Source organism: Pseudorca crassidens, chromosome 5, assembly GCF_039906515.1.
Source record: "Pseudorca crassidens isolate mPseCra1 chromosome 5, mPseCra1.hap1, whole genome shotgun sequence".
Taxonomy (NCBI): Eukaryota; Metazoa; Chordata; class Mammalia; order Artiodactyla; family Delphinidae; genus Pseudorca; species Pseudorca crassidens.
Genome location: NC_090300.1, coordinates 74,858,251 through 75,002,429, shown reverse-complemented (window position 1 = coordinate 75,002,429; position 144,179 = coordinate 74,858,251). Strand labels below are relative to the sequence as shown.

Genomic DNA, 144,179 nt, shown 5'->3' with positions numbered 1-144,179 from the left:
GAACACTGTGAGTGATATGTAAGTGTTTGGTAAATAAAATAAAGGGAAGCATGACTCCTGTGGGGAGCCCAAGACAGTGCCCAAGGAGGAAATCTGCACAAAAGAGGACATAGAATGGATGCCTTGTGTCCCTTCATGAGGGAAAGTGACTGGCAGTCTTACCCTGGAGTCAGCTTCTATCAGAGCAAATGCCTATGGGGGCCAGCTGCCTCTTTTCTCTGACTCTGGCCAGTATCTCAAAGATAAGCTGTGAGAAAGGAAACACACTGAACTGAGAGATAGAAGACACAGCCTTCCCCTTCCATCAGCTCTTCGGGGGCACCAGCCACCACTTATTAAGCAGTTTATGTCAATTAAGCTTCTCCCTGTGGAGCTGGAGAACCACAGGACAGTGTAGATAATGAAGATCTATTGCATAAGCAGAAAAAGTTCAATGGATAAATACCTCCTCCCATGCTTCCTGGCCGCCTCTACCCCAGCGGTCCTGTCTCCTTTTCATTAGCAGAGGATTCAACATGGATTTTATTTTCTCACTCCTTGTGGGAAAAGACATTGATTCCGGCTTAAGGAGCTTCTCTGTATCTGTTCCCTGAGGCTGAGAATTGGCTTCCTCCAGGCACAAGCTGGATGCTCCCCATGCCTGGCGAGCCCTGGGCACGCTTCTGACTCACTTCCCTTTTTGGGCCTCTGAGATCAAGGATAGTGCCTGCTCTCAGGCCTCTTCAACCAAGGAGGACTGCCCTCAAAAATAAAAGCCTGACTTGGAAAGGGAACCGGACGCCACCATTCCCTTGGTTTCTTCCAAAGGAATGAAACACAGGGCAAAAATGGAAAACACGAGGTTTAAGGGCCTTCCGATCTGGACATTCTGTGAAGTGGAAAGTCACCAATGGGCCAGACAGCATCTGGAGGCAGGGTGGGCTCAGGGCCAGGTGAGGTCACGAGGGGAGAAAGGGGAGGAACACGCCGCCTGGTACACAGGTCAGTGGAATCCAGGACATGCCTCACCGCAATGGTTTATTTTACTCCATCCATGGACCTCTCACTCTTTGATTGAGCCGGGTGTGTATCATGTTTGAACAGAAACAGGTGAAGAATTCCCCACTAATGTCTAGCACACGTTTCTCCAAGCCTTCTTTAACGAGTGGTTTGGAGTCTGTATTCCATTTCTCCCGCTCTTTGGCCTCCTGCCTTACCTGTCTGCCCTGGACCCTGCTTACCAGCTCATCCAAGCTAACCTGAGGTTCACATATGCCATCTGAACCTCATATGCCCTCCAGCCCAAATATGGAACTTTTAAAATCTGCCCCTAATACACACACTCTATCATGTTTATTCTCTTCTTGTACCCCTCACCCCATCTCACTCCATCCCACCTCGGATCCCACAGGAACCAGAACCCCGTGGCCATACAAGATATCGCTATTGCATTGTAGTCAACCCGAGTTTACTTTCACAGGAAAAGTAAATACCTACTAGTCTCTATGGTTTAGAATAACAGTGTTACCTGAATAATTGCCTGAAGTAAAGCTTTAGGAAAAGTGCCTTTCTCTTAAACCTGGTAAACCATGTAGCTCTGAGGTAGAGACTAGATTAGAAATACTACAGCTGGAAAACAATTCACACACCAAACCCCATGAACTGTGTTAAAAACTGGAAGTTCAGAAATGAACAACATATGGATTATTTGGTTGAGAGAAGCATATATCACCCAGTGTATCAGAATCAGAGGACTGTGAAGGCTAGCAGTGTGGAATTAAATTAAAACACTGGAATTGCCACTCTGAGGAATTTGTCTTTAATTCAGTGTTTCTCAACCTAAGCACTTTTCATATTTTTGACAAATAATTCTTTGTTGTCAGAGGCTATCCCATGCATTGCAGGGTGTTTAGCAGAATTCCTGGCCTCCACCCACTAGATGCCAGAAGTACCTTACCCCAACTGTGACAACCAAAATTATTTTCCGTGTGGGGGCTGGTACCTGTACCTCAGAGAGAAGGTGAGATTAGCGACTGGGAGGAGGGAAATAAAATATTAGTACTTCTATATATTTTTATTTGATTATAACCTATAGAATTTAAATTTTGTTAACATTAATGATGTCCTCATCCAAGATATGTCACTGAGATACACATAACTTGGACAGGTAGACAGAAAAACCCTCATTTGTTCTCTCCCTCTAGGCTTATTACAAGAGGTTGCAGTTCACATGTGCACAATTAGATGAATTTAGTAATTATTTTAAATAGCAGATGGTAACAATAAAGACCCCACGGGTTATCTCATGGCAAGGCACTTAAAAATGAGGCACATTTTTTTCTCTTACAAAAAGACAAATTATTCCAAATTTGCTGCCCTTTTCGGTGATAGGTAGTATGCCAGTAGTATGTTGCCTAGTAGATATTTTCCATACACACAAAACACGTTTTTTCAAAGAAAAGGTGATATTTTACAATGAGTGAAAATGTGGCTACTTTTAGAAAGATGCCCATGCTATGGCACTTAGGGCAAATAGCTAGAGAGCTTCAAAATTCCTCCTGAAATAGAACACATAGATATTCTGTATAAAATATAACAGGCACACTTTTAGATTCAGAACTAAGCTGACCTGAAAGTAAGGAAAATCACCAGATTTTCACTGTGCGATGCAGAATACACAAATACTGAGGGCTGATCAGGGGACTTGAACATCTACAGGTTTTAACATCTGCAGCCGGAGCTGAAACAAATCCCCTGCAGATACTGAGGGTCGACTGTACTCTAAAAAAGGCCCAAGCATTTGTGGAAGAAGACCAAATAGAATTCTGAACACAAGAAAATATAATTTTTATAATTAAAAACTAAATGGATGAGAAATAAAGTAAGAGGACACTAAACATGAAATTAGGCACACTGAAGAAAGAATTAGTGAACTGGAAGATAGATCTAATGGAATATGCAGAATACATATTTTTTTGGAATCAACAGAAAAACAGTGCTAAAAGAAAATAATTGTCAAGCAAGAACTGTAAACCCAACTAAAATATTATGTAAGAAAAAGAACAAAACAAAGACATTTTCAGACAAAAAAAAACTGAGAACTTTTATTATAAACAGAATAGTTATTAAAGGAATTTCTAAAAAAGGAGTACTTCAGAGGAAGAAGAGAGCCTTGTCAGGAAGTTCTGAGCTTCAAGAAGAAATGATTTTCCATTTAGAACAAGGATTCCTTTATTAGTTCCTAATTATTAAAGGTTTATACACAAATTTGTGCTACTTTGACCATTTAAATGCAGTTTAAGGATTTGAAAATAAATGTTAGAAGTTAAAGACTTTTTTGTTGCCACTTATTCATAGTAAAATTTTAGATCTTTTTAAAAAAGGAGGAAAAGAAAGAAGAAAGACAATAACAAAGCAAGTGAATATCATTTATAAGAAAATGTTTGTTTGGAAATACAAACATAGAGATTGGGAAGGAAGAAAAAAACTGTCTTTGTTAGCAGACAATATAATTGTATATGTAGAAATCCAAAAAACTAGACCAAAAAACAAAGCAAAACAAAACAAAACTCTAAAGCAAAAACAACTCCTGAAACCAATAAGCAGTAACAGCAAAATTACAGGATATAAGTTAATATATGAAAGTCAATAGCTTTCCTATATACACTAGCAGTGAACATTTGGAATTCGAAATTTAAAACATAATAACATTCATATTAGCACCCTCACAAAATGAAATATAAATATGGTATGAATCTAACAAAATATGTACAAGATATATATGAAGAAAACTACAAAACTCTGATGAAAGAAATCAAAGAAAAACTAAATAAATGGAGAGATATTTCATGTCCCTGGATAGGAAGACTCAATATTGTCAAGATGTCAGTTCTTCCCAACTTGATTCAGTGCAATCCCAATCAAAGTCCCAGGAAGTTATTTTGTGGATATAAACAAATTGATTCTGAAGTGTATATGGAGAGGCAGAAGACCCAGAAAAGCCTGCATAATATTGAAGGAGAAGAACAAAATCAGGATTGACACTACCCTAAGACTTATTACAAAGTTACAGTAATTAAGACAGTATGGAATTGATGAAAGAATAGACAAATAGATCAATGGAACAAAATAGAGACTCAGAAATAGACCCCCATAAATAGAGTCAACTTATCTTTGACAAAGAAGCAAAGGCAACACAATGGAGAAAAGATAAACCCCAACAAATAGTACTGGAACCACTGGACAGCCACACACACACACACAAAAAAAACCAGAATCTAGACACAGACTTTACATTCTTCACAAAAATTAACTCAAAATGGATCAGAGACTTAAATGTAAAAGACAAAACTATAAAACTCCTAGAAGATAACATAGCAGAATTCTAGATGATCTTGAGTTCGGCAAAGACTTTCTAGACAAAACAAAGACACAGTCCATGAAACAAACAATTGATATGCTGAACTTCACTAAAATTAAAAATTTCTGCTTTGCAAAGAGTCTGTCAAGACTCCCAGCCACAGACTGGAAGAAAATAATTGCAAAAGACATATCTGATAAAGGACTGTTATCCAAAATATAAAAAGAATTCTGAAAACTCAACAATAAGAAAAGAAACAACCCAATTTAAAAAATGGGCAAAAGGCACCAGAGGGAAGACAGCAGAAGCAAGAAGAACTACAATCCTGCAGCCTGTGGAACAAAAACCACATTCACAGAAAGAGACAAGATAAAAAGGCAGAGGGCTATGTACCAGATGAAAGAACAAGATAAAACCCCAGAAAAACAACTAAATGAAGTGGAGATAGGCAACCTTCCAGAAAAAGAATTCAAAATAGTGATAGTGAAGATGATCCAGGACCTCGGAAACAGAATGGAGGCAAAGATCGAGAAGATGGAAGAAATGTTTAACAAAGATCTACAAGAATTAAAGAACAAACAAACAGAGATGAACAATACAATAACTGAAATGAAAAATACAATAGAAGGAATCAATAGCAGAATAACTGAGGCAGAAGAACAGATAAGTGACCTGGAAGACAGAATGGTGGTTCACTGCTGCAGAACAGAATAAAGAAAAAAGAATGAAAAGAAATGAAGACAGCCTAAGAGACCTCTGGTACAACATTAAACACACCAACATTCACATGATAGGGGTCCCAGAGATAGAAGAGAGAGAGAAAGGACCAGAGAAAATATTTGAAGAGATTATAGTTGAAAACTTCCCTAACATGGGAAAGGAAAGAGCCACCCAAGTCCAGGAAGCTTAGAGAGTACCAGGCAGGATAAACCCAAGGAGAAACATGCGGAGACACATAGTAATCAAATTGGCAAAAAAAAAGAAAAAGAAAAAGAAAAATTATTGAAAGCAACAAGGGAAAAATGACAAATAACATACAAGGGAATTCCCATAAGGTTAACAGTTGATTTCTCAGCAGAAACTCTACAAGCCAGAAGGAAGTGGCATGATATACTTAAGGTGATGAAAGGGAAGAACCTATAACCAAGATTACTCTACCCAGCAAGGATCTGATTCAGATTCAATGGAGAAATCAAAAGCTTTACAGACAAGCAAAAGCTAAGAGAATTCAGCACTACAAAACCAGCTCTACAACAAATGCTAAAGGATCTTCTCTAAGTGGGAAACACAAGAGAAGAAAAGGACCTACAAAAACAAACCCAAAACAATTAAGAAAATGGTCATAGGAACATACATATCGATAATTACCTTAAAAGTGAATGGATTAAATGCTCCAACCAAAAGACACAGGCTTGATGAATGGATACAAAAACAAGACCCATATATATGTTGTCTACAAGAGACCCACTTCAGACCTAGCGACACATACAGACTGAAAGTGAGGGCATGGAAAAAGATATTCCATGCAAATGGAAATAAAAAGAAAGCTGGTGTAGCAATTCTCATATCAGATAAAATAGACTTTAAATAAAGAATGTTACAAGAGGGCTTCCCTGGTGGTGCAGTGGTTGAGAGTCTGCCTGCTAATGCGGGGGACACGGGTTCGAGCCCTGGTCTGGGAAGATCCCACATGCCGCGGAGCGACTAGGCCCATGAGCCACAACTACTGAGCCTGTGTGTCTGGAGCCTGTGCTCCGCAACAAAAGAGGCCACAACAGTGAGAGACCCATGCACCACGATGAAGAGTGGCCCCTGCTTGCCACAAATAGAGAAAGCCCTTGTACAGAAACGAAGACCCAACACAGCCAAAAATAAAAATAAATAAATTAAAAGAAGGCTCAACATTAAAAAAGAATGTTACAAGAGACAAAGAAGGACACTACATATGATCAAGGAATCAATCCAAGAAGAAGATATAACAATTATAAATATATATGCACCCAACATAGGAACACCTCAATACATAAGGCAAATGCTAACAGCTATAAAAGAGGAAATCAACAGTAACACAATAGTGGGGGACTTTACCACCTCACTTACACCAACAGACACATCATCCAAACAGGAAATTAATAAGGAAAAACAAGCTTTAAATGACACAATAGACCAGATAGATTTAATGGATATTTATAGGACATTCCATCCAAAAACAGCAGATTACACTTTCTTCTCAAGTGTGCACAGAACATTCTCCAGGATAGATCACTTCTTGGGTCACAAATAATGTCTCAGTAAATTTAAGAAAATTGAAATCATACCAAGCATCTTATCTGACCGCAACGCTATGAGATTAGAAATCAATTACAGGGAAAAAAAACATTAAAAACACAAACACATGGAGGCTAAACAAAACATTACTAAATAACCTAGAGATCACTTAAGAAGTCAAAGAGGAAATCAAGAAATACCTAGAGACAAATGACAATGAAAACACGACAATCCAAATCAAATAGGATGCAGGAAAAGCAGTTCTAAGAGGGAAGTTTAATAGCTATACAAGCCTACCTCAAGAAACAAGAAAAATCTCAAATAAACAATCTAACCTTACACCTAAAGGTACTAGAGAAAGAAGAACAAACAAAACCCAAAGTCAGCAGAAGGAAAGAAATCATAAAGACCAGAGGAGAAATAAATTAAATAGAAACAAAAAAAACCAATAGCAAAGATCAATAAAACTAAATGCTGGTTCTTTGAGAAGATAAACAAAATTGATAAATCATTAGCCAGGCTCATCAAGAAAAAGAGGGAGAGAACTCAAATCAATAAAATTAGAAATGAAAAAGGAGAAGTTACAACAGACACCACAGAAATACAAAGCATCCTAGAGACTACTACAAGTCAACTCTATGCCAATAAAATGGACAACCTGGAAGAAATGGACAAATTCTTAGAAAGGTATAACCTTCCAAGACTGAACCAGGAAGAAATAGAAAATATGAACAGACCAATCACAAGTAATGAAATTGAAACTGTGATTAAAAATCTTCCAGCAAACAAAAGTCCAGGACCAGAGGGCTTCACAGGTAAATTTTATCAAATATTTAGAGAAGAGATAACACCCGTCCTTCTCAGACTCTTCCAAAAAATTGCAGAGGAAGGAAAACTCCCAAACTCATTCTATGAGGCCACCATCACCCTGATAGCAAAACCAGAGAAAGATAATACAATAAAAGAAAATTAAAGACCAATATCACTGAAAATAGATGCAAAAATCCTCAACAAAATACTAGCAAACAGAATCCAACAACACATTAAAAGGATCATACACCGTGATCAAGTAGGATTTATCCCAGGGATGCAAGGATTCTTCAATATCCACAAATCGATCAATGTGACACACCATATTAACAAACTGAAGAATAAAAACAATATGATCATCTCAATAGATGCAAAAAAAGCTTTTGACAAAATTCAACACCCATTTATGATAAAAACTCTCCAGAAAGTGGGCAGAGGGAATCTACCTCAACATAATAAAGGCCATATATGACAAACCCACAGCAAACATCATTCTCAATGGTGAAAAACTGAAACCATTTCTTCTAAGATCAGGAACAAGACAAGGATGTCCACTCTCACCACTATTATTCAACATAGAAGTGCTAGCCACAGTAATCAGAGTAGAAAAAGAAATAAAAGGAATACAAATTGGAAAAGAAGAAGTAAAACTGTCACTGTTTGCAGATGACATGATACTATACATAGAAAATCCTAAAGATGCCACGAGAAAACTACTGGAGCTAATCAATGAATTTGGTAAAGTTGCAGGATACAAGATTAATGCACAGAAATCTTTTGCATTCCTATACACTAATGATGAACAATCTGAAAGAGAAATTAAGGAAACACCCCCATTTACCATTACAACAAAAAGAATAAAATACCTAGAAATAAACTTACCTAGGGAAACAAAAGACCTGTATGCAGAAAACTATAAGACACTGATGAAAGAAATTAAAGATGACACAAACAGATGGAGAGATATACCATGTTCTTGTATTGGAAAAATCAATATTGTGAAAATGACTATACTACCCAAAGCAATCTACAGATTCAATGCAATCCCTATCAAATTACCAATGGCATTTTTTACAGAACTAGAAAAAAAAATCTTAAAATTTGTAAAGAGACACAAAAGACCCCGAATAGCCAAAGCAGCCTTGAGGGAAAAAAATGGAGCTGGAGGAATCAGACTCCCTGACTTCAGGCTATAGTACAAAGCTACAGTAATCAAGACAATATTGTACTAGCACAAAAACAGAAATATAAATCAATGGAACAGGATAGAAAGCCCAGAGATAAACCCATGCACCTATGGTCAACTAATCTATGACGAAGGTAGCAAGGATACACAAGGGAGAAAAGACAGTCTCTTCAATAAGCGGTGTTGGGAAAACTGGACAGCTACACATAAAAGAATGAAATTACAACACTCCCTAACATCATACACAAAAATAAAATCACAGTTGATTAGAGACCTTAATGTAAGACTGGGCACTATAAAACTCTTAGAGAAAAACATAGGAAGAACACTCTGACATAAATCACAGCAAGATATTTCTTGATCCACCTCCTAGACTAATGGAAATAAAAACAAAAATAAACAAATGGGACCTAATGAAACTTAAAAGCTTTTGCACAGCAAAGGAAACCATAAACAAGACGAAAAGACAACCCTCAGAATGGGAGAAAGTATTTGCTAATGAATGAATGGACAAAGGAATAATCTCCAAAATATATAAAGAGCTCATGCAGCTCAATATTAAAAAAACAAACAACCCAATCCAAAAAGACCTAAGTAGACATTTAGGCCTATTTAGGTCTTCTGCCATTTCTTGGGCAGAAGACCTAAATAGACATTTCTCCAAAGAAGACATACAGATGGCCAGGAAGCACATGAAAAGCTGCTCAACATCACTAATTATTAGAGAAATGCAAATCGAAGCTGCAATGAGGAATCACCTCACACCAGTTAGAATGGGCATCATCAGAAAATCTACAAACAACAAATGCTGGAGAGAGTGTGGAGAAAAGGGAACCCTCTTGTTGGTGGGAATGTAAATTGATACAGCCACTATGGAGAACAGTATGGAAGTTCCTTAAAGAACTAAAAATAGAATTACCATATGTCCCAGCAATCCAACTAGTGGGCATATATCCAGAGAAAACCATAATTCAAAAAGACACATGCACCCTAATGTTCATTGCAGCACTATTTACAATAGCCAGGTCATGGAAGCAACCTAAATGCCCGTCGATAGACGAATGGATAAAGAAGATGTGGTACATATATACAATGGAATATTACTCACCCATAAAAAGGAACGAAATTGGGTCATTTGTAGAGACGTGGATGGATCTAGAGACCGTCATACAGAGTGAAGTAAGTCAGAAAGAGAAAAGCAAATATTGTATATTAATACATATATGTGGAACCTAGAAAATGGTACAGATGAACTGGTTTGCAGAGCAGAAATTGAGACACAGAAGTAGAGAAAAAATGTATGGACACCAAGCGGGGAAAGCGGCAAGGGTGAGGGTGGTGGTGTGATGAATTGGGAGACTGGGATTTACATGTATACACTGATGTGTATAAAATGGTTGACTAATATGAAAAAAAATTTTAATATAAATAAATTAAAAGTAAAAAAAACGGAAAATGGGCAAAGGTCTTAAAAGACACCTTACCACATAAGATATACAGACAGCAAATAAGCATATGGTAAGATACACAACACCATATGTCATTAGGGAATTACAAATTGAAACAACAGTGAGATACCATCTTACATCTACTCAGATGGTGAAAACTGAAAATACTGACAACAGCAAACGTTGGTGAGGATGTGGAGCAACAGGAACTCTTATTTATTACTGGTGGGAATGCAAAATGGTGCAGGTACTTTGGAAGATAGTTTGGCAGTTTCTTACAAAGCTAAACATTATTTTACTATACAATCCAGCAATCACACTCCTCGGTATTTAGCCAAATAAGTTAAATTTTATTTACAAACAAATTTATAGTTACCAAAGCAGAAATGTGTGGGGAGGGATAAATTAAAAGCTTGGGATTAACATACACACACTACTCTATATAAAATAAGTAACCAACAAGGACCTACTGGATAGCACAGGAAACTCTACTCAATATTCTATAATAACCTATGGGAAAATAATCTCAAAAAGAATGAATATATGTATATGTGTAACTGAATCACTTTGCTGTACACCTGAAACTAGTACAACATTATAAATCAACTATACTCCAATAAATTTTTTTTTTTTTTTTTTTTTTTGCGGTACGCCAGCCTCTCACTGTTGTGGCCTCTCCCGTTGTGTAGCACAGGCTCCGGACGTGCAGGCTCAGCGGCCATGGCTCACGGGCCCAGCCGCTCCACAGCATGTGGGATCCTCCCGGACCGGGGCACGAACCCGCGTCCCCTGCATCGGCAGGCGGACTCTCAATCACTGCGCCACCAGGGAAGCCCCATAGTATTTCTATTTAACAGCAATGAACAATCTGAAAATTCAATCACTGTTGCCCTAATTCAATCACTCAACAGTCACATGTGACTAGTGGCCATTCTATGGGATGGCACAGACATAGAACATTCCCATCACTGTAGAAAGTTCTACTGGACAGCACCAACCTAGCACAAAATGAGGGCTCTGTCTCCTTACCTCAAAAACTGGGATAGTTTCCATCTCACAGGTTGTTGTGACTATTAAATAAAATGATGTCTGGAACAGAATAGGTGTTCAGTAAGTGGTGGTATCTTTATGACTCATAAACAAGGAGTCGGCCGTGTTGGTTGTTGGGATGCCCTGGCAATCCTCAATGCTACCACTAACTCTCCGTGTTACCTTGGATAGCTCACTTCCCTGACCTTGTGACCCAGCGCCCTTGTCTGGAAAACACAAGAATTAGGTCAGATGCTGGTGATCACTTCTGATATTTGAATAGCCTATTAATCAAAGGATCTTTCAATGATAAATGATTAAAGAAATTTTTTCACTCTATCTCCTCCACAATAGGGCTAAATCATGCAAAATGTAGAGAAAAGGAAATAGGGGATATAAAATTTTTTCTCGTTTCTGTGAAAAGTCCTAGAATTCTTGGTGAAATTTAACAATTAAAAAGCATTCATTCTTTCAACATAATGAGGAAGAAAGAAAGAAAAGGCAGAAGTTGGGGAATGGGAAAAAAAGCATATAAATTTACAGGTTGACTCAACTTGTTCCAGCTGCGGGACACTTGACCTCGATATATCTTCTGAACAAAGTAGGAGGGAAGGGCTTCCTGCCATCCTTTGTCATCAAGCAGGCCAAGCCTGGCTAATGGGAACTGTCACCTGGGCCTTTCCAGGTCAGAAACGAAGAACAGCAATTAACTCCTCTCGGGGGCGGGGGGCCCTGAGCCGGCCCTACTAGGCCAGGTAGCTAAATCATTAAAAACACAGTTCTTTTCAGTGATAAATTTTGCAGACGCGTGAAACCCGCTGCTGGCCATTAATCTGGGCTAATCAGGTTGAAAGCTGGGCTGTTTTATTTAGTAATTAATGGGTTATGTGAAAAACATGATCCGTGGCCTGGGGCGTGTCTATAGAGCACTGTCCAGGCAGAGAGAATGGAGGACGGCGGGGATTCCCTGGAGAGCCACTCAGCCTTATGCAATTATAGTCACGGGCAAATGCTGAAAAATGACCCTGGGTTCGTATCGACACCCAGGAAAGAAACATTGCTGCCAACAGCACAGGCGGAGTCTTGAAGGCCGATAATTGCTCTCTCCCCGCTGCCCCTCACTGCCACCTGCTAAGCCAGGCCCAAGGTTTCAGAGATGCACGGTGGTTCTGCAGGCACACACTGCTCCCCGTGGCTGTGGACAACCTGTGTTTGAAAGTGGGCCGGATGGAGGATGGGGCCCTCTGCAGAAATGCGGGTCCCAAAAGGAAAAGAGGAAGCTGAGGGTGGGAGAGATGAATGGCTCTGGCTTGACACCTTGGTGTCGGGTGCTCAGCGACGGCCAAGAAGGAACGACCACTTGGCGACTGGATGGAGGGATCTGGAGCTCAGGACCTGCCCAAGAGGTCTGGGCTGGAGCTGTGAGCCTAGAGGGGCGCGTGATCATCCACAGAGGCTGTGTTGAGAGCAAAGGCTGAGAGCAAAGAGCAGAAGGCCCGGCTCAGGGCCCCGGGTGTGGCCCAGCTGGAGGTCAGCACCCAACTACGACCCAATCCCCTTCACATAGTTCTGCTGTCGCTATGCTGCTTGATTCCCTCCTCCACTCTTGCTACACACTGAGTCACCAGAAACCAATTTCTGCCTGTTCCGCCTTCTAAACTCCCTCCCGTCTTGTTCTTCCCCATGGCCTGCCCTCTGCGGCAGGGCTAGCATCTCTGCTGTAGAGTCTGATGCAGTAGCTACTTTCAGGTCTGTCCATTTCCGTTCTTACCTCCTCGGAGTCTCCATCATGGAGTCGGGGTGATCTTTCTGAATTACAAGTTGGCCCAAAACTTTTGGGATGTTCCTGAATGATTTAAAGATAAAATCAAAATGCTTTACCAGGTGACCAAAGTCTGGCACGATATCAGGGCCTTGCTTCCTGTCCAGTCGCCTCCTCTCCCCTCACCCTCTGTGACCCAGCCACCCTACACTTCACTCACTTCTACAAACGTGTCTTTCAGAAACCTCTCCCCGTCCCTGCACCATGTAACTCCTATTGGATCTTTGGGGTGTCAACTGGAACACTCCTCTTCTAGGATAACTCACCTGGCCCCCCAAGCTGGATTCAGAGCCCTCCTGTGGGTGCCACAGCCTTGTGCTTTCAGGACATCCACCACTTTGCGGCCATTGTCTGCTTCCCTCTGTCTCCTTCCAAGCCCTGGGAAGGCAAGGCCCACACTCATAGTGCTGTTTGCTATTGCACTTCCAGCTCCTAAAATGGTTCCTGACATAGTAGGTGCTCAATAAAATTTGTTGCATGAATGAGTATAAAAATTCTTTGAATCAGAAGGCCCCTTGAAGGGCACTGAGACTCAACCCTCACTGTACAAATAAGGAAAATGACCCCAGAGAAGGCCAATACAGTACATGTGGCAAATTAGTGGCAGATCAAAAAGGGACCACGGATCTCTTGACCCAGCCTAGGGGTCTCTCCAACAAACTATATTACCTTTCAATTCACATCTGCCACTGCTTTTTCTTTGGAAGATTTACTACTTAAATTCCTTGTGGAAGGCCCTCGACCTTTTGACCAGTTTAAGCAATTTCTCCAGATGAACAGCCTATAAGTGGGAATTGCCGATATTTCCATATAACGTCAATGACTAGAAGGAATTTAAGGAACATTCCTGAAAGTTCATGTTAACCTTTCAGTTGACAGGTAAGAGGGAGTGTTTTGGAGCCAGAAATTTAAACCTGAGTTTAAATTCTGGCTCTGCCATGCATGAGCTATATAATTTGGGGCAGTTTACTGGACCTCTCTGTGCCTCGCTTTTTTCATGTATAAAATGGAGATAATAACAACACTGACCTAATAAATTATTGCTAACAAATAAATTATTGCTAAGTGAGATGCTGGAACTTCCCTGGCGGTCCAGTGGTTAAGACTAGGTGCTTCCACTGCAGGGGACATGGGTTCGATCCCTGGTCCAGGAACTAAGATCCTGCATGCCACGTGGCACAGCCAAAAAAAAAAAAAAAAGTGAGATAATAATAGTAATAAAGATGATGTTTATTAAGGGCTAGATACTATATTAAGTGTTTTATATGTCTTATCTCAATCTCTAGTGTATCAATCTCTCATATATCTTTTTTTTTTTAACATCTTTATTGGGGTATAATTGCTTTACAATGGTGTGTTAGTTTCTGCTTTATAACAAAGTGAATCAGTCTCTCATATTATCTTTTATCTTATCTCAACACCTATGTGGAACAACATACTATTCTTATCCCCATTTCATAGATGAAAAAAAGCACAGCACAGAAAGGTTCAATAAGTTGCCCAAGGTCACACAGTCGGTAAGTGGAAAAGCCAGGACCAGCTCACTTCTAACCACTGCCCTCAATTTCCTGTGCAGCCCAGTGCCTGACACACGTGCTCCATCCATGTTTCCTACTATGAGTAGAGGCAACACCAGAAGCAACAGTTGAGATTGCATTTTGTCAAAGGCTTGGGTTATAGTAGGTGCTCAGTAAATGGTAGCTTGGGTTATAGTAGGTGCTCAGTAAATGGTAGCTTGAAGAGTCTGTGTCTGGGAATGTGTTTTCTACTGTTCCTACTCTTTCTTTAAAAGGCCCCTAGGAGCCTTTGTGAGGACATCCAATCAGCAGGCATGGGTCCCCACGGAGCTAGGTGTTCTGGCCACAGAAGAGCCAGTCCTCAGAGGGCCAGGAGTTCTGGGACCGGCTGACTTCCACTCAGCTGCCAAGTCAAGATGTGCCAGGACCTGGTTTCACCTCCTTGCAGGCCTGAAGCTAAGCCTTGTGCACACAAACCAGAGGAGTGCCAGGTTAAAATGCCCAAGGGCCGGCAGATGTAGGACCCACAGGACTGCAAAGGCCCTGGGGGGGAACTTCTGTTGCCCCAGGACTGGGCCCTGGATGCCAACTGGAGGACACACCCTGATGGCCCCTGCCCCTCCCTAGGCTGATCATGCAACAGGGTAGATATTCCTACTGTCTCCTTTCTCGAGGGGCAGCCTCTCATTCCTCAAAGACATGCATCTCTTGTTGGCCTTACCGCCTAGCTGAACAAGGGAAGGTACTAGCTAGTTAGGTCCAACTTCACAAGAACCCCAGTGGTGCCATTCCTTGGCAAACTGGGAATTCACTGAACCCCAGAGATAGAAGGGTGCTTGCGTGGAGATCTCCTATAAAGGTAGGTGTTATGGAAATAAGATTGAGACCCTGGCCTCTGGAGGCATCCTGCCCAGGTTTGAGTCTGTGCTCTGCCCTCTATCAGCTCTGTGACCTTGGGCATGTTTCTTAATTTCCCCGGGCCTCCATATTCTCATCTGTACTAATGGGAATAATAATGTTACCTACTTCATAGAGCTCTGTGAATGTTCCATGAGAGAACTCACGGAAAGCACGGTTGACCCTTGAACAGCTGCAGGTTTAAGCTGCAGGGGTCCACTTATAGGTGGATACTTTTCAATAGTAAATACTACAGTACTACACAGTCCATGGTTGGTTGAATCCGCAGATGTAGAGGAACTGTGTATGCAGAGGGCAGACTATACACTATACACAGATTAACACCCATGATTGTTCAAGGGTCAACTGTATTTAGAATGGTGTTTAGGACACAGCAATCGTTCAGTAAGTGTCAAATGCTTATTCTTATCCCTGCACCTACTGCAGGGATCCTCACTATGACTAATGTGCGGCTCGTATCCACTTAACCACTTCTAACGATGGGAAGCTCATTACTTTCCAAGCACTTCTGCTGTTACTGGACAGCTCTGATTATTGGATGGTCCTTCCTTCTCTATGAAGCAATTAAAATGTGCATGTAGGAAGCCTACTATACTAGAATGAAAGATACCCAAGATATATGCAATGAAAAAGATCAAGCTGCAGAGCAATATGTGTTTAAATAAATAGGATTTGCCCCGCTCAGCCCTGAGACAGCTCAGCGACTGATGACAGATATTGGCCCCTCCCTCTGTGTGATTGCCCCGCCCCTCCATGGTTTTAGGCAGCAGGGCAGGCTGGTAGGTAATGGAAGAGAGTTTAGGTGCAGAGGCTCTGCTGATTAAATCTCCTAGCTACCTGCTAATCCAGTCTCAGAGAGGGTCAGTCCCAGAGCTTGACCAAAGGAAACTCACTGGCCACAAGAGGTGGTTTAGGTCATTTATTAAATGAAGCTTGGGATCCAGAATTGATGGGAATTCTTGGATCTGTCATTTAAAAAATTCCCCAAACTCCCAAGACTTGGCCAAACATCTCTCATGCAAAACTTAATGCGTGCACATCAGGGCAATCGTAAGTCATCTTCCCTTTCAGGACGCTCTAAGGGTCCCACTGAGGGCCTCCTCCTATCCTGGGGCGATGGCCCCGCCCTGCCCTGCCCACTGCACCTGTTCCCTACCCAATCACGAGGGGGAATCAGATTTCCTCTCTGCACCCACAACACCTGGAGGCTTGGCATAGTATTATGTAACCACTTCATTAGCAAAGAGAGGATGCTCACCTTGTCTGCTAGCTTCCCTCTGCCAGAGAAGTTTCTGTGGGTCAATGGATGTTTGCAGACCTGGGCCATGTGAGTATGCAAACCTCCATCATATTCATTATTTTATTCAGTTTTACAATAAACCCATAGAGGAGGTCTATTTGATCCCCATTTTACTTATGAGAACAGTGAGGCAAAGACAGGGAAGACTCACCTAAGTGCAGACGTAGGCTGACACCCAGCTCTCCCAGCTCCTCATTGCATGTTCTTTCTGGTCCCACTGGCCCCTTTGCAGCTTCATCCTTTCCTCCTGTCTTTGTTCCTAAACCAGTTCCTCTGCCCTCTTCAATCTACCATCTTTCACTACCATGGGGAAGAGAAGTCCTCTTTTAGGAGAAGAAAAGTAAAAGGAAAGTGTGACAGAACAGAAAACTATTGGAAGCCCAGGGAGCTGCAGCAGCAAAAACGAACATGGGGCTTGTTCATCCTGTGAAAGCCCCAGATTACCCAGGCTGATTCTCAGGGTCTGATTGAGAGTAAAGCCAAGGTCCTCCTGATGGCTGTGAACGGTCGGTCACTCTGCTCAAGGCTTAACAGAGGCCAGCTAATGAGGCTCCATGATGCAACTGAAGAAGAGGACACAGATGGTCAGGTCTGCCCTGGGCCCACAGTGCCCACCCCGAGGCCACGCAAGAGCTTTAGAGCCCTTAAGCTGTACTTTGAAGAAGGGCAGGGTAGCTGCCAGATGAAGGAGGCAAAGTCATGGACCGCTATCGCCATGGCAGCCTCACTCAGCAACATCATTTATAATAGAGAGAGAGAGAGAAAAAGGGAACACCAGCCCCCAGGCAGTCCCCATGCTTACACCTGGCCCCCCGGGCTCAGGCCCTCAGCATCTAGGAAAGCGAGGCGAGGCTGGTGTGGGCATCCCCTCCCTGCTAGCTGGGACTCTACTCTGCAGTCTCCACCCTGGCATTGCTCTGGAGCGTGCCCACTGCCCAAGGTGGACCAGAGGCCATGTGGGGATGTGGCCTCAACCAGCACCAAGGGACCCTGGGTAAGGAGGAACCCCTGAGGGTGCTATCTTACACTGCGGCTGATGCGGACCCCAAATGGGACTTGTGTCTCCTCTGGAGCATTTCTCAAGTGGCTGAAAGCCCTGGGCCAGCCTGAGAACGGGCAAGGTAGCTGCCCAGCAGGCTAAACTTCCCCACTTAAAGTATCAGCACGTTGGACAACCTACGAGTCTGAGGTGGGAGCTGGAAGCTCCCCCAGGTAAACTCCTCCTGGGCTGAGAAGGTGCAGGAGAGGATCCAATCCATCTTCCTTCTAAGTAGGGTTTCTCTTGGGGCCTTCATTTCTGCATCTGCAGAATGAGGGACAGAAGGAACTTTCCAGTCTCTCCAGTTCTGCTCTCCTATGATTCTGGAAATCCCACACCTTCACTTCTGCAAGGCTATGTCCATTCCCAGACGCAGTAGCTCCTGGTGGACACACACGAGATTTTATCACAGAGAGAGGCCACTGCTTACCAAGGGTTCTCAGCATCAAAAATAAGAAAATATTGTTTAACTGTGACCGCCCCAAATTCAGCTACATTCAGTTACATGGTTATTTAATATAATAATATAGGTAAGAGTTCTTACCTCTTTCCTTTAATTCAGCCAGAGCTTTGCCTGGAGCACCCCCATAGATTCCTCCAAAGTCTGAAAGCTCCCATTTTAGGTTCTGGTGCCAGGTTTCACGGTTTCCCAGAGTCCAGCATCTGAGGAATATCTTTTTTGTTTTTTGCTTTTTTGTAAAGGACCTTCATAAACTTCCCCCCACCTTTTATTTAAATTGAAGTATAATTTACAATGTTGTGTTAGTTTCAAGTGTATGACAAAGTGATTCAGATATATGATTTTTCAGATTCTTTTCCATTATAGGCAATTAAAAGATACTGAGTATAATTCCCTGTGCTGTACATTAGGTCCTTGTTTTTTATCTATTTTATATACAATAGTGTGTATCTGTTAATTCCAAACTCCTAATTTATGAAGGTAAATTAGGATCTTCATAAACTTTAAAAAATACATGAGAAGAAGCATAGGTAAACATACACATCTGTTCAGCAAAATGCATCCAGTACCCTCAGCACAGGCCCTGCGCTGGGTGACAGGCTACAGTCTCATGGGGGATGCAGACAAGACACGCAAACAGAAAGCGACGTCAGGACGCGCCCCGTACCTTGATCTTTGGGCATTTGAGATCACATTTGAACACAGGAGACATAGGCTGAAAGTAGGAAACTCATATGCCCTGTTCACAGGGGTGGGGGCAGGTCACAGAGACCCTGCTGGCAGGCAGGAGAGTCTCCCCTCCCACTGACCCGCCTGTCCCCTCGCTCACTGCTCTGATCACGTGCAGCTCCCTGGGGACCCCATTGTCTGCACGGATGAGCTGGGGTTCATTTGGGAAACCCGTCCCTGGGAATGGAAAGGGAGATTTCAACCATGGCATTGGACTTTTGTGCTAATACAACTGTGTTTTGTTTGGGAGTTTTTTTTTTTTTCAAATAACCCCTAAGAAGGTCCCCAGGCCACGACAGACAGACGCATCGTTTCTTTTTATTCCATCAGTCAGGGGAAAAAAGTGAGAAAGAGGAAAGAAAGGGAAGAAAGGAGAAAGAAGCCCCCAAGAGCGCCTCCCGTGTCCTTCCCATCAGCCACGTATCTCCTTCCAGGGCTTTGTCCCCTGACTGCCTGTAAGGACGGTCACTCTGGCACTCAGAGCGACTTCCCTCTCCACACTGCAGGTCTCTCTCCAGCAGCTCCTTCCAGCCGCACCCAGCCAGATGGGCTCCTCTGGAGGAGTGGGTGGCACTCTCGGCAACAGGGGCGTCCAAGCCAGACACAAGCAGCCCGGGCTCCTGCTGGAAAAAACCGCCAGTCGCCAGTCCCTGGAGAAGGCCGAAAGCAGGCCACTGGCGTCGCTGGCCTTTTATATGGCTGCAAAGAGGGTTCATTCCGAGTGTAGGCCGGTTTATAGCAGGAGCAAGGAAATGGTTTGTTTGGGGATTTTTCCTATTAGGGATCCATCAGGGATCATGTGCATTCAAAATCATCTCGTATTTTCTGTTTTAAAAAATCCTAAACTTTCCATTTATCCGATAATAAAATTAAAGGCATGAAACTTAATACAAGATGTCTACTTTGAATCTGAAGCTATGGTATCAAATGGGACTTAGGCCTAGTTTGGAAAGAAAGAAAATTCAGTTAGAAAGAGTGCAGAGAGTTAGAAGGAAGAGAGCAACAGGCTTCTCTGGAACGGGTCCCCCACTTCCCCCCTCCACTTCCATCCATCCTATCCTCGTCCTTTCCTTTGCTCCTCTGCCCCTTCCTTGAATCTGTGGTTCCCTCCCTCAGCTCTCGTGAGTCCCACTGCCTCCACAGAGCATTCTGGGGTTCTGTCCCTGCCCCTCTGATGGCTGCCTCAGCATCACTGCAGCCCTGGTCCACATCTGCCGATGCCATGTTATCCCTTCTCTTCTCACAGAGCAGACTTGCCTGCGTGGCTTACCCACCAAAGACCAGGACCGCTTGCTCCTTGAAGGCAGGGGTGGGATTTGAGATGCCCCTAAAATCCCCCTGCCACCACTGGCCTGCCGCATAATAGGCATCCAACATGTCTGAGCAGAACTGCAGGTGACAGAAGGTGACGCTGAGACTCCAGCAGGCTTAGCCCGGCTGCTTGGCACCCCTGCCTTCACCAGGACACCATCCGTGCTGACTGGAAGGTTCTTCTGCCAATTTGTTCAGTCAACATGTATTCATGACGCCAATCTCCCAATGAAAAAGAGCTCATTTGGGCTTAAATTTAACATGGGGGCGTGGGGAGTGGGGAACATGGGATGTGAGTTCACAGACCTTGAATTTGCATTTTAACTGGGCCATGTCACATTAGCTCTTGATATTATTTGCTCATCTGTAAAATGGGCATAATCATGGTAATACCATCCACCCTGCCTTCTTCTCCGAATGTTTGTAAGAGAATATCTGTGAAGAGCGCTTTGTAAAGAGCATTTATCATATAAACGACTGCAAAGCAAGCTTTCCTGTGCTGGGAAATGCTATTCCTTAAGCCATTGCTCTCACTACTTAGAAATGGGTTTGAGAATTAACAGAATTAAAGACTGTTTTTTTTAAGAAAAAGAATCTATGTATAAATTATGGTCGCCCTGCTGCCAGAAGTGGGGTGGGAGGACATTAGGGAAGGGACCTGGGTAGGTCTGAATGTGAAATGGTGACCGGTTTTCCTGGAGCCAAGAGGACGTGCGAGGTACGTTTGGACATGAAGGCTGGGGATGTAGAGGCCCACATGCATGTTAGTGGCTCCCTAACCCTTGAGGATCTTTGAGCCATGAAGCAGGGTGCTGTGAGCTCCAAGTGTGGTCAGCGCGGCAGGGCACATTGGACGGGGAAGGGAGATACTGGAGAGAGGCAGACTCAGACCCACACTGCAGGAAGGGGACTCTGCAGGTCACTGCCTGGGTGGGGGGAGGGGGAGGGGGCAGCCCGCAGGACACCAAGGCTGGGTCGTCTGTCATCCAGGGCACCCCCATCCGTGCAAGGCATTGTAGCTGTCTGTGGTTTGTCCGTCTCTCACACTGGCCCATACATTCCTTGAAACAGGTGTCATAGCAATATTAAGTGCCCAGCATCTGGCCCATGGAAGGTGCTAATACGTATGTGTGTGGAATGAACGAGAGTGACTCACTTTTATGCTCTTAGTGAAGCTAGGACTCGTGCTTTGTGAGGGAGCTACATTTTCAGTAACATGGCCCCCTGGACCTTCCACCTCCCCAGGGTGGATAAGGCTCTGGGAAACTTCCAGGTGCCTCTCTTCAGACTTTGCCTTGGCCCTTCCCATCTGATGTAGGTCCCCTGGGACCATGACACCAGCCTGGACCGAAAGCCTGCCAATCACTGAGAGCCATCATGGCCAGATTTGTAGAGTATCTGCTCTGTGCTAGGCCTTGGGGGAATGACATACATCATCTCATTTAATTCCACTTCATCTTTATCACAATCCTTTAAAAGGGTTATAATCCCACTTATTAAATGTAGGAGCTGGGGCTCAAAAAGTTCAGTGACTTGCCCAAAACCATACAACGAGATCCAATGGACCCAAAGTACTATGCTGTGAACTCCTTAAGGTGGGATCGCATTCTGTTCGCTATTGTATCCTCCACAACCTGCCCACACTGCAATTTTGAGTATTTGTTGAATGAACGACTGGGACAAGATTCTTCTGATTCCAAAGCTCAAATGCACTCTGAACCTCCATTGCCTCCAGAAATAACAGGAAACAGATGGGCTTGGTGTGAAGTTAAAATGTTTGGTAAACATAGGGGTATGGAAGCCACCTGCCTTCCAGAATTCCCCAAATCCCAGACTGCAGACAATGCTTGCAGATCTCCTTTTGAAGAGGTTTGGGCTTCAGAGCTCAGCTCACTTCCCATTGGGGCTTATTTGTGGGTCCGATCTGATTCTCAAAACTGGCACTGTCAGCTGCCACCAGGCAAACAGGCAAATCTTCCAGGAGAAGCTAAACAAACTCCCTTTATTTCCACCGCATCTGAAACCTGCTAGCTAGTCCTGGCCACTACCCCATCCTGACCACACCTCCCAGCTCCCCCAGGGCCCTTTGTCAGGGAACTCGGAGGAACTGAAAGGTTAACCAAAAGGGGGCCGTCTTTGTTGCCCGAACAAACTATTGGTGGGGTTGTCTTCTCAGCCTTCCTGGCTGAAGTTTCAGCTGCTGCGGCCACACAGAGCAAGCCTTGTTCTTTCGTGAAAGTTCTAGTCCCAGTTTTGTTCCAGGGTTGTGGAGACTTCGGCAGGGTCTTTGTGGCCAAAGAATCTTCCTGGACAATAAGGCCACCTCCTTCAAAGAGCCTGCTCCACCCTGGAGGGAGAGCCGAGGCTTACAAACTGCCTGGCGGCCCAGCACTTGTAGATGTGGAAAGTTCCATGCGGCCTGGGAGAAAAGGAGAGCTTGGGCCTCCACAGTGCCAGTCCCCTCGTAGGCCAAGTCACAACCCAGAGAGAAGGGTACCTCCAGGCCTCATCAGGTGGGGTCAACATCAGCCACATCCACTTGGGGACAAGACAGGAGACCTAGACTCAGCTGAATTGTCTCTCTCAGAAGCTGGCTTTTCCTGCCTGGTATAGCTGGTGTCCCCTCTTGATCTAGAGTGCCAAGACTCTTCATAACCAAACACAGAAAATTCAGTCGGGGAAGGTAAGCGTGGAAAAAGGGTGAAATTTTATTGAGCATTTACCAAATGCCAGGTGCTGTGGCAAGCACTTTTTTGTTTTTAAATAGACATACCATAGCCGTTCATTGAAAGGCATAATATAGAAACGATGTCAAATGATCACAAACTGATAGACAGGTTCAATGCACTGTCTATCAAGATACAATAACAATGAATATTTATTAAGCATCTACTATGTCCCAGGTATTCTGTTAAGCCATTTATCTATATTGTTTCATTCCATGTTCATAATCATCTTTTAAGGAATGTAGGAATATTATCATTCTCATTTTGCAGATGAGAATTTGAGGTTCAGAGAGGTTAAGCAACCTGCCAAAGTTCCCACAGCCTTTAAGTGGTGAGCTAGGATTTAAATGCAGGATTTGAATCCATGTCTGTGCAATGGAGAAGCCTATATTCTTTGTTTCCTTATTGAGGTATAATCGACATACAATATTCTGCACATATTTGAACTGTACAAGCGGTAAGTCTCTGCGTATGTGAAACCATCACCAAAATCAAGCTAGTGAACATACTCATGGGCCCAAAAGTTCCCTTGCGCCTTTTATAATACCTTCATCCTGTCCCCAGCCACCCACAGATCTTCTATCACATTAGTCTGCAATTCCTAGAATGTATGATTCCTAGCATCATACAATATGTCCTCTTTTAACTTTTTTTTAATCTGGCTTTTTCACTTAGCATCATCATTCTGAGATTCACCCATGTTGTATGCATGTCCATTCTTTTAAATTGCAGAGTTGTAGTCTGTTGTGTGGATATACCAGAGTGTGCTTATCCATTTCTCTGTTGGTAGACATTTGAGTGATATCCAGTTTCTGGCTGTTAGAAATAAAGCCGCTAAGAACATCTGTGTACAAATCTTTGTTTAGACACAGGCTTTCATTTCTCTTGGGTAGACACCTAGCAATGGGATGGCTAAATCATATGGTGGGCTATATATTTAACTTTTTAAGAAACTGCCAACTGTTTTCCAAAGTGGTTTTATCTTTTTACATTTCCACCAATAGTGTAAGAAGGTTCCAATTGCTCTAGATACTTGTCAACACTTGGCATGGTCAGTTTTCAACTTTAGCCATTCTAATAGGTGTATATTTGTACCTCATCTTTTCACGTGCTTATTTGCCATTCTACGTCTTCTTTGGTGAAATATATATTTAAATATGTTGCCCTTTTTTTTTTTTTTTTTTTTTTTTTTTGGCGATACGCGGGCCTCTCACTGTTGTGGCCTCTCCCATTGCGGAGCACAGGCTCCGGACACGCAGGCTCAGTGGCCATGGCTCACGGGCCCAGCTGCTCCACGGCATATGGGATCCTCCCGGACCGGGGCATGAACCCGTGTCCCCTGCATCGGCAGGCGGACTCTCAACCACTGCGCCACCAGGGAAACTCCTGTTGCCCATATTTTTAATTGGGTTATTTGAGTCTTATGATTGACCTTTGAGAGTTCTTCATATTTTCTGAGTACAAGTCTTTTTTCAGATCCATAAATATTTTCTCCAGTCTGTGGCTTGTTTTTCATTCCCTTAACAGTGTCTTTTATAGAACAGAAGTTTTTAATTTTGATGATGTCCTATTTATCAATTTCTTTTTTTAATGGATGGTGCTTTAGTTGTGTTTGCCTAACTTGAGCTTGCAACGCTTCTCTCCTATGTTTTCTTCTAGAAGTTTTATAGTTACAGTTTCTACATTTAGGTCTATAATCCATTTCATGATAATTTGTGTTTATCACGAGTTGAAGATTTTTTTGCATATCCAATTGTTTCAGCACCATTTGTTGAAAAAAATCCTTTCTTTATTGAATAATATTTGAAATTTTGTCAAAAATCAGGTGTTCATATGTGCATGGGTTTATTTTTGTACTCTCTATTCTGTTCCACTGATCTATTTGTCTGTCTTTATGCCACTATCACAGTGTCCTAATTAATCTACCTTTACAGTAAGTTTTGAAATCAAGTATTGTTAATCTTGTTCTGGTTTATTTTATTTTGCAAAGCTGTTTTGGTTTTCTAGGTCCTTTGAATTACTGCCATGTGGATTTTAGAATCAGTTTGTCAATTTCTACTATAAAAAATGTGCTGGGATATTGATGAAACTACCCTTAATTACACACTGATCACAGTTTTTAAACTTTTTATTTATTTATTTATTTTTGGCCGCTTTGGATCTTTGTTGCTGTGCACGAGCTTTCTCGCCTTTCTCTCTAGGCAAGTGGGGGCTACTCTTCGTTGTGGTGCATGGGCTTCTCATTGCAGTGGCTTCTCTTGTGGAGCACGGGCTCTAGGCATGTGGGCTTCAGTAGTTGTGGTGTGCAGGCTCAGTAGTTGTGGCTTGCGGGCTCTAGAGTGCAGGCTCGGTAGTCGTGGTGCATGGGGTCAGTTGCTCTGCGGCATGTGGGATGTTCCCGGACCAGGGATTGAACCCATCTCCCCTGCATTGGCTGGCGGATTATTAACCACTGCACCACCAGGGACGTCCCACTAGTCACATTTAAATTTTACCAAAAATCATTGAGTTGTGGCATTATTCTTAGTATTTTATAGATGAAGAAACCAAGACTCATATAGGTTATAGAATCTCATTAGTGACACAGTAAAAATTTGAACCCAAGTCTGCTGTAATTCTTGCTACCACTCTACCACAGTGCTTGAAGGAGCTAGCTGGGTCATATGGTGTCCCAGCTCTCAGCTGGCACTCCCCATTGGAACAGTTTTGGATTGTATTTAACACGTGAAGCCATCATTTGCTGTTTACTTGATTGCAAAATAGGCCTTCAAAAACATATTCTTCATGCTCTCTCTGGTCCTCTCTTCATCCTCATTTCTTCCGTGAATGGGGAAAAATGCACACTCTCATCTATGGGTATAATATGTTCCCTCTAAGTCTCACTAACTGTTACTATAATGTGAACTTACCAGACTTGTTTATAAATGTTCAAATATTCATCTCCTTGAAAAGCATGCCACTCTCCTGTTGAAAAACAATTGATGACTCCCCAGTCTTACTGAAATTAAGTTGACTCCTAGAGCATATTGAGAGTAGAAAGAGACCTCAGAGATCATGTATACCAAACAGCGGTGAAGCAATATTCAACTCTGTTATTTCATATGTGAGAGCTGATTACCAAGGAGAGGAAGGGACATCTTGTAACACCACCTCTAACAGATTTTCTGGGTTTGATTTTGTTTGGTTTTGAGCTCTATCTCAGGATTTTTATTTCAGTCTGGTCTAATGTTTTTGCCTCTAAAAATGTAAAAGACTCACTGTGACATTCAAGGCTCTCCTCAATTGCATTCCAGCTCATCCCCTGTCCTTTTACCATACTCCACTCAAATTGTGCCCACACCAGCAGAGCCCTTCCTGATCTCTGTGCTTTGTTTCTGCTGTCTTCAGCTAGTGATGAACTCTTTTTTTCTATCTGCATCTATTTTTTTCTATCTGCAACTATTTCTTCTGAAATACCTTCACTCCCCGTCATTTGAGGCTGATCTCAAATGCCACCTCTTCCATGAAACCTTCTCTGATTCCCCCAGCTGCATGCATAGGTTCTCCACCACCACCCCAAGTTTTCATTCACCTGGGTCTGAGATGAAAAATACCCTGTGTGGGATTTACAGCAGATAGGTAACTACAGAAGAGAAGATCAGTGAATTTGATGACATAGCAACAGAAACACAAAACGAAAGCCAAAGAGATAAAAAGAGAACAGGAAAAAAAATGAACAGACCATCAGTAAGCTGTGGGACAGCTGCAAGTGACCTAATGCATGTGTAATGGGGATCACAGAAGAGGAGCACAATATTGAAGAAATAATCGCTGAAGTTTTTCTAAACTTAATTAAAACAAACAAACAAACGGTATACTCACAGATACAAGAAGGTGGACAACCCCTCAAACACAAGAAACAGGAAGGAAAGTACAAGGCATATCCCAATCAAACTGTTTAAAACCAGTGGTAAAAAGAAAATTTAAAAAGCAATTAGAGAAAAAAGACACAGCATGTACAAAGGAACAAAAAGTAGAATCATAACAGATTTCACACTGAAAACACCACCGCTCAGAAGACAGTGGAGAAGCATCTTTAAAGTTCTGAAAAGGAAAACCAACTTAGGAATTCATTGCCCAGCAGAAAAACAACTTTGAATATGAAGGTGAAATAAAGACTTCTTCAGACATATAAAAGCTGGAAGACTTACTGCACTTAGTATGTGAATCTCTAGGTCCATTCATGTTGCTGCAAATGGCATTATTTCATTCTTTTTTTGGCTGTGCCAGGAGGCTTGCGAGATCTTAGTTCCCCAACCAGGGATCAAATCTGGGCCCTCAGCAGTGAAAGCACTGAGTCCCAACCACTGGACGACCAGGGAATTCCCATATTTTATCCATTTTTTATGGCTGAGTAATATTCCATTATATATATATATATGTCTCACATCTTCTTTATCCATTCATCTGTCAAAGGACACTCAGGTTGCTTCCATGTCTTGGCTATTATAAACAGCACTACTATGAACATCGGGTGCATGTATCTTTTCAAATTAGAGTTTTTGTCTTCTTTGGATATATGCCCAGGAGTGGGATTCCTGGATCACATGGTGACTCTATTTTTAGTTTTTTAAATGAACCTCCATATCATACGATATCAATTATATGCGGAATCTAAAAAAAATGTTACAAATGAACTTATTTACAAAATGCAAACAGCCCTGAGCCCCGGGGGGTGAGCTTGTGCAGCGGGAGGCCGGAACCTGTGGGATATCTGCGTGGGCTTGAGCCGTGGCTGAAAGTGGCCAGCCCCCTCAGGCCCGGGCCCTCCTGCAACAGTGCCTGCACGCCCAGCTGCAAGTATGCCCTGCCGAGGGGGACACTGCGGCTCAGTGGGTGGAGGTCCAGAGAGGATTAGTGATCTACGTGTGATTTTTCAAGGGAGCTGATAAAGAGCTTCTTCCCAAAATGGTTAATATACTGTTAAATGTGAAATTAAGTGAAACAGAAAATGGCAAGCACGTCTTTATATTGGATCTATCAGGCAACATTCTTACCATCCCTCAAGCCACCCTTGCGGGGAGAGTAAAAGGAAGAAGCGTGCAGTATCACTCTAACTCTGGAAAAGAAGAGGGGTTAGAACTTTATTCCCAATTTGTGACTCTGTAGAAAAGAATTAGCTGCTAACAGCAAGTGTGCTGAAGCTGGGGGTTGTAGTGGAACATGGCACTTATGGCAACAGGCAGGTGTTAAAGCTTGACAGCAATGGTCCATACACACACCTAATTGAGTTTTGAAAAATTAAAAGTTTCTATAGTTGTAATTAGATTCTCTTCCCCTTCTTCTTGAGTACACTAATCTGCAGCATTTTTAGACAAGAAAATCCTGGGTCCCATCCATAACTCTGCAGCCTGCTAATTGGATGACCTTGCCACGTCACCTAAACACTGGATCTCAGTCACCTTCCATCCTGCTTTCCCCTAAACTCACACTCAAAAATTTGAAAAATGCCTTCTATTCACTTTATGGTCATTGATAAGAACATGGAAATGTTCCTAGAGAGCTGTATTTAAGCATTTTACAATTAAGCATTCTATGTAACCAAGAAAAATATATTTCTTATACCCTCAAATGTATGTAGTATGTAATAAAAATCACTATTTGGGTTAAAACTAGGTAAAACCCAGCACAAACCGATAATAACTTTGTCAATTTTGTTTTAGCATTTCAGATTTCCATATTTTGAATGAAAGAATATGCAATTTACTATTCCTTCTAATCATATCTATGAAAATGTAATACAGAAATGTTATTGTGCATTTTAATATTACTTTCCAAGGACATCCAAGTGCTTTAAATTATTTTAAGAATCTTTAGTTGATATAGGAACAAGGTATGGGGGACTAAAAGTTGGTTTTTTTTTTTTTTTGTTTTTTTTTTTGCTGTACGCGGGCCTCTCACTGCTGTGGCCTCTCCCACTGCGGAGCACAGGCTCCGGACGCGCAGGCTCAGCGGCCATGGCTCACGGGTCCAGCCGCTGTGCGGCATGTGGGATCTTCCCGGACCAGGGCACGAACCCGCGTCCCCTGAATCGGCAGGCGGACTCTTAACCACCGCGCCACCAGGGAAGCCCTAAAAGTTGTTTTTATTTAATATACTAATGGCTTAATATTCTGTTTCTCAGTTTTTTACCAAAATAATGTGTGTTGCATTTTGTCTTTGGTTTTTAAAAGTTACTGTTTCATTGAATTAGTGTTCATAAATCTTTTAGGAAGTTCCTTTCTTGTCGGTTTAGATTGCTATAAAAGGAATAAAAAAGGATGCTTTCTACAGGAAAAACAAACAAACAAACAAACAAAACAAAATGGAAACAGACTCACAGACATAGAAAACAAATTTATGGTTACCAAAGGGGCGGGGCGTGGGGAGGGATAAATTAGGAGTTTGGGATTAACAGATACACATGACTATATATAAAATAGATTGAAAAACAAGGACCTACTGGATAGCACAGGGAACTATATATTCAATATCTTGTAACAACCTATAATGGAAAAGAATCTAAAAAGGAATATATATATATATATATATATATATGAATCACTTTGCTGTACACCTGAAACTAACACAACACTGTAAATCAACTATACTTCAGTAAACTAAATAAATAAAAAGCTGAAAGAGTTCAGCAGCAGCAGGCTTATACTATAAGAAATAGCAACAGAAATTCATTAAAAATGATACCAGATGGAAATCTGGATCTATGGAAAGGACTGGAGAGTCCCAGGAATGGTAACTACATGAGTAAGTGTATATGAGCTTTCTTATTACAAGTCCCTTTCAAAGATCATTTTTAAAAACATAATTGCCTGTTTAAAGCAAAAATAATAGCAATGTATTGGGGACTTTATAACATAGGTCGAAGTAAAATGTATGACATCAATACACTGTATAAAGTTTCTTAGCCATTATCACAATTAAGAGCTTATTACGCCAAAGGTGAAATATGACAGTTCACTTTTTGAAGTACATCCTTCCGTGCAGCTGAAATGCCACCTCCTCCAAAAAGGCCACCTAGGTTGATGGGCTTTCTTTGGTCTGTCTTCCCACAGCACTCCATGCCCCTTTTAGGAGTGCTCGTTCTCTAAAGTTATTGTCTGTGATCCAGCATTATTACTCTCCTCCTCATGTTCAATCCCTACCAAACTGTTTGTAGAAAAGCTTGAGCCTCCTAGATCTCTCTGAGTTCGAAAGAACAAATTTAATCAGAGAAGTGAGGAAACGCAAAAGCAAAGGAAAACAGTCAAGCAAGACAAATAATAATAATTTAGCCATAAAACAAAGTCAAGGACCTTTAGTTCCTCCTCAAGGGCTATAGGTAATATCCTGAGCCATATCCTTGAGTTGTTTTGCAGATACTAAAACCCCCAGAAGGGCTTTCCTGGTGGCGCAGTTGTTGAGAGTCCACCTGCTGAGTCAGGGGACGCGGGTTCGTGCCCTGGTCCAGGAGGATCCCACGTGCGGCGGAGCGGCTGGGCCCATGAGCCATGGCCGCTGAGCCTGCGCATCTGGAGCCTGTGCTCCGCAATGGGAGAGGCCACAGCAGTGAGAGTCCTGCGTATCGCAAAAACAAAAACAAAAGCAAAACAAAACAAAACAAAAAAACCCCAGCAGAGCAAGAGGGAGGGGATACGGGGATATATGTATACGTATAGCTGATTCACTTTGTTATACAGCAGAAACTAACACAACATTGTAAAGCAATTATACTCCAAAAAAGATGTTAATAAAAACAAAATAAAATAAAACCCCCAGCAGGTGGAAGAAGTTAACTATGCTGACCACAGGCATGTGGACCTCAGAACCAGGTTGACGATGTTAACTCCAGAAATACCATGCTGTTACCTCACCACCAACCAATGAGAAGAATGTCCACGAGCTGATCATGCACCTGCAACCCTCACCCTTAATGTTGCCTTTAAAAACCCTCTCTGAAAGCTATCGGGGAGTTCAGGTCTTCTGAGCATGAGCTGCCCGTTCTTGCTTGGGACCCTGCAATAAATGCTGTACTTTCCTTCACCACCACCCGGTGTAAGTAGACTGGCTTTGCTGCACATCGGGCGGGCAGACTCAAGTTTGGTTCTTCACCTGTGAGCGAAGAAGTTGAACTCCCAGCTCTGGCACGCTTTCTGTAAGCCATTTCCTCTCCCTGCCACCCTATCCCACCACTACCACTCCACACGCACACACAGAAAAAGGCTTTAGGAATGCAAAAAGGAGTGGGATATCTATCACTCAGCAGAGTGTAGTAAGAGGGAATTTTCCAGCCTCCATCGCCTGGGACAGTTTTCAGATAGGAGAACGGACCAGATTCAGGACAGGAACGAATCAGGTGTATTCCAGTGGTGTGGAAAGAATCCTGAACTGACCTGTCTTCTGATGTTTCTGGATGGCGGCATGGAAGGTACAGTGAGGCATGATGGGCAGGGCAGCGCCTCCTTCTTAGAACATACTCCCAAGCCTGTGCATGGACATGGGTTTATAGTCCTCCTATGCACAGCCCATCTGGCCCCATAATGGAGCCCGGGACCACACACTGGCACTGGAAGGGCCCCACGAGACTCAGACCAACTCTGTCCTTTGGCAAGGCCAACCTGATACCAGAGCACTGAGGGGCTTGCCCAAGCAAGGGTGGAGGTGAGATCAGCGTGAGCGCTGCACTGTAACCAAGCCTTGCTGGACAAACACACAGTACCTTGGCTTCAAATGCCAAGGGAAAGTTTCAAATGCAAAAGGTTTAAAACAGGGGAAAGTAATTTACGTTAGAAGTCCGAATAGGAGAGTGGTCACTGTTGCAGGAGGTGATCCTGGGAGGGAGCACAGGTGGGCTGTGGGATGCCGGAAACGTTCAGGTTCTTGACCTGAGGGATACAAGGGTGTGGCAGTTTCCATCAAGCTGGACAGGTGACACATGTACGTTATATTTCAATAAGAAAGTATTTTTAACAAATGAATGAAAAGAGAGAGGAAAGGAAGCATGTGGCCCGGACACTGTGCTGGGCAGCCCCCAGTAGGTGAAGAGGGCAGTGTGTCCGGCACCCCAGCTGTGCCCCTGGGAGGGGCTGAGGGCCGGTCGCCTGCGCGTGTTGTCAGAGCTAACAGCCGGGCCTCCGAGTGCACTGTCTCCTCTGTGTACACAGGGTGTTAGGCCAGGCTCCACCGAGCTGCACTTCATGGTGACAAAGACAACAATGCCACCATCTCGTAACTGTCAACAGCATCGCTGTGCTCAGGGCTTTGTTCCAATATTTGCGGAGCCAGAAGGGCCGGGTCGCCTTTACGATATTGACTTAGATTCATCACTTACCAGAGAAAGCAGAGCGCCCAGGCCTGCTGGCTCGCTGCTGAGGCCTTTGGGACGTGCGTGACCTTGGGCAGAATGTGCGGGGTCTTAGAAAACCGACCCGCTTGGCTGTTGTCACTCTTATCTTCCCTGTGGACCTGGGGGTCAGGAGTCACAAATTTCCAGACTGCCGATCAAGATTCTCTCAAGTCCTCTATAATCCACCCTGCCAGATTTGCAGAGGGAGCTGGGGAAGCTGAAGCAGAAAGTTTACATCTTGAACTGAAGATTTCGGGAAATGGCATTAGAAAGCTTTTCATGAGGAAGTTTTCTTATTTTATAGGAAAAGGAACTTTTTTTTTTTTTCTTAACTGGATTAAACTCTATAAATGCCAAATATCTTAGCCTCTAGCTCGGGGTTTTATTGCTCCCAATCATTTCTGAGTGAGACGCTTCACCACTGACAAATACGAGAGACCACTTTCCAGAAACTCGTGTTGCCAGGGGAAGCTCCCCGCTCCCCTTTGTGAGTCCGGGCCTCAGCGTCCCGCCCTGACCTGTGACCTCCGGGCTCCCGGCCTCGCTGTCAGCGGGAGAAAGCGAGGGGCCAGCCTGCGTCAGCTGGACAAACGAGGGCCTGGCAACACGGCCTTGGGCTCTGCTCTCCACGAGGAGCTGACCCCTCGCAGCAGGTGCCCTGTCCCCAGGGCAGCCTTGCTGTCCGGTCAGGTGGCAAGAAGCTCAGGCATCTCTGCTGTCTGAGAGGGTTTCTCTTCTTCCCGTTTTATGAGAAGAGCTCTGCCGAGACTCCGTGCCCTGCCCTCTGTCTGTCTCCAGGGCCCACACATTCAGCGAGCCCCCCGGTAGCCATTCATTTAGCCAGTTTCCTGGGCCACAGCGTCCCCTGGGGACCCCACTTTGGTGGGCAGCAGCGGAACAAGACGCCCTGCTGTTTCCCTTCCCTTTTAATTACACGGGGACAAGCTTCCTTGGGCTGACTTTGGGAGGCAAGCCCCGGGCCAGCCTGGCTGCCCTCCACGAAACAATGCACACATGTTCCAGAGAATTCCCTTCTCGCCTAATCCGGGCTAGGAAGAAAAGGGCTTTTCTTCTTGTTGTCAAAGGGGGTCTTCGATGCTAAGATTCCATTTTGTGTCTCAAGTCATGTCACGGGACTTCTGCCTCGGCCTTACTGCCTGCTCTTTAGAAATGAAAGACACAGTCCGTGCTTCACCTCAGGACAAGTCCCCCTCCCCTTCCCTGAAAATACAGGGGCTGGGGGCCAAGAGAAGCGGGAAAATCTTCCAGCTCCCACTGTTCCTTTCTTACCCAGGCAACCTCAGCTTTTTGGACTATTTGCCCAAAGGATGAGTGGGGAGGGCTGGGCCTCACCTGCTGATCTCAAGGGTCATGAATATTCTTATAATCCCCTGGAAAGAAGGGCCCTTTCATTAGAGAAGCAGATTCCTCTGCCTCTCCGCTCCACAGCCTCTGGGGCCCAGCTGGCTTCTCCAGATTTTCCTAAGGCCTGGCTATGCTGCTTTCCATCGCGAATCCACGCCCCTATTTTATAGATGAAATAAAGGAAATAACAGCAAAGAAGTTACAGACACGCAACCTGTGCTTAGAAGGGAGCTGGGTTCAGTACCCAGAGGAGAACAAACTTCCTGCATCACTGGTAGTTGCAGGCACTTGTATGTTTACACTTTACCTTGTTTGGCAAAAGGATTGGAGGTAGCTTTTGGAAATACCCATGAAAATTCAGAGGAAGAAATCAAAGATAAGTGCAGGGGGAGTGGCAGAATGAAATCAAGGCAGAGTAAAATAGGTTTAGACGTGTAAATGTAAGTTTCCATTTGTGAGCCAGGCTCAGGCTAAGCTGAGAATGTAGCTTCCGGCTTCCTAGAAGCCAAAGAAAAGGGAGAAAAGTGGTGGATAGAAGGTCAGAGCATACCAGTCTCTCAAGGGAAGCACAGTTCTCCTTGAATCTGAGGCCTGAGACTCCCCGCCCAAGGCCCCCAGGAATGGTGAAATGGTGAGTCCTCAAATAAACAAAAACACTAGGTACTTCATTAAAAATATCATCTCTGATGTAACAGTTTCCTTAAGTTGTGCTTTAAAATGGTTGAACTTAAAACTCACACAGCAATGATAATTGACATTCACTAGACTCCCATCTAACCCTTGTATTTAAAATATATCCTGAATTCAGGCTAAGAAACTAAGAAATAATTCTCATGGGGATTGCATTGCGGCAGATATTTTAAACAAAGGCTCTGATCCTATCGCTAAGCCTCATAGTACAAAGCAATGATTTTCAAAGTTTTAATCTCTTAGAAAGTATCGTACACCCCAAAGTTTTTGTTGACATGGGTTTATGTCGATTGATATTTACTATTGGATATAATAGTTGATACTGATATATTCAAAACTGAAACTGAGAAATATTTAAAATACTCATTAATAATTTTTTTTAAAATAAAATGATTCCATGTTAATATAAAATACATTTCTTATGAAAAACAAAAGAGTGTGGTAACACGAGTAGCTATTTTTTTTTAATTTATTTATTTTTGGCTGTGTTGGTTCTTCATTGCTGCATGTGGGCTTCTCATTGCGGTGGCTTCTCTTGTTGCGGAGCACGGGCTCTAGGCACGCGGGCTTCAGTAGTTTTGGCACGCGGGCTCAGCAGCTGTGGCACACGGGCTTAGTTGCTCCGTGGCATGTGAGATCCTCCCGGACCAGGGATCAAACCCGTGTCTGCTGCACTGGCAGGTGGACTCTCAACCACTGTGCCACCAGGGAAGTCCACGAGTAGCTTTAAAAAAAAATTTTTTTCTGCAATTCTCTTTAGTGTCTGGCTTGATAGAAGATAGATGGATTCTTCTATCTGCTTCTGCATCCAATCTGTTGCAATATGTTGTTTTGGTTAAGGAGGTGAAGAAAACCTGGTCTCACGCAGTAATGGGATGAGAAAAAACAAGAAGAATGGAATAGCCTTTCCAGGTAATTGTGCAGCTTCTTTGATGCTACACAAACACTTGACACGTCAGTAAACTTATCCTCTATGACGTAAAATCCCTTGGTCTACCTCCTGCTTGGAGAGAACCTTTCCTCATGCCTGATCTGGACCCATTATGCACTAGCCGTTCAGAAAATATTGGTTTCCTTGGTTATGCAGATCTTCCAATCGACACATTTCTTTTTACAATATGAAAAAAATCACATTCATGAATACCATCTTCCATCTCATCAGAAAAATATTGAGAAGTTGTCAAGCTCATTTTGTTTTTCCAAATTCTCATTTTTGCTTAAATGTGTCAGTTTTACCATTGGCAACCAGTACAACAGAGGTGTTTTCCTTAAAGTGGCAGGTTCACTCTTAGTTTTGAGAAAATGTCTGCTTTATGAGTCAGTTTGAATTACCATAGTTGATTAGTCATTCTTTTAAGCAAAGTGGTGTTCCTTGAAAGAAATGACAGTTTAGGTCATATATCAAATAATTGCATGAGTACTTTTTATCAAGATGACTGTGATATTTTGGGTTACAAAGGGTTTTATGTGACACTCCTACTTTGTCAGACTATTAAAAAAGCATGTACTTAAGGGCTGAGGTTTAATAAAACTAAAAATCGATAAAATACATTAATATCATAGCAATACGAATTAATAAAATAAATGAATAATTTTTACTGTTTCATCAAGCCATTCTTTAAGTAAAACTAGTTTGTTTGTTTATCTTAAACTGTGAGCGCATGGTGGTAAAGACGACACAACGCTCATCAGCACAGGTTGTGCCACTGTCGTGATTCATGCTGCGCAGTATTACCCATGGCTGTTTTTGCAGAGCCAGTGAATGTCAACATAGTGAAAATAAAATATCAGTGTTATTAGAAAATCATTTTGACCTTGTTGAGTACCGACAGGGTCTTGAGTACCCCCGGGGTCCCACCCTTACCAACTAACTGCTGGTGTAGAGGAAGACTTGGCATCTAAGATGGCAGGTACTCTAGGAGAGACTCCAGATGCCAAAAAAGGAAAAGGCAAGGATTTCTTTCTGAAAATGTTCTATATTTTGAGTACAGCTCTGAGAGCTAAAGGAATCAGAAATGCATCCTGTGTTTATAATGTGATAAATATTTCAGAAGTTTAGTGCTATAATCAAGTTATTTCATTAAGGTTAGATAAATGCTTAATATAAGCCAATAACTGAATTCTGCTCATTTCATCACAGTATCTTATCTACCATACTGATATATTTTAAACATTAAATGAGATAATAGCTCTGAAAGCTGTATGCCAATTCAGGGCAGTTTTATTTAGAAAAGGCAGTTTTATATAAAAATAGAATCACTTATGGTTACCAAGGGGGGGGCAGGAGGGATAAATTGGGAGATTGGGATTGACATATACACAGTACTATATATAAAATAGATAACTAATAAGGACCTACTGTATAGCACAGGGAACTCAATACTCTGTAATGATCTATATGGGAAAAGAATCTAAAAAAGAGTGGATATATGTGTATGTATAACTGATTCACTTTGCTGTACAGCAGAAACTAACACAACATTGTAAATCAACTATACTCCAATAAAAATTAATTATAAAAAAATAGAATCAAAATTTTTACAAATGTCAGCATTAGAAGGACCTTTAGTGAACAGCCAATCAAACCCTTTTATTTTATCAACAAGGAAATTAAGACTAAAGTTGCAAAGGACCTTCCAAATCACAGCAAATCCTGGGCCAATTTTTTGCCAGTTGAAGTGAAAAGTTAATTATTTATCCCAGATAGCAAATGAAAAAAGAGATGACACTCACACGCTCACAAACACATAAACCTGAATAAACATATAGCAGTGAGCATTACCTTATATGTAACTCAACGTCTATATACTGTATGTTTTACAGACGTGAACAGTTCACTCATTTGAACAGTTTTTCAATATTTGTTATGTGCCAGATGCTGTGCTAGATGTTAGGGATAAGATCTATGATACCCAGTGTCTGCCCTTAAAGACCTTTCACTCTTGTGAAGAAATGTATGTAAAGCGGCAGTCCCAGGACACGATGCTGTGTTAGGACAGGCAGATGCGTGGGGCGCTAATGGAAAAGCAGCCAGTCCAGGTGGGAGTCGGGAAGGAAGGGAGGGGTCACAAAAGTTACCCAGAGGAGGTGGTGCTGGATCAGGGTCCCCATGGATGGACGAAGGTTATCAGAGCAAGTGTGTGTGCAGGAAGGTCTGTGGCTCTTGATGTGGATGTGGGCTGAGGGGATGGTTGGAATTGCTATCGGAGAAATGGGCTATGTGCTAAAGAGTTTGAACTTTATTTGCAAGTTATCTGGAGACAGTTTTAATCAAAAACGGTCACATGCATTTTAGAGTCTTCTTTCTGGCAAGAGTGTAAGGAATGCTTAAGATAGAAATGAAAATGAAGGCATGTGGCAGGAAGAGAGGTGAGCCATGGGGCCATCTGAGGTGTGCAGAGACAGGAGGATGAGCACCGAAGATACTAAGATCAAAACTGTAGACATTGGTGACTGGGTTTGGTGCTTGTATCAGGGACAGGGAGACTCCTAGGTGTCTTTCTTGGTAGCTATTACAGTGCCTGTCACCAAAATAGTGAGATCTGGAGAAGGGAGAGGTTTAAAATGGAGAAAGGGGCGGCTGCACTTCGGACAGGTTGGGTGTAAGACACCTAGGGCACATGCAAGTAGGGAGCTGGAGCTGGGGTTTGGAGTGTGGGGACAGGAACAGGATGGAGCTGGAGAGTTGAGAGTCACAAGCAAATGTGGCTGGGGGTCAACCAGCCAGGAGGAAGAGGAGACAGAAAAGGAGAGTGCTGAGGGAGCGCTCCAGGAAAGGCCCGCACTCAGGAAGCTCTGTGGACAGTCCTGACGATCAGCAACCATTGTGTGATAAGAATGAAGACCAGGAGAAAGTGGGGTCACAAAATTACAGAAGTCAAAGAAGTACGAGTTGAGAGAGAGAGAGAACGCATGTCACAAAGTATTAAATGGCCTTCATGGACCAAGCAAAGTAAGTAGAGCAGCGTTTGGGGACATTAGCAGCACGGAAGTCACAGGGGGCCTCCGAGAGGGGCGGTTGGCCGAGGGGCAGAGGTGGGAGCAGCAAGGACGTGGGGAGGGAGGCCCAGCTGACAAAGGAAATGCCAGCTTGGAGCTTGGAGTGAGCTGTAGATCGAGTACAGGGTGATCTCTCTTCCAAGGCACTTGGCTGAGAATGAAAGAGTGCATGCTTTACAGATATACGGGGTTTACTGAAGATACCAATTTACTTCTAGATCCTGGGATTCAAGGACATTTTAAAAGTTCATTGGCTTTATTTCCAGATGACTCTCTCCAGAAGTACCCAGAAGACAGTAAAGTGGCGGTATAAAATGAAGACAAAGGAAAACCCATTCAAACTGAAAAATGTCAAAGTAGCTCACGTGAGCAACCATACGGAATAAGATGCCAACGATCCAACTTTCCTCGTACTCACGTGGTAAAGCATGGCCTGGCGGCAGGGCTAGCAGGACACAGCGAGCCAGTCCCTTTGCTGCCCACCATGAACATAAGGATTCACACAACTCTCCCTGTGCCCTCTCAGGCAGCCTATCCATAGCTATTTAAAAAAAAATTTTTTTTTCATTTATTTATTTATTTTTTGGCTGCATTGGGTCTTCGTTGCTGCGTGCAGGCTTTCTCTAGTTGTCACAAGCGGGGGCTACTCTTCATTGCCGTGCATGGGCTTCTCACTGTGGTGGCTTCTCTTGTTGGGAACACGGGCTCTAGGCGCACGGGCTCAGCAGTTGTAGCACGCGGACTCAGCAGTTGTGGCAAGTGGGCTCAGTTGCTCCGTGGCATGTGGGATCTTCCTGGACCAGGGCTCAAACCTGTGTCCCCTGCATCGGCAGGCGGATTCTTAACGCGGCGCCACCAGGAAAGTTCCTCCATAGTCTTTTTAAAAACCTACTTTGTGTCAGGTCTTTGTCCTTCCCTGTTCCAGCGCATATTAAGCCCCTGCCCTTCCCTCTGGCAGGGAGGGGCTGCTGGGTGTGAGGTGTTTCCTTGGAAGTCAGGAGCAACCCAAGACTGGGCTGCCTGGTTCCCAGGGATTTGCGTGTGGTGAGGTGTGGCACTGAGCCCGAGAAACAGAAAAATATTCTATCTGCAAACATTCCCGAGGGGGCTGGAACTCTCTTATCTACAGCTCCCAGATGCCAGCCTTCTGAAGTCACAACCTCTCAAACTTCTCTGACGTCCTTTGCCGACAGCAAATTCTTCCTCAGGCTTCCTACTAATAAGCAATGCAGGCTATTTCCAGTAGAGAAACAGTTTACAGCACCGTGCAGTGGTTAAGTGCACCGACGAGGGGACAGAGTGCCAGGGTGGAAATCCCAGCTTTGCCACTTGCAAGCTAAGTAGACTGACAGCTTGAACAACTCAGAGATGTCATTTTTTTTTTTCCATCTGTAAAAGGGGAAAATACCAGTACCTACCTCTCAGGGTTGTGGAAACCAACACACAGGTTAAGTGCTTACAACAGTGCCTGACACATAATAAGCACTCAATAAATGTTGGTATCATTATTTAGAAGGATTTAGGAGAGAAACACCTTGTACCCGGTTTGGAGGCAAATATGATGCCTTTCACTTAAAAGAGAACGTAATCTGGAAAGTGTCCTGCTTGACTTACTTGGACCAGGAGACACTTTTCCTCGGTGTTGGGAGAACATCTTTAGATGCCAAGTTTAATCAGTGGTAGGAACTTTGGGACCATCCTGGAAGAGGAAGGGGCTCTGATAAGGTCACTCATCACATGAACGCAGAGCATGATTAGAAGCATGGCCCTTTGGCTTCATGGCCTGTGCTCTGCCTTTGCTCTCCTGTAGATAAAACACATAGGTTTCAAACCCTGTATGTGTGTGCTTGTCAGGGCCTTGCCCTTCTCAGCAGTGGTCTTCCTCCTGGTAGAGTTTCTCCAACTAGATTTCTTTTTCTGGAAACAGCGATGAATTCTTGGTTACAAATCCAGGATAAACACACACACACACTACACAATAGACTCTCCTTTTTGAAAAAAGCACCCTTTAGTTAGTGAGCTTATTTTATTCAAGCTGCACCACAAATACAAAATAATTACCAAAATTCTGGGCTACCTCCTCCTCAATAAACCTTAAAAACAAATGTGCTCTGGGGGCTTCCCTGGTGGCGCAGTGGTTGAGAGTCCGCCTGCCGATGCAGGGGACACGGGTTCGTGCCCCGGTCCGGGAGGATCCCACATGCCGCGGAGCGGCTGGGCCCGTGAGCCATGGCCGCTGAGCCTGCGCGTCTGGAGCCTGTGCTCCGCGGCGGGAGAGGCCACGGCAGTGAGAGGCCCGCGTACCACAAAAAAAAAAAATACATTAAAAAAAAAATAAATGTGCTCTGAATACTCAGAATTCACTTAAACTATGAAAAACTAGCATGACAAGTGCCATTTTCCCCGGCTGAGGTTCACCAGGGTGACCTTCAGAACTTGAAAAACTTTGATGTTTAGAGCAAAAGACTTATGTAAGTACGTGCATCTCATTCAATTGGGGTTTTCCCTTAGCAAGGACTTGCCCGATGTGCCGGAAGTAGGGCATCCAGTTCTCCCTTTATGAACATACCCCCAGTTTTGCCAAGCAGCTCACAACATGCAAAGGAACCGCCAAGGCAGGAGAGTTGAGGAGGTGAGGGAAAAGGCTGTTAGCACACGGCCAGCCCATCCAATACCTGCCCTTTGTTCCAGGCTCTGCACTCAAACCTTCCTGGAATCCCAGAAAGACTTGGCCAACAAGCCAGCCTCGGAACTTCAGGCAGCCTCTCTGAGCCAGAGTTTACGTACGGTAAAATTTTCCCTTCAGTCCAGCCTCATCATTAGTGAAGCTAGAGCTCTAGGTATATAAATGAAGCTAAAAATCTATGCATCTCTAATAATGAGCAGAAATCATATTATTTGCAGAAGCCCTAGTAATACTGTCACTCAAATCCATGGAGGCCAGAGGTGAGAAGAAAGTTACCGTTTAAATCAGGTTTCAAACGGTGACCCATGGGTGGGCAGTGTGTTACAGATGTTTCTGTCGGACTCACACACTGTTTAAAAGATTCTTAAAATCAGCTGCTAATATTTAAAAGGCAGGAGGTTTCATGATTATCCGGATCCCCAACTTCTTTTACAAATGACTGAGGCATGGGCTTCCCTGGTGGCGCAGTGGTTGAGAATCCACCTGCCGATGCAGGGGGCACGGGTTCGTGCCCCGGTCTGGGAAGATCCCACATGCCGCGGAGTGGCTGGGCCCGTGAGCCATGGCCGCTGAGCCTGCGCGTCCGGAGCCTGTGCTCCTCAACGGGAGAGGCCACAACAGTGAGAGGCCCGCGTACCACAAAAAAAACCAAAACAAAACAGAAAAAACACAAATGACTGAGGCATTACATTTGTGGCCCCTGATTTAAATCTTCATGGAACAGAAGCAATACTTCCCTTGGGAGTCAGGAGGCAAGGGTTCTAGCTCGACCACTAATTGAACAAATTGCTTCTTCTCTCTGGGTCTCCTTTCTTTCTTTCTTTCTTTTTTTTATAACAAAACAAGAGCTATCATTGTTCTAAAACTATAATTCACTTTCTAGATAAGCAAAGCAAGTCCAAGGGTAAAAAAATGATACAACTCCTCTAGAAATCACACCATACTCTGTACAGTTAGCTAGGTGGTAGAAGGTTTTAAAAATGTTTCTATATATATATATATATATATATATATACACATACACACATACATACATATAACTGGTAACACAAAAGATTATCCAAACTATAGGCATCGGTATAAAAGCCATGGTAACTCAGAAAGAGGAAGCTATTTTTAAAGGAAGAAGTGCTCTGTCTCATACGGGAAGATGGAAGCTGCCCACCACCAGATGCTGAACATGCAGACGTGCCGTGTATCCATCTGCCATGGAAATTTCCTTATTTCCACATTCTCATCTTGTAGTTTTGAGGGTGAGCATGCCACGCCTCGGCCGTGGAGGCTTTCTGCTCCAGTGGCTTCAGACAAAGTTACCATTAACTCCCCAACCTGCAAAAAAATTATTTGACACAAAGGATTCCAAAATGTCCTCCTCTCCCCCTACAAGCCCACAAACAAATGGTACAGGAATGAGGTCAGAAAGGAATCCCCCGCCTACCAGGCCCCTGAATTCATTTACCTACCTCAGAGCCCATTCAGGGGAAGGGGTGGGACCGGGAACAAGAGACCCTCGGAGGCCAAGTGGAGTTTGGGGGTCGAGCGCTACATTACAAGATCTGACAGGCCTTTGCCAGCCTTCAGCTTCTTTGTGTCTCTCACATAATAGAGAAACACAAACTGAGCAGCACACGATCTGTGGTTACACCCTTGGACAGAGCGCACTCTTTGCAAATGCTAATAGTATTGTAGCATCCTGTCACCCGGGAACACAAAAAAAGGATGTTGATTTTCACATGAACCAGAACAGGCCCATTGTACACAAGTTGGTGACCAACTTGTAGTATCTGCACATCAAAAGCCCAGCCAATCATAGGGTACACAGCTGGCGAACCACACCAACCCGGGCGCCTGTCCCAGAGAACGAGATCCTAATGCCCCGTCCACCGCTACGGTGACAAAACATAGTGCTTTTGACGTGAATGGGCCCACAGTCTCAGGATCCTGATTTAGCAATTAGTATAATTAGTAAGAATGTAAGTGTCTCAGATATTTAAAAAGAGAAATCTGAATGTATGAAAATGGGCGTGGCTTCGTGCTCTTGCTGAGAGCCTTCGGTACGGCAGAAGCAGCAGAGGGCAGGGATAGGCACTCATACTAGGGGGGATCTGATACTGGACTAGAGGAACTCACGAGAATGTGAAGTATTTATTCACATTAAAAGAAGTATTTATTCACATTAAAAGAAGTATTTATTACCTATTCCTATCTTAATGGTCCTGGGAAACTAGAAACTCTCAGGGCAAGAAAATTAAATAAAGAATATAAATGATATTCCTGAAAATAAACTTAGAGATTGTAAAGGCTTCTGTTAATAGCTTTCCTTTCAAGTGCTAAATTTATTAGAAATCAAAAGGCAGTCAAAATTGGGGAAAATAAAATATTCAATCAAGGTTTTGAAAACTGGGGTAAAAATAATTCTGCATCTTAACAGTTGGGCTAACTCAAAAAGGATCAGAGAATCTGTAGAGGTAAAATGGGAAAATTAACATGATTAACATGTTAAGGGAAAATTGCAGAGTATTCATTTTCACTCCTAAGGTCTGGGGTAGACCTGAGATTAGAAACTCCTTAATCTCAGTATCACCTTGTCCCCCAGGGCCCGGTAGGAAACCATCTCTGCAGGGGTTTCTATTCTTGTGGTGCAACAGAAGTCTCATATAATTAGGGAAAACCATCCTAGGGCATTTCTGTAAAGTTAGCTCAACTTGCACTTTCTAGGTATATCAGTGCCCTAATATACTCATAATTTTATAAATAAATTCATTTTCCTAAAAGTATATTTGAGAAAGAGCACGTTTTAGAAAGTGCGTAGGCTTGTAACCAGATTTGTTTTCCAATTTAGACTCTGCTAGTCACTGGAATGACCTTGGTTATTTAACTTTTCTGAGCTTATTTTCTCATCTATAAAAATGGAAATAATACTGCCCATGATAATGGATGCATAACATAAGACGTACTGGCTCCTTTGCTCTAGATTTCAGTTCTTTTCTTCAAAATTTAAAAGGAAAGTCAAAAACCTTTCACAGGATTAATCCTTGGCAAGATAGGATACTGACCATTAAAAAGGTTTCAAGGGGGTCTCTAGATAGATTCCCCAAAGGCTCATGGCCAGCGACAGTACACTGTGTCCTGAGTCCCACTAAGACCTTTATACAGGCTCTTACTCAGGGTGTGCTGCCACCCCTGCAATGGCTGTGCACCTTTTCTCCCAAAACACATCAAACACCGCCCCCTCGCATTAGCGCTGCTCATGGCGGTGGGGAGGCGGGTTCACCATCATTACTGGGAGTGTGCTGTGCTGTGCTGTGTTAAGGTATAGGTGACTCCTGGTTTTCACTACATATACGTTGATGGTAGACAAAAATGATATACATTCGGCACCCAGAGGGATTGGCTGTGAGCCAGGTGTGGTGGCACGTGCCGGTAGTCCCAGCTACTTGGGAAGCTGAGGGCAGGAGGATCGCTTGATCCCATGAGTTCCGCGCTGTAGTGTGCTGTGCCAATCGGGTGTCTGCACTAAGTTCGGCATCTGTATGGTGACCTCCCGGGAGTGGGGGACCACCAGGTTGCCTAAGGGGGGGTGAAGCGGCTCAGGTCGGAAACGGAGCAGGTCAAAACTCCTGTGATCGGAGGAATTGGTTGTGTACCACTTGGAGCATCATTGGCTGCAAGTGCGAGGACTTTTGACTTAAGCCCTCTAGACAAATACAGGTTTTAATGGAGAAATAGTAAGTATGGCATTTCGTTAATGACTCATGACGACTTCTGTGTTAAGATGTATGGAAAAGAGAGATAAAAACAAAAATGGAACACAAACTAAGGGAGCAGAGAAATGGATAGGTTCATCCCTTAAGAGGTATATTAATTTCAGTATTTCCTGGTAGCTGAAGCAAAGAAACAGGTGAAGTCTTGAGTTCTCTTTGACAGAAGGGAAGCACCATATGCGTTTGTCTGTAGTGGGAAACTTTGCTGGCACTGAATTATCTAGTACTCCTTACTTTAAAGAACTTAAGTGATAACAGAGACATGTCATTAGATTTTACTACTGCAAAAGCTACTGTGTATTTTGTCAAATAGGTGCATCATACAGTATTTGTCTGTGAAAGCCAAGGGCATAATACTAGATAAATTAAGAAGTCGGTAAAGGTAAGTAGTCCATGTAGTACTGCTTTCTGATGATTTGGCCTAATTCTCAGATAAACTTTATCAAAGCAAGAAGATGGAGTTAACCTATTCCCTACATACTTTCTCACAAATCTTAGAGGTCTCACAAGCTTCTGGCAAGTGTTAGATCACGTACACCATGAACATATTTTTTGACAAGTGGATAAAATTCTAATTTCCATGTTGTTGCTATGATTTAGTTACTTCAAGAGTAAGTAGCAGAATGGACATTCTGCTTTGAACTCTAAGCAGTGAAACTTGTATTCTTAACACAACCATAAGATATGCCTCTGTGGAGGCTGCTGATAGTTTCACTGGATCTTCAGTGAGGTCTATGGCCTATATATATATATATATATTTAAAGACTTTTTGCATTTTCTCAAATACTTGGATAGGAACCAGGCTACACCTGGGTTAATCAGTTAAAAACAAAACAAATAATAAGAATCCTTTACCACAAAGAATAAGGAACTGATTAAAAACATTTAAAAGCTATAGTTACCCCCTATCAGTGACCTGACCCCAAATGAACCTTAACACTGATCCTATAGAATGCGAACAAAACACACAAGAAGGTTTTCAGAGGGCGATCATATACACTCTCTCATTGTCAAGCTGGCAACAACTCTCATTTCAAGATACATATTTAACCCAATGCCTTATGATGTATGTTTTTCTTACCCTTATTTTATAAAACTGTCTTCTTCGGGCTAAAGATCACTCACATTTAAACAGTCCTGGCACTGTTCTGCTTTGCAACCTTTGACAACTTTTGGAGTACCTGTCTTAACTCTTTTAAGTTTTCTACATCTATCAGCTTAGTCTAATATGTGCAGAAATTATGACTTAGTTATCACAAATTGGGTATTTTATTGTTTAAATTTTATTGAAACAATAATTATTATTTTAAAACACATTTTGTAATATAATTAAATAATGCATCTGTATTATTTACAAGCACATGGTAGCTACTTCACTTGGACAAAGATATTAATTCTTCAGCTGAAAGTATTAGAAGAAAACACATAAATTACCCTATTAAATCTTCAGGAAGTAAATTCTTCAAACTTTCTTGACCCATGAAGATTTTGAACTTGAAGTGCACAAAGGATGAAAACAATTTAAAATGCAACCAGTTTGGGGGCCTCAAACTAGGATTGGTCTGTTAACACTGACAAGTGAAATAACTGCTCATATGACTGAAATATGTTCTTCTGTATAAACCTTCTAAAGGAAGTCAAAGATTGTCTTGACACCTATTCACCAGAGATATACCACACTCCAGCTATTGTCTACCACTTATGGAAGCAATCATGAGTTTACAATCTTTTCCTGGTTTTGATTTTAGCCAACCACATGAATCCTGGAGAAGACACACCCATGCTCTGCCTTATTTTACACATCTAATGATCACCAAATCTTTAATAAGCATCATTTATGAGCAAAGTTCTGGGAAGAATTATAAAATAAAAAATGGGAGCTCATAATCAGGTGGTAGATGGAATTAAGTGATCTTTAAGGTTCCTTCCAGTTCTAAGACTTAACGATGACTTGTTAGTAATCCTCATATATGACTGAACATGTTAGCATCATTAATGAAAATGGTGGCCATGGACTTCCCTGGGGGTGCAGTGGTTAAGAATCTGCAGAAGACGGGTTCGATCCCTGGTCTGGGAAGATCCCACATGCTGCGGAGCAACGAAGCCTGTGCGCCACAACTACTGAGCCTGCGCTCTAGAGCCCACGAGCCACAACTACTGAAGCCCTTGCGCCTAGAGCCTGTGCTCCACAACAACAGAAGCCACCACAATGGGAAGACCGCGCACCGCGATGAAAAGCAGCCCCTGCTCGCCACAACTAGAGAAAGCCCACGCGCAGCAACGAAGACACAATGCAGCCAAAAATAAATAAATGTAAAAAAAGAAAGAAAGAAAATGGTGGCCATGGCAGCAAAATGCAATTAAAAACATTTAAAAAATATATTTTACCAAAGAAAATACCAAAATGTATTGCAAAGTATCAAGACATGAAAAAGAGCATTGTTAGACCGTAAATTACAACTGTGCAATGGGAGGCATGTGAAATTCAAGCATTCAAAAAAGAGCTACATTTAAGAGGCTTGTAAGACCATGCATTTGGTTATACTGTGACGTCAAGTTATTTCCCTAGGTGCACAGGTTTCTCTCTCTCTCCCTCGTTAAAACAGAGACAACTTAAAAACTGTTCTCCAGAAAGAGAATTATAACATGATTTCAGTATCTTTAATTACTCATCTACACAAATGACCTTAGATCAAGCACAGGCAAAATATAAATTGCAGTAATATCTACACATAGTGTGAAGGTTTTTAAAAATAATACGAGTTCATTCATAGTGCGCAAGTAAAAACAAGGTTAAGTTTTAAATATTCAAACACAAAGCCATGATTATTCAAAAGGTAAGCATATTTATGAGCACAATTCTATACTGCTGAAGTTCCTGAAACTACAGCATATACCAGCTTAGAGAACTGAGATTTAAAAAACAATTACTTTGATCCCCTTTATTGGTAAACTAAAACACCATTATAATTTTTTAGCAGATAAATACCTCCAAAATAAATAAAAAATAAAATTATTAACTAGTTAAGGGATTTACCTTTTAAACCTACACTCTGAATCTTATCCATGTGTAAAATTCCCAAATTATAAGGTCAGGAAACACCACTCTCTGCAATGTTCCCTACTTATTTTTACACTATTCATTTGCATCTGGAGGCTAAATAATTTGTGGGAAGGAGTCTGCTGGAGTAAAGCCTGGAAAGAGGGGATAATACAAAGAAAAGAGAATATAATTAAGCTGCTAAGAAAGGCTGATTGCTCCGCCTATAACTAAAGCTCAGCTGAACTATAATTCAACCGTGAAGCTGCAAGAACTGCTTGTTTCCTGTCATGATTTGCCTACACAGTTTGATTTTTTAAATTGATACCCGGATGAGTAAATTTTAGATATAATCTATTTACAGTTGTTCAGTCTTCCATGCAGAGCTTTGTTCATTCTATTCTTTGCAAATTCTGACATGAAAAACAAATGATTCCTGGTCTGGTTAGAATTTAACTTCTGTATATTGAATTTGTTTTTATTTGTTAAATTTGTATACTTCTGTATAGTGATTTGTTGGTATCTGAATCATTTGTAAGTTCTGAACTACAGACACAATACACAGGGTTTACTGTTGAGAATCTGAATTTTATTTTTTTCTTTTAATAACATCTGCATTTAATAAATACCTGGCTTTCGGGTGGGGAGGGAAGCATGCTTAGTGTGAGACTAGCCATAAGGGAAAAAATGTATAATCCATGAAAGAAGTTGTATTACTGAGGAGGACGGGGAATATCTGGACTCTAATGTGGGATTTTAAATAATATTTTTATTATCTATTTATATATTTAAATTACAAATACTGATCTCAAAGAAATGGAGACATCCATCCTCCCTCCCCCACACCTTTCTTAAATTTATACAAAGAGATGCAATAGTAGTACTGACTTAACATCAGCCTTTTTGCTTGGGGGCAATCTGTAGAAATACAGCTGAGGGCATTCTTCCCTATCCATAGCTCACAGAAATAAACATGGTCCTATTTCTTTTTTTCTTTAGAAATAGATTTGTAGTTATAAAGTGGTTCTGTTTTACAACTGCAAAAATATTAATTAATCATTGCATGATGTTTGCTTCCATGAGGGTGTTTACCCACTGGCCAACACTGGTTAGAGGTAGTTAACCGGTAAGGTCATTTCCTAACCTTTGCACAGAACACGGGGGAGCTCTACTCCCTTTCCATTCACCCACTATCCCTAGGTCTGAAGGATACAGAAATGTCCTTGACTACTCAGCTCCCAAATAAAGTATACTGCTACTAGCTGCTTAAAACTGGATCTACTTTTCTTACCAACCAGTTTAAAACAAATATTTCCTGAATTCTCAATTTTGGAAATATTTTGTGGTATACTTTAACCTTCCATATTAAGTGTCAGATCTTGATAAAGATCACAATAAAGAATGTAGATGTTAAATTTAAAAAAAAAATGTGGGGTGGCAAGGGAACTGTTACCAAAACATAATTTCAAGAAAACTGTAAAATTAAGTAAATTGTAAAATAAAAACTGTCACACAATGGGCATTTTTATTAGAATAAAGGCTTAATGAAATGGCAGTAAAGAGCAGAGTTAAATGAGATAGACATTTAAAGTAAAAAATGGCCTATTTCTTTGCTTTAAAGTCCTTTAGCCAATAAAAAAAATTATATAGAAAATGAAAAGGATGTGAGGATATTATTGTAATTGAACTGCAATGAATTAAACTTTATATTTTTCTTTAAACATTCCGTGAAGAGGTGGATGGTCAACACTATTCTAATTGTTGAAATAATTTCTATTTAAAATACAGTCTTATGAAAGAAGGCTTTTTTCCTGAGGCCTAGCTGAAATGTTTGACAATAGTTGAAATTAGTCTAAATGAAATTAGTCAATTGATTATTCTTAATCTTTCTTATCCTATGTCACAAACCAACAGCTCTGTCAAATGGTAAAAAAAACACTGTTAACAAGAAAGCCTAGCTCAAGTATACAACATCCAAAATGAGTGAATTTCAAATGGGTAGAGAGAGTACAAAAACATCAACTGAATCAAATAGGTAAGCTGCTACTCACTTAGCTTCTACGGCAACTTCTAAGCTGTCAATGAAGGGTTGAAATCTTTCACTGAATGTACACGGAATTGTAATACAAATTAACCTATTTGAGGGGTTTTTCTGTTAACTCGCTTTCTTTCATGAGATGAATATAAACTGAATTATCATGGTCAAATAGTTTCTGGATATAGAACATTACAGATACAGACAACAACTCAGCAGGTTACCATCAATTTATACACAATTGATAGCCTTTAGAAAATTGCCATCAGTTTTATTTCAAAACACCTAGCATTCTTTTCCTGGAAAAGAAACTGACATGGAGTAACATCAGCTAATGAGTTAGTTGAACTAGTGCCACGACAAATCAGACAACAAGCAGGAGAGCGAGCTTCTTATCTTCAAGGACTGAGCCTACTGGCCACACCAAGTTAAATTATCCCAATTTGTCACTTTAATACAAAAAAATACAATGTTAATGCCATTTCCACTGCTTTCCCATTGAAAAGGCAGCTGATGGTTAAAGTGCCTCTAACACGCATAAATTATTTTTATTCCATGACTTTATTTTATGTTTAGAAAGGTGGAATAGCAGAAGAAAAAAAAGGCAGGACAAAAGGCTCTGGAGTTTTCTTTCTTCAGATGTGTGCAGAGGTGATTATATTATGAGTAGGAGGTCTGTAAAAATAAACAGAATTTTCATTGATAAATTTAGGTCTAGGGAGACAAATGTAAAATTTCTAAGTAAATTTTACTACTGCATGATCATAAAAATGTTGAAGCTTAACTGCCTAAGTTTGCTAGTTTTATTAAATTTAAAATATCCACCACCAGAATATAAAATATTTATCAAACATGACGTATGAATCAAATATTGGACTTCATCTTCAGCAAGTATCAGAACTGGTTACTGAAAATGATCAGGCTGAGTAACTCCATGCATCTTAAAACTGTCATTGCGGAAGTATTCTTTAAGATGCTTGGTAACTTTTATTAAATGGTCAGAATGAAGCAAGGCTCCAATTTTACCAGATTTATTCTTTTAAATGGATTTGCAGGATACAAAATAGATCATCTGTCCAATTCACAGATATATGTAACAGTTCGTGGCATAGAGAGTAGAGACAAGTAGGGAACAAAGAAAGTTGGGACAATTTTCCTGTACACAGCTGGCCTCATAGGACTGCCCTGGCCTGCAACTGAGGCAGACACTCTGGCAGGAAAAGGCATGTTCCCAGCAGCAAGACTAACTCCAGATGTCACACTGATCAGCTTAGGGAAGTGACAATGACTGTTCCGTAAAACACTGGTTGGCTGTGGGCTACCTTATTTCATTGAAAAGACAGAAACATACCTTATATTTTTAATGGGGTTTCTGTGAATTTTTCCCCCAAAAAATCATATGTGTAAACAAAGACATCAAGTAAACTGGTGTTTATGAAGAGAATCTCCAAATCCAGAAGACTCTCAAAATGTTCCTAACGTTAACTACTGATAGTAATTAAGATGATGAGGAAGACATCGTAACACTTTATGGTTTTAAAAGAAAATTTTCATACATTGAAGTTGTATAAAACATTTACAAACACAGACACTTAAAAACACTGAATTATGTTTGGTCTGAGTTAAAGATGATTGATATTTAGTTTCTAGATATATTTTTGTGTACACCCATACACCAGTCTTAACTTACGCAAGAGACAAACAAAGTAACAAAGCATTACTCTAAAGCTTTTAACTCCTTCCTCTCTCATTCATTGCTGGTATACTGTTCTGAATGATGTTGGTCTGAGCTGTGCTTCCCTTTCTAGCTTGCTTTCTCAAATATATCGCCCCTACACTACAAGAAAGTAGGTAGTCTGATTTAAGGGCCTTTTCTGAACAGAATGCATCTAGGGAGAGAATAAATCTTTCACATTTCTACTTTCACTTCTGACTGTGTTGCAAGTGAACATATACACAATTATCCATTGAATATGAACAATGAGAAATAAAACAATGAGAGCTGAAGCTCAATTCTTCACATACAGAAACTCTATGAGCCACCTGCACACTATGAAATATCTTAGCTTTACTGACCTTTCTTCTGTTCAAAGAGTTCTAGAGGATATTTTTAGTCTAGCCACAAGGCAATCAAGTTATTCAAAGGAACATCATACATACAAAATTTAGAATCTAGTTTCAGAAATTCCTCCTTTTTAAATTATTTAATTACATTAAGATTATTATTAAGGAACAAGTTGGATATAGTTAAATAGAATGATTATTAAAATAAGTCTAAAATATAAATTTTGTGTTTAGTCATTACCAACGCAATAAGAGGTTTTTTACTCACTTACTACAATTTATTTCTCCTGATGAAGAGCTTCAATAAAAGCATCAAGTTTTTCTTGAATTTCTCTAACTTTCTCTGTGGAGATAAAAAGAGATAATAAATTAGTTAAAAACAAATTTATTTTTCAAAGCATCACAAATCACAGAAGATAAATGGTTTGGGATACTTTAACGACTTGGGAAAAGGGGGGAAAATTACCTTAGCACCACACTCCATCTTATAGCCAAATAAAGTTCGAACAGATTATGTAATAGCAAGAGCTTCTAAATTTTTGGAAGGGGAGGAGCGTGGGTGGGGGTTTGTGACAGATACCTTTGAGGATTTAATACAAGCTGTGGATCCTTACACAGAAAAATGCAAGTATAGATAAATATACCATTATGGATAGAATTTTAAGGAGTTGTCAGATTCTCTGGAGTCTAACCAAGGACTCACAGTTAGCATTATCTGGAACAGAGGAAAATATACAATAATGAAACCATTTTTTAAAATTAGAAGAGAATACAGGTGAGTATATAACTGGCCTTCAACTGGGAAATGACTTTCTAAGTATGAAGTAATGGGAAGAGTTACAAAGATCAACCAATATGACATTAAAATGTACCCTTTATATGTCAAAATGTTCTAAAATTGAACGGCAAAAGAAATTGTACGAAATATTTTCAACAAACATGAAAAAGGAAATAACACTTTAAAAAATAAAAACGTACTTTGCTTGCTGTGAATGAGGAAAGGAAAGTTTAAAAACACCAGAACCACTGATGACAGATTTACATTATTTTATTTGATTTTAGGTTTTCATGTTTATAGATGTTCAAATAAAATCTACAATTTCTCTCTGAAATATAAAAATTTCCTTCAAAATGTAAACTATTCACAGGACACACGCCTATCTCTTAATATTAAAAACAGAAGTCATGACTTATTCTACTTCACTAACCTAATCACGCAGCTCCCGTTTTAAAATACAGGTTATAGTAAGCACGGTAACAAATATTTTTGTCCTGTTAACACAATTTAACATGTTGGTGAGAATTATCAATTAAAGTGAAATGACTGGTTCAAAGCTGGTGATCTAGAGGCAAACCTGCAAAGCATTCTACTTTATATCTTAGAGAAAAAAACATGTAAGAGGTATTAATAGTCAACATTTATATTTCCCCCCGCCCAGAACTTCATGCATACTTTATTTGTTGGCAGTCACTGAATGGCTGCATAGTGCAAAGCCTGAATAAGACAATATTCTCACTCTCATGATGTTTATATTCTTTTTCAGATTTTTTTAAAAATTGAAGTATAGTTGATTTACAACATTTCTATCTTTTAAAAGATACAAATTGTATCATTTAAAAATAAATAATCTGCAATTGAAGATATAAGTATCCCTTTTTAACAGTGAGACAGCATTTGTGATGAGTAGCCAATAAAAAGAACTATCCTTTTTGTAAATTCTTATTAGCATTGCAGGAACTCAACACAGCCTACCAGGGTTGCATATAAAGAATGTAATGTCTTCATCTTCTTTTTCCAGTAATTCAGCACTTCTAATTCTTGATATTAGACCGAGACTAACACACACCAAAAAAAGCCAGGGGAGGGGGATCCCCTATTGTTTTAATCAAATTATTTACTGAGAAAATATGATTTTAGTTATCACAAAGGCAGGAGTAACTCCTTATATATAAAAAATTAAACTCTTGGAAGTTTAGTTTGTACTTTTTGGTAGTCTGTTTTGTTTTTTTTTTGTTTTTAAACTAGCAGTCAAACCAGTAAACATACTTCCTTTCTCAAAATAAGGCCACATTTCTTATTTTAAAAATTATTTCATGTAGTTGCTTAGAAAGAGTTCACCTATTTTCTTCATTGAACATTTAGAGAATTCCAGATACCATAGGTCATCAGTTGAAGAATTTTTAAAGGGGGTTGGGAAACAGGTGGAAAAAAGTTTTCTAAACTGTCTCAAAATTTTGGAAATGGATGGGGTCTTTAAAAAATCATCTAGCTTAAATAGCACAAAACATGGAAATCTAAACCAAGTGTTCAGAGCCTTAGCAGCTCTCTAACATTAGACTGAGAACTATTTCTACTTGGGAAAACTGTACTGTATCAAGAAAGGAAATCATTCTATCTGCTCCATGATCAGAGTACAATCAGGCAGCTGAACGGCCAGCTCTACCCATCCTTTTGCCCTGTCAATGACCTCTATGTTCAGCTGGACAGACTATCTGTGAGTGAGTGATACAGTAGCAACCCTCACAAGACACTGTTCAGAGCAAGATCTATTTGTATTGAAAGAAGCCAAGAGCCACTCTGATGCATGTGCCTAATTGTGGAATCTGAATCAAATTCAAATTCTTCTAAAATTAGAGATAAGTGATGTTTTATGTAAATGAAAGTTAAAAAAAACTAATTAATTTAAATATGAAAACCACAGAATAAAAAATTACCAAATTTCCCTTTAAAAAGCTTTTATACAAAATATTTTACAATCGGAATATCAGGACACTGTACTGAAACCTCAAGAATGACACAAAAAACATTAGTAAGTTACTAGGAAGTAATGCGGGGAGAGGAGAGAAGAGGATGGAAGTAAATGTTAAAAGAAAAAAGAATAGTTGTGATAAATGTATCCTTTTAATACTAAATTGAAAAACACATTTCTTCATTCATTCCTTCACTTATACAATGTACTTAATGGAGTGACATGGGGACACACATTATACCCTGCCTTTGAGAAAAATTCCTTGCTTACTTTCTACCTCTCTCTAAGTCTGTAAGTGTCTACTATGTTTTGCGTGATGTCAGATCCCACATTTCATTTGGTCCTCATACAACCCAGCAGGTTTCACTGCCAAAGATGAGGACATTAAGCCTGGAGAGTTAGCCTTGTCCACACTCCTCCAGTTAAGAAACACGTACTAGATCTGCTACCATATGCAGACTCTAAATGGTAACAAAACAAATGCTATTATTTCAAATGTATTTGGTGAAAGTTTTACCTTTTATGTAAGATAAGACATTTTGATAAAAATTAGGGAGTGAGATAGTTACTGAGCACCTCCTAAGTAGTTCTGTGCCTAGAAATGTCTAAAAAATGTATACTATGCTACCATACTCGGATGAATATTATTACCTCTTGAGGAGACTAGATCTATACACACTTGGAGAGACCCTTGGAGAACAATATAAGAGCAGGAAACTGGCCCAAAAACGTCTAGCATCTTCAGTGTCTACAACAATGTCTGACTCGCTATATATGCTCAATAAATATTTGATAAATGAAGTTCCCAAAAGTATGGCATGGAAAATGAGGGCTGTAGGTTATCAAGAAGGGGAAAAAAGCACTTAACATGCTTCCTGGATGTTATGCCAGGATCACAAGAGCTAGAGCAAGTCTGAGAACAGGAGGCAGGGTATATACACTGACAATGAAGCTCAAGGAAAGCTGGTGGGTCACCTGAACCACATAAAGCACCAAGGAACAGAGAATACTCGGGTCTTAGAACACAGTAGCATTTTGTGGGGGCGGGGGGGGGAATAGGGAGTGGGGTGAGGGACAACTTAATTATTGCACCTTAAGAAGGCTAAAATATGCTGACTACACAAGCACACACAAGCATGATTTCATGCTTTGCAAGGAAGCTATATTACAAATAATATAGCAGCATTATTTTCCATATTTGAATTCATTCATTTTAAATTCTGATGTAAGGTTCCAGCACTGTCTTGTATACCAACTATGCCTCCTGGCTGCACAGAAAACTGAGTTATGTGTAAAAATCAAATTGGAATGTTAGCAACTAACACTTAACACTTTCTGATCCTTCCAAATTAATGTTTCACTATTACAGTGTTTTCAAATCCCCAAATATTATGGTATTTAATTTTTTCACCATTAGAACTTACTTTCCCACAGAAAAATGTGTATATATTAGCATGGCTAATTATACAGCAAACTCCTTTTTCTATTAAATATTTGCAATAAATATTTATATAGTTAAAGAATTCTTATAAATTTGTGATTTACTTGATAAACTAAACCAACTCAGGAAGGGATTAACAAACTGCTATTTTTGTTACACTGAAATAGCCAATTCCACATGTAGTGAATACTGAGTCTACTTTCCATTTGTCCAATGTTTACTTAAAAGATGAACAATTTCAAACATCAATGCATTGTGCTTCTTGATTGAGTCATGAATATTCCCATAATCCCCAACTCATAAACCGTCAGTCTCAGTGAATGAAGTTCCTTCTCTTTTTTCTTTTCTTCGGATGACTTGACACTCATTCATGTTTTGGGTCTCTTTATCTCCACATGAAATGATACTGCTACTCTCATTTTTTTTTTTGAGACTTCTGATACTTGCTCTAAAAGTCTCAAATATAGACTAATCTGTAATTAGGATTTGAATACACTGTGAATACCAAAAGGCCAAACCCGGGAGAAGGTTCACTTCAGTGGTTAATAACAGTTTAGAACAGGAACAAAGAATCACACACAAAACACTACCACATGAACTGAAATAAACCTTTTACAGCTTTTGATCTTTTTAGAGAAAGCATAAAGAAACGAGCTGCAAACTTACTAATGCAGTGTATTTTAAACAAACCACACATCCAAAGATCCAAATGTACCTTAACAGAACTGCTTCATAACATACTGCATACACATTTTGTACCAAGCTTGAGGACACCTTGTAGGTGAGATTTTGCTATAAAAAGCTGTTCACTAAAAGAAGGAACACTTCTTATTATGTTATATATGTTGCTCCTAAACAGGCTTGCTTTTCATTAGACAATTACACTGTAAGTGCTCTTTAGAAATTCAGTATCTAAAGGAATCATCTAGGGAAACAAGCAAAGAAAACCAACCACAAAAAAAGTGAATAACAGACCAGATTCAAGAGTCTCAAAACTACAGTCGAAATCTTAGACTTGGCACAAGAAAAGATGTACACCTCTTACAGTTGAAAGGAAGAGCCAGAGATACAGAGTCAAAGATGTATAGCTAAATCTAACACTTATCTTCTGAATCTTGGCCCTGCAGTGTTTTTTCCCTACAAATAGGTATGATTATTTTTAAACAGACTCATTAATGAAGACAAACAGTATACTTTTGCTTGTTAGAGAAGAAGGAGGCATCGTTTCCTATGTCCTGGAAAGCTGTTTGAGACTTGGACAGGAATTGTAAAGCTGGGTGGGGTCCCAGACTTCCAGGAGTCTGTGAGGTGGAAATAGAGTTCTCTGGGTTATTTCCATTGTTTCCAAAGTTCAAATGGATATCTTTGTTTGGGCCAGAATTACATCTACTCTTGTAACAATTAGTTATTTAGGCTGATTAAAGATATAATTGCAATTTTATGTTTCAAACTAAAACTATGTGCATTGTAGACAGATCTTCTAAAACATGGACTTCACAAGAGTATACAATAATGAAAGGAGTGTTTGATGAAAAAACAATGTTAGGAATCCCTGGTCTAATGCCCCTAACAATCAATGGAGTAGTTATTTCATGACTTTTTATCAAGATGAGAACATAATGTATTAACAGGTATACGATAACGTGATCAGGGGAACTAAGTTTCTAGTCCTGGTTTTGCCTTTAATCTTACAACCGTAGACAAATCACGGTGCTAGTTTCTTTATCTCTAAAATGAGGGAATGAGTCTAAAGAAAGCCCACATTACTCCAAAATTTAGGACTGAAATGTACTATTCTAACTGATCATGTTTTAATTGTACCTTTTAAAACTTGTAAATGGTCTTTTCTTTGTTCTTTAGTATCTTTTTATTTGATGTTAAGCTCCTAGTAAAAAATGCAACCACAAGTGATAATATTATTCTCATAGGGTTACAGAATTCATTGTAGAAAGATCAGTTTTATACTGTTTTTCTTCCCCCAGGAATCAACGTGTGACTGTTTGTATGAATTACCTACTTACAAAAAAGCCTGTCATTTAAAATCACTCAGCAAGTGCTCCAGCACTTGCTATGTAATAGATGCCCATGAATATTCATTCACTGCTCATTCATTTATTTATTGGTGAGTGATCTGACTTAACCAATACTTAATCCAAACATTAAAGATGATTATTTTAAAAATTTGCTATTTCAGACCCCAAAACAATATGATTTAGAAAGAAAGCTGCCATAATAAAGTCTGTGAAGTAAATTATAATTTATGTCTGCTGAATGTATAAACAACTCAAAGTGACTGGTGAATAAATTCAGCCTAAATTTTAAAAACAACTTTAACTGAGCATTTCTACCAGGCTCCTTTCTGGCTAATCAAAACCTCTTAAAAAATACTTTCTTGAATTTTGAAGCCTATTCTCCAAAAGACTTTATTATGGATGAACAAAGAGTAGCTTTATAGCCAGGCCTTTATATTGGTTGGGCCCTTAAACTTTCATAAATAGATGGCAACCCTAATCTCATCTCAGCTGTTAATTCTTATGGACCTGCCCTTAACCAACAGTCACACCATTCCAGGCGCTTGTCAGTGTCAATCAGTGTAAAATCTTGAACTTTCTCTGCTACCTGATACTTATTAAAAGGCTCAGTTGCAAGAAGAAATCACATTTATGGAAAATTGTATGGGGGATATATAATTCATCTATTTCTCTAGATGCTATATATTTCATCTTTAGATAAGCCAAACCAAATAGCTATTTATTTAGATGGCATCATTCTGATTTTGTCCAGAATTGCTTGTTACTGGCCTATACTGAGGAATGTTACAATAAAGAGCCCCATGAAATTCATGATAATGTGCAGTCATTTGATTCAGTATATCATATAACTCAGTGTTCCTCTTATGAGGACTAGTGACTTTTCTCTCAGGTGTATGTACCAGGTATATCTATGCTTCAACTAAGCAACTGCTGTGCTGTTGTCTGAGAGCTATCATAAATCATGTAATCAACTCTGTTTTCCATTTTGCATCAGCTACTGAAACCAACTCCCCCTAAAACGAAGTTCCCCTGCAGGGCTTATGATTAACCTCTCTACCCGAAACTTTATCCCTTTTCTTGTCCCGTCCCTGTCCCCCTGAAGATTGAGAAATAGCAAAGAAAAGAGGGGACTGAAACCGAGCAGGACCTCACGGAGCATTCCCCAGGTACAAGGCCCTCCATGTCCCCTGTTTCGTGTTTGACCTTCCCTGAGTTCCAAAGAGCAGACTCAAGCAGTTAACGATTAGAACAGAGTCACAGGACTCCTAGTTCCTCTTGAAGGGATGTAGATGACAATCTGACGCATATCTTGTTGTTCTGTGGAAACTAAGACGCCACACCCAGTGGAGGAAGGTGACTACATGCTGTCGGCAAGCAAGTAGACCCCAGACTTCTTGGAACTGGAAAGTTGATGACTGAGATTCCCTAAACATCATCCTGTTACCTCACCACCAGCCAATCAGAAGAATGTCCACGAGCTGATCAGGCACCCTGTGAACTTCACACTTAATGGTTGCCTTTAAAAACTGTTCCTGAAAGCCAGCACGGAGTTCAGGTCTTTTGAGCACGAGCTGCCTGCTCTTGCTTGGGGTCCTACAATAAATGCTGTACTTTCCTTCACCACAGCCCACTGTCAGTTGATTGGCTTTGTTGTGCATAGGGCGAGTGGACCAGAGTTCAGTTCGGTAACACTACTAGGAAGCTCAGGGCCAGATATGCAGCTTGCTTATAGCAAAGTACGCAGAACCCTTGAGCACCAATCTTATCCCAAATTTCACATTATTTCACTTGCCTGGATTTTCTCTTCCCTTCCGCCCAATTTTTCCACTCAAGTATTTTTACTTTTTGCACAGGGTAGATCTTTACAAGCTGCCTCAAAATGTTTGGGGAATAAGGCAGGGAATTAAACTAACAAGCTAGTTTGTAGAAGATATACCACTAGGTAGCTGATTCATATAATATACTATAATATTCTAAAAATAATCTTGTTATACTGGTAATACTTTTTAAATCAGTAATTTAAGAACATTTTGGGAGGACAACATTTGTCACATTTAACCTTCTATGAATAATCCCTACATGAGAGAAAAAAATAAATTATTTTTATTTCTGCTCAATTCTCGGAAAACTCAATGATATAAAAATCTATACTTAAAGTCATTATTTTCAGCAAAAGAAAAAAATCATACAGCTTTATGGGATTCATGATCGTCTTTTTAAATGTGAATGTTAGATAGATTCTACCGTAAGATTATAATTGTCTCCTGTGAATTATTTTATTCTGTATCCAGTACATAAAATATTCCATATTCATTACACCTATCAACTCATATTATGATGAAAAAATATTTAAGTTATTTTATGTGGTAACTCATTAATGATACATTTTTTTCTCAAAAAAGTTTAAGTAAATATGCTATTTCAAAATGAATACATTTCTTTTTCTCCCCATAAAAAAACCTAAATATCACTACAATTTAAAAACTATGATATAGGTAAGTAATCGGGAAAGCTAAAAAAGTGTCAGCATAATGACCAGTAAAATATTCAGTCCCAAACAATTAAGGTTTTAAAATAATTCATCATTTTTTTTCTTTTCTATTTTCCTCTTCTTAAAAGCATATTTTACTCTGAATTTTGTTAGGAGGGAAATTGAAACATTTTAAGAGAAGGAAAACCACCCAGGCAGCCCTTAAAGAGACAGGACATCATTTATCACCTGAAAAGACAGATTTATAAGAAGAGGGCCCTTTCTGTTCCTTTAAGACTGCAAAACAGATGGGAAGTGAATGGACAGTCAATGGGACAAGAAAACACATGGGAGGTGCCGCTGTATGTATGTTCCCAGCATAAGAAAGAGGTCAAGATTGTAACTGCATGACTGGGTCCTGGAAAGGGTCTTTCTTCAAGCTGTTACAAAGACAAACGCTGTTCCTCATCCTGCTGTCAAACTGTTATAAATATTGGTTTGTCAAAAGACCTTCAGTGCTGAAATTTTAAAAAGGAGGTGTAACAGATGAATGAATCATGAGAATGATTCTTAAACAGTCAGCTCATTAATGTAATTTTGAAAGTAAAAGAAAATAATACAAGAAGGGAGAATGTAATTCTGATTTATGAGCCAAACTGAAAGTTTATAGAAAAAAGTATGGAATTAAAAATTGCAGACTTTAATAAAGTTATGAATTAAGTGAGATGAAAAACAAAAATGGAATACAATTATATCTCTCTCTCTTTTTTTTTTTTTTTCCGGTACGCAGGCCTCTCACTGTTGTGGCCTCTCCCGTTGCGGAGCACAGGCTCCGGACGCGCAGGCTCAGCGGCCATGGCTCCGCAGCATGTGGGATCTTCCCAGACTGGGGCACGAACCCGTGTCCCCTGCATCGGCAGGCGGACTCTCAACCACTGCGCCACCAGGGAAGCCCCAATTATATCTCTTAAGTAAGATGCTACATAAGGACAAAGTATTATTAATCTTATCACAAGGAGAACTAATAGGCATTTGTGTTTTTTTAGGTTGATTTCATGTTTTCAGTTATTTCTCACTATAACCGTATAAATTGATATCATTACTGATATTGGTTCCATAAGGCAGAATAAGGCTCAAAGACATAAATGCAGCTTCAGAATTAATTTCATGCACTCAGTAATTTAGAAAATCACCTTTAAATTATAAATTTAAATTAAATTATAAATTATAAATTTAAATTATAAATTTAAATTAAATTATAAATTATAAATTTAAATTATAAATTTCTTTTCTACAGAAAAGAAATAAAATTGAAATAGCAATAAGAATGCATAGATGGATAAGCCTGGGTTATCTTTTTTGAAGAATGAAACCATTACACATTTCTTTAGGAGACAAACTCATTGTTCTCAAGTTAATGATTAGTTGAACTAGGAGAGTAGGCTCTAAAAATAACACATTGAAAATAATATAAAAAAGGAAGCCAAACTATATGAACTTGGTTATCTACAGTCACCACCAGCACAAACCCAGACTAAAAATGAACAGAATCCCAAAACAAATCTAAGAAGATACTATCTCTGACACATGTTGTTAGCCCCAGCTTTGCCATAAATATTTATGTAACTGGCTAAATCATTTCCCTTAGTGAACATCAACTTCCCCATCTGAACAATGGGGATAATAACTTACAAGCCTTATACGCCTTTAGAAGAAAAACACAACACATGGTGTAAAGTGCAAAGCTCTATACAAATTTAAAGCACATATATAGAGTTCCAAACAGGATTTAATTTGGATTCCAAAGTACCAAATGATGCAGTTACATGAGAATACTTTCTATTCCTAATGCTTGCCTGGCTCATTGCTTTCCTGATTGTCAGCAATCTCAGTAGAAGTGAGAATAAAAGATTACAAAGTTAAGAAGAGAGTGGACGGTTTAAAGTAGAGGCAGCAGCCAAACATTCAAAAGTTTTCCTGTAGACTTCCCAGGTGGCACAGTGGTTAAGAATCCACCTGCAAACGCAGGTGACATGGGTTCGATCCCTGGTCCAGGAAGATCCCACATGCCGCAGAGCAACCACACCCATGTGCCACAACTACTGAGCCTGCACTCTAGAGCCTGCGAGCCATAACTACTGAGCCCGTGTGCCACAACTACTGAAGCCTGCACGCCTAGAGCCCCTGCTGCGCAACAAGAGAAGCCACCACAATGAGAAGCCCACGCACTGCAACGAAGAGTAGCATCCACTCGCTGCAACTAGAGAAAAGCCTGTGCGCAGCAACGAAGACCCAACGCAGCCAAAAATAAATAAATACATTTATTAAGGGAAAATAAGTTTTCCTGTGTAAAAGAGAATCATGATCAAAAGCAGCTGGAGTGCACAGAAGAATCAATCTAGTAATTTTAAGATAGGAATGATTTCAGCATCTTTGAAGAAAGAGAGACATAATGAAGGTACAAGTACATATAGGAAGTGCCAGGGTCCTGAATACAGGTGGAGATTAACTTTAAAAGCAGAGTGATTTTTAGTACATGTTTTGTTACTATATAGCCTCTGGAATCCCTGACCTATTTAAAGCAATGGGTACCATAGGTTTTATTTTTACTAATGCTGCTTATTCCTCTCAGGGAATCTTTTTGAAATAAGTTTGTATGAAGAAAAGGAAGAGAAATTGAGCCTACTCTGATAGATGAGAAACCAGAAATAGGAGCAATGACAACAAATTGAAGATTTGGGGTATAAGAGGAAGCCAGCCCAAGATTTCTTCATGAAAAATGTGTTCCAGAAGTGTAACAGAAATTATGTCCCTAAGATCCCATTAAAAATTTAGTTAGAATACAATGTTACAGTGGTTATATCTCGGCAGTGGTAATAGTTTAAAAAATTCTGCCATCTATATCTTCTAACTTTATACAATGCATATGCACTAGTTTTGTGATAAAAAAGATTAAAACAAAAACACCTAAAATTCTGGTAGTTGTACTGGGTGAAGACAGGTACACATGACACAGAATATGAAGTGGTACGAATAAAAGGAGAGACTAAAAAAAGACCTGAATTCCTTGGCCCAGAAAAAAGATCTAACTCAAAAGATTAAAACTAAGGAACAGACTGAAAAAGTTCTTCTAAGAGAAATTAAAATGGACTAATTCCATACACAGTAAGTAACGACGAAGCAGAGAAAATCTATTATCTTTAATGGGCTGCACAAGTGTGAAAACTTCACCAGTTCAAGAATGATTTCAATTCATTCACAGGTGACAGATCCAGGAGGGGCAGTTACTAGAAATAGGAAGAATTCAAAGTGAATCCCCAACCACAAAGGATGATACCATGATAACCAATTACTAAGTGGCCCCATGAAATGTCTCTTGGTGTCACAATTACCAAGAGGTTATTTGGGAAGATATCAGTCACTTTTAAAATTGATCATATCATGAATCAGCTTAATCATTTCTATGAATGTGATAATTAAGAATATGAAATTTCTAAGGTAATTTTGAATTATGCTCATTTGGAAAAAGAAACAGTTTAGAACTGTATAAAATGGTAAAGAAATTAAAATTTCTTTTGTCCTCAACCCCTCCTGCAACTATCCTGAGAACCCTCTTTCACAGAGGTTACCAGTTCAGTGTGCATCAATTTGTCCTTCAAGACAGTTCTCTCTTTTTTAAAAAATGTATTCATATCTTGTTTAATTTTATTTTTTAATATACTGTTCCACAGATCAATGGATTGTTTTGCAATTCGATTTAGTTTTCAATAACTAGATTCCATCTTTTTCCATCTTAGAATGGAGAGAATACATAATTAAAAAAATAAAACAAATCAAAGTTTAATCCAAAACGTAAAGATATTATTTCATCCTAAAGTCTCACTGAGGGAGTGGTAAGCATTAATAACAAGGGAAAAACAGCCTCATTTCTAGCTTTAAAAATGTGCACTCTTTTTTATACATAATCATATACACACAAGCACATAATACATAACACATAAATAGAAACCACTTTAAAATGATCAACAAAAAATTCAATCCATAAATTACTGAACAGCCCTTTCCTATCTTTATTCTCACTTTTAATCAGTTAAAATGTGAGTTTAAAGCAAAAAGAATATACTTGTTAGTAAAGCATTGAATAACAGTAGCCTGTAAAAGATTACAGAGAAGTAAATATCCTTTTAATCTTGTACCAGTTTATCAATATCCGTCAATGTTGTCTTTAAAAGACAGACTTAGGGCATGAAAAATGTGCTTGATTGTACAAGCCCCATTTTGAGTCTGAATTTTCTCATCAATAACCTGGAAAGCACACAACTCGGACTCACCGTGTGGAATTGCGCATGTAAATAACTACTCCTCTAACACACAGGACTCTCCCTGAGGATTACTTTATTCTTTGTGTCAACTCACTCTCTCTCCCTTCTTTGGACTACAACACAAAGGCAGAGTCTACTTCATCTCTGCAGACTCAAGGTAAAAATAATCCTTCACTCTCTTCCTTAGCTGCTTTGTCAATTTCACCTTACTAGGAAAAATACTTCACAAAGGCAGAAGTTAAAAATTCAATCACTTTAACCCGGAGAAGATACCTTAAAGAGCTCAAACACTGATAACATAAAACAGAAAGCTATTTATTCTGTAGTGAAGAAAAGAAACATTCTAATCTTCCCATTTTTCAAATATACTCACTTCTACTAACCATTCCAGAAAGTGCATAAATGTCAAATAGAATAAAAATATTCCAATCGACTTAAAAATTCCTAATAAACACACACACAAAAATGAGTGTTTCGGTGAACTGGGTGGACCGGGGATTAGGACATCACTGGTGACCTAGAAAGAAGTAAGAAGTGGTTCTGCTAGGGATGAAAGCTAGTCGCAAGATGCCAGCAAAGGAATGTGTGGGTATAGGGGTGAATGTAGCAAATGCGAGCTGCTCTACAAGAGAAATGAGGTGGCAGTTTTCTGGTGAGACAAGAGTGGAAGAAAGCTTTCTTCTCCCTCTTTTTTAAGTTAAGAGAAGGGGGTAATGAAGAGCCTGTATTAAAATGTCATGATCCAACATTCATCAAACACATTCAATATGACATACAAAATATGGTGAATTTATGAAAGAAGCAAATGGCTTTGGCAGAATAGATCAATCATAATGGACATGAAAAAATTTTTTTCTTAAATTGGTTATTTTGGTTGATCTACAGTTGTCTATAGTGAGAAGCCTGCCTTCTGCTCAATTAAACAACACTGGCAGTACCTCAGTAAGGTTTTTAACCACTGAAGGAAGTTAAATAAACAGGGAAGAGGAAAAACACTAGCTCAGGACCAAGAGATAATAATGATGTATAAGAAGGCACAGTGAGAGACATAAGAAAAAAAGAGAAAGAGGGAAAGGCTGCTTAGAAGTGTGCTAGAAGCCAGGAGAGATGAGAAAGCAGTACTGAGTGCCTGTAATTACTGGCCAAAAAACCACAGTCACAGTATGTAGGTATAAATGATGCCACAGAGATTATGGTTTTTACAGTTGCCTAGGTACCTAGAATTCTACAACTCAATGCTACCCTCTCCTCCTTTAAATCCCTTTAAAATTCATTTTCTTTGGTTATGTCTACAGAAACAAATGAACATGCTACTATAGATAATAGTTCAAATAACAAATTTTCAATAGTCACATGATTTATCAGACTCTACTAAAAGAAGATATATGTCGATTTCATGCCCATTAATAAAAATAACAGACTGTGCCGCTGTAAGCATGAAGAACTCTCCAGAGAACTGGTGCGGGGGCAGAGTGGGTGGTGGCGGTGTGTGGCAACAATCACCTGTGGAGGCTTGGCAAAATACGCATGCCGTAGCCCTACCTCGGGAGAAATAGTTTAAACACATGACTTCCCTTTTCTGCAGTTTTAAGTTCCAGATTCTGAGTACAATAATCTTTCTAGGATGATTTTCAGTCTCACACTACTTCGTGGCCACGGGTTTCATCCATCAAGGCCCTCAAGGATTCCGCAAGTACGGCAGAAGTTTAGGAATGTGGAGGAGCCAATGAAAATTAAACCCAAGAGTATCTTGCTATTTTTCTTTCCTAAATAAAGAACAACAAAATTATTCTTGCTGAAGCTTCTCCCATCTAGATATTTCCTGACTACTTTTTATCCAAGTTTTAACATGGCATGAAGACATTTCTTAACTCTCTTATAAACTAGAATTATATTTCAGAGATAATGAAGGTACTTCTTCTTCTTCTTTTTTTTTTTTTTGCGGTACGCGGGCCTCTCACTGTTGTCACCGCTCCCGTTGCAGAGCACAGGCTCCGGACGCGCAGGCTCAGCGGCCATGGCTCACGGGCCCAGCCGCTCCACTGCATGCAGGATCCTCCCAGACCGGGGCACGAACCCGTGTCCCCTGCATCGGCAGGCAGACTCTCAACCACTGTGCCACCAGGGAAGCCCAAAGGTACTTCTTAAACTTAAGCAGCTAAGGTGCATTTCTCTTCTGATCTTAGCTTATAAAATGGTAGTACTGGATCATTCTGCCTCTACTCCCTTTTTATAACCATAATTTTCAAAATGCACTAGTACATTAATTATGAAGAACAAACAAAATTTTCATTATAAAAATAATTTGTTACTACCTGGTAGCTCAGAGAAAAAAGAAATTTCCATCTGTCATCTACATTTCTAAGTTTTTAGCATCAAAACTGAATCTCCTGCACACTAAGATAGAAAGCCTGTATCTTTCCTCCATTCTAATTATCAAGAGAAAGCATAGGATGGAGGATAAGAGGAGACTGGGAAAGTAAGGAGACACAAAGACAAGCCCCACCAGCATTGTATATTGCCAAGAGAAACAAACTTTAGTTTCAAGAAACAATTGCCGGCTGTCTGGGAGATGCTCAGGCATCAAACAATAAAGAACAGTCAACAGAGGCAAGAGGCCGAGCATGCTGCTGCGACTGCCTCTCTAATCCCCGGACCTCCAGTAAAAAGGCCAGCTGTTGCCACCTCGTGTAGAGAGTCAGCAGAGCAAATTAACCACGGGAGGAAAAAAGCTGCGGATATTGGAAAATTCTAATTTACCAGCCTCTTTAAGCTACACTGTTTTTAACATTGAGGACATCAAACTATTATCATTAAAATAAGCCTGTGTAATGGTAGCCCAAGTAAAAAGGTTTAAGACTGTTTTCACATTTCATTAGTAAATGAGACAGACGTAAATATGAAATATTCGGTTTTGACTGAAGCATATCTTCATGTAAAGTACAAGAAATATGAAGAAATACACTGAAGTTTATTATAAAACATTTCAACACTCCCAGACAAGCTCGACAAAAAGCCTCAACTTAGAATAACAGCCATATGCTCAAGTAAAGATTCTGTATCTGTTACAGCTGGATTTCAAGTCTCTAAGTACAAACACACCACACTGAAAAGCTGTGTCTGAATTTTGGGCAACTTTGATACTACTTACCTATGGCGGAATTCAATTGAGTGTACTTCAAGACAATTTAACAAGTCACATAAAGAAAATTAACTTCCTTCCATCTGTTTACTGGCTTCATTTACACTTCTGTGTTCTCTTACCCAGATGTTCTAATGCTATCAAAGTTTTCATATTGTTTTAAAGTTTAAGCTGCAAAGTTTTTTTCGTGTACGAAGTACAGAGGATGATAATGATCATGATGATTATCACGGTCATAACTAACATGTATGTCTTTTTTGACCCTCTCCATAAAGGACACTGTTAACTATGGGAGCCTCTAACTATGGGAGCCTCCAAATATAAAAGACCATTTTATATAATTATATTGTCTAACACCTTGGGGTTTTCTTCTCAAATTAGTTCAGCAGAGTAGTTAAAAGACCTGGGCTCAAATCTTGGCTTTACCGGTTACTATCTGTGTGTTTCTTAGGCTGCCGTTTCTTTTTCTATAACATGAGAAAAACGACTATACCTACGAGACTGCATGTTAAACACATAACCTAATATCTGGCACAGGAAATTTATTCAAATATTAATTTATATTCATAAATAGATTCAAGTTTCGATACAAAAATGAAAAGGAATTTATTGTAAAATAAGAAGAGAACAATCTAAATGATTGGTAATACCGCTTTAATTCCTGGGTATCAGCGATTCTTTGATTATGTACACAGGAAATAGTGAACAAGAGTTAACCCCATGCAACTGATATCAAGGTCCAAAAACTCACAGTAAGCTAGGTTGATATGATATTTACAGAGCAAACAATAAAAGAATCCCATGCTGTTCTGATGAAATTCAGTTTAGCAACATTACTAGCAGTTGTTACCAGTGTCCAGACACTCAGTTTCCAGGCTGGGATGGAGAATAAACTCCAAAAAAAAGTCTGTGAGATGTTAGCACTATTACTTATTTTATATAATGACAATCATAAAATACATCTTATAAATCATAAGCAGATCATTATAGAAAGAAACATTTTAAATTGAGCTGTAACATGCCAATTTTTTCCTCTTCAAAGAAAGCGTTTTAAAATTGCGGTCCGTTTCAGTAAATACATTGGACACATTATTAAAAACTATGCTGGGAATCCAAATAGATTTTATCTAAATTAATGCTGTATTTAAGTATCTATAAAAAATCCTTTGAGATAAAATTCACTATAAAATCAAAAGAATTTCATCAAGGTCATAGTGAACATATTTAAACACCAGACAATTCTGAGTATGACTAGACAATGCAAAAAAGGAATAAGGTGGAAAGATTAGCTATGTATTTTACTAAACTGTCCATGAGGCAACCCAGTCTTTCAACATCTTCAGAGGTCATGTTTTCAAAAGTCTCATTATCTCTAAATTATTTTCATATGATCCCTGATCCATTATCAGCTATAAAAACAAAATTAAATTTTTTTTTACCCTTTTCTCAGACTTAGGCAACAGTTGTAAAAATACTACAAAGAACATTTTTCCTGAATCATTTACTGTCATTATGCCCCACAAGCCCCAAATATTCTGTGTAGTAGCTACAAATATTTTCCTAAATAATCCCAATCTAACAAGGTTTAAAAATTAACAGTGAAGTATTACTACCATGTAACCCTTAGATTCCCACCAACTGTCCCATGAACGTCCTTTAGAGCAAAAAGACCTAGTTCAGGATCACGCATTGTATTTTGTTTTCTTATTCTTTAGTTTCCCTCAACCTGGAATAGTTCCTCAGTCTTTCCTTGTCTCTCATGATCTTGATACATTTTAAAGATTACAAGCCAGTTATTTTGTAGATTGTGCTTTAATTGGGGTTTTCCTGATGTATCCTTATGACTGAATTTAAGTTATACATTGAAGGTAAGAAAATCATAGAAGTGACGCTGGGTTCTTCTCACTGCATTCTATAAGGTGGCACACAGTTCTGATTTGACTACTACTGATAATATTACTGTGACTACTTGATTAAGGTGGTTATTACCAGGCTTCCCCACTTTAAAGTTATTCTTTTTTCCTTTTCAATTATTTTGCATGGAGACAGTTTGTGTGATTATACAAACATCCCATTCCTCATCACTGATTTTATTCATTTACTTATATAATTATCAATTTATGGACTCCTGTTTTATTCAATGGATTATAATTTATAACTGTCCTTATTTATATTGATGCCCAAACTGTCCTAGTTTTAGCCAACAGGAACCTCTGCACATTGGCTTCTGTATCTTGTTGACCTGTCCCTATCATCCTTCAACTACTTCCTTACTTTCTATATCCTAAGATGTCCCAGGTTCCTCCTGACCTTCCCCTGCTCCACCTATGGAATCCACTGCATCTCCAGAGTCCTGGTTCCTTGTATGCCTCCTCATCTCATAAGGCTCCTAGAACTAGAAGAGGCAAGCTCTTCTTTCATTTCTTTCATCTTCCTAACTCTAGCTTTGTGGCTTCACTTCAATATTGAACACGGTATATTTTCTCCAGAATATGAGAGAATACCGTACTACTTATGTACTCATCTTAAAGGACAACCAGTCGAAGAATCCCCAAAGTAAACTGGTGAAATGATTTGAAATTGGGCACGTTTAAAACTGGCAAAATATATGATGCATCAAACTTCTACCAATCTCTACAGTAATCTACCCTGTACCATTTTGAAACTGTAGTAAAAACAAACAAACAAAAACTCTGACTCCCTTTCTCTAAATTTCATTAACTGACTTACCATATTCTAATTGAATATGCTATACTAGGAACTTTGATCTGTGTAAGACAGTAGTAACCATTAAACTGTGACAGTTTACTGGCTGAAAGTATCCATGACCATATTCGCAAGTGTTAGACTGAACATAAACAGTAAGGAAAAGGTACTCTCAAGATTTTTTTTCAACTAATGGACAAAGTCATGGCTCATCTCCTTTAGTGTGACTGATGAGGCTGAGTCACTGGTCAAACACTTGCTTCCAAGGACATTATTTGGTACATTAACACGACAATAATTATATATATACAAAAGTAGTAAATCATTTCAAGGGAGTCATATGGGTACTTTCTCAGGAAAACATAAGACTTGGCTTGGCAGTGCACAAATTTGTGTTAGCAATACACTTTCCTTAAACAATCAAATTGGGAGTAGAAAATGATGGGGTTACACAAGACTCTATTATAAAACATGAGAAAAGACATATTTTCTAATCACTTAAAAATGTATATGCTGGTAAAACACATGGAAGTATTTCACTGTCTGATAACTATGTCTCGAGGGATACAAAAGAAATAGATCTGTATACACTGTGATACTGACACACCTCTTCCTGTAACAGTACTAATTTAGCATGAAATTATGAACCAGAAACTTCCAAATGTTTTTTTGAACCAATTCCCCTACCAACCCTGTAAAAAAAACTATTATAGTATCATTCTTACAAAGAAGCTAAGGCTGTGGGAGATACCCTGCCTAAGATAACACAGCTAGTACATGGTAGTTCAGATTTAAGCACAGGCCTTCTATGAGTTAGCACAGACTTAACTACACCACCAAGGCAGCATGAAAAAACTGGAAGAATAGCAACAGAAGATGGAAATAAAAGTTAAAGTGAGATATGTTTCAAAAAAAAGATTACCTAAAGAAAGAAGGAAAAGGAAAAGAGAAAGAAATAGGAAGCTGAGATAGTAGGGAGGAGAGAGAAAGAGAGGACAAGCAGTGGAGGAGAACATGGTGTTCTGGCACACAGCAGAAGACAGGAAAGCGCTGCTTGGTTTCACTTGGATGTTCTAGGGGTTGTATTGTAGTGCTAAATATTCAGCTTAGAAACTGTTTTCAAATGTGAAGAACTGCTTTTGGTTGAGCATGTGCTACCTTCTGGATATCAGAAAATTCATAGATAGTAAATTTAAGTTTACATTGAAAGAAAAAAATACTGTTTCATGAAGTTGAAATAAGGGAAACTTGTAACAAGGTAAACTCAAACAGAAGCACTAACCACCAGCATTTTCATTTTTATTTAATAATATTAACTTCTCACTGATTTCCTTCGGTTCTCAAGTATTTAAGTAAATCTTAATAGGCAATCCAAACATCTTAAAGCTAGGAATTCACTAGCATTCAAAGAACCAAATGTCCCTCCGCGCCCCCCCAAAGCCCCCAAAAACAAAGTGACAAAGTGACTAACAGGGCCCAGCTAGGTTGGGGGCTGAAGGTGGGGAGCCATATCACCCTGGTATAGATGTTAAAGCCAGACCAGGTGTAAGAGGGTGTTCGCAACCTGCCCAGCAGTGAGGAGAGGATCCGTGTAGGAGGAGTCAGTGCAGGCGGCCAAAGCACAGCAGGATGAAAACAGTATCTCTACAAAAGCACGGTTGGGCTTCAGGTGAGGAAGAGTCCTCATGTAGCCGGGCAGGGGGTAGGAAGAATGAGAGAGAGAGATGCCTGCAGTGTCAGAGCATGAGCTCAGTATAAAGGACTCCATTAGGAAGGGCAACCTGGCACAGAATGTCAGAGCCTAGATGAGGTGGAAAGGGTGTCAACACAGGGTAAGGTATTGTGGTAGTGGCCTGGAGTTGGGCGATAAGAACCGAGCTGGGTGAGAAGAACATTTGTGCAATGAAGGGGACAGTAGCAAGTTTGGTTACATATAAGAGGACTGATCAAAATAAGGAAATATATTAAAGATACGTAGAGCCAGATTTATCACTGTCAGAAAAAGGAATTACAAATAAGGAAAAGGAAAAAATTAGAATGAACTCGGTATTATTAAATTAAAATGGAAAGCACTGGTGTCAACTTACGGTTTTCAATACAGATATATACATATGATTAGAAATACAGATGTAAATATGTGTATATATGCGCACGCACACACATGGTATTTGTTCCTTCGCTCCACCGAGTGGGTCTGGGAACAGTGATAGTTCAATAATGATGAACATATCTGGTTTCTAGTTCTTGATTTCTAAATATCATTCTCCAAAAAGGGAAGCTTGGTCAGGGAAAGCACAAGATGAATATGGAACATCTTGTGTGGAAGGACAATATTAGGACAACAGGTGAAACTTGCATGGAGTCTGAAAATTAGATGTAGTAATTTATCAGTGTTATTAACATCCCGATTTTGATGGTTGCTAGGAGAAAATTCTTGTTTCTAATAAAGTACTTGGAACTGATGGAACTTCAGGTCAGCAACTTTCAAACAGTTCAGGGGGAAAAAGCTCTTTGTATATACTTTTCTATAAGTTTAAAATGAGATGGAGAAATAAATGGACATGCAGAAGGTGAAAAGGCAGTGAGATGGAGGGCAGGAAGGATTACTTACTGAGGTCTTCAGCCAGTTGAACTCGTTTACCAGTAAGCAATTTTACCTTCTTCTCACTATCTTCAGCAAAATCTTCCAGTACCTCTTTAACATTTTTCTCTAATCGCCTGACTGTTTAAAGCAAATAAAGAAAAATGAGAAGCATGATTTTTATGAATGCACAAGGATGATAAAATTAACAATATATGGAGAGCAAGTTCTTATTTTTCTCATCACAATAAATCTATTGTTAAGTTCAGACTTCTCAGTTATAGGGAGAATATCTACCTGTTATGCAGTACTTTTATCAACATGAAACTAACACATATCCTCAGAGAAAGTCCTATTCTTAAGCCCTAATATTTTAATGGAAGTACAGATTCCCCAAAAAACCTAAGTGATGCTTAGGAGTCCTTTCCTAACAGAGTTTTTGTGTAATGAAGAAAGACTCCTGGTATGTTTATCTCCCATCTTTTTCAATTATGGTTTATTTTCATTACTATTTTAAAGGCAAATTATAATTTTTGGTCTTCTAATAAATCTAATATTCAGGAAATACTTTGGCATCCATCTATTTAAAGTGAAATGTTATTACTGTTATTTTTCATGTCAAATCAGAAAGTGGTCCTTCTGTGGCTTACCTTCAGTGTTTGTAAGTTGCTGTCTTAAAGTATTTGCAGTGATAGCAAGCATTCGCTGTATTCGCCAAAACAGGACAACATCATTGCATTCCAACTGAAATATTAGGTAATAAAGATTACCAGATGCAAACTTAAAAATGAAAACCACAATCATGAACACATAAAATTCCTGAAGTCAGTACCTACAGCCTCTGCTTTAATAAAAAATAATCAGATTTACCTAATACATATATTCCTCTTGTAGATAGGACCTACTGCATTTTTTCTGCACAGGAACCACAAAGTTCTACATGATTTGGGTTTTATTTGCACCACAGCTACATAGCTTTGTTTTGATTCCAATGACAAAGCAAGTAAACTTGGGAAGTAGAGAATTTCATTATGTTATATACAAGCAGAAGTTCACAGAATATATCCTTACTTAGCATTTAGTTCAACTAACAATCATGTTATCTTAAATATGTCCTTAGGCTAACCCCTGTTCTTTGAGTGTACACTCAAGCCATTTTTGAAATTCAGCTGCATATGCAAATACATTAATGATGTTTTAAAAAAGCTTATCCTCTGGGTGAGGAGTAAAACAGGGGTAGGAGATTAAGTAGTACAAACAACTATGTATAAAATAAATAAGCTACAAGGATATATTGTACAGTACAGGGAAATATAGCCAATATTTTATAATAACTTTAAATGGAGTATAATCTATAAAAATATTGAATCACTATTCTGTATACCTGAAACAAATATAAAATAGTAAATCGACTATATTTCAATTAAAAAAATAGCATATTCCTTTTTGAAAGCAAGAAAGCAAGAAAGGGAAAAAGCAAGAAAGCAAGAAAGAAAGAGAAAGAAAGAAAAGAAAGAAAGCTTATTCAATAGAGAGGTCTTACTAACAATGAAAATTATGCAAACAACTTGCCAATTTTTACATAGGCACATTTAAACACAAATTTCTTTTAAGCTGCTGAAAACGCAAAAGAAAAACACTTTAGGGGTCTCAAATAAGATCGCTGATTAACAGAGCTCTTTCAGAAGGACAGTTTAAAAAGCATTTATCCTTGTATGAAAAAGCTCAAAATACATTAGTTTACCGCCACCTAGGGGTTACTTTGTAAAATGTGACATTAAAGTGCAGTTGTCCATTCTAAGAACTTTCTACAGTTCTTTTAAAGAATTATTTAAAGCAAGATTTTCATGGAGGAAGCTTGCACAAGCCTCTTAGATAGCCTCATCCACCAAAGGGCAGACACCAGAAACAAGAACTATAATCCTGCAGCCTGTGGAACGTAAACCACATTCACAGAAAGACAGACAAAATGAAAAGGCAGAGGACTATGTACCAGATGAAGGAACAAAATAAAACCCCAGAAAAACAATTAAATGAAGTGGAGATAGGCAACCTTCCAGAAAAAGAATTCAGAATAATGAGAGTGAAGATGATCCAGGACCTCGGAAAAAGAATGGAGGCAAAGATCAAGAAGATGCAAGAAATGTTTAACAAAGACCTAGAAGAATTAAAGAACAAACAGAGATGAACAATACAATAAGTGAAATGAATAATACCCTAGAAGGACTCAATAGCAGAATAACTGAGGCAGAAAAACAGATAAGTGACCTGGAAGACAAAATAGTGGAATTCACTGCTGTGGAACACAATAAAGAAAAAAGAATGAAAAGAAAGAAAGACAGCCTAAGAGACCTCTGGGACAACATTAAACACACCAACATTCTCATCATAGGGTGCCAGAAGGAGAAGAGAGAAAGAAAGGACCTGAGAAAATATCTGAAGAGATAACTGCTGAAAATTTCCCTACATGGGAAAGGAAATAGTCACCTAAGTTCAGGAAGCTCAGAGAGTCCCAGGCAGGATAAGCCAAAGGAGGAACATGCAAGAAACTTAGTAATCAAGTTGACAAAAGATAATGAAAAAATATTAAATGCAACAAGGGAAAAGCAACAAATAACATACAAGGGAATTCCCATAAGTTTGTCAGCTGATTTATCAGCAGAAACTCTGTAGGCCAGAAGGCAGTGGCACGATATACTTAAAGTGATGCAAGGGAAGAACCTACAACCAAGATCACTCTACCCGGCAGGGATTTCATTCAGATTTCACAGAGAAATCAAAAGCTTTAGACAAGCAAAAGCTAAGAGAATTCAGCACCACAAAACCAGCTCTACAACACATGCTAAAGGAACTTCTCTAAGTGGGAAACACAAGAGAAGGACCTGCAAAAACAAACCCAAAACAGTTAACATAATGGTAATAGGAACATACATATTGATAATTACCTTAAATGTGAATGGATTAAATGCTCCAACCAAAAGACACAGGCTCACTGAATGGATACAAAAATAAAACCCATATATATGCTGTCGACAAGAGACCCACTTCAAACTAGGGACACATACAGACTGAAAGTGAGGGGATGGAAAAAGATATTCCATGTAAATGGAAATCAAAAGAAAGCTGGAGTAGCAATACTCTTATCAGATAAAATAGACTTTAAAATAAAGAAAGTTACAAGAGACAAGGAAGGACACTACATATGATCAAGGGATCAATCCAAGAAGATATAACAATTATAAATATATAGGCACCCAACATAGGAGCACCTCAATACATAAGGCAAATGCTAACAGCTATAAAAGAGGAAATCAACAGTAACACAATACTTCAACACCTTACTTACACCAATGGACACATCATCCAAACAGAAAATTAATAAGGAAACACAAGCTTTAAATGACACAACAGACCAGATAGATTTAATGGCTATTTATAGGACATTCCATCTAAAAACAGCAGATTACACTTTCTTCTCAAGTGCACATGGAACATTCTCCAGGATAGATCACATCCTGGGTCACAAATCAAGCCTTGGTAAATTCAAGAAAACTGAAATCATATCAAGCATTTTTTCCGACCACAATGCTATGAGATTAGAAATAAATTACAGGGAAAAAAACGTAAAAGACACAAACACATGGAGGCTAAAAAATATGTTACTAAATAACCAAGAGATCACAGAAGAAATCAAAGAGGAGATCAAAAAACACCTAGAGACAAATGACAACGAAAACACAACAAACCAAAACCTATGCGATGCAGCAAAAGCAGTTCTAAGAGGGAAGTTTATAGCAATACAATCCTACCTCAAGAAACAAGAAAAATCTCAAACAAACAACCTAAAGTTACACCTAAAGGAACTGGAGAGAGAACAAACAAAACCCAAAGTTAGTAGAAGGAAAGAAATAACAAACATGAGAGTAGAAATAAATGAAATAAAAACAAGAAAGCAATAGCAAAGATCAATAAAACTACAGCTGGTTCTTTGAAAAGATAAACGAAATTGATAAACCTTTAGCCAGATGCATCCAGAAAGAGGGAGAGGACTCAAATCAGTAAAATGAAAAATGAAAAAGGAGAAGTTACAACAGACACTGCAGATATACAAAGCATCCTAAGAGACTACTACAGGCAACTGTATGCCAATAAAATGGACAACCTGGAAGAAATGGACAAATTCTTAGAAAGGTATAACCTTCCAAGACTGAACCAGGAAGAAATAGAAAATATGAACAAAACGAAGTAATGAAACTGTGATTAAAAATCTCCCAACAAATAAAAGCCCAGGACCATATGGCTTCACAGGCGATTTCTATCAAACATTTAGAGAAGAGCTAACACCCATCCTTCTAAAACTCTTCCAAAAAATTGGAACAGAGAAAGAACACTCCCAAACTCATTCTACAAGCCCACAATCACCTGATGCCAAAACCAGACAAAGATACTACAAAAAAAGAAAATTACAGACCAATATCACTGATGAATTTAGATTAAAAAATCCTCAACAAAACCCTAGCAAACAGAATCTAGCAACACACTGAAAGGATCATACACCATGATGAAGTGCGATTTATCCCAGGGATGCAAGGATTCTTCAAAATACGCAAATCAATCAATGTGATACACCATATTAACAAACTGAAGAATAAAAACCATATGATCATCTCACTAGATGCAGAAAAAGCTTTTGACAAAATTTAACACCCATTCATGACGAAAACTCTCCAGAAAGCGGGCATAGAGGGAACCTATCTCAACGTAATAAATGCCATATATGACAAACCCACAGCAAACATCATTCTCAATGGTGAAAAACTGAAAGCATTTCCTCTAAGATCGGGAACAAGACAAGGACGTCCACTCTCACCACTATTATTCCACATAGTTTTGGAAGTCCTAGCCACAGCAATCAGAGAAGAAAAAGAAATAAAAGGAATCCAAATTGGAAAAGAAGAAGTAAAACTGCCACTGTTTGCAGATGACATGATACTATACATAGAGAATCCTAAAGATGCCACCAGAAAACTACTAGAGCTAATCAATGAATTTGGTAAAGTTGCAGGCTACAAAATTAAGGCACAGAAATCTCTTGCTTTCCTATACAATAAAGATGAAAAATCCAAAACAGAAATTAAGGAAACACTCCCATTAACCATTGCAGCAAAAAGAATTAAATATCTAGGAATAAACCTACCTAAGGAGACAAAAGACCTGTATGCAGAAATCTATAAGACAGTGATGAAAGAAATTAAAGAAGATACAAACAGATGGAGAGATATACCATGTTCTTGGATTGGAAGAATCAACATTGTGAAAATGACTATACTACCCAAAGCAATCTACAGATTCAGTGCAATCGCTATCCAACTACCAATGGCATTCTACACAGAACTAGAACATAAAATTTCACAATTTGTATGGAAACACAGAAGACCCTGAATAGCCAAAGCAATCTTGAGAAAGAAAAATGGAGCTGGAGGAATCAGGCTCCCTGACTTCAGACTATACTACAAAGCTACAGTAATCAAGACAATATGGTACTGGCACAAAAACAGAAATATAGATCAATGGAACAGGATAGAAAGCCCAGAGATAAATCCACACACCTATAATCAACTAATCTATGACAAAGGAGGCAAGGATATACAATGGAGAAAAGACAGTCTCTTCAATAAGTGGTGCTGGGAAAACTGGACAGCTACATGTAAAAGAATGAAATTAGAACACTCCCTAACACCATACACAAAAATAAACTCAAAATGGATTAAAGACCTAAATGTAAGACCAGATACTATAAAACTCTTACAGGAAAACCTAGGAAGAACACTCTTTGATATAAATCACAGTGAGATCTTTTTTGACCCACCTCCTAGAGTAGTGGAAATAAAAACAAAAATAAACAAATGGGACCTAATGAAACTTAAAAGCTTTTGCACAGCAAGGAAACTGTAAACAAGACGAAAAGATAACCCTCAGAATGGGAGAAAACATTTGCAAATGAATCAATGGAGAAAGCATTAATCTCCAAAATATATAAACAGCTCATGCAGCTCAATATTAAAAAAAACAAACAACCCAATCCAGAAATAGGCAGAAGACCTAAATAGACATTTCTCCAAAGAAGACATACAGATGTCCAAGAGGCACATGAAAAGCTGCTCAACATCACTAATTATTAAAGAAATGTAAATCAAAACTACACTGAGGTATCACCTCACACTGGTTAGAATGGGCATCATCAGAAAATCTACAAACAACAAATGCTGGAGAAGGTGTGGAGAAAAGGGAACCCTCTTGCACTGTAGGTGGGAATGTAAATTGATACAGCCACTATGGAGAATAGTATGGAGGTTCCTTAAAAAACTAAAAACAGAATTACCATATGACCCAGCAATCCCACTACTGGGCATATACACAGAGAAAACCATAATTCAAAAAGACACATGCACCCCAATGTTCACTGCAGCACTCTTTACAATAGCCAGCTATGGAAGCAACCTAAATGCCCATCGAAAGATGAATGGATAAAGAAAATGTACATATATATAATGGAATATTACTCAGCCATAAAAAGGAACAAAACTGGGTCATTTGTAGAGACGTGGATAGACCTAGAGACTGTCATACAAAGTGAAGTAAGTCAGAAAGAGAAAAACAAATGTTGTATATTAATGCATATATGTGGAATCTAGAAAAATGGTACAGATGAACTGGTTTGCAAGGCAGAAACAGAGACACAGATGTAGTGAACAAACATATGGACACCAAGGGGGGAAAGCAGGGAGAAGGGTGGTGGTGGTGGGATGAATTGGGAGATTAGGATTGACATATATACACTAATATGAATAAAATTGGTAACTAATAAGAACATGCTGTATAAAAAAAATAAATAGAAAAAAATTCAAAAACAAAAAAATAGATTTTCATGATATAAAGAATTATAATATGGGGGAAAGCATGATAAAAAATGTAGTGCATTATTATTTCCATTATGCAAATAAATGGTTATGTTATATATCTACACACACATACATACAACATGTATAGAAAGAGGTGAACGGATATACATAAAAATGTTAACTAAAAGTACTTCTAGGTCAGGGGATTATAAAATATTGTTTCCTTTTGCATGGTTTTTTTTTTAACATTTATTTATTCCATTTACTTCCTATAATGGTAAAGTATTATTTTCTAACATAGTTAATTCTTAAAAAAATCTTTAAAAAGTATTGTAGTGCCTATTATATGCACACGATCTAATATGCACTGGGATGATATGTATGTAAAATGTAATCACTACAAAAAGTGGTAAATATCTTTGAAAAAATAAGAGTTAGGTCACTCTATAAATTACACATACTTTTTTTCAGAAGATCAAAAGACTTAAAAGTTAATGCTAAACCTCAAGCTTACTTTTAAGCAATTAAACAACTATCACTAAAAAACATTTCTCTTTATTTTTGGAAACCTTACCTCAGAATCTACAAAATGCCTCTGGTAGTAATAGAAGCCTCTTCGACAAAGGTTACAATGGTTTAGGGCTGTTTTTAAGAAATGTCTTCTATAAACTTGGTGCCAAGTATCCTTGATCTAAAATAATAAAAAGAAAAGAGACCAAAGAGTTACTGTATGCTCTCCAGGTTGATCAAACACATTCTGAAAAGTCATATACAAAGTTTACTTATAAAAAAGTTAATTAAAACCAACGGCAATGTTGTTATTCTGTCAACCTTCTATATCCATTAAAAAATTTTTTTTCAAGGTAAAGATTAGACCACTAGTACTCTGACTCCTTACCAGTCTATATACTTCAATATTTGCAGTGTTTCTAACAAGCATTATTATTAATCATCTTGTAGAGTAGAGAGGGTGGAGATTATCTTCCTCTAGTTAGAGGTAAGGTGTCCAAGGCAAAAAGAGGTTGTGAGCCTTGTCAGAGGTCAGAGTCAGACTAGGAAGCTGGTCTCAGACCATGTCCATCAACCCAACAACATTTCCTTTCTCGTTATGAAATTTCATTGTTCCTTCAGCAATATGACCCCCACCACTTTATTATTATATAGTCTGTTAGGGTGTTCAGAGGTCTTCCACACCATTGTCTTTTTTCAAGCACAACAAAAATAATGTTGAGAAAGTAGAACAAGCATCATCAACACCATTTGACAGTTGAGAAAAGGGGGCTGAGATTATACCAATAACTAAAGGCAGTATTACTAGCTAATAGAATGGAAGTGTACTGGAATTCACATCTCCTGACATCTAGTCTATCCACTATGCTTATCACAGTACTTTGCTACCTATTTTATAGCTTCACAAAATGCAGTGAACATAGTTTCTCTTGGAAAAAATCTGATACTTTCTCGCTCACAGAAAGTAAGATATACAGCCAATTCATATCCTAAGATATGGATAAAATCCCTCCTATTGTATTAACCACTTACAAAGTTCAAAAGTATCCAACTGAACAGAATTTACTGTTAGTAAGAGCTAGGACCAATGTGGATAAATGAAATCTATATTAAACTAATAATTTCATGTAATCATTAGTTTTAATTTCATTTTCAATTTATGAACAATGAGATGTATAGCAGCTTTAACTGTTTCTTTTCATCAGTTTTCTTGTTCTGACCTCTGGTGGATTTTAAATTAAGTATACTCATTTCTCAAGTGCAGAAACATAAATAGCAAACAAATCTTTAAGAGAATCTATGCATGGCCCTGAAACTTCTTAAATGATTGTTTTCCTCACGAGAATTACTTTTCTAAATGGGGTTCACTTAAGCTAATTTAAGCTAATGTTAAAATGAAGCTTTGATCCCTTACACCCTAACTAACTAGGGAACACAGGCCCAGAAACACAATTGTTTTTTTAAATTTTTCTCCAAATAAGCATCATGAAGGTAAGCAAAAGTAGCCTAAACTATAATTATATATCCTCATATTTATTATGAAGAAAGAAAATGAGATAGAACCCAAAGGTATTATCCAATTTACTCATACCTGATTAAGATACATTTGACTGAAAAAACATACATATTAAGTGAGCCATATTTAAGCAAAAATTTCATTCTGTAATCTGAAACAGCGTAACGTAGTGCAGAGATCTCGGTGGGGTCTCTCCCCTTTTCCCAGAACTTACTGCTGAATTTGCCCAGAGAACTTCCCTTTTCTAAGTCTCAAGTTCCCCATTTACAAATTAAAGCATTATACTTAAAGCAATACTGAGAATAAAATTTCAACTGTTTCCACGCTCAAAATGACCAAGTTCTTTTTGTCAGCAAAAGTACACAAGATCAAAGTACAATTAAGCACTTAAATATCTAAGTAATACATTAGAAGTAGTAACATTTTACTACAAGAAACAAAGACTAAGGAAGCAAGTTCATGCTTTTCAGCAGTTTATTACCAAGCTTGGGTCTACTTCTACTCCTCGGGATTCAAGGTTCTTTCGGACTGTAGTTATCTCATCACTTGCAAGATAAGCTGGGTGCTCCTCATTACATTTCAACATCTTCTCCAGTTCATTCTTGGTTTCATTGTGAACACACTTTGAAATGTTTAAAAGAGGACTGTGTTTAGATGGTTCATGACTTGGCATAATTATAAAAACAGAGTCCCAATTTTAATAAATATATTACTTTTGCACGATTGGTGACACAAGCTCAACCACAACAAACAAGGAAAACCAGAGTACCCCGGCTTATGAATGCAAAACAACCTGGACATGTGAGGGGGCAAGGGGGGAAGGGGATTAGCCCTATTTGCTATACTTTATCGATACTTTGGCTGAGATGTTTTACTGTCCAAGTCACAGGATCAGGCACCTTACTATGTACATCCTTTCTTGACCTTAGGGTATGATTTCAATCTAGGAAAAAGTGCCCTATATACATGGGAAGATATAATGTTCTATAAATGCCTCATATCTAAGAACTGGATGACTGTAAGGCCCTGTGCCTGTTGACATGCTCCTTTTCTGATAAATACAAAATTCAGTCTGATTTTTTTAAAAAGTCTTTTCATTGAAATCGTTCTTAGATTGCTTCTGTGAGGTGCCCAACATTCTTAAATTCACTTCCAGTCTCTTCTCTATAATTGTTTACAATCTCTTCACCAAATGAGGAAAGCCTACACACTAGTGGTAAGTCTGAAAGCAAGACTCAGTACGGTGTCAAATTAACTTTATCTTTTCATTTTTTCCATCCTTCTTTCAAAACTGCATGGTACAGGAAACTAGCTTCAAATTCACTACTCTAAACAAGTTACTACCATAGCACTTTGCCCCAAACTGTACCAAGCTACGGAATCTGCGTATTTATATAAAAATAACACTGAAACACAAATAAACGGCTTGTAAATGGAACTACTAAATAATATTCTCTGAAAACATGAGAAGAAATTTAATAAAGAGAAATTTCACTGTTTCCTTAAACTTCTGCTATTTGGTCTGAGACAGGAAGGAAAATTCCAACTATATTCTCCCACTCTTCCTGCCCTGTTTCACTTCCACCTGTCCACCTGTTCCCACCACGCTGGTTGTTCAGGAGAACACCACTCTCCCATCTATCCTGACCAAGATTTCCATTAGTTTAGCTCAAAGTGAAAATGTTTCAAAGGAATGGTTTTTCCCCAGAAGATTAGGAAAAAGTAACAATATAAGAGCAAAATATAGTTTTCAGAACATGGATTTCTCATCTTTAGCAAAGGACAATCTTAAGTTTCTTTTCCTGCTAAATCCTGCCAACTCAAAAAGAAAAGGAACTGTTACACAGCTATCTAAACTTGCAGTGTGGGACCTAAGGATATTCTCAACTTCTAGAATCTGTTTCTCACTGAAAACTCCAGGTATGAAGTCTAGACCAGTGGTTTTCAACTGGGAGTGGGAGGGTTAGAGAGGTTAGAGGAAAGCTTGAGTCGGTGAGTCTGACATGACGCTTTGCTTTGACAGAGAAAACAAAACCTGTGTATACAAACACCTCCCCAGCGGTTCTCCTGTCCCTCCCCGCTACACTCCAAACTATGGCCTCTGTTTGTTTTACAGTCAGACTGAGTCTTACACATGCTGCCCTGATAAACTTAGGAGAAGCTCTTCTCTGAAGGGTTTCCAAATTCCTCTTCTAGGCTACAGATCCTTGCACTGACAGTAAAACTAATTCCTCTGCTTCTCTTGAAGGGATTTCCTATGGGTTCAAGTTCCTGAGAAAGTAACTTAAAACCAGGAATCATTCCTCTCTGAGAGTGTTTGGCCAAAGCATATTTACTACGAGTTGCTGAGGCAAGTTCTGCCATCACTGATTGTTCTAGACCTAATTAGGCCTAATTTCACTAAGCCTTAAAGGTCAGACGCCATTTTTCTTTGGAGTTTATCTGCCTTATGCCAGTTCTTTCTAATCAATGCCTCTACCTGTCTCAAAGTCAGAAATCTCTGCTGAATCCCCTAGGAATTCTATTCTGAAAGACCGCCTCCTCACAGCCCATGTGTATAGCAGAGATAACTGATGTACTCTGAATACACGCATGACCCAACCACTAACTCTGTCCATTTCTTCAGCTTCTTTTCAGTCTCTGAGTGACTCATTTTCCCACAAAAATCATATCAGAAAAAAAAAGAGAAGAGGAAGACTGTCCCCTCACTATTTTAAGACAAACTGGGACTTATATCTGATAGATATCTTACGAAACAAGAAATGCATAAAACCAGAAAAACATAGGGTGTTGATTATATAATTAACTCTGTATTTAAAATAAAAACAAAAAAATAAAAAAAGAATAGGAATGATATGTCATTTGGTAATTTTTCATTCTCTTTATCTGCTCTCTCAATACACACACATCTGATGGTCTCATTTCTCTAATTACATGGATTCAAGGAAGGAAGAAAGGAAAGTAAATTAGATGCCACCTTTTTCTTATTCATTACTTCCTTCATCTATGTATTTTGATTTTATATTCTATTTACCATCTTTTATTTAAGGAATTAACATAAGAAAGAGATGGTGGTGTAAGACTCAATGCTAATAAGAAAAGAAGCCATAACAACAAGGAAAGAATAAAAACAGGTGGGGGGAAGGGGGGGAGGATTTTAATGATTACACATTTTCCCTCTATTTATTCATTTGTAAAGTTATTTATACTTGCCTTTACCATTTTGTTCTTTTAAAGTGATCATTAAATGTTTATAATATGAATTCTATAATTCTACTTCCTGTCTGAATTTTTATGCTTATTTTGTGAACATAGGAGCAAAAAATGCAAAAGGATAAAATAGTTTAAATAGACAACAGAATAATCCAGTGATAATAATAGAATAAGGTTTTAAAAAGACATTATATCTTTTATTCTAATCACATTCATTCTACATCCTCTGAAGTCCCTGTCATTTTTTCTTCTGTTTATAAATTTAATCTTCATTTTACCTCAAATAGGCACTTGAACAAAGTAATCAACCACTCTTTTTAATAAAAAAAGCTACCTCATATTTTTTTAGACTTTCTTTTGTAGTTTACTGTTTTTTCTAAAGATTTATTGTCTTTTAGAAGGGCTGATATAAAATACTTGAAATTATTAAGTTTGGCTTAGAGGCATTCAGAGGTTATATTTTAATGCCTGAATTAAAATGCCAAAGATTTGTTTGTTTTTACCTGTTCTTGGGTTCGATTCTTCCAGTATAACCACCTCTTTTTCCAATCTGGACCTACCATATTTTCAATTGCATTTTCAGCTAGAAAAATTAAAAAAAAATTTTTTTTTATTTATCAGGAATTTTATCACTTACCAGGTACATAAATTATAACTAATACTATCTTGGTTTCTTAACCACTTCAAAACACTGTGTCAATATGAAGTCAGTTGAAATAAAGAATAAAACTATATAATTGATATGGTACATATATAAGAAAGCATTTAATTATATATGTTTAGAATCTATGAAAAGTATAATTGCTTATAAAGTTCCCATAAGTATAGTAGCAAACACTAAAATAGTCTAAATTTCAGCTTTTTAGAATATAAGTACATGTAAATATCATGTGTCCAATTTAACATTTTTTTCAATTTAACATTTTTAATAGTTACAAGCAGTTGACCAAAAAACTGCACAAATAATATTCAACTAGAATAGTACTGACAAAGAACTTGAGATGTTAGATTTTTTCTTTTAAACCAATGTTCACTAAAGTTAGATGACTCTTTATCCACTGAGAATACTCAAAACTCAATAACCCATGTCCCTACTTACTATCCTTGAGACGAGCCTGAAGAGCCTCTTCCATAAAGTAAATAGCTGCATCCCATTGCTGTTTATCAGATATGGACCGATCTTCTAAAGCATTGTGCTGAATAACCCTCTGAAACAACAAGGAAAGAAAAACAGCTATTTTGATGGATATCTTGTCATTTTAGTCATTTTAATTCTAATTGACAGCTCAGAAAATATCCAAACTAGCAGATGTATCTACAACAACATAAAAGTATGTCCCTCCCACACAAATGCAGAGGGTCCTATTATCTGCCTGCTTATTTGTCAGCTTTCTGTCTAAAAAATAAAACAGTGGAGATTTTCTCCTAGCCCAAATTAAATGAGCTCACCATCGAGAAGATAGCTGGGGGTTGGGGGGTGGGTAGAGAATTACATATTTAACTACATAAAATTACACCCTAGAACCCTGGTATTCAGGAGCTAATAATGATTCAGGTCATCTCTACTGCTTCTTTTTGCCATATGACCTATGTGTTAGCATTTTCAAAAAGGAGAGGAGAAAAAAAAAAAGCAATAATCATTATCTCACTGTTAACACCAATGGAAAATGTAATGGAAGGAAGCTTAAGAGGTCTAGACAATCATAAGTAAATGTTAGTTATTTATTGTAAGAAAATTGGTTTCCAAATCTTATAGCTTTTGAATTAATGAATGAATGAAAACGGCACCACTCTCTCTCAGTAAGCCAATCTTATTAAGGCATTTAACAAGAATGGATACGGTTTTCAAATATGAAGACAAACATTTCTTTAAAAAAAAAACCTATAATTACGATCAGCCCACAGTGAAATATGCATTTTTAGAAAACTGCTCAGTCTTATCTTTAACAGTTCCTACCAAAACTGTCTGGACAGAGTGGGTGGTTAAAAAAGGTTTGATTAGGTGATGAGAACACTCTACGTAACAAAAGATTTATCCAGGTGATGAAGGTCAGGAGCCAGGCTTTACAATAAAGACACAATGGGGCTCCTATCCCAGCTTTGCCAATGACAACAATAGAACTGCTTAAGAACAAAATAAAACAATGCTTACAAAATACATAGAGTTTCTGGTACCTTGTAAGCATCCAACACATGGTAGTTAGCATTATGATTTTAGGAATCTAACATTTTGACTCAACTCCACTGAAAACCAATGCATCTAATTCTTTTTACCACTGAGGGTAAAATGAGAAGCAGCTATCCGTAGTTCAGGCCCATGTAAATTCTGTGGAAGTTTATAGAAACCTGTTTACTGCAAGGTTTGATTTTCTTCTGAAATGATAGCCAAGAAAGAAATAGCAGAGAGCGATTTTAGAAGGGCAGAAAAACGTCAAAAGGCCGATTATATTTCGTAAATCTATTTCTTTCCTTATTTTCAATTCAGAACCTAATTTAAATAGTCATATAAAAATATTCTATAAAAGAATATCAATTTGAGAAATTATATAAAAAAATGAGGCTGGCACCCTAATATACAAACGACATACCAAGCTGTCCTCTGCAAAATCATTCCACTTGTGGCGTTTAATAGTTTCTTCCTTAACAGCCTCTTTAAGTTTATCAAATATGTCATCATGCTCTTTTCCTTTCGGTTCTGTCATGAAGCGGGAAAATTCTTCTTCTAGGGTCTCCCAAGCAACCTAGAATGATTTAAAAGAAAACAGCTGCACCTATATTGCATACTTTCATTTAATGTGTAACAAGAAAAATAAACACATGAATTTAAGCCAAGTAGATGTGACAAATCAGTTAATCAGAAAATACATATGAAATCACATTTTTTAAAAAAGGTATAGCAAATATAAACTCTGCCCTCAAGAGCTCATACTGGTAGCTGGTGGAATAGACTTGGCCTCCTGACATGTTTCGCTACACATACACAGCATCTCAAATTTAAAAAAAAAAATAGTAACCAACATTTAAAAACTGAGAGACTTCCTATAAAATCCATGTTTCCAGCCTCACTTGAACCACCTGACAAAACTGGGCCCATGTTCCTGCACACCTTCGCCTGCTGGCGCTAAACAGGAGCTGCCTGTCCCTTCAGAGAAGGCATGCAGGCCACATCAGCCACCAGACTCGGTTCACTTACTTATTTACTTCACTCTCTACAACATCAGAGTTTGCCTGCCTCTTCCATACTGTAGAAAGTTTAAAATTTCTTAATGATTTAGTTTTTTCACATCTTTGCCCTTATGCAAATATATGAGGTAATGTGTCAATACTTTCGAACACACGTGAGTATTATTCAGCCTTGTACTACTGCTAATTCCCAATTATCTGAACAGTGAAAGGAGAGCACAGTGTCAAAATCAATTAAGAATTAAATCTACTAAGGACTAAGTGGGCTAGTTAATATTGTATTTTATATCTAGCCCTCTTCGTTTTAAACATTAAGAAATTATGGCATAAAGAAAGGTGACTGTCCAAGAATATAGAGGGAGGTATTAAAATCTGTTTCCTGGCCTTCAGCAGGTTCACATCTTTCTACACCTATGTGTGAAGCGAGAAAGCAGCAAAAGACAGAAACACTTGCCATTTTTATGATTACTTCTGCTGCTTGAAACTTAGGATATGAAAATATGCTATCATGGGACAGGGTCCAGAAAAATGTTAGAGCCAGTAGTGAGGTGAAGTGGCAGCAGCTCTCTAATTACTTTAGGGGGAAATATGTCAAGACCAGGGGTCAGCAACATGGAGCTTAGATAGAGTGGCTGTAAGAGTTCTTAGAAAAAGAGACTTGAGGAAATTGAGAACAGAGATAAAGAAGCAAGGACTGGAAGGATAGGAAAGGGGTAAAATACACCTGAATAATTAGACACTGAAATTTTGTTTCTAAGGTAGGTATGAAAAACAAAATTTTTTTTTTTTTTTTTTTTTTTGCAGTACACGGGCCTCTCACTGTTGTGGCCTCTCCCGTTGAGGAGCACAGGCTCCGGACGCACAGGCTCAGCGGCCATGGCCTACGGGCCCAGCCACTCCGTGACATGTGGGACCCTCCCAAACCATGGCACGAACCCGTGTACCCTGCATCGGCAGGCGGACTCTCAACCACTGCGCCACAAGGGAAGCCCCCCAAATTATTTTTAACACGGATTCTAATTTTGTGAGCAACTTCACACCGAAGCAAAGGACACACTGGCTCTTATCTACAACAATCGTTCTTCAGAGTAATGTGCCTGGCAAGATCAACTTGGATGATGACCATAATCATCATAATAGCAGCTGGCATTTACCAAATGGTTACTATGGAGCAGATACTGTCTAAGTATTCTACATATGTTAACTCCTTGACTCCTCACAACAATTTATGATGTGGGCAACACTTTCATCCTTATTTTATAAATGAGAAAACAGGAAGGTTATTAAGCAAACAGCCCAAGGATCGCATAGCTACAAAGTGGTAGAGCCAAGATACATGGGTATCAGAAATGCTTTCTCTAAGGTACTTGCTTACAATTCCTAGTCTAACCTTCTGGCAGGGTCCTAACTAAGGAAATAATTATTTAAGTAAAATTGAGCCCTGCATAAAATCAACAAATAAAATGTTTCATCCATTAAACATTTTCCTTATGGAATCTCTAACTACAGAAGAAGTTAAAAATATTTCACATTCAAACAAATTTTGCCAGTTTTGTTAAATGCTACCTTTGGAAGGAGAACCAGTACCCTCAGACCAACACCATACCGATTAGTAAAATTTTTTGACAGTAGTAACTGGTAGGAGCATTAAGGTTAATCCCAATAGAGATTAGGAATAAAGAATAAAAGGAGCATAAGGACCAAAGAGAAAGATAGTGGCTGTGATAGGAATAAAACCTAAAATTCACAGCTCCTAATCCCTTCACATAATGCTTCTTACCCATTTAATTAAATTATATCCTAACCTCGACTGCTTTATTAGGAAGCTGCTTATCAGTCCACTGTTTAAGCTTGATATCCACTGTCGTATTAAAAGTTCCAGAATTCATGGTCTGTGCAGCTGGAAGATAGATGTTTTCAATCACATGAGTTGATACTCTTTCCCACAAAGACTGCTGAAGGATTTCCTCCCTGAAATTAAAAACAAAAAGTTCCAAGAACACCAAATTCAAATATTAAGCTTTTATAAACAGCTTTATTGAAGTATCAACTTACAATAAATTGTACATATTTAAAGTTTTGATATATGTACATGCCTATGTTTCACCGCAATCAAGATAATGAACCTTTTCATCATCCTCAAAAGTTGTAACCACTGGATCTACTTTCTGTCACTACAGCTTAGTTTATTTTCTACAACTTAACATAAATGCAGTCATGTAGCATGTACTCTTATTTTCTCTGTCTTCTTTCTTCAGCATAATTACTTTGAGATTCATCCATGTTGTTGTGTATATTAATATTTCATTTCCTTTTTTGCTGAGTAATATTCCATTGCATAAAGCTGTTTACTTATTCACCTGCTGACGGACATTTGGGCCGTTTCCAGTTGCAGGCTATCACAAATAAAGCTGCTATGAGAATTCATGTACAAGTCTTTGTATGACATATGCTCTTGTGCCTCTTGGGCAAATATCTAGGAGTGGAATGGCTGGATCATATAGTAATTATATATTTAACTTTATAAGATACTGCCAAAATGTTTTCCAAATTGGTTGAACCATTTGACATTCCCACCAGAGGAGTATGAGAGTTCTAGATCCTCTACATCTTGCCAACATTTGGTATGATTAGTCATTTTCATTTTTGTCACTGTAATAGGTTTACAGTGGTATCTCATTATGGTTTTAATTTGCATTTCCCTAATGACTAGTAATTCCAAGTATCTTTTTATGTGTTCATTTACCTAATATTAATACATACTTTATATGTGTTGACTGTGAAGTAGAGTCCAAGACTGTAAACTTCTTGGTATGATTTTAACAATTTATCAGACCACAGCACAAAGCACAGAGACATTATGGGATATTGCTAGGTAAAACTGTTCAACATTTCATGATAACATAAAGGATGAATAATCAAGCTGAAAATTCTACCTTTTAAAAGACATCTTACAAGAATACGGTTCTCTAAATAGAATAAAGAAAACTACTTCAATCAAGAAAAACTTTGAAATCTCTAGAAAATATTTATTTGGCGTCTCCCAAACTAATCTTTACTGTTATACAGTGCTAAAACATACAAAAACACCATGTTTATCAAATGTTCAGTCTTACGAGTAACCTCACCTTTTAGGATGCAGTTACAAAGCTCAGGGCAACAGAAACACCCCTTTCCGTCCAAAAGCCAAACTGCACTTCTCTTGGGTGAGGAGAGCCAACGCTTCCTGCCATGCAAGTTGACTCATACTCACTCAATATTTTGTGTAAAATTAAGTCTATTGAGTCAATGAGCTTAGCTGCAGGTCTTCCCTTGCTAATTTTCAGGTCTTTTTTCCCTTACAACCAGAAAACAAAAGAGTATGGGAGGGAGGACAAAACACGTGAAGAAGATAGAGGTATAAATATACAGTTGTAAAATAAATAAGTCATGGGATGTAATATACAGCATGAAGAACATGACCAATAATATTGTAATAATGGTTACTAGACTTATCGTGATGACACTTCCATAATGTATGCAACTGTCAAATCACTATGTAGAGGAGGAGCTTCAAGATGGCAGAAGAGTAAGATGCGGAGATCACCTTCCTCCCCACCAATACATCAGAAATACATCTACATGTGGAACAACTCCTACAGAACACCTACTGAACGCTGGCAGAAGACCTCAGACCTCCCAAAAGGCAAGAAACTCCCTATGTACCTGGGTAGGGCAATGAAAAAAGAAAAATCAGAGACAAAAGAATAGGGACGGGAACTGCACCAGTGGGAGGGAGCTGTGAAGGAGGAAAGGTTTCCACACACTAGGAAGCCCCTTCGCGGGTGGAGACTGAGGGTGGCGGAGGGGGGAAGCTTCGGAGCCACGGAGGAGAGCGCAGCAGCACGGGTTCGGAGGGCAAAGTGGAGAGGTTCCCGCACAGAGGATCAGAGCCGACCAGCACTCACCAGCCCGAGAGAGGCTTGTCTGCTCACCCGCCGAGACGGGCGGGAGCTGGGAGCTGAGGCTCGGACTTCGGTCGGAGCGCCGGGAGAGGACTGGGGTTGGCGGCGTGAACACAGCCTGCAGGGGGTTAGTGCATCACGGCTGGCCGGGAGAGAGTCCAGGGAAAAGTCTGGACTTGCCGAAGAGGCAAGAGAGTTTTTCTTGCTTCTTTGTTTCCTGGTGCGCGAGGAGAGGGGATTCAGAGCGCTACTTAAAGAAGCTCCAGAGACTGGCATGAGCCGCGGCTGAAAGCGCGGACCACAGAGCCGGGCATGGGACACTAAGGCTGCTGCTGCTGCCACCAGGAAGCCTGTGTGCGAGCACAGGTCACTATCCACACCCCCCTTCCGGGGAGCCTGTGCAGCCCGCCACTGCCAGGGTCCCGGGATCCAGGGACAACTTCCCCGGGAGAACACACAGCGAGCCTCTGGCTGGTGTAACGTCAGGCTGGCCTCTGCCACCGCAGGCTCGCCCCGCCTCCATGCCCCTTCCCCGCCCGCCCCCACCCCCGGCCTGAGTGAGCCAGAGCCCCTGAAGCAGCGGCTCCGTTAACCCCGTCCTGTCTGAGCGAAGAACAGACGCCCTCAGGCGACCTACACGCAGAGGCGGGGCCAAATCCAAAGCTGAACCCCGGGGAGCTGTGCGAACAAAGAAGAGAAAGGGAAATCTCTCACAGCAGCCTCAGAAGCAGCGGATTAAAGCTCCACAATCAACTTCATGTACCCTGCATCTGTGGAATACCTGAATAGACAACGAATCATCCCAAATTGAGGAGGTGGACTTTGGGGGCAACGATATATATATATTTTTTCCCATTTTCCCTTTGTTTGTGTGTATGTGTATGCTTCTGTGTGTGATTTTGTCTGTATAGCTTTGCTTTTACCATTTGTCCTAGGATTCTGTCTGTCCGTTGTTTTTTTTAATTACTTAAGAAAACGTTTTTTCTTAATAATTATTTTTTCTTTTAATAACTTTATTTTATCTTCTTCTTTCTTTTATTTTATCTTCTTCTTTCTTTCTATTTTTTCTCCCTTTTATTCTGAGCTGTATGGAGGACAGGCTCTTTGGTGCTCCAGCTAGGCATCAGGGCTGTGCCACTGAGGTGGGAGAGTCAAGTTCAGGACACTGGTCCACAAGAGACCTCCCAGCTCCACATAATATTAAACAGTGAAAATCTCCCAGCGATCTCCATCTCAAAGCCAAGACCCAGTTCCACTCAAAGACCAGCAAGCTACAGTGCTAGACACCCTATGCCAAACAACTAGCAAGACAGGAATACAACCCCACCCATTAGCAGAGAGGCTGCCTAAAATCATAATAAGGCTACAGACACCCCAAAACACACCACCAAACATGGACCTGCCCACCAGAAAGACAAGATCCAGCCTCATCCACCAGAACACAGGCACTAGTCCCCTCCACCAGGAAGCCTACACAACCCACTGAACCAACCTTAGCCACTGAGGACAGACATCAAAAACAACGGGAACTACGAACCTGCAGCCTGCAAAAAGGAGACCCCAGACACAGTAAGATAAGCAAAATGAGAAGACAGAAAAACACACAGCAGATGAAGGAGCAACATAAAAACCCACCAGACCTAACAAATGAAGAGCAAATAGGCAGTCTACCTGAAAAAGAATTCAGAATAATGATAGTAAAGATGATCCAAAATCTTGGAAATAGAATGGAGAAAATACAAGAAACGTTTAACAAGGGCCTAGAAGAACTAAAGATGAAACAAACAATGATGAACAACACAATAAATGAAATTAAAAATACTCTAGATGGGATCAATAGCAGAATAACTGAGGCAGAAGAACTCATAAGTGACCTGGAAGATACAATAGTGGAAACAACTACTGCAGAGCAGAATAAAGAAAAAAGAATGAAAAAAACTGAGGACAGACTCAGAGACCTCTGGGACAACATTAAATGCACTAACATTCGAACTATAGGGGTCCCAGAAGAAGAAGAGATAAAGAAAGGGACTCAGAAAATATCTGAAGAGATTATAGTTGAAAACTTCCCTAATATGGGAAAGGAAATAGTTAATCAAGCCCAGGAAGCACAGAGAGTCCAATACAGGATAATTCCAAGCAGAAACACACCAAGACACATATTAATCAAGCTGTCAAAAATTAAATACAAGGAACAAATATTAAAAGCAGCAAGGGAAAAACAACAAGTAACCCATAGGGGAATCCCCATAAGGTCAACAGCTGATCTTTCAGCAGAAACTCTGCAAGCCAGAAGGGAGTGGCAGGACATATTTAAACTGATGAAAGAGAAAAACCTACAACCAAGATTACTCTACTCAGCAAGAATCTCCCTCAGATTTGACAGAGAAATTAAAAGCTCTACAGACAAGCAAAAGCTGAGAGAATTCAGCACCCCCAAACCAGCTTTACAACAAATGCTGAAGGAACTTCTCTAGGCAGGAAACACAAGAGAAGGAAAAGACCTACAATAACAAACACAAAACAATTAAGAAAATGGTAATAGGAACATGCATATCAATAATTACCTTAAATGTAAATGGATTAAATGCTCCAACCAAAAGACATACACTGGCTGAATGGATACAAAAACAAGACCCGTATATATGCTGTCTACAAGAGACCCACTTCAGACCTAGGGACACATACAGACTGAAAGTGAGGGGATGGAAAAAGATATTCAATGCAAATGGAAATCAAAAGCAAGCTGGCGTAGCAATTCTCATATCAGACAAAAGAGATGTTAAAATAAAGAGCATTACAAGAGACAAAGAAGGACAATATATAATGGTCAAGGGATCAGTCCAAGAAAATATAACAATTTTAAATATTTATGCACTCAACATAGGAGCACCTCAATACATAAGGCAAATACTAACAGCCATAAAAGGGGAAATCGACAGTAACACAATTATAGTAGGGGACTTTAACACCCCACATTCACCAATGCACAGATCATCTAAAATGAAAATAAATAAGGAAACACAAGCTTGAGATGATACATTAAACAAGATGGACTTAATTGATATTTATAGGACATTCCATCCAAAAACAATACACATTCTTCTCAAGTGCTCATGGAACATTCTCCAGGATAGATCACATCTTGGGTCACAAATCAAGCCTTGGTAAATTTAAGAAAATTGAAATCGTATCAAGTATCTTTTTCAACCACAATGCTATGAGACTACACATCAATTACAGGAAAAGATCTGTAAGAAATACAAACACATGGAGGCTAAACAACACACTACTTAATAACCAAGAGGTCACTGAAGAAACGAAAGAGGAAATCAAAACATACCTAGAAACAAATGACAATGAAAACACAACGACCCAAAACCTATGGGATGCAGCAAAAGCAGTTCTAAGAGGGAAGTTTATAGCTATACAAGCCTATCTTAAGAAACAAGAAACATCTCAAATAAACAACCTAACCTTACACCTAAAGCAATTAGAGAAAGAAGAACAAAAAAAACCCCCAAAATTAGCAGAAGGAAAGAAATCATAAAGGTCAGGTCAGAAATAAATGAAAAAGAAATGAAGGAAAAGATAGCAAAGATCAATAAGACTAAAAGTTGGTTCTTTGAGAAGATAAACAAAATTGATAAACCATTAGCCAGAGGAGAAGACTCAAATCAATAGAATTAGAAATGCAAAAGGAGAAGTAACAACTGACACTGCAGAAATACAAAGGATCATGAGAGATTACTATAAGCAACTCTATGCCAATAAAATGGACAACCTGGAAGAAATGGACAAATTCTTAAAAATGCACAACCTGCTGAGACTGAAGCAGGAAGAAATAGAAAGTATGAACAGACCAATCACAAGCACTGAAATTGAAACTGTGATTTAAAATCTTCCAACAAACAAAAGCCCAGGACCAGATGGCTTCACAGGCGAATTCTATCAAACATTTAGAGAAGAGCTAACACCTATCCTTCTCAAACTCTTCCAAATATAGCAGAGGGAGGAACACTCCCAAACTCATTCTATGAGGCCACCATCACTCTGATACCAAAACCAGATAAAGATGTCACAAAGAAAGAAAACTACAGGCCAATATCACTGATGAACATAGATGCAAAAATCCTCAACAAAATACTAGCAAACACTATCCAACAGCACATTAATAGGATCATACACCATGATCAAGTGGGGTTTATCCCAGGAATGCAAGGATTCTTCAATATGTGCAAATCAATCAACATGATACACCATATTAACAAACTGAAGGAGAAAAACCATATGATCATCTCAACAGATGCAGAGAAAGCTTTTGACAATATTCAACATCCATTTATGATAAAAACCCTGCAGAAAGTACACATAGAGGGAACTTCCTTCAACATAATAGAGGCCATACATGACAAACCCACAGGCAACATCATCCTCAATGGTGAAAAACTGAAACCATTTCCACTAAGATCAGGAACAAGACAAGGTTGCCCACTCTCACCACTATTATTCAACATAGTTTTGGAAGTTTTAGCCACAGCAATCAGAGAAGAAAAAGAAATAAAAGGAATCCAAATTGGAAAAGAAGTAGTAAAGCTGTCACTCTTTGCAGATGACATGATACTATACATAAAGAATCCTAAAGATGCTACCAGAAAACTACTAGAGCTAATCAATGAATTTGGTAAAGTAGCAGGATACAAAGTTAATGCACAGAAACCTCTTGCATTCCTACACACTAATGATGAAAAATGTGAAAGTGAAATTAAGGAAACATTCCCATTTACCACTGCAACAAAAAGAATAAAATATCTAGGAATAAACCTACCTAAGGACACAAAAGACCTGTATGCAGAAAATTATAAGACACTGATTAAAGAAATTAAAGATGATACAAATAGATGGAGAGATATACCATGTTCTTGGATTGGAACAACCAACAACACTGTGAAAATGACTCTACTACCCAAAGCAATCTACAGATTCAATGCAATCCCTATCAAACTACCACTGGCATTTTTCACAGAACTAGAACAAAAAATTTCACAATTTGTATGGAAACACAAAAGACTACAAATAACCAAAGCAATCTTGAGAAAGAAAAACGGAGGTGGAGGAATCAGGCTCCCTGACTTCAGACTATACTACAAAGCTACAGTAATCAAGACAGTATGGTACTGGCACAAAAACAGAAATATAGATCAATGGAACAGGATAGAAAGCCCAGAGATAAACCCATGCACGTATGGTCACCTTACCTTTGATAAAGGAGGCAAGAATGTACAGTGGAGAAAGGACAGCCTCTTCAATAAGTGGTGCTGGGAAAACTGGACAGCTACATGTAAAAGTATGAGATTAGATCACTCCCTAACACAATACACAAAAATAAGCTCAAAATGGATTAAAGACCTAAATGTAAGGCCAGACACTATCAAACTCTTTGAGGAAAACATAGGCAGAACACTCTATGACATAAATCACAGCAAGATCCTTTTTGACCCACCTCCTAGAGAAATGGAAATAAAAACAAAAATAAACAAAAGGGACCTAATGAAACTTAAAAGCCTTTGCACAGTAAAGGAAACCATAAACAAGATCAAAAGACAACCCTCAGAATGGGAGAAAATATTTGCAAATGAAGCAACTGACAAAGGATTAATCTCCAAAATATATAAGCAGCTCATGCAGCTCAATAACAAAAAAACAAACAACCCAATCCAAAAATGGGCAGAAGACCTAAACAGACATTTCTCCAAAGAAGATATACAGATTGCTGCCAACAAACACATGAAAGAATGCTCAACATCATTAATCATTAGAGAAATGAAAATCAAAACTACAATGAGATATCATCTCACACTGGTCAGAATGGCCACCATCAAAAAATCTACAAACAATAAATGCTGGATAGGGTGTGGAGAAAAGGTAACCCTCTTGCACTGTTGGTGGGAATGTAAATTGATACAGCCACTATGGAGAACAGTATGGAATTTCCTCAAAAATCTCAAAAGAGGACTACCATATGACCCAGCAATCCCACTACTGGGCATATACCCTGAGAAAACCATAATTCAAAAAGAGTCATGTGCCAAAATGTTCATTGCAGCTCTATTTACAATAGGCAAGAGATGGAAACAACCTAAGTGTCCATCACCAGATGAATCGATAAAGAAGATGTGGCACATATATACAATGGAATATTACTCAGCCATAAAAAGAAATGAAATTGAGTTATTTGTAGTGAGGTGGATGGACCTAGAGACTGTCATACAGAGTGAAGTAAGTCAGAAAGAGAAAAACACATACCGTATGCTAACATATATATATGGAATCTAAAAAAAAAAAAAGAAAATGGTCAGGAGAACCTAGGAGCAAGACGGGAATAAAGATGCAGACCTACTAGAGAATGTCCTTGAGGATATGGGGAGAGGGAAGGGTAAGCTGGGACAAAGTGAGAGAGTGGCATGGACATATATACACTACCAAACGTAAAACAGATAGCTAGTGGGAAGCAGCCACATAGCACAGGGAGATCAGCTCAGTGCTTTGTGACTACCTAGAGGGGTGGGATAGGGAGGGTGGGAGGGAGGGAGATGCAAGAGGGAAGAGATATGGGGACATATGTATATGTATAACTGATTCACTTTGTTATAAAGCAGAAACTAACACACCATTGTAAAGCAATTATACTCTAATAAAGATGTTAAAACAAAACACTATGTAGTGCACTGAAACTAACATAATATTGCATGTCAACTATATTTCAATAAAAAACAAAAGGAAGGAAAGAAGGGAGGAAGGAAGGAAAGAGAGAGAGAATGAATATGCAGAGAGAATACACCAGAGGATCAAAAGGACAAAGTCCATTTAGTCATGGCATTAATGACAGATAATGGGAGAATTTCAAAAGCAAGATGGAAGAAAAGAAGTCTGTCAGGGCCATCTATTCAGACAATTTTAAACACAAACTCAAGATATCTGAAAGATGAACAAAAAATCAGGATACAGCCTCTGACCACAAAGGCCTTTTGCTGCTCCTGCCTCAGAACAGACATGGTGTGTTAGTCTCTTCCTAGGAGTCTATGGGACAGGACTCTACAACCCAGACACCCTTTCAAGGAGATCATAACAAAATTCCACACCACCAAATTCTGACAAGCCTTAGGTAACTTTCTCAAAGGAGGCTGCAGCTTCCCAATCCACCAAAGGTGGCTGCTGTCACTTATCCTTACCCAGCTCACTTGCCCTTTCATCACTAAGCTGCTGTCCTCCGTCCAGACTCCCCCTGCTCCCCTCCATCACAATAACTTTTATTGTGCCTCCAATACCTTGTTCCATAACAAACAAACCATTTTATATTCTCATTCTTTCCCTTTTCCTTACATCTTCAAACCTTTCCTGACCCTCCCTTACAGGCAGTAACTGTCCTCAAATTCTGCTGCCTGGAAGCTGCTCATTAGCTGAATGTGCTTCAGAGTCAGGAAGTGGATGTTCTGCTTACCCCACAATCTCTCTTCCAGACCATTAGTCCTCTACTCACATCGACCAGTTCCCCCAGTATATATTCTAGGTGATTGTAGACTTCTTCTCTAAGTTTTGCCATCGTCCAGGGATAAATACCACTAATACACAAAATACAACTACCATTATAGTTCTATTTATCACCCCCTTTATCTCCTGAACCCTACCTATATGCCCTTTTAATTAAATTTTTTTTCAAAATGAAAATTTCTTCTTTTAAAGCAGAGGACTTACTCCATATAATTTAAAACCAATACAGAAAAAGTAAGAAGTACTCCATAATGTCTCTTTCACTAAATGACCACTATTCACAGCTTAATTTATCATTAAAAATATCAATGCCTACATTACTATTTGTGTGTGTTTACACAGGTGATATTACACATACTGTTTAATAAATATAATATTAAAGTATATTGTACGTAGTTTTCCATGTGGACATCCTACATTTTTCAATGGCTGCATAGTAATCCACTCTATGGATAAATCAAATATTATGTAATTACAAATAAAAACACAAGTTTTCAATTTTTTACACTTATAAACAAAACCATGGTGAAGATTCTTATGTGTTCATCTTCGTCAAAAATATCATTTCAATAGAGCCCTAGCAATATAATTACTGGATATAGATGTACTCAGTCTTTAACTGACTCCTCTTCTCCATTACCTACACATCCAATCACTAAATCCTGTCAATTCTATCCTCTAGGTAACCTCTCAAATATCTCAAAAATGTCTCCTCTTCTCCACCTGTACAACCACTATTCAAGTTCAAGCCACTATCTCTTCTGGTCTAGATTGTTTCAACAGTCAACTGTCTCCTTGCTCAGTTTTCTCCACCTGTATTCCACTTTTCCTACTACAAAAATCTTTTTAAAATGCAAATCTGCCTAAACCTCTTCATTGGCCCTCACTGGTTGTCGGATAAATTTCAAGCTTCTAAACATGGTTTCTAAGGCCCTTAATCATCTATATCTTGCTTATACCCACCGTTTCATCTTCTTCCTCTTGCCTCCTTCTATGCTAAAGCCATAGGTACCTGTCTTCAGTTACTTCTGTCACTTTTCTTGCTCTCACCTCTTGGCCTCTGCAATATTCTGGTCACTGCCTTTACCTAGCATCTATTCACTCTTTAAATCTCAAATTATAAGAAATCGTTTTTGATTCCTTACATCTGAGTTAGGGTACTTAACTGTGCATTCCCATATTCCTTTCATTCTTTTAACTTCAACAAAATAAACTTAATATTTTTCACCAAAAATTGTATGCATACTGCGATACCATTTTTAAGTGTATTTCTATAAATCCTGCCAGCTATCCTTCTAAATAAGGATAAAATAACTATCTCCTGCTTAGTGTCCATAATCGACTCCTAAAGATCAAGTATATTGTGTGAAAGCACTGAGAGCCTATTTCTTACTCTAATGAATCATATGTCAAATCTAAACCTCCAATAACTTTCTTAAAACATGACTGAAGTATAGAATGACAAAATGCTTGTAACAGTGCTTCCAAATTACCAAATACAGATCAAACAGTCCTGTGACTTAAATAATTATAAACATCTTAGAGTTGTATCCTAAAGTGTCACATAAGGTATTAAGCAGCAAAAAGATACTACCTGATACAACATCAACTATGTCACAAAAATAAAACATTTTGGGTGCAATGCAGTTGAAATCAATGTGGCACAAACAGCTAAGATTAGGACCTGCTATTTTGATCTATGTTTGTGTTAAGCTACAGCGTCTGGGGAAAAAGGGTGCGGCGGAGGTGGAGGGGTGGTGATGAAAAGATCCAGCAGCTCAAAGAATAAATCTCTAGCAGCCAGATGTCCTAGTTCTCTCCCTTGCCTTCTCAATAGGCAATCTGGCAATATAGGTTTCTTGTCCCTTCACAAATTCCCTTCACCACCCGTGTGTTAAGTAAATTAGATTTATCTTCAAGGCTCGCTTAAGTGTAGGTACACTTTGATTTCAGACTTGCTCTGTCCAAACAAAACTAACCATTCCATTTGATGATGCCAGAAATTCACAGAGGCACCACATTTTTCTCCCATAAATAGCATTATGAGTTATCATAGTTTACAAATCACTTTTCTGTACATTATCTTCATACAACCTAGTAAGGTAAGTAGTACTATTCATTCTGTGTGTATGTGTGTATATGTATATACTATACACATACATACATATATACACACACACATATCTATCTCTTGCAAACTTCAAAAACTGGATAACTTATAGAAAGCCATAGAACTGGCTTAAAATACAAATAATAATGATAACAAGTTTTTTTTGTGTGTGTATATATATATATATATATATATATATGATTAATCAATCAACAGATAAGATCAGAATTCTTTTTTGGATAAGGAGAGAGATTAAAAATAGGCAAATTTTGACTACTTGAAGAGAGAAAAGGGTTCACTACTGAGGAAGAAAGGGCACCAACATAAGGAAACTAGTAGTACTGAATACAAACTTAAGGACTGGACACTACTGTCTAAGTTCCATTTTGATAATCTTCAACTGAGCAAATATAAGAGTTACAGAAAATATTCATAATAAATGGCAGTTCTGCTCCAAGAATAATAAATTCTTAAACTACAGACTTCACTATAAAGGTAATTTTTATATAAGGGATTTGTTAATTAAAATACGATTATAAAAATTTAAAATTTAAGTTATTTATACATAGCTTGCTTGAGGTACATGGAACCTATTTTGGTTACTGCCATTCCAACATATTTAAGAGCGCCAATATTTGCATAAAACATAAATTGAAGGTGACACTTGGCCCTAAAAGCGATTTGCATGAGTATTTTTCAAAAGAATGCATTTACTTGCTATTTAAAAAAAAATCTCAAACAGGATTCAATTTCAAATGTGATCTGTACAAAACATATCAGACACATATTACAAAAGCACCAGTGTTCTTATGCAGATGTGAGAATTTGAAAGCAATATACTCTTCTCCTACAGCAATTTTCTCTGTAGTTTTGTTCTCTAAGTGTAATCCAACAAGAGCAACCAGTCTTGTTAGACTGTTTGATACTTAGCTAAAGCACAATTTGATAAAACTTTTACCTAAATGATTTTATAGAAATCAAAATTATGTATTTATTAAGATAAGGAAAAACCTAAGATGAATGAAGATTTCAAAAGAGCATGGAGAGGGCTTCCCTGGTGGCGCAGTGGTTGAGAGTCCGCCTGCCGATGCAGGGGACACGGGTTCGTGCCCCAGTCTGGGAAGATCCCACATGCCGCGGAGCGGCTGGGCCCGTGAGCCATGGCCGTGGAGTCTGTGCTCCGCAACGGGGGAGGCCACAACAGTGAGAGACCCGCATACCGCAAAAAAAAAAAAAAAAAAAAAAAAAAAAAGAGCATGGAGAAAGCTATCTTTCAGAATATCTCTTCTCAGAGATATATAATAAATACATAATTCATTATACTTAAAATATTTAATTGGTTAGACTAGAATAGTGGTTAGATTCTGCAAAAAAACATACTTTTATGTTCTTGCCTATTTACTAAGTGTTTGGGGGGACAGGCCAAGGCTACAATAAATCACTGCTTTATCAATCTAAGTTTTAGTATTCCATTATAATTCACATAGTAAAGTCTTTGAGAAAAGGTCAAATACTCACCAATGTTTTGGTGTAACCTGGCTCAGACTGATAACTTCATCGAGGATTTCATTTTTAGCTTTTTCAAACAGTTCGTTCTAGGCAATATAGATACACGTAAGTAAGATTTTCATAAGATAGTCAATTTGCCCTGCCATGATTTTCAGAGATAACTAAAAGGAAGGCCTCTGACAAGCTACTGGCTGGACTTAGTTTTGAAGCATGCCTGACCAACAAGTAACGCTCTTCTCTTCTAGTCTCTTTCTTTAGGAATGCCAATATCCAGATAAGGACAAAGACACTGACACACGTCTACCTTATTCAACTCTGAATGCAGTTTTTCACGGAACATTGGTTCAGGTAAGTTTTTTACATAACAAACGTTATGTGAAAGTTATCAACGCACATTAATTTAGTGTATTACTAACAGTAATCTGATGCTGTGTTTTACAACTGATGGCATTTTAAAATCAAGGAAAACCAATACTTAAGACCTATTAACTTAGAGTATGAACAGTGAAAAGGTTAAAAAGCTGATGTATAATTTTTAAGTTTACATTACATAAATATGTTAATTTATAAGACATTGAAAGACTATTCTTCACCTTCTCAGAAAAAGATTTTCAATACTTGTTTGGATATCCTATGATCCCTAATTACTTTTTTTATTATGTAATAAATAATTTAAGTTATTTGTAAAAGTGACAACTGTTCGTGGAAATGTATTCTTGCAACTCTAAATTAGTAATCATGGTTAAAACCAAAACAATTTAGCTTACCAGATTCTGCTTGTCAACATAAACTTTGTTAGAGCACAATACTAAATTAGATATATACAAAATACATGAGGTACATAAATATTACCCGGTCAAGTTCTCGCAGGCGAGGATAGTTATTCTTCCACTCAGTTTCAAGGTTAAAACGTGTTGCTGAGGAAGAAGGAAAAATGCTCAAGTTTGAGGATTCTCTTCAGTTCCAGATGCAGTGGTTAAAGGCTATCTCTCACATATCTGCTATATTAACTGAATTTCTGAGTGTGCACAGATAGCTCCTGAGTACTCTGGGCTCTCAATATCTCAGAATAGCATTATTACAACAGTTTCCCAAACTAATCCCTTTGACTTTAGTTTCTCCATTTTCAGTCCACAAAGCACACAGCTGACACAATTTAGTACAGCTGCTAAGAGCATGGGACTCTGAAGTCATACCACCAACTCAATCCTGATTTTGAACCCCATTCAAACCCTGGGTCTATTATCTATTACTGTTTGATGCTGGGTGTGTCACTTAGGTATATTATCCTCTGCCTCAGTTTGCTCTTCTGTAAGATGAGAATAACATTTACAAGGTTGCTGAGGGACTAATGGGATAAATAGGTAGGCTTTCCTAATGAGAAAATGGGCGGAGGATATACTCTCACCAAATGAAACTACGGAAGCAAGCAAAGCCATGAAACAGGAAAGCGTGGTATTCAGGAACCAGTACAATGTAGCTGAAAGTACACTGTCTGCTCTGCTTCCCAAAACATTTCCTCTCTTTCCTCTAAAAAGGCAGAATCTGAGTTCTCTATAGTTATACTAGGTTCTTTCTCCCAAACACTACTGCAAACTTTCTGTTTAAATTTTGTAATGTTCTCCTAGCAATGTTTCCCCTGAAAAGAAAAATCCTGCTCTCATACAACTGAAGATTTGTAGTTTTCCTTTTCCTACATACTATCTTATAGTAAATGAATGAAAAGCAACTGTTAAAACAAAGGAAGTAAAGAATCTGATGGATGCCCAAGACTGCCAGCTAATAAAATATCTAAATTTGAGAGTTTATTTTAAAAACCCAACTTACCTTTGAAACTGTCGGCCTGTTGTTCAACTGACTCTCGTACCATTTTCCAAAAGCAGTCCGAAACAGCAAGGCTGAGATTTCTTGTAGTTACTTGGTGTGCCTTTAGCATGCTTGTCCTACAAAACAATAACCAGAGCTAAAGTATATTAAAGTGGCAGAAAGGACAATACTATCACCAAGTTTGAGAATGTGCTTGTTACAACATAATGAGAATAGCCACTTAATCATTTTATACTAGGGCGGTCCAATGAACTTTCTGTGATGAGGAAAGTAATCTATACCCGTGCTGTCCAATATGGTAGCTACTAGTCACATGGGGTTATTGACCCCTTGAAATGTGTGGCTAGTGTGACTGAGGAACTCACATTTTCCTTCTGTTTAATGTTAACTAATTTAAATTTAGAGACTTCCCTGGTGGCACAGTGGTTAAGAGTCTGCCTGCCAATGTAAGGGACATGGGTTCGAGCCCCGGTGTGAGAGGATCCCACACGCCGCAGAGCAACTAAGCCCATGCGCCACAACTACTGAGCCTGTGCTCTAGAGCCCGAGAGCTACTACAACAGTAGTTGTAGAGCTACTACTACAACTACTGAAGCCCACGCCACCTAGAGCCCGTGCTCCGCAACAAGAGAAACCACCGCAATGAGAAGCCCGCGCACTGCAACAAAGAGTAGCCCCTGCTTGCTGAAACTAGAGAAAACATGCGTGCAGCAACAAAGACCCAACACAGCCAAAAATAAATAAATAAATTTAAACAAGCACACAAGGCTAGTGACCACTATATTGGATAGCATAGTTCTACCCACTTGCCAGCTCCCAACCCAACAGACAATTCTCAAGCCTACGTGTGAAAAGACTACCTTGACTTACTATACTAATATAGAGGCAAACGCACTCTTCCAGTTCAAGAGACTCTCTACATGTTATAATGTTTTAAAATTCAGTTGCCCTTTAGCTTTTCCTCTTTGCTTTTCTGTCAGTATCTTACTTTCTGTTAATTTCTGTCAATATCTATTTAAGGACACCCCTTTCACACTCCCACCCCTCACTCCAACTTTCCCCAGTACTGTAAGAGAAATGTGTACACGCATTTAAACATGTAAGTGTTGATTTTAAAAAATCACCTTATAAGTAAAACAACTTAAGTGGTGTCAGTGTGGTCTCCGATGCCCATATGCCAAGGGGCAGTTTATTACAACAGCATGTACTGTACTGTGTGATAAACTGCTCCCAATTCTGTCAGAGTAGCTTGAGGACTTGCTTATTAAATACAGATCGCTATTTGGGAATTCAATTCTGGAAATTCAATGTTAAACTGATAGCTATAAAACAAACTTTTAAATGAAAACAGCTGAAGCTACTCCCTCACTATAAATTCTTTAAATATTTAAACAAGATACCTACTTTAGGAGTTTTGAATTCTGAAAAAATTCTTCTTCATAGTCTCTTATAGCTTCAATACTTTCAGAGCTGTTTCCTAGGGAGAGATGATGGTAAAGTTCTCACTAAGAAAATTCATTTTTATTATTTGAAAACAACAAAAAACTATAATAATCTGTCTTTGCATACCTTTTCCTGTTACAACAGCAAAATAACCTAGAGCTTTCATTGGGAAGAGTTTTCCTTCAATTATCTGCTGAATCTATTTTCAAAAGTGGGAAAAATAAACAGATGTAAGTTTACATAATTTTTAAAGCATAACATGCTATTTAGAAAGCAAATTTAATAATGCTATATATGTATATGTTTGGGTAAATATATGTCTGTACAAAAGTACTGAAATGTATTTCAACTGCTATATATGTCTGTACAAAAGTACTAAAATGCATTTCAATTGCTCTTTGAGGAAAAAATGAAATACATTTAGTTTTGTTATATTAAAAATGTATTGTTAAAACTTAAGTACCAAAATTAGAACTTGGAATGACATATAGAGCTTTGGAGTCAGGCCTTAGTTTGAATTTCTTCTCTGGCACTTACTAGGTGTGTGGCCTTAAGTAAGCTACTTAACTTTTTCACACTGGTAGTTGAAAAGGTTATAGGATACTTAACACAGTGCCAGGCGTGCAGAAGCACACAATAATAGTAGCTGCTATTATTATTTCCCCAATATCTAAATTCTAACAAAGTTGGACAGTCTTTTTTTTTTTCTTTTTTTAACTCTATAAAAAAAAAATTTGGATCCAGTGGTTCTCAACTCTTTTAGGGTCAAAACTCCTTTTCTAAATGAAATAAAAACTACAGACTCTGTCTCCAGAAAAATGCACATTTGCACAGAGATCTATCATTCACACATAACATAAAAGAGTTCCTACTCCCAGAAGCTCATTAAGATTAATACTGAGATAAGAATCCCTCCTCTAAGACAAGTTACATTTCTAGGCTAATGCTAAATCTTTGGTATAAAAAAAGACTGATATAAGCTTCAACTGTATTCAAAGGAAATGCAAACTCATTTTCCTAAAGAGGAGGAGAAAAATGAAAGGAATGATGGGAAATGGGAAGGAAGCGCAGAAATTTGCTTCTACCTCACTTCTCCCCTCCTCCCTATCAGGACCAATACGGCCAAGGGCAGGCCTTACCCTTAAAAATAAGGCAAAGCTAAGGTCACTGAGGCTGTACAGAAAAGAGTTAACACAGCAGGCCTGAGACTGCTGTCCTCAGAAAGGCCTGCCTGTCCTTGGCTGGCATCTGGGAACTTAACTGGTAAACAATTCCCTACACTGATATAAAACTTTCCCTAAATAACAGTGGCTCATTGTGCAATCCATGTGGTTTATGCTGAGCATCTGCTTTCCCTTGGGCGTCTGGAATCTTGGTACTTGAGGGTGGCTACATGAACAGCCCCCGATAAAAACCTTAGGTGCTGTGTCTCTAATGAGTAACTTGTTGCTGGCAGGATTAAGCATTTCCTGTATGACTCTACTAGGAAAGAACTCTTGGAAACTTGAGCTTGGTTTCCTTCAGATATCACCTTCTGCACCTTCTCATTTTGTAATTTTGCTTTGCATCCTATCATTGTAATAAAATCTTAGGTGGAAGTATGACTATGTACTGAGTCCTGTGAGTCCTACGGAATCAGGGTGTCTAGGGGTGGTCTGCCTTGGGAACCCCATCACAGAGGCATAGTCCTACAGAGTTTCGGGTGGGAAAAACAGAAATTCTAAGCAGTAGCCAGAGGGATGGGTACTTATATCTGAAGTTGTTCCATGGGGGATGAAGATATAGTAACAACAGATGACAGCCACTATTTACATAACACTTGTGTGCCAAGCACTATTTCAACCACTTTACGATGGATATTTAACTCAATAAGTTTTCATTACCTATGGGACAGTACCATTAATATCTTCATTTCCAACAGATGAGAAAGCCTAAAGCACTGAAAAAGTAAAACAACTTACCTAAGGTTACACAACTAGCAAACAGTAGCGCAGGTGTGAAACAAAGCAATCTGGCTACAGATTGTGCACTTTTACCCACTTTTACCCACTTTTTTATGCCTTCATAATTAAGTAGAGAGCATGTCCTAATAAACCTTGCACACAATCGTACCTTGAAATAAAATACTTTCCTTGTTAAGGGAGGAGGAGAGAAGGGACACTGAATACCATGAATAGAAGTCACAGAATCTCAGAAATGAAAATGACCTAGAGATCAACTAGACTAATAGGCTGGACGGTGCACTGACTGGATGCAGAAAAGTAACAAGATTTGCCCAAGGACATGCAGCTGGTTGGTGGTAGAGCATGGATAAGAATGCTGAGCCCTGGCACCCCATCCAATGCCTTCTCTATTATGAAAACCTGCCTCACAGTCTTTCATCAGTTAAGAAATGCAATGTTTATCTGAAAAAAATAAATAATAAAAAAATTTTAAAAAAACAGGACAAAATAAAATAAGGCCCAAAAGGAATTTAAACTGTCACTAGTTTTACATTAATTAATGAACATCAACTAAAAAAAAAGTTTAAACTATAACAAAAAATACTACAAATGAGGTTAATGACTGTATGTCAACATACAAAATTTAAATTAAATTAGAGTAAGCAACATTAGCAGTTTTAAGTATTTGAAGCAAACTGATTACAATTGTGGAATTTCACTTATACCTGGATATTGCACTTAAGTAATTTACTATAACTATACAATACTTTGTTTTTAATGAGAACCAAGAAAAATCCCATTACTACTTGTATTTCACAAGGAAATTTTTTATTCCCCCAACCAGTCCCTGTCATAACTGAAGCTTGTATAAAGAACCTGCCCTCACCCTGCTTGGACTAGCCACATTTTTCTCTGCCAGGTCTACTTTGGTCAAAACAAATATTGTCCTTCTTCCATGAGGATCCATTTGACTGACCAAGTCGGTAACAATGCTGCGTTCAGCATCCACAGATCCATCTGAAAAAAAGATTGAAAAATGACATTGTAGGGCTTCCCTGGAGGCACAGTGGTTAAGAATCCACCTGCCAGTGCAGGGAACACGGGTTCAAGCCCTGGTCCGGGAAGATCCCACATGCCAAGGAGCCAAGGAGCAAGTAAGCCCGTGCGCCACAAATACTGAGCCTGTGCTCTAGAGCCCGCGAGCCACAACTACTGGGCCCATGTGTCATAGCTACTGAAGCCCGCAGGCCTAGAGCCCATGCTCTGCAACAAGAGAAGCCACCACAATGAGAAGCCCGCGCACCGCAAGGAAGAGTAGCCCGCACTCTCCAAAAGAGAAAGCCCATGCGCAGCAACAAAGACCCAACGCAGCCATAAATAAATAAATAAATAAGACACTGTAATGGTTACAAAGTAGGTTCTAAAAACTTCAACAGGCTACATCCTTGTGTCTACATTATAGTAAGAAAATTTTTCTTAATATTTTATCTTAGTTATGAAAAGACATTCTAGCCAATAAAAATGTCTATGATGCCTACACAGTGAAATTTATCAAAATATCACCAACTTCAATTCTATTTACTAATAAAACGAACAAGTAAGAGGAGATGACAAAACATATTTATTTTGTATGTTTATGTAACATGCATATGTAGAACAAAGCTTTGATTGCTAAGTAAGGAAGAATATTAGTGCAATTAAAATCTTTCAATAAAACTTACCTTGAATACATAGTATGATAGCATTAGGATTCTGCATATAAGCTTTGCTGATACTGAAAATAGTTTCTTTTGTGTCAGGAGCCATGCCTGATGTCACAGTCTTGAAGAAAAAGGTTTTAAATGTCATTATAAATGTCTTTCACAATAGGAAGATGAAACACACATTTTGTAGATACTTACATTAATCACACCTGGTAGGTCAACAAGCACCATCCTCTGTAGTCCAGGGCCCTTTACATTTAAGGATATGGTCTGTGTAGGGAAAAAAAATCCAAAAACCAAAAAACTAATTTTGGGAAGCAGCTTGTTAGGAATTTTTTGGTGACACATATTTTGAAAATTCTGTATCTCATCCATTCAGATATGCAGCTCAGAAAAAAATTATGCTTTTTCTGACCATAACAGTAATTATCATAGAAAATTATCCACAAAACAATATTCTTTGGAATATTAAAAGAAAAAAAAAAGACTAAGCATCTTGGAACAGCTGCAATCTAAACATCAATGCTAACACCATGATTTCAAACCATAAACATTGGATTTCCATAAAACATTGTTGAAATGAATTGCAACACTTACCTCAGGGCTAACAGTACAGCCTTCTTTCACGTTTTTTCTCATTCGGAGTTCTATTTCATGTCTTAATGCTGCAAGCTATCAATGGAAAGCAACAAAATCCTAAGGAAATCTTCAGTTAAATATTCCATTTAGTTGTCTTTTGTAAGTTTACACATGTTATAAAAAGTTACATACATAAACCTCATACAAATTCTACTTACATCTTCCTCTTTGGTAAGATCAAACTCCCGAGAACTATCTTTAAACAAGGCCACGTGGTGAGGGCCTTCACTGAGAGTCACCTGAAATTAACAGAACATTGAGAAGACTGTATTTACAATTCCTATTAATTCCCACAGCACTTATATGGTTCTCATTTTCCAGTCAACATTATACAGAGTACCAAGCAGAAAGCCATCAATCTCAAAACTTGAAAAACTAAAAGGAAATCTTGCATTTCACTTCAAAGGTAAATTTAGGTAAAGGACAATTCATTTATTCAACACCTATTTATTGAGAGCCAACTGTGTCAGGCACTGCAGATGGGGGAACTCGAAGAATTGACTGTAACTGGTTTAGGCCTCATTATATACTGGGAGAAATATACAGAGAGAATAGGTCTGTGTAGCAAAACCTAGGATGCCACAGAGGAGAGCAGTACTAAGGGGAACTAAGGCAGCCTTCACCCAAGGAGTGACATTTGAGCAAGAAATTCTCTAACAACTTATATGTCAACAGTCAGTGGTTTCATGAGAACTTCTAAACTTCACATTCCTTAACTTTTCAGTTGTAACTTTTCAAGCTTCTCTATAATGATTCGATTTCACTTTTAAAAAACAATTCTGTCTACTAAGATTAGCTAAGCATACAGAGGATAACAAATAAAACCTAGCTGTTTGGAGACATCTGAGCAGCCTGGACTGAGTCCAGGACCCCAAAGGATCTGGATGGGTATATTCCTGCAGCTATTCTCCCTCAGGGCATTTGCTGATTTGTGGCACATGGTGGCCTGAAAGAGAAGTTTAAAACTTGTAGCAGTCTCACTGTGTTGAAGAGACAAAATCGGATTCCAGGGCTATCAAGCAGCCACCATCTAAGATGCCAAACTCTCAGAGAAAAATGGACAGCAGAAATAAATCTCCAAAAACTGAGCCCTACATTCTATGCACAATTTCCCTTTAAGGCATTTGCGCATTAAGGAACAAAGAAGCTGTTAAAGAAGTTAAAATATTAAGTCAAGATTTTGGCAATTTCACTCTTCAAGGGGAGACAAAAATCTGGAGTTTAGAGTCCATGAAGGAGGAGAAGTCCTGGTAAATACTAGTGAAGTAATGACAAACTGAAAAGAGAACAGCCTTGTCTGTTTCAAGGAAATCTGTCCATGATATCTGCCTGCTGGAAGAAAGTGAACTCCTTCCTAAAATATAGTATCAGCCATAGCCACTACAATTAGGGTGCTGGTTACGATGTAAAAGGTAGGTTCACAATATTTTTACAGTTAATTACAGAGCATGATATAGTCAGTTCATTCTTTTCCCCCTAAATTTGTAATATTCCAAATGCCCATCAACAATAAAATGGATCTATAAAGTGTGGTATATTCACACAATAACACAAAGCAATGAAAAAGAAACTAGTTTTACACAACATGGTTGAAATCACAGCCAGACCCCAAACGATGCACTGTCTGAATCACACTAGACTGCCTGTTGTAATTATAAACAGACCTCAATTCTGCAAGACTTCAGCATCAGCCTCATTGTCTCACTTTCTACCACTATTCTAGCCTTCATTCTTGGTGACTTCAATTTTCCATTTCTCCAATCACTCTATACCTACTCCATCCATTCAGCTGAGTTAAAACATACACACACATCCTTGTGTCTACATTACAGCAAGAAAAACTCCTGATCTTTGTTCATGCCTGAAGGATGCTGCCTACTGATTTCTACACTAGCAATAATTCCAAATGCTACATATCAATTATTTCTTTTGTCAGAATTCTTCATTTTAACACAATGGACAAACTTCATTAAAGTGACTACTTTCCTGAGGAACTTCATTTGGCCTATTTTCCTTTTTAACTGAAGTAGAGTTGACAAACAATATCATGTTAGTTTCAGTGTATAACATAGTGCTTCAACATTTAAATACATCACAAAATGACCACCACAGTAAGTCTATTAATCCAGAGGGCCTATTTTCTTACCTTAACCGGAGAACGTGTCATCATCTCCCCAGACCCTCTAGGGAATATTCGTGCTTGAGCAATCATTTCCAACACACTAGTTTTTCCAGCACTTTGATCTCCAACCACAACAACCTTATGACAAAATAAATACCACATATTCATATCTTTTGATACCAACTTAAATTTAATAGATTTGGAATGCTGCTGAGAAGTTTTAGTCTTAAAAATTATCCACAATTAAATGATTTTAAAATATCATCCAGAAAAAAATGATGGTTCATACATTGATGTGTATTGAAAACATAAACAGCAAAACATTAACTGGATCCATTATTTACAGCCAAATTTTTATTAAAAACTCATGCTAATTTAAACCACTAGTTTTAAAAACACATTAACATTAATATTCCACAAATCTTTTCCATAGCTAGTTTACTCTTTACAAAGACATTTTCAATTCTATAAGGTTAAATTTCACTCATGTACCTAATCTTATCCACCATTCAGGTATTTTAATATCATGGATATCATGAATACATAATGCCAAATATCTGAAAGCCTTACTTTATTATGCATAAATATAAGTAAACCAATGGACCAAAATAAAGAGTCAAACAATATTCAATGCTTAGGGCATCATCTAGAACACATGAATATTACACAGAAAATTTTATGTCTTTGTCTATGTCTATACATATGTGTATGTATTATGTATGTAACTTTTTAAAAAACTACAGTGCTTTTTTGCTAATGGGCAAGTTCACTGTGGACTAATTTTTTACTTACCCTTGGCAGATGATCTTGTGTATTATAACTGGCATCATAATCGGACAGAACATCAAGAACTTCAGAGTACATGTCAATCAAAGATTTCTATAAAATTCAAGAAATGAGTAATATAAAATAGTGAAAACATTTTTAAAAAACCACAGATGTGTCGATAAAAGAGCTGATACATTCAAAATGTTTCCATAATAATTGTATTGCTTTTCCTAGTTATGCAAATAAATATTCCTAGTAAATGTAAAACAATACAAAATAAAATTCCATATGTTCTTATCAAATTTATTTTAAAGAGACAATGATTTAACACAGTATATTAATTCATGATTTCCGAACCTTCTAATTAAATGGTAAAAGGAGGAGGTTATTGTTTAATATTGAAGAGCTAACATTAAGTGCCCAACAAAGGGAGACCATTAACACCAAAAAACGCCCAATAAGGGGTCAGGTGACCAGCTGAAAGGAATGTTTGGTGTATGCGTCAGAGTGGGAGAGAAAGAGAGACTGGAGAACTGGTAAAGTAGAGAAAGAATCACCAAGATTATTGTTAAATCAGTATGAATGATTAGTGTACACTGATAACTGGGCAGACTAAAATGTGAGAGCACCAGGGGCAGACATCTCAGTAAAAACAGTATCAAACACGGTACCTGGAAAATTATAAGCTTCAAGTATTTGAGGAATGATTGAACATATACACAGGCCTGGGAAAAAGGTTACTATCAAGCATTTAATAATTAAAGGTAAGTTTCAGTGCCAAAGTAGGAACAAAATGAGGGTCTACACTGACTTTCATCTCTCAACACCTAGAAATAAAAGGAAAGCAACTCTTATCCCCTCCACCTAAAAATAAACCAAAAACTTTTCGAATTTTCATTACCATTTCATTTTATGAGAGAAAATACAATTTCTCAGTGTTAATATATATAATTCTCAATATATATTAACACTTGGATGTGGTTTTTCCCATCTGCCATGTGCTGACTTATAAATAAAGTCGTGCTATTTATTTGTTTTATGCAGTCGTAATTTGGAGTCACAACTATTAATACATGTTGGTTAAACTAGGGCTATATATCTTTGGACCTTGGCTACAAAATGAATGTGCCATGATTTACTGCAGTTTTGCTATGTACATATTCTGTTTACTTATATGACATTTAAGTTAAAGGAATTACTTCAATTTCATTTAGCACATAAAGGTTGGTTTAGTGGGGAATAATAAGATTTAATTAACTGATAATGGTAATTACCAATGTGCTGATGATAACAATACCAGCATGCTTTTTCAAAAATACTTTAAAATGTCTAAGGAACCTTCCAGAAGAAAACATTAACTATTGTAAAACTGGAGGAAGTGGCCTCTTCATTGAGTGGCAATACAAGTAAGGCAATGAAAATAAGACATATGTAACTTTCTATCAACTTACACTGCTGGTTTTATAGCTGTATAAATTAAGTAAACCTAGAGATAAACTAAATATTTCAGAAAAAATAAACTGATTCACAAGAAATGACTCTTGAAAGTATGAAAATTTATGGATATAGTATAAAATAAATGTTTGAAGATTATAATTTGTGGAAAGTCTTAGGAAGAGACCTCCCTATCCCCTAAGCATATCAGGTTAGAAATAAAAGGATAGAACCCTTTGCAGTTCCTTAAAATCCGGTATTGATCAACACACAATGTGAAGTGGTAAAGTTCTGAGAGCGAACAAATTAAGACAAACTTAAAGTACCTTAAGCTTTCTGTGATGGATGCCTTTGTCATCTTTCTGTAATACTAATTTTCTCAATTCTTTGTTCTCCTTTTCTAGCCGTTCCAAGATTCTCTGGTACTTTAACTGCAACAAAATAATACACATAACTTTATAAGAAAGAGATGGGTTAAAAAATGACATTAAGTGTAAATTAAAATCTTCCAAGATCCTGAAGCAATATCTCCTGCCTACTTAAAATGAGTTATTTCATTTAAAAGTCATCTATGAAAATGTTGAACAAATAAATAATGAATATTATCTCAAACAATGAGCTTCATTATAGTTTTCTATTTCAATTGGAATTTTGTTTGGAAAAGTCTTTGCTGTTTATGTTGAAGAAATTATTAAAAATACTAAAAATGAAAGGAGTTGAAGAAGGAAGTTCTTAAGTATCCTCTATGAAGCAATATTTCCTATTACAACAAAATTTTAAGTCTTCATTAAAGGGACATTTGACAAAAATTCAAACTCTCCCCATCCCCCATATTATTTTATAAAAACGATATAAAATAAAAATAGCTAACAGTACCTGACTATTCAGTATGTGACAGGCCCTTTACTGACTGTTTGACCTGCATTAACTCCCGTAAGCCTTCAAGTGAGGCAAAGGTTATACAGATTAGGAATCAGAGGTCAGGGATGCCTGGTAGCCTATCTAAGGTCACAGAGTTTTGAATACAGGTCTGAGTTGAGGGGTCAAACTCTTCCAAGTTTTGGTAAGTTTCTGTGGCCAGAAATTACACATTAATTTTTAAAATATTGATATAAGAACAATTTAAAGAAAACTAATACATTTAGACAGGCTTTTTTGTCAAAGTAGATGCTTGGCTATACAATGTTCTTCTAGAATAAATGTGATCCTTTTCTAATTGGTCTTCCCTGTACACTATTATTTCTTCTCTAAACATTAACAATGTTCAGAAAACTATTAAGAATTACTCTTTCCTATAACCAACTGGATGTTTATGTCCAACTTACAATAACAGGACTCTTATAATGGAAAATATTTCTTAGAAAATGTTAGGTTGTTATAATCTTCCAAGCATACAGTAAATAACAAGAGATCATGGCTCTATCCTCAGAGAATGTCCAGCTTAAGCCAAATTAAAGAAAATATTATGTAATAGTACGAGAACTACAGGCTAGATTCTATTATAAATATATTTTTACAGAATCTGTTCATCTATCTGCAGTAATAGTATATATAACAAAATACTGGTAGTTATCTAAGAATTAGATCTGTGCTGTCTAATATGGATGGTAGCCACTAGCCACATGCAGGTACTGAGCACTTGAAATGTGGCTAGCCTGAATGGAGATGAGTTAAGTATAAAATACACACCAGATTTCTATAATTCAGTAAAAATACATAAACACCAAATTAATATTTCTTATACTAATTAGATGTTTAAATGATATTATTTTAGATCTGCTGGGTTAAATTTATTATTAACATCAAAATTCTACCTATTTCTTTTCACCCTTGTTTTAATGTAAAAATTTTAAAGTGCATGGCTTGCATTATATTTCTACTGGACACTACTGATATAGATAACGCTATTATTACATCATGAACTCTCCATCAAGTGTGTGTCAATGCCTAGCAGCTGACAACAACTGTACAAATTGAAGGGTTGATATCAATAGGTATATATAGGGGTGGCAGGATTTCCACTGGCTCACTTCCTGGTAAATATGGAATCAATTATGGGGTCTACATTTTCTGGGGCTGGAAACACTCTTTAGTACAGGTGCCAATCTGCAGTCTTCCTACAGAGATGTGCTGCTGGGTCATCCTGCAAAGACATCTAGACCAGTAATTCTCAAACTTAAGAATTCATCAGAATCACTTGAGGGTTTTTAAGAACAAAGATTGCTCAGTTCTACACCCAGAGCTTCCCACTCAGTGAAGATGGGATGGGACCAATAATCTGCATTTCAAACAAGTTCCCAAAGGACATTACTGATGCTAATGCTGCAGAGACCACATTCTGAGGCCAATGATTCTTAATCCCTGGCTGCAGATTGTAATCACCTGGCTGGGAAGCCATAACAAATATATACAGTGCTGCTCAGAGCACACGCTATTCTAACATATAGTCAAGTGTAAGAATAATGCATAGATATTAAGAAAACCTGGGACTCAAAATATACTAGTTCCTAATTTCATCTAGATTGTCCTTGTATTTTTTTCCCCTAAAAAGAGAGACCCAATAAGTCTTTTTAACTTATTCTTAATTATTGCATGTCATTGTATCTACATAGAATAACTAAAGATAGAGTGGGTGATGGGGCAATTTTTCACTAGAATGTTACCTACTCAATTACATTGCACAGAAAAAGTCTTTAATGATAATTGTTATCATCAATTATAAGAGAATAACTTTTCATAGTAGTGTTAGAAATACCTTTGGAAAGGTTATTATCTGATTGGCTTTGGGCTTCAGAGAAGAACTGTGGTAGACTCAACTCCAGTTTCTTTAACTGTTACATAATTAGCCTATCAATGTAAAATTGCAAACATAGATTTATATAAGGACAGGTCACTTTCCCCAGTTTTTGCCGTAGTTTTTCTTTAAAATTAGAAGCATCAGATTCACTAAAAAATAGGTTTTTACACATAAATTAGTTAATTAAACTTATCAAGTTCCTTCATTATTCCTTATTTCTCAATTAGTTTTTGCATTTTGGGGAGCATCTACTTATAATAATAAGGTTCTATCATTAAGCCACTCTAAATTTTGCTTTGTTAAAAAGATAAATTTCCATACCACCAAACTTAGAGTTTAAGAAAAACTTTCTGGTTCTTTTTACTCATCAGAATTACCTGGGTATGCAGAAGCTCTTCCTGAAGTTGGTCTATCTTCTCTTTGTCTGACACCTAAATGTTTAAAATAAATAATTTTATTGGAGTAGAATTAGGTTTATATAGAATATACAGAAAGTTAATGTTTTTAAAAAAGCATTTTTAAGAGTGAAAACTACTGGCTTTATATGGATATTTAGTCAAAGCAAATTTTAAATCAAATGCTTATTTAAGTAAAAATATCTTATTCATTAATAAAAATAGCTCATCAAAATTTTATATTAAGTGAAAACCTTAAAAAGCAACCATCTTCCTATTGCCATTCTAGTCATATATGGCTGGCTTGTTAGAAAAACAAGAAAGCAACACATATGGTTACTATATTCTTGATAGGTTATTTTGTACTCAAGCACAGGGACTTGGATGCTTGGACAAATAAGGCAATAACATCCTTACAGAAATGTTTTGGGAAGTCAGACACATGTTATCATTTACAGCTACTGAAAAGTTCATTGGTCATAGTGTATCTTTAAGCAAACACTATCCATTTCTATTCTGTAAGTAGGAAAGCGTTTAATAAATGCAAAGAACAACTTGCATTTTCAGAGCTTTAAGCGGAGCCAGATGCGTATTTTTAAATTCAGTTCCAATGCAAGATCTGCTAACCCATAATAAAGCGAATGCATCAGGAGCAATGAAGTTGAGTAAAGCAACTAAAATTGATTTCAACATAAAACAAAAGTAGGATAAAATCCACAGGTATTGGGGAAACTACTCCGAATTGTTATTAATGCTAATATTTCTAAGATAAAATATTCAAAACAACAAAAAACTTTATTCTATAACAGGCTTTCAAGTAGTCACAATTCCAAATATAAAACACAATCATCAACTGTAATTAAAATGATGTCATTTATGACAAATACATGTAACTGTACTTTGACTCCCTGGTGAGATGCCAAAGTTGCCATTCTCAGTCTTTCAAAATAATTATCTAATTTCTGATACTCAAAATGTTTAGAGATGATTTTATTCCACAGGAGACAAAAATCAAGTTAAAATTCATGTAAATCTTTATTCATCTTTATTCATTGGCTATTTAAGCAGTCAAGACATCATGGTAGCAAATATATATGAAAACATTCTAAATGATTTGCTTATTGAGGTAGACGTTAATAACTCTCATCCATGCAATAAAGTTATTTTGAGAGTTTAATTCCTATTTCCAAATAATTTATCAAAATTTCCCTCAAAATTCTTTTTTTTTTGTTTTTGCAGTACGCGGGCCTCTCACTGTTGTGGCCTCTCCCATTGCGGAGCACAGGCTCCAGGCGTGCAGGCCCAGCGGCCATGGCTCACAGGCCCAGCCGCTCCGCGGCATGTGGGATCTTCCCGGACAGGGGCAGGAACCCATGTCCCCTGCATCGGCAGGCGGACTCCTCTTAACCACTGCGCCACCAAGGAAGCCCCCTCAAAATTCTTTTAAATAAAAATGACAATACTTGTTAGAAATGATAGGTATGTATCATTTTTTCCTAAAAAGCCTATGTCTAAAAATTCTAAATTTGGTTTGGTAATTAGAAAAACGATAATATAAAACAAACTTTGCCAGAGACTTGTGGATATAAGTGTTTTTCATTTGACTATGTGTTTGTAAAATGGACAAGAATTATTAATCGTCTCCTAAAATGTGAGGAAACAAGCACGTTGGGGAGGAGCCCACAACCCAAAGAACAAAATCTTAAAGGCCAGTGAAGAAATAAATAATTCCATATTTTGACCATATGGCATGCCATCATACTGTAATAGTATGGTCATAAAAATTTTGTTATGCAGATTATATTCCCAATTCATTTTGAAAGTTTCTCTGATTTACTCTGTTCCGTTAACTATTCATCCAATGCAGTTAAATTAGTATGAAATGTATAAACAATATTAGTATAAACTGTTTTAGTTTTAGATGTGAATATTTAATGATTTCACGTAACATAAATTACAGTAGAAAATCCGACATTTCTCTATATCTGGGGCAATAATTAAGAAACTAATACAATTACAAAAAGTTAGAATGTTTACTATAAGCCAAGGACTATAAAAGGTTACCTTGATAATTTGGTAAAATAAAAAGGATATATAAAGAGTTAAAATGATATAAGGTTATTAGAACATTACAAATACAATCTTTATGCTAATATTAGTATTTAGTACAATGACTGTTAAGATTTTCATAAATTTGGATTCTTAGGAATATTTAAATTTATCATGTGCGCTTCTGGCAAGACTGTTAGGAACAACTCATGCAGTTTTACCAATACACTTCCTATCTGCTTAGTTTAATGTTAAATTAAAAGATTAATGTTATTATATAAAAGACACGTGATGGTGGAATCAAGAATTAGACCTAATATTTTCTAGGAAATAAAATCAAAACATTTAGCTTCACAAAATAAATATTAAAGATTAATGATAAGATACTTTCACATATTTTCTTAAGAGATTAGTACATGCTATTGTTAGTCTATCATTTATTTGGGGTCTTAACTAGCAACCTGGGTATATTTTATTTTGATGCACTTTACTGGTAAAATTCAGCTACTTACAGTAAGTTCTTGTCCTACTGTTTAATATATTTAGTTTTCATTATGAAATTAATTTAAAACTCACCCTGACAGAAATGGGTATCAATAGTCTTGAAACCAGAGCTTTTCTACAATTCCAGGGCTGTAAAACTGATGGAGAAAGAGCGGAACCCTCTGCAGAAACAAGCTAAAGCTGAAAGAGAAAAACCTTTACTAGCTCCTCACAAAACCAAGCCTGATTTTTAAATTTTAAGTATCTCTTCCTACTAAGCAATTCTGGACATTCTGAAATACAGAAATGCATAAGACTCATAAAAATTTTTATGTATGTGTACATATTCACAGGAGGCAAACCTATCAATGGCAGTCTTAATCTGCTGTCTCTCCTTTGCTCAGATGATACAGGGTAAATCTATTAGCTGCTACTAATAAGACATAAATAATGAAGGCCTACTTATATTTTCAAGGTGTAATAAGAAATAATGGTCAAAAAGCAACAAAAACTAGCTGTGGCTTTGTACCTCAAGCAAACCTCAAATGCTTAGAATGATAAAAATCTAATCAAATTAGGATTTTGGTTATTATGACAATGTAGGGCTGAAAAGTCATCTGTGTACTAACTATAGGGGGAATAAAGGGGAAGATACAGTAAGGAAACCATCTTTAAGGACAGTAAAAGGAATGATATTATTATAGAGGAGCATAAATTGTTTTTAGTCTCATTTACTTTCACACAAGGTAACTGCAAAGTGGGCAGGAACAAGCCCTGTTTCGTGCTCTACTAAGTATGCCTTAATAAACAAAACAGATGGAGGTACAGTCCTGCCAGTAGCTCTTTTACAAATGTGTAAAGTGAGGAATAAAAGGGTTACATGGATAATCCAATAAATATTAGGAATAGGAAGGATAACCGTAAGCCTGAAAAAAGGCTAGTAAAGTTGGCCCCAAATGAACATTAACCCTTGGCAGTGTAGAAAATAAACAATATTCACTACTGATATTGCTTAAATCATCAGATTCAACAGCACATCAATAATCTTAAACTGTATCTTAGAATCTTAAAATAGCAGATCTATAGGACTCATTGCAAATTATTTTACCATTATGAAAAACACAAGAACTACTAGTAACTAGAGCTATATTCATATTCCTAACTAACGTACCAAAACACAGTAGCTCCCTCCCCTTCTTTCTGTAACAAAGCTAAGGAACAGAGGGCTTAGCCTAAGCATCCAACTTGTTACAATATTTAAATGGTACTCTCAACAGCATGAGGAACAGAGAATGCTAAAGCACCATTTAAAGTAAGCCCTCCCTTGGGACTTCCCTGGTAGCACAGTGGTTAAGAATCCGCCTGCCAATGCAGGGGACAGAGGTTCAATCCCTGGTCTGGGAGGCTTCCACATGCTGCGGAGCAATTAGGCCCGTGTGCCACAACTACTGAGCCTGCTCTCTAGAGCCCGTGAGCCACAACTACTGAGCCCACGCACCACAACTACTGAAGCCTGCACACCCTAGGGCCCACGCACCGCAACTACTGAGCCCATGCACTGCAACTACTGGCCCATGCACTCTAGGGCCCGGGTGCTGCAACTACTGAGTCCGCGTACATAGAGCCTGTGCTCTGCAACAAGAGAAGCCACCGCAATGAGAAGCCTGCACACCGCAGTGAAGAGTAGTCTCCGCTCACCACAACTAGAGAAAACCCGCACACAGCAACGAAGACCCAACGCAGCCAAAATAAGTCCTCCCTTGGTTTAACACAAGTAGGAAAATAACTTGTTTTCTATTTCTACCTATGTTATTCATTCACTGAAAGCTAAACAACATACAGGAGTTGATTCCACAGCCATGGAATTGAGAAAAGCCAGGTAGTGATACTGAAAAAATAAATGAAAACTATGATGAGTATTCTCAAGTATTAACCACCACCAAATGCGACAGGGTTAGCCAGCAGAATTATTGCACTAATTATCTACAATATTGGTTGATTTCAATATCAGAACCTACAGGAAGCTAATTATATGACTGAATCTTTTTTCCTGAGTAAGATTTGCACCTAACTCCAAAATTTTTCTTATCTAATATATGTAACACAAATAGCTGATTTCAAGATCTTAGAGTATAATTTTAAAATCATTACACACAGTTCATTTGACTCTAGTCTCTTTAGAACATTAACCTTGGGATCTATACTATAGGATCATCTAACAGCCAAAAGTATATCTTTAAGGATTCCTTGGTTGCTCCTATAACCAAACATTTGTATACTGTTATGCTGAGTTTTATCAGAATCTGTTCTTTATTGACCAGAATTATATCAAATTTCCAATGTTCAATCCTGCAGTAGACAAGGTGAAAATCTGTGACTTTATTAATAAATGTGGAAAATCTTTATACAAATTTATCAAAGTATCTAAGAATAACTTTGCCCCAAAGTTAAGTTTTTGACTTACAGTTTCCTTCTGTAAGAAATAAGAATTCTCTGCTGATTCATTTTAACTAAAACAAATACATTTCATTCTTTAATTTAACATGGTCATTCACAGTAACCCTTTTCATTTTACAAATGAAAACTTGGAGAATAGACAAGTTGGCTACAAATTTAAGGTGACTCAATAACTGGACCAAGTAAGCTGCAATTCATAACTCTTATCTAAGTACAAATCCATGAACCCTCACAGATAATCTAATTTTCAGAAAATAAATTCCTATGTTTAATATTTTGGATTTACCTACTCTAGGAAAGTTGCATATCTCTATTATCTTTCATATTTTTACTTTGTCAAAAATAATTTCTCATAATTGGAGTCCATGAATGAATTAAGGTGACACGATCCTGGGAGAAACGGCTGATTAGTGTGAACATATCAGTAGCCCCCTTAAACCATCCATCACCTTGCGCTTCTGTTGGGCATGGCTCGTGCTATATTGGCCTGCGGCTCTGCGCGCTTCCTCTTCATGCTCTTGAATTTGCTGTTGTAAGAGAATGAGCTCACCAAGCAGACCCTGCCATGAGTTTACAACGAGGAGAAGAGGAAAATTGGGGAGGAGAACAATGTTAAACCAAAGGGCACAAGAAAGGAACAGATGTAAGTCAGAGAAGAATGGATAGCTTATAACAAAAATGGAAACTCAGTTATGTACCTTTAGAGCCACTATATAACTAGGTTCTGTACTACATTTCCATTTTTCTCCTCAGTAAAATTATGTCTCAGAAATATAAAACAGCATAGTTTAATAAGTGAAAAGGAAAATGCAATAAGTGACTGCTGAATAAAACGAGCCAGATATATAATATCAACATACAGTAAAACCGAGACTAACTGGAATGCTCAAGGAAGGTGGCACTATAGTTAACTAAATGTCCTAGGAACAGAAAAACTGAGAAAACAAATACTTCAACCCTTATTTTTGAATTGCCAATACGAACTAGTGTACGCTCCTGACTTGATACATATGGGGGAAAAAACAAAACTGAGTTTTGAACAGTGTTGATTTCAAAGGTCTGAATCTTCTAATTCTCAACCATAAGTTTCATAAGACTAAATAGAGAATACATAATAGCTTAATCACTTATTAAATTATTATTCTTAAGTTTTCCTTGACATCTGATGTCTTCAATTAAAGACCCCTCAAGGGACTTCTCTGGAGGTCCAGTGGTTAAGACTCCAAGCTCCCACTGCAGGGGGCGTGGGTTTGACCCCTGGTCCAGGAACTAAGATCCCATATGCCACATGGCGTGGCCAAAAAGTAAATAAATAAAGATCCCTCAAAACGTAGTTTTGAGCATCAAGTTAATCAAGGTTTTATATTAATTCATAATTTTACATGTCTACGCACAGAATCTTATTTGATTAAAATCTAAGGGGTTTTTTTTTTGCAAATTAAAAAATAATGTTTGAGGTACTGTTTTAGCTTTATACAACATCAAATAAGTAGTTTGACTGAATTTTCACTTTTTATAAGCTGTTTTGACATTAAATAAAAATGGCCTCTGAGAATATAACCAAGGATATATCAATTACTAAAGCACAAGCTCAATAAAATAACATAATTAAGATATGGAGATAATATAGTTACTATGAAAATAAAAATGAAACAAAACCCAGTTTGGACCTATGCACAAAATAATCATCATTTCTATGTTTAAAATTCATTCCATTTAATAATCATGAAATGTTCATCTGATGCAATGTATTCACTTGTGACATGAAACGAAAATACATGTCATTTTCTGTACAGTGTTTTTAATTGCTGTCTATTAGATAATCAACCTCAGGAAATGTAGGAGAAAAAACAACTAGCAATTGACAATGTCAGGAACCTTATATTTTCTCAATTAGAAACCTAAAAAGGCAAAGTTCCAATGAATGAGGTCACTCTTTAATTTGTACAAGAATAGTTTACCTGGGAGAACAATTTTTACCAAGTTATAATAATAAAAAGAATTAGGAAAACTAACACTCATTAGGAGTTTCAAATAGCTTCACAGCTTTATAAAATAACTGCCAAAAATATTTTATTTTGTATAGTACAATTATAAAGTTTCTTAAAATGAAATATTGGTTAGCGTTACATTCAAATTTTAATTAGTAGACTCACCTGGAGGCTTAATAACTTAATTTATATAATCCAAAGATTTATATAAATAAAAAAGTTTACCAGAAAAGAAATAAATACAAATAGAAAAGCTGTATTACAGTAAAGCACTTTAAATTAAGGGAAATATTAGCAAACAATTAGGGGGATTTTTATTTTGTTTGATTCTTAGTTTTAATACATTAAGTTATACCAGCATAATGAAACTGGTTGACTTACTATATAAATCAAAGGATGAAACTAGTTGATATTTCTTCATGAAAAGTAAGAGAACATCAAAGTGGCAAGTAACATAACTGAACTTTCAACATTTGTTTCCAAATTCAATAGTACAAAATATATTTATAAAAACCTGCGGTTATCTTTTAACATACGGTATCTTTTAAACAAACACTTTTATGGTCATTGATAAATCTATCAAAGAAATGCAATGCCAACTCACTACCCTCATCATTCCCATAATTTTTTATGTCCTTTTTTTTCATTTTTTGTATCACTGCCTTTCATCAAGCAGAAAGAAAAGTAATCCAACTCATTTTTATTCATTTAGTCATTTATCATAATCACTTCTACTCATCCAAGTGTTTAGATTTCTCAAAACAGTTCCCTTTTAAAGATGGCTTCCCATGTTGGCTTACACATTAGTGTACCTGTGCTTTAATTAACATAATACCCAGTAGTATAAGTTATAAAATGCTAAAGCAGTGAGAAAATATTCCACATTTCTTAACTGTGCTGGTCTATCAGGCACAGGATCCTTGTTTATTCATAGCTTAAACACCCCTCCCTAATCCACTGTTTATATGTACACACAAAGTGTATGGTAAATATCTAATATCTATTACAAGAAAAACACCCTCTCTTTCTAGTGACACCTCACTTTCCTTCCAAGTCTGTTACTGAAGCACTTTTATGTGAAGGTAGTTGAAATTAACTGTTACCTCCTAAAAAAAGTAGGAAGAAAACAAGAATTAGACACAGAAAAAGCTATATACACTACACTAAAAAAGGTTACCATTATCCAACTTTAGGCATCAAATCTCACCCTAAGCACAGCTGGATTAGCTTTTAAAGCTAAGGCTTGTGGAATAAGGAAGGGAAAAATGTGTGTGCCTCCTGTGCAAGATGAGGCATTTGTTCATGCCTCCTTACATGAACAGAACACTTTTACTCAATAAATATTTTCCCAAGTTCAGACATTCTTCTCTCAAGAAACAGCACATAATTGTTTTTTAAATGATATATATTACATTAAAAATGTACTAATTGTGATCTTTAACAATAGTTATTGTAAACAACCACAGATGAATACTCTCTAAACATCTCCTGGTTACTGTCAATTTGACGCTGCAGTTCTCATAGTCCCATATTTCATGTACAGTGTTCTCGGGTTTTTAAAAAAGTATAACGTCAGACCAAGAAAATCAGTGGTAACTCCAGAAACCAAAATGTCAACTGAAAATGCTGCAAATACCTCTAGAAGTTGATAAGCTTGTTAGAAAATATTTTTTAAAATCTTGAAATTATGACTCATTCTTATGTGAATACATTTAAAATGCTATATTTTTGGGAATTCCCTGGCAGTCCAGTGGTTGGCACTTGGCGCTCTCACTGCTGGGGCCCTGGGTTCGATCCTTGGTTGGGGAACTAAGATCCCACAACCCGGGAGGCATGGCCAAAAAAATAAAATAAAATAAAATATTGGGTTGGCCAAAAAGTTTGTTTGGGTTTTTCTGTAAGAGATGGAAAAACCTGAACGAACTTTTTGGCCAACCCAATACTATATTTTTAACAGTATTCTAAAGGGCCCATACCTTGTTTGTTTTTATACCTAACACACAGAATAAGGCCTGACACTTCAGATGTGTTATGGCCAGCACCTAGGATAGGGCTTGGCCCATGTCTGTTGCTTGAATGAATTAAATGATAACCTACTTTTACCTAAAAACGCACACAGTTTACAGCACAAAATCCAAATTGGGTTTCCTAAAAATTGCCTATTCTGTAAATAAGCTACACATCAACCCTACAGTCCATTTTCCCACTTATCACAATCCCCAGAACAGATTCAACAGGAATTAAGAGGAGGAAATTAATCAAATAATGTTAATATGCTAACTCATGGAATAATTCTAAGTGTTAGATGATAATAATCATTATTATTATCATTACATTAGTATTCATTTAGTTTTATCATGTGTCAAGATCTTGTGCTAAAGGGCTTTACGAAATGCTCACAATAACCCTTATCAGGTAGGGTTCCCCCTATTACTGAAGAGGAAACCAAAAACTCAGAGAAGCTAAGGAACTTATCCAAGGTCACACAGCTCAAAAAACAGGAAGGACAGTCTGAATACAGGCAGTGTGACTCCAAAGTCTACACCTGATACCTGTTAGCTCTACAGTCTCACTATTTTCAAAGTGCCTTTGACCCTTCACGTTCAATTTACATTTAAATAAGGAAAATGGTAAAACTGCAATATTTCGGAGGGCAAATGTAAATTACTCTTTAGAGAAGGAGTTGACAAAGTACAGTGGGCTACCTGAGTAGTCCTAGAGACCACAGGGTTTGCAAACCTAAAATATTTACCATCTGGCCTCTAAGGAAAAGCTTGCCAACCCGTTTTATTAGTTTTAAAAGTAACTTGGGTCCAGAAAAGAACTTCGTGAAAGTGAAGACTTCTTTCCCCTTCCATTTAAAAAATATTCCTAGGCACTAAACTACTTTTCAAAGTTTGAATAATTCTGCTATTTCATTAGCTAAAAAGATCTATTTTCCTATTTTCCTCCCTCCCAGTAATATATAATTCAGCTCATGATATTCACAGCCAACTAAAATATGTTTATTATTGGATATCAGAAAGAAGTATGTCTTTCTACTTGAATCATTTAATTTGCTCCAACTGAGAAATATCGCATCCTATTTGGACAATTTCTACAAATAATTAATTTCAAGAGATGAACAAATCAGTCTATTACCAATAGTTTTTATCGATAATACAATTTCTACCAAATCCCCTTTGTTCTAAATTATTACCTAAAAATAGTGTTATGTACACAGTATTTAATGTTTTTTAAATGACATAAAAATGCAATATGCTTATTATTAAGGAATAAAACAAGTATCTAACCAAGTATAGTTGCCAATTGTTAGCTGCTTAGGAAACCTAAGTTTCCTGAATCTGCGGCTACTTGATGGTGCTGGTTGTGAGAATTTCATTTTGCCACAGTTTACATTATTTGTTGCATGAGGAATCCCAGAAATGTTAAGTCCTACTTAAGCAACACTGCTTTGTTACAACTCAGAATTCCGAGTATAAGTGCTACCTTCACATTCTTGCTCTCTTCAATAGTTGTCAAATATTGAAGGCCAGGAGAAATTCAAAGGTAATCAGAGCAAAAAGACACATTACATAAAATCTTTGGGCCCACTCTTGTTAGCATTAATCAAATTTGCTTACTTTTTTTTTTTTTTTTTTTTTTTGCGGTACGCGGGCCTCTCACTGCTGTGGCCTCTCCCGTTGCGGAGCACAGGCTCCAGACGTGCAGGCTCAGCGGCCATGGCTCACGGGCCCAGCCGCTCTGCGGCATGTGGGATCTTCCCGGACCGGGGCACGAACCCACGTCCCCTGCATCGGCAGGCGGACTCTCAACCACTGCGCCACCAGGGAAGCCCCAAATTTGCTTACTTTAAATCAGACTTTTACTGAGTTAAATCAACTGATGAATTGTGTTAAGAGTTCAGCATTATCCTAGGCGCTCTGAGAACAGAGATTTTGTGATAGAAATAGCCTATTAAACAGTAAGAATGAAAGCCAAAGTAAATAGTGTTTCATCTGTAAAATGTTTTAAATTGTTAAGAGAATAATTATTGGGACTAAAATGGTTATGGAAGGCTTCACAGAGGTGACAACTGAACTGGGCTTTCAGGATGAGTGGAAATTAGGCAGAGAAAAGGGAAGAGAGATATTTCAGAGGGTAGGTATAAAATAAGTAAAGCCACACAAATAAGAATTACAGTAACGTGGAAAGGAAGATAATTACTATTTAATGATTATTTTTAAAAGAGTAACAATACTTTTTATGATTTGGACTTCAAATATTTTCTATAAATTATAAATGGGCTTGTACCCTTCAGAATGACCATATTCCTTACTTCTATGAGATGTTTATGAGCCATCAGAAACATGACAGAACAAAAGCACAGATAATGTCTCATTTAGCAAATTAATTTTCACTAGAACACAACAATGTTACTGAATCTAAAAAAAGGAGATACACTAAGTGGTCCTGTCACCTATATATACTATGACTGATATACAGAAATCTACTGACTTACAAACCAGGTGAGTCCATTAATTCACTAAAAAAGGCTTGTCACTCCAATTCCGAATTTGTCTTCAGGTAGTTCTAAAGGTCTCCAGGTCTCACTAAGGGCTCTTTCTAATATTTTTCTATAGTGAACACAAGTTTAAAATTTTTTGACTAACTAAAAGCATTTACTAAAATGTGGTTTCAGTATTTTTCCATTTTTTATTTATCAAAAATACGTAGAAGAACTTTTGATAAACATTACTGTCCACAAACTGAACGGATATAAATACAGGCAAAATCAAAGAAACTTGAGGTTTAGTTAGCCTGTGTAGCATTATGTGGGAATAGATGCTTTTTGACTTTTTGAAGACCTCAATCACAACTTTCCAGAACACCTAAAAGTCCAGTGACCCCAGACTGGGAACCACCAGTAATCTGTCTATTGTGTGGTTCATTCTGCCTGACTCAAGTCAATCTGGCATCTGTGTTCCTGCAACTCCCTGTCACTTTCACTTCAGTTGACTTAGAAAGGTTCCTAATTGTCCCTCTACTTGCCAGCACTTTTCCAGATGTGTTCTCTTATTAGAAAGAACAAGTTTTCTTTTTACTTCTAGTCGAAATGTTTTTAATCTATTACTACATTAAAAAAATCTGATTCACATTTACTTTTACATTTCTAATAGAAGTCTATCCAGAAACTTTGGTATAAACCCAACAATCATTAAGCTAAGGCATGAACACCATTTTAAATCTTGGGGCTCTCAGACACCAGACTGAACCAATCAAAAAGGTATCACCTGAACTCTGGATGCCATCCTACCACCTCTGATTATTGCCCAAATTTTCAAATTTGATGCTTTAGAATAATTTCAAAAAGGCTTCTGCTAAGGTCTCCCTTTCCATGCTTACATTCAACCATCAATTTACAGACAAGTCTCTTACAGTCAGTTTATCTGCATCTTGTCTGAGTAGTTCATTATTTTCAAACAGCACAGGTAACAGTCAAGCCTTGAAAACATAATGCTGCATATTAATAAAATTTAAAACCACTAGTTGAGGTTGAAAATACTTTTTCTGTAAACATTTATACTAGCATTTAATATTATCTGATTTAACCTATAATGAAAACGGCTTAATTTATAACAAATAGTTGGAAATAATTGGTGCGTTTTTAATGGGCAAGATAATCACCATAAATTATGGAAAAGTTAAAAAGGAACAGTCTACAACAGCACTTATCTTCAAGCAAAGTAAATTATAAAATAAAGCAATAAATTTGCTCTCGTGTCTACTGTATAAAATAAAATCTGTAAATATAAATTCCCAGAGATCAGTTCTCTTGTTTCTTCTATACTGCAGAGCTCTTGATCATTTATCAGTTACTACTCATTTATCACCTTAGCAGGATTTTAAGGGAATTATCTGTCAGGACCTAAACAGGATTCTCATTTACCAAAACAATCCTAGGCCATTATCAGAAAAGAACAGAGATGCAAGCCTCCCTTAACTGATCTAGGCAACAAGAAATCCTGTCGCTCAAAAACCATACTACCATACTTGTAACAGGGGTTCCTTCTCCCCAGTTAGATTAGCTTTTCTCTACACATTAAGTCTATCTGCATTAAGGGCCAAGGCCTTGGCTCAAAATAAGCTGTGCATCATAGGCTAATTTCTATTCAAATGTTTCTTTCCAGTAGCATGTATATTCAAGGGTATCCCTTGGTTAAAATAATGCCAGTGGAAAAGGTTATCAAAAATGATCAAGTTAAAAGGCAAACACACACACATATACACACACATTTTGAAAAATGTTTTCTCCAAAAGATCAAGTTAAAAGACAAAAGAAAAAAAATCTTTTGAAATATAATTAAAACTTGGAATATCATGTAAAAAGCTCAAAGTTGAAGGACAGGAAACAAGATGGAAATCTACACATAGGAATTACTTTCTTTCTGCTTCCCCAAAAAACATAAAATTATTTACCTCAATGATTTAAAACCATAATAACCTTCATCATTTAATTTTTAAATGTTCATATTGAATTTTTAAATGTTCATGGAGTATTTTTTCCAGATATTTATTTATCTAGGTTATTATTAAAAAAGAAAAACTTCCAAGGAATCAGTTATCTTACCAATTTCAAAAGACGAAAAGAATTAAGAGTAAGACAATATCAGGTTAACATATTAATATAAATACACAACAATGCACGTTATTCTACATCAGCAATTCTCCTAAAAGTTTCATATGGGTTTTAATGCATGAATTGAAATTAACATATCCTAAATAACCCCATACATAATTTTGTTGACTAGCAATGTAACAGAAGTCTATTTATCCCTTAGTAACAAACTTGCCGTTCCCTTAATATTTCCCCTAACTGTATACCATGAAACATTAGACCCTAGAAGGTATTCCATGGAAGAAGGGTTTTGTTGCTAAATAAATCTGGAAAACCCTGCACACTTTGACTTCTCTTAGAGATTCACAATGCACATGCATATATTAAGGTCTGAGAAATCCTAGGGAAAAGAAAAGAAGCCTGCTTGTTTTATTTATACCAGCTTTCCCCCACACATACTTAACAACAAAACCCTTTGTTGGGGACAACCCTGGAAACTAATATTTCACAGACATATTTGAGGGAAACTGGCTTCTCCAATTATATTTCCAGAACTGTTGAATAATACCTTGCATTTTGTACCAAGAATAATAATAATACCTCCACTGGATGCTTTTATGTTTGCTTCTCGGATGCTACCATTTTCAGATCTTCCAGAGTAGGTAAAAACTTTAAAAAATCTTTCAAGACTATCTACGTGAAGAATGCTCCTTTATACGTACCTTTCTATAAGGCTTGTCACTTTCAGACCCGGCATCTGTCGCTCTAAATGCCGTTTCTCCAGGTGAACCTTAAAGATAAATATGCAGTCCTTTAAATTCTCCAGTGAAGTCAATAGCCTAAACTAAATTCCAAATTATGTTTAGTCGGTTGAAAGATAAAAGGATTTTTAGAGCAAAAATCACTTTTTGGAAAGCTATTCTTATTTTAAGGAACACAGTGGTAAGCTAAGAAAAAAATTTTCAAAACCATTATAGGACATGTTTAACTGATTTTTTAAAATATCACTGAAAATTACAATAAAAAATAAGGCAATCTTTGATAAGGATTATTTTACATGAGAGTACTTACAGTTCAGCCATACACTACTGCCATTACAGACCATATACAGTAAAAAAATTAAATTAAAAATGTCAACTGTGACAGGACAGATGAGACAAATTAAAATGACTTTCATTTCAATTAACAGAAACAAACACATCAGGTTCAAGAAAATATTTTGGTTAACCAAACTTTCTTTTTAATAACTTTAATCTTATAATATAGACACATATTTAGGAATTTTAGTTTTACCACAAAAAAATTATTTTATTATTTCCACCTAAAGGATAATGAATTTGCCCAATATAATTCTGACATTTTAAAATTTAGCATAAGCAATATTATAAATTTGGTCTGCAATTTTATTTGCAGCTAGTTTATTAGATGCATTTAAAAGGCATGTTAAGATCAGCAAAAATATCTGTTTACACACCTAACAAGAGAAGTAGGTCAGAAGCTTCTATGACTTCACTAACCAATTTGTGACCTGTGAAAAATCAGCAAAGGGGGAAATAGAAATGTAAAATTTAACAATGAGCAAACAAAGATGTCTGAGACCTCAGATTTATATCATGATAGGGCAGAATTGGGCAAATACACCAGGACTAGCCTTAGTAAATTCTACTCATTATGGTCCGTTATAATTAAATTTGTTTTAAAATCACCAAATCGGCTCTAACCAGTTATGAACAGCAAACACATAGGAAGTGTCATCTACTTGTCAAGAGCAAGTGATTTATTTTTCCCTCACTGACTAAAGCCAAGCATGTTTAAGTTCTTGCAAATTTTCATTTTCTTGGGCCAAACAAAAATTAAAACCACGGGGACTTCCCTGGTGGTCCAGTGGTTAAGACTCTGTGCTTCCACTGCAGGGGGCACAGGTTTGAACCCTGGTCAGGGAACTATGATCCCGTGTGCCGCGTGGCACTGCCAAAAAATAAAAATAAATTTAAAAAATAGTAAAACCACAGAGCAAAAAAATGTTATGTTTATCCTTTTATCAAAAACCTGGCTTTTATTTGTACTAAATATTTTCATTTAAAAGATGGAAATAGGGACTTCCCTGGTGGTGCAGTGGCTGAGAATCCGCCTACCAACGCAGGGGACATAGGTTCGAGCCCTGATCCGGGAAGATCTCACATGCTGCGGAGCAACTAAGCCCGTGAGCCACAACTACTGAGCCTACACTCTAGAGCCCGCGAGCCACAACTACTGAGCCCACGTGCCACAACTACTGAAGCCCGCATGCCTAGAGCCCATGCTCCGCAACAAAAGAAGCCACCGCAATGAAAAGCCCTCCTGCCGCAAGGAAGAGTAGCCCCCGCTCGCCGCAACTAGAGAAAGGCCACGCGCAGCAATGAAGACCCAATGCAGCTAAAAATAAATAAACAAAATAAATAAATTTATTTTTAAAAATGTTAATTTAAAATAATAAATAAATAAATAAAAGATGGAAATAAACAAATGAATACATTTTAAGTATTTTTCCTCTGTGTTTCCCGACATTTTAAATGAGATCAAACACACGTCCTTCCTTACCTGTGGTGAAAAAGTCCTTCAATAAGCTGAGGCTTTCAACAATCTTGTCAAAGTCAGGTGCCAATTTTGCAAGGTCCTCTGAATCAGGAAGGGCTTTTCTAATTTTCTCTGGAGAAGAGAAAAGAAACAGTCTCAAAATAAGAATTTGACTATTGAAACATGCATACAATTTAAATAATTATATATAAACTTAAATGTTTTTTTCCATTTTTCTCCCTATTCCAACTATAACTGCTACGTATATCTGAAACAATGTGTTATTCTGATGATCTTCTACAAGCCATGAAAAATTTTTAAAAAAGACTCACCAAACATACGGTTTAGAGGGTTATCTTTGATTTATAAGTTAAATGCCTTGAGACAGAAACACTGTATAAATGTTAACACTGGATTGGAAACAGAAGTATTTTTGGGGAGGAAGTCACAGCAGAAAGGCAATGAATCAAACAAAAAAGAAAAATCCTTTGTAGCACCTGACCTGAATTCAAAAAAAAGTGATGAAATCCCAGTTCAAGTTTAAGAACAGAATTCCATTACTCTTCTCTCTCCTTTTGTATTCCCTAGGAAAACTTACACTTGTTACCACTTCAAAAAACTGTCTCTGAACTCAAGACAAGCCATTACTTTATTATTGCTAGCTTTATTTATAAAGTGATCAAGTATTTATTTTTGTTTACAAATACTCAACAATTTTGTCAAAGTTTGGTACAACTTTACGGTGCCTTCTGAATTAGGAAGGGCTTTTCTAATTTTCTCTGGAGAAGATAAAACACGAAGTTTCTCAAAATAAGAATATGTATTAGGTCTTATTCTAAGTGCTATAAAAGCACTAACTTGTTTAATCTTCATGTCAATGCTACAAAACAGTTCTCATCAACCACATTTTACAGACGAGGAATGGGGCACAAAGGTTAAGTAACAGGACCTGCACATACAGCAAAGTGGGGGAGTCACGTTTAAGCCTAGACAGTCTAGCTTCAGAACCCAGGCTTGCAGTCACTACAGCGTGGGATTAGTGAATGCATACCGTTAAAAGCTCTTCTCATAAACGTTAGAAAAGTAATTTGAAGGAGTGCTTTTCCTGTAAATATCTTTGTCAATGCAACAATTTTACCTTTAAGACAGTGCTGTGAATAGTGCATGCAGAGATCAAATCCACCCCCATATACACCTAAGCTAAAGTCTAAAAAATGTCTACACAAAGTCTTAAAAAAGAGACCTGAGGAAAATAATTTCATCAGAAAAAAAATCTTTTTCTAAAGATCACCATGAGTTACTGGCAATCATAACTACCAAATATACTTTTTTTCTCATCTATCTATTATTTGAAAAAGGGAACAATGAAAGACTAACAGGAGAAATTACTCTGGACACTAGCAGGCTTTTAAGGAATCTGGTTACAAAAAGTAGAGGTAACCAAGGTACTCAATCAAAGGGAGCTAGTTAGGTGAAGCACAGTGCATCATCTGTTCTGGGTAACATCATACAACATTGAAAATGATATTCAAGAAGGCTGCTCGGCAGAGTAGAAAATGCTGACAAATGTGTTAGGTAGCAAAAGACAAGATAGCAAAGTGTATGTTCACTATGACTATATAATTCTTAAAAAGCAAAGTAAAATATTAACCACATACACAAAATAGGTACAATTAAAAGAAACTGATCCCTAAGGATAGTGGCAGCTGTGTTAAACTGATGAACTAGTGGATGATTTTTTTTCTTACCATTTTTTTCTCCTATTCTATTACTTTTATCATTAAAATAAAACTGCTACAACCAGCCATCATCAAAAAATCTACAAACATCGTGGTGTGATGAACTGGGAGACTGGGATTGACATATATAAACTAATGCGTATAAAGTGGATAACTAGTAAGAACCTGCTGTATAAAAAAAAAAATCTACAAACAATAAATGCTGGAGAGGGTGTGGAGAAAAGGGAACCCTCCTGCACTGTTGGTGGGAATATAAATTGATATAGCCACTATGGAGAACAGTATGGAGGTTCCTTAAAAAACTAAAAATAGAATTACCGTATGACCCAGCAATCCCACTACTGGGCATATACCCAGAGAAAACCATAATTCAAAAAGACACATGCACCCCAATGTTCATTGCAGCACTATTTACAATAGCCAGGACATGGAAGCAACCTAAGTGTCCATCAACAGATGAATGGATAAAGATGTGGCACATATATACAATGGAATACTACTCAGCCATAAAAAGAAACAAAACTAGTTATTTGTAGTGAGGTGGATGGACCTAGAGTCTGTCATACACAGTGAATTAAGTCAGAAAGAGAAAAACATATACCATATGCTAACACATACATATGGAATCAAAAAAAAAAAGGTTCTAATGAACCTAGGGGCAGGACAGGAATAAAGACGCAGACGTAGAGAATGGACTTGAGGACACGGGGAGGGGGAAGGGTAAGCTGGGACGAAGTGAGAGAGTAGTACTGACATATATACACAACCAAATGTAAAATAGATAGCTAGTGGGAAGCAGCTGCATAGCACAGGGAGATCAGCTTGGTGGTTTGCGACCACCTACAGCGGTGGGATAGGGAGGGTGGGAGGGAGGCGCAAGAGGGAGGGGATATGGGGATATATGTATATGTATAGCGGATTCACTTTGTTATACAGCAGAAACTAACAGACCATTGTAAAGCAATTATACTCCAATAAAGATGTCAAAAAAAAAAAAAAACTGCTACAACCTTAAACTTAGAGTTAAGGAGCTATCTCAATACAACTATTTCTCTTTCCTAAAGATACAACCAAGAAAAGTATTTTAATGTTGATACAAACCCAAATCGATATACTCATCAATCTCCCATACAATGTCAGGCACAATCCATTTATAGTCACTAAGGTCAGGTATCATGTCTTTCCACTGATCAAAAGTCTGAAAGATAAGAAAGTATGCCAATCAAATGATCTGAATGCCATATAAAATATTAAAAAAAACTATTTAAATTTATTTTGTTAAAACATGCTAAGCTACTAAGAGCAATGTATTATGTTCAGAATTTTTAGAAACAAAGTGGCCTCTGCTCTTCTAAAAGTAAATTAGCAGACAAGCATATAAAACATGTAAATGCTCCTTTACGAAATACAGAAAATGGAAAAATTCAAAATGTACTCCTATTGCAAATGGGTTTCATGATTTGGCTTTAAACAACACTGAGGAATACAAGGAAGACAGACCACGGATCAGGATACCCCGCCTTTGGTCCCAGAGCTGCCACAAAGTAGTTGCATGAGCATGCCACTTACTTCCCTGCCTGTGCTACTAAATGGCAAAGCTGAAAATCAAACCTAAGTGTTCTTACTCCCAGACCAGTGCTCCTTCCATTAGGCCATTTTCACCTCTTATAATAACTAAGATTCAGAGAGCATTTTCCTATTAGCACCATTAAAACAATTTAGCACATAATAGAGACACACAATAAATGTTTAAACATCTAATTACATTCTACTGCACTAAAGAAAAACGACATATGCTAAGAAACTTTAAAACAATCATGCTGGAATAACTGGAAAAGCAGTAGGAAAGTTAACCTCACCTTTTTGGCTGTATAGCCACCCCCAACAGCAGATCCGAGTATGAGATACCGAAGTTTTAAGAGTCTTGCAGCTAATCTCGCTGGCCAAAAATTTCTGTGGGGCTGGTAGCCATATTTAATTGGAGAAAGTTTCAGTTTACGTAAAGGAAGGTTAGTTAGAGAGGAGAACTGCTGAAATGAGGTCCTGAAGTGGGGTCTTTGAAGCTTTAAGAAAGGATGATGCGAATGATAAATACTTCGTGAAACCAGATGCAGTTTTTGTAGTGGTAAGCTTCCTTTTGTTCCAGAGCTGTGTTTCACTAAGGACTGGCAGACCTCACTGAAAGAAAAATAGGTGTGGAGGAAAGATCAGATGGGGAAACAATGCAAAGGAAACGATATAAAAGAGCAATATGCAAAAGGGAAAACACACAGGCACACACGACCAATCACACTGTGTCTTACGATAGCCCACAGTTACTAACCATTTACTGTGTGCCAGGCACTGCTGCAGCAGGAGCTAACTCATCTGATCCTGCTGATAATCCTATGATAAAAGTACTAGTATCGTCCCCATTTTACCAACGAGGAAAAGGCGGACAGACATAAGTAAGTTGCTGAAGTCCCCACTGACATAAGGAGTAAAGGAAGGATTCAAACCTAGGCAGTGGGACTCCAGAGCCTGTCCACTAATTTACTATATGTGGACTATTATCCTGGTCCAAGAAATCAAAACTGAAATCAAAAAAGGTAGAGACTTATTTTATTAACTACTGACAGCTATTTGCTGTCAGTAAAGTTGAAAACAAAATATCTTTGTATAGTGACATATCCGAACTAAACTCATCATGGTAATCATTTTGAAATGGTACAGAAATACCAAATCACCATGTTGTGTAATAGGAACTAACACAGTGTTGTAGGTCAATTATACTTCAAAAACAAACACACATAGAAAAGAGATCAGATTTGTGGTCACCAGAGGAAGGGGGTGGCAGAAGGGGGAATTGAATGAAGGCAGTCAAAAGGTACAAATTTAGAGTTCTAAGATAAATAAATACTAAGACTGTAATGTACAACATGATAAATACAATTAACAGGCTATATGTTATATATGAAAGTTAAGACAGTAAATCCTGAGAATTCTCATCACAAAAAATATTTTTTTCTATTTCTTTAATTTTGTGTCTGTATGAGACGACGGCTGTTCACTAAACTTACTATGGTCATCATTTCATGATGTATATAAGTCAAATCACTATGCTATACACCTTAAACCTATACAGTGCTGTATGTCAATTATACCTCAGTAAAACTGGAAGAAAAGATGGGCTGTAATAGCAAAAAATGTTACCACTTAAATATCTAATATTAAGAACAAATTTATAAACTATGGTACATAAACAAAAGAGAATACTGAGAATACTGTGTATAGCCATTAAAGTGATAAATATGAAGACCATGTAGATATACGAAAAGATTTCATGTAATGTTAGGCTAAAATGGTGCTATGAAAATAAATGTGAATTATGGATGCACCTATACAAAAAAAGGCGTGTAAACTTTTACTTTTAAGCACAGAAGCTCCAGTAGCTTATAACATCTATTCTTTGCCCTCTCATCTATGTTTCACAATCCTGAGATGGTCCAGGAATGGAAATTAAGGAAAAATTAACACCTCATGTACCTGGCTCCCCAGAAAAAGAAAGAAAGAAGGGGGAATACCCCAAAGAGAAAAGAATCTAAATGCACATGTTACTATCTGAACTCTTCCCTCCTGTCCTTTCTGGCAGAGAATGAAAGTCTCCTACGAACAAACATACGCCTGATTATCTTATTCAACACACCATCATAGTGCTTACTATGGGCCAGGCCCCATACTAAAGAATAAATTTTTAATTCATTTAGTTACACGGGAGTAGAAATATCTTAAGGAAAAGGAATCAAGGAACATTGAAATAATGTTGTGAAGACGGACAGTGAGGGGAAAGGGGTACCTAACTGCCAGGCATTATGACAGATGTTTACACAAATGCTCCTGTTAACTCTCAGAAAAACCCAGTAAGGTAAGTATCCTTATTTGACCAACTTGCTTTTTTTAAACTGTGTCTTGCCTAAGGTAGAATGACTAGTGAATGGTGGAAAAGGAATTTGAATATATACTTCTATATATTAGGCCAAACTAAAAATCAAACGTGATGCAAAACAAGGCTCCCCGACCCCAACCCCAGAAATCATCTATTCACACTCATCCATCATCTCCTTTTAATCTATGTACTGTTTCCTAGCATGTTATTATTTTTTCAACAAGTTTATGCAAATATTTATTGCACCTAAATAAATGTTGTCCATTGGTCTTCTGACATGTCTATGAGCACATATTTAGATATATATGTCAAAGAATGTTTATTTATTAAAGAATTAAATGTACTCCTTCATAACATGCATAGGAACTACATCAAAAGACAAACTCCAGAACTTGGGGCATCTGACCTTACGCATCTCTACTTCAGCAGGCAGCTAAACTGTGCTATCAACATAAGACATTTTAAATCATGACTACAGAGTCAAAAGTAACTTTAGAAACAATTTAGCCGACAGCATCCAATTGAATAAACAATTATCAGTTGATAATTAGTTGGTTGGAAACTCAATTTTTAAAGTTTTTCCTACATATCTTAATTGCTCCAACAAAGTATGCTATTTTCTGCAAAGTCTTTTCTTATTTAAAGAAAATTAGATATATTTCCACAGTAAATACTGAGGAGTAGAAATAAAAAGGTTGTAAATAACTTAGTTCAGTACCAAGGGCTGTGGATTTACTCAGAAATTAAAATTCCATGACATTAGAAGTAACTTATTCAATTATTCTAATTGACTGAAACTTCAACTATTGTATGCCATTCAGTTCTAAATTTAGATTCAAATTAACCTTCACAAAACAAATGGATCCCCTCTCTTATAAACACTATAAATTACACCACTTAAAAACGTTCCAAAAAAAAATTCAAGACAGGTGTTTAGAGACTGAGTTAATTCAGGAAAACCAAGTTTTTCCAACCTTGCTTGATGTATGTTACTTCTCATCAAATGCCTGCAACAATGAGTTAAACCTGAAGATATCTAAGGATACTAGAACACAGCTACGTGTAAAGATTAAAGTCAAATTTAATTTCATTAAAATGCACATAGTAACCCATAGAAATGTAAATACTTCTATGATTTTCGGTTTAGGATTAACACAGACCAGGGCAACAATAACACAGTGATTAGAAAGGTGGTGCTACATTCACCACCTCACATCCAAAAAGCAAGTCTCCCTTCCTAAACACTGAAAAAAGCTGCTATTTAGAGAATATCTCTAATCACCATCTCTGACACTACATGTATGCGTCACCGCTCCAGATCTGACTCCAAATCATGTTCACTCAGCGTACTAAGGAAAGAGGCAAAGTCCCCTTCACCCCGAGAGAGGAGCTCAGGTACCTGCAAAAGCAATGTAAGCTGGCATGGAGGCAGAAGCCAAAGACAGTGAGAATTAAAAGACGCGGCAAGGGTGACACATGGTTAGAGTCATAGAGCCCGGACAGAAACAAGAAGCCACCAGAGACAGAGATAACAGCGAGGACAGAAGGGTGAAAGGGGCAGGCACAAAAGGACAATAGAAAAGGCCAAGACTGAAAAGCGCCCAGAATCTTCCGAGGGGCATAGGAACACGGACAGGGGCCAGTACGGGGGACAGCACCTAGGTAAGCCTAGTCAGGGCTCCTGTCACTCCGGGTCCTCAAAAATATCCCGGAATCCTCCAACTGCTCTCTGCTTGGCCTGAGAGTTACCTGCACATTCTGTATGTCGTGATGGGACAACCTCGTTTTCTGGAGGCCCCGGAAATAACGGGGCCAGGTCGGAGCCCGCACTTACCAGGCCACGGCAGCCCGGCGTAGTCGCCACATCCCGCCAGCGAGGAGGTCACAAAGGCGCCGAGGCGACCGGGGGGAGCCTCTGTGTCAGCCCCAGCCCGGCTCCTACTCCAGGAATGACCGAAGAAGAGGCCCTCGGCAACAAGGGCACAGAGCAGCCACTGCGGACCTCCCAATAGCGAATGGACTTCCGTGAGAGCCTGCTCGGCACCCGTACTCGGTCCGTCGGGCAAACCTCCACCCCACCCCTCTTCCTAGGAGGGCAGCACAAACGGTCCCGGGGAGGACTCACGCATGCGCTCAAAGCCTCTGTAGGAACCACAGTATTTTCCCCTCCCCTCCTCTCCCCTCTTCCCTCCCTTCTCCCCACCCCGCCCCGACCCGCCCGTCCCTTTTTGTTTCTAGAGTGGAATGGTGAATTCGTGCCTCTCTGGTTAAAGACTTGGGGAGGGGAGGGGTCGAGGTGTGGGGCAGGGGCTGAAGGGCGAGAAATACGGAGTGATAAATTCTTACTGGGTGGCTACCATTTGGAAAATTTGGTATTGCAGGAGCATAGAGGAAATTTTAGGGAATACAAAATGAATACAGTACAGGGATAGAGTAATAGAACAGAGTAATGAAAACCCACGGCTGCCCCTTTGCCCTGCTCCTTTGTTTGGCCTCTTTGTTTACGAAGTACTTTCATATTCTTAGAGCAGTCTCCGGAGGCTGGAGAAGTACTGGACAAGTTAAATGCTTTAGAATCTCTGAAGGTCAGATCTAAAAGGGGTCATGAGTTAGGAGACCTAAGGGCTTGGGACAAGCTTGTGCAGTTTATAAAGGCGTCAAAAATGATTTTGTTCATTTACTCCTTAACCGGCTTTCATCTGGCTTTTAATCACACTAATTTGTTGAAATTGCTGTTGTCAAAGCCTCCAACAATTCCATATTGCCAGTGGTCACTGGACCGCTCCGCGTTCAGCTCAGAATATTGGATCTCAGCACACTCCTTAATCGTCTTCCCTCTCCTGGCTTTCAGGACATCACATTCACCTTTTCTCAAGGACCTGCTACTCCCCAGTCTCCTTTGCCATTTCCTCCTCCCAGCCTCTAAACGTAGGATCTCTTGAGATCCTGGACCCCTTCTCTTCTCTGTCTTCATTATCTAAGTAGTCTAAGTCAGTTCTATGACTTTAAATACGCTTTTCCCATTCCAACTCTTATCATTTTATGTGGAAACGGAGCCATACAGGGTATGTGGCTTGTGGAAGGTAGTGAAGTCAATTAGTGGCCCAATATCAGAGGGCTGGGTATGCCCGCTTCATTTTAAGAACTCCACCCCCGGCACATGCTACCCACAAAATTCCTTTCCCGTAATCATCAGACTCATAAGACAGTGTGCATCCATTCACAGTAACACCAAATATAGACCCAGCCTATGGTAGTAAACTTCCCAAATGAAGGACTCTGGGATTTTCTTTATTATATTTAGCGTGGTGACTGTTTTAATGCCAAGTACAAATGGGAACTTGCTATACTGATCTGTACAAAATGTAGGTTTTCCCAGGATTGTAGACTTATGCAAAAATTCCTTTGTTACTGTTAATTCCAGTTGTTTTATGGGAAAAAAAGTGGAAACCAAATAATGGCAACTCCTTCCATATATGGGTTATCTTTACATCTTACAAAGTCCTTGTTTTGTGATTCT

At 38.2% G+C, this 144,179-nt stretch overlaps 1 protein-coding gene across 6 annotated transcripts; it reads right to left on the bottom strand.

Annotated features, from left to right (window-relative positions):
* Positions 1-49,314: 49,314 nt before the first annotated feature.
* On the bottom strand, positions 49,315-142,742 carry OPA1 (OPA1 mitochondrial dynamin like GTPase). Of its 6 annotated transcripts, none has more exons than XM_067738444.1 (31): positions 142,494-142,742; positions 138,594-138,912; positions 137,836-137,932; positions 135,020-135,127; positions 133,914-133,967; positions 133,162-133,229; positions 124,300-124,410; positions 118,844-118,897; positions 115,996-116,100; positions 114,260-114,346; positions 113,492-113,605; positions 111,504-111,584; positions 111,304-111,378; positions 110,905-110,976; positions 110,725-110,824; positions 109,890-110,020; positions 107,187-107,259; positions 107,022-107,094; positions 105,618-105,733; positions 104,643-104,707; positions 103,800-103,876; positions 90,482-90,647; positions 88,082-88,234; positions 86,593-86,701; positions 85,997-86,076; positions 82,762-82,902; positions 80,829-80,945; positions 74,003-74,096; positions 73,383-73,493; positions 52,176-52,250; positions 49,315-50,518 (listed from the first exon to the last, which is right to left on the bottom strand). In XM_067738444.1, exons 1-30 carry the CDS (start codon positions 142,523-142,525, stop codon positions 52,186-52,188), a joined length of 3,048 nt encoding a protein of 1,015 aa, XP_067594545.1. In that variant the 5' UTR covers positions 142,526-142,742; the 3' UTR covers positions 49,315-50,518; positions 52,176-52,185. The 6 variants fall into 6 exon arrangements, with proteins under 6 accessions (XP_067594545.1, XP_067594549.1, XP_067594547.1 ...); XM_067738448.1 differs by having other exon boundaries at positions 142,409-142,735; XM_067738446.1 differs by lacking the exon at positions 124,300-124,410 and having other exon boundaries at positions 142,494-142,741.
* Between the last annotated feature and the right edge of the window lie 1,437 nt (positions 142,743-144,179).

Bases quoted from the DNA above. Each gene is read 5' to 3' on its own strand.
- OPA1 (XM_067738444.1), bottom strand. From the start codon at position 142,525: ATGTGGCGACTACGCCGGGCTGCCGTGGCCTG. The intron at 113,606-114,259 runs GTAAGTAAAAAA...TTTTGTCATAAG, and splicing joins CACAAGATCATCTGCCAAGG to GTTGTTGTGGTTGGAGATCA. The intron at 111,585-113,491 runs GTAAGAAAATAG...TGTTAATTTCAG, and splicing joins TGACACGTTCTCCGGTTAAG to GTGACTCTCAGTGAAGGCCC.